The following is a 121,896-nucleotide window of genomic DNA, read 5'->3' as shown; positions in this document are numbered from 1 at the left end:
AAAAAAAAAAAAAATCAAGCTTATTTTCTAAAGGTTGAATCAAACCAGTCATTTTTTTTTTCTCTTTGAGTCATAAGGGAAAACTAAGATGCAGCTTCTTATTTATCTCCAACATCCATTCCAATAGGAGACAACTTTTAATTTTTTGTTAAATGAATTGTTTGCATCCTCATGGATACTCGTTGGTTCTTAACCCACTGAGCCACGACAGGAACACCAGTAACTGAATTCACCAGTAAATGAATCAGATTACATTTTCTTCTCTTTCCCGTGTGTAGACCGAGATCACTGAGTAGATGGGAAATTCCGCCGCGTGCAGGGACTATGCTTTTCTTGCTTCCCAGGCAGGAAAAATGCAAAAGCAAACCGGCCTCTTGGATAATGCTAAGGGAGCCCAGGAGAGAGAAGTTTTGCAGAGTACACTGTACTCAGAGAAAGGGACATCAATCAAAGCTCTCATCGGGTGGACGTTTGTTTAGTAGACAATGGGCTGGGACGGTGCCTCAGGCAGAGGGCATGGCAGGTGCAAAGACCAGGAGGATGCACCTGACCTGGTTGGGAAACACCTGGCAACACTCCCATAGGCGGGAATGCAGACAGAGGGCCAGGATGGCTGGGGAGGTGGGTACGCAGGGAAAGCCCCACGTAGGGGCAAAGCAATAACTCTTTCCCAGGCAGCACCACGTTGGGGGGGCAATGCTGTGCCAAGGGCCGGGGCTGCAAACACTCAAAATCACAGAGGCTTGGCTGAAAGGTAAGCGAGGGTGGCTGACGAGAAGTAAGGGATCTGGGGTGAACTGGGAGCGCCCAGCCCTCCTCCAAACTCAGGGTGGCACATTCTTATGGAAGCCAGAAATCTAGATTTTTTTGTCTTTTTAGGACCACACCTGAGGCATATGGAAAGTCCCAGGCTAGGGGTCAAATCAGAGCTACAGCTGCCAGCCACAGCAACACGGGATCTGAGCTGCATCTGCGACCTACACCACATCTTACGGCAATGCCAGATCCTTAACCCACTGAGCGAGGCCAGGGATCCAACCTGTGTTCTCATGGATGCTAGTCAGTTTCCTTTTCTGTTGAGCCTCAACAGGAACTCCAGATCTAGATTTTTTTTTTTTTTTGGTCTTTTGTCTTTGTTGTTGTTGTTGTTGTTGTTGTTGCTATTTCTTGGGCCGCTCCCGAGGGCATATGGAGGTTCCCAGGCTAGGGGTTGAATCGGAGCTGTAGCCACCGGCCTACGCCAGAGCCACAGCAACGCGGGATCCAAGCCGCGTCTGCAACCTACACCACAGCTCACGGCAACGCCGGATCGTTAACCCACTGAGCAAGGGCAGGGACCGAACCCGCAACCTCATGGTTCCTAGTCGGATTCGTTAACCACTGCGCCACGACGGGAACTCCCAGATCTAGATTTTTTAAATTATTTTTAATTGAAGTAGAGTTGACTTACAATACTGTGTTAATTTCAGTTGTACAGCAAAATGATTCAGTTATACATATATATACACATATGTATTACACATATATATATGTTCTTTTTCAATTCTCTTCCATTATAATTTTATTACAAATTATTGAATATTGTCCCCTATGCTATACAGTAAATCCTATTGTTCATCCATTTTATATATGGTAGGTGCATCTGTTAATCCCACACTTCAGTTTATCACTCCTCCTTCCTCCCCTTTGGTAAACATTAAGTTTTTTCTATACGGAAACCCAGATTTTTATGTGAAATTTCCTGATCTGTAAAGCACTGGGTGGGCCAATTAAAACGCTGGGAACTCGAGCTGAGTCCATAAGGCGTTGGTTGACAACGCCTTTAACACAGGTAACTCCTTCCACCACCCACCTTGACGTTGGGCTCGGGCTGGGTGATGCCGCAGCTGCTCTAGTGGCCCTCGGGTACCTTCCTGCGTGATCACAAAGGGTTATAGCCTGTCTCTGGTGAGGAGAACAGGCAGGTCTCTCTGGGACAGTGAAGCAGTGCAAATGTTTGCATTGCACCGGGATGCAATCGTTACAAACCGGATCAAGGAAACCTGAGAAAGTCAAGGGCTGGGGAGGGAAGATATGTCCCTGTGGCTTTAAGCAATTAGCCTTGATGTCCCTGGCAGCTGCCAAATTCCAAAGGCAATTCTAGGAGCTATGATTTGGAATCAGTCTCTCTCTCTTTTTATTTTTTTGTGGTAAAGGTGTTTTATTTTAAATTTTTTAAAATTCCTTACAGTTGATTTACAATGTTCTGTCAATTTCTGCTGTACAGCGAAGTAACCCAGTTATGCATATATGTACATTCTTTGGAATCTGTCTCTTAAGACACACTGAGATGCGTTGGGGCTGGATGCTTGGCCCAGAGAAGAGAAAACCTAAGGTGGGTGGGGGTGCTGATGGGGGGCAGGAGGGGAGAGGGAGTGGTTATCTGTGTCCTCGAATCTGCAGGGCTGGTTCAGAAGGAGAAAAGGAGCTTCTTTTGGGTGGATCCAAGGGCTAAACCCAGGGCCAGCCAGTGGAGGCTACAGGGAGACAGCTCCCTAACAACTGGAGAGGTCTAAAAGGTGGAGTCGCTTACCTTTGAAAGAAGTGAGCACTCCGTCATGGGAAGCATCCAAGCACATGTTCAATGGCCACTGTTTGGGGATGATGTAATGGAGAGAAGCACTGCTTTGGACAAACTCTGGAGTCCCATCTGTTCTAGGAATTCTGTGATTTATCTTATTAGTCACAGTTTGTGATGTTCAATTGACCTGCTTTATTTGGAGTCTTGGTTTTCTGTTTGAGGTTTTGTTTTAGAAAATACACAGGAGTTCCCATTGTGGCTCAGTGTTTAACAAACCCGACTAGTATCCATGAGGATGCAGGTTCGATCCCTGGCCTTGTTCAGTGGGTTAAGGATCCTGCGTTGCTGTGGCTGTGGCACAGGCTGGCAGCTACAGCACCAATTCAACCCCTAGCCTGGGGGCCTACATATACCACGGGTGCAGCCCTAAAAAGATAAAAGGCAAAAAGGAAAAAAAGAAAATATGGAGAAACTTCAGAATTCTATTTCCACTCTGAAAGTGGGACTTAGAATTCTCAGCACAGGAATCATGACGAGTGGAAGCTGACCCGGAACCATGGTACTTTCAAGGCAAGAGTGGCAGGGAGTCCCTGACAGTGGCTTCCAGGAAGAGTTAAAGTACAAGCCCAGCTTCTGAGAAACAGGAAAGAAAATAGGCAGATAGGAGAGGATCCTGGAATTAATAAGAAGTCAAATGGCTGAGTCACTGGGATAATTTCAAAGTCTGAAGGTAACAGGAAAAAATAAGAAAAGGAAAAAAGAAAATCAAACAACTGGAAAGTAATGCAGGCTTTGCAGAGACCCCAAGTGACCAAAACAACAGGAGAAGTCGGAAAAATTTACTTACACACTGGTCAGTGAGTCCTGTGGGGTCGCCAGAACATCCTGCCCCAGCCCTACTCTTGTTGGATTCCTTCCTGGTCAATAACAGCCTCCCACCCCCATCCCGGGACACAACTAGACAGACAGGGGGCTCGCCATTTACTCAAAGCCATCTCCTTCACCCCCAGTCCATTCATTCCCTCTCAGAAAGGACACAGCACATCAGCACAGAAGTGAGCATTGAGGGTCCTTGTACCCATTGTACAGAATGGAGAGCTGAGGTCCAAAGCCTGGATCCTATGCCAAGTAGCACAGGCAGGATGGAAATGTGCAAGAGCCGACTCATTTTTTCTCCTAAATTAAAAGTTCATATTGCTCAAGCTAGAGCTCATGCTTCTGTTTGAAAACATAGCATCTCAGGAGATTAATATGGGAGTCTGTCCAACTCAGGAACTGGCATTTGTAGAATAGAGATTTCTCCTGTCCCACATACTAAAAGTCACCTTCTTGTTGACAGGGTGAGGTTTGGGGATGTACTTAAGAACAATCAGACTCTGTGTTCTGCCCTGTTCGCAGACCTATCCAGAGGGCAGGGCCCCTCCCTGGGTGGCTCAGGGGCAGGCAGCCTGTTTGTCCTACTTTGAAAGATGGAGGGGTGTCCCAAGAGCGTCCCCAGCAGGACTGGGCAGGTTAGGCGGTTTTCTGAGCCGGGCAGTCGAATCTGCAAGAAACCAGGGAGAACATGTCCATTAACTGTTTTGATATTCCTTTACTATTTTTTTTTTTTTGGACCAGAAAATGTCCACAGACTGTTCCTTCGGGGTGTGATTTACACTAGTCATTACAATCACTCTTTGCTCCTCCAGCCCCCCAAAAATCTAGAATCAACGGAAGAGTTGGTGGACTGCAAATATTTAGGTCAGAGTGGGAAATATAATTTCCTTCCTTCAGCCCACGAGGTCTTTGGAGATGGGCCTGGGTCTTCTGAAATTATGCAAATGCCGTCTATCTGCTGAAGACGTCTATCCAGGCTGAAGGCCTGGAGTGGATGCTGCGTACATAACTGAGCAATGATGAGGGATGGCTCCGGAGGAGGTGGGACCTTGTTCCAGGGAGGTGGCATTGCACCGGACCTTTGGTATTCCAGAGGGCAGGACTCAGGGGGATAGGGACATATGCTCCACTAAAGCAGTTGGCTGGTCCCCAGCAGAGGAATCTCTTCTAACCAAGAGTGCAGCCCCTGGGCAGCCTGCCTGGGGGCGCTGGAGGGGGTATGAGGTCGCCACCCTGGGAGCCGAGGAGCAGAGACATGCTCGGGTATTAGGTAGGACACAATAAAGACAGTGGCCCTGGGCGGAGGGTGGGGGGCAGAGTCTGTGATGCACAGACTAGGTCCGTTTCCCGCTGATGCGCGAGTGGACTCTTGAAGCCATCTAAAGGGTGCTCAGCTCACCAGGGGGAAGTCTATTCCCTACGGCTTTTACTTATAACTTTGTTTGCAGATAGGGAGCCTTTTCTGTCCGGCTCCTCGACCCGATCCTTTCTGCCTGTAACAATCACATTATTTAATTTAGACGAGTGAAGTTACCTTAGATCAATTATACTTATTTTTCCTGTGTAATTTCCAAAGCTTAATATCTCCATTCAGGCCCAGCCTGGGGGACAGGTTGTCTAGCAGAGACCTAAACGATTTCAGCCCTTAATTCAATTGTACTTTTACCACAGCCCAAGCAGCGAGCATAATTCTTTTATCCCTAAGATGTCTCATTAGCAATAATCTAATAGCACCTATTAAAATATAGGTCACTGAGGTGGGCTGCCAAGTGGAAGGCTTGTCATAACTTTGAAGGCTGGACAGCTGTCTCGGTCCCCCTCTCCCCCCAACCCCCCCACCAAACACCACACGGCCCCCATCCCAGGCTTAATTCTAAAACAATCAACTCACAAAAACAGTTTATGTTCTGCAGTTCCGAGGTTAAGAATTAACACTGGCTCGGAAACAGCGTTGGTATCTGTTGCCATGGGGTAGAGTGGAGGGAGACGTGTCTTGCCAGCATGACGTGGTAGAAATGATCTCCGGCCTTAAACCTTTGGGGTCAGAGCCCTGCCCCAGGTGTGCCCTGAACTGGCAAGGTGACCTGGGGGTACGGGTCTTACGCTCTGGGACCTGTTTTCACATCTGGCCGTGGAATAAGAGCCAGTGTTTCTCTGGCAGTCCGTGTTCCACTTGTCCCAGTGTTCGCCTTATGTTTTCCTTTCAATCAACTGGCTCTTCTAAATTAAATACATTTGTTTTAAAAAGGAAGCTCAAGTATCAACATGGAAAAATCTCAAGAACATTTGCAAAAAGATTCATGCAATGTGATACTGTTTGTATAAACTTTAAATGGAGGAAAGGATACTTCCTATTGTTTGGACAGGCAAAAACTAATCCCTGGCCTAGAGGACAGGATAGTGGTTACCTTGGGGGAGGAGGGAGGAGATGTTGACTCTGAGGGGGGAAAAGGGGAATCTGGGGGTGCTGGTCATTTTCTTAATGGCCTGGGTGGTGATTATGGGTGTATTTACTATGGTTAAAGTCCACTTACAATTATTTACACATTTCTGTATGTTTCCACGTGTGTTAAGCCTCATAGACATACACATATAGATAAGAGGATTTTAGGAATATGCACCTATAATTTTAATTATATATTCCTATATTTATCTCTGTCTTCATCCTTCTCTCCATCTAGCTACCTATCCATCCATCCATCATCCGTAGTGAGAGCATATATGCTTGGCAATATATCAACATTATCATATAAGAAGGGTGGCTGGGCAGAGGAGGTGGGAGAGAGAGAAGTACAACTGAGGAGAGATACACAGGGACTTCGGCCATCCTTCTAACTTTTTTTTAGTTAAACTAGAGAGTTGTTTGTTATAGGATTGTCTATCTTTTTATGTAAGTCTGAAATACGTCACAAGTTTAAAATCATTAAGTAATAAATAATGGAGGAGTTCCCATTGTGCGCAGCAGAAATGAAACTGACTAGGAACCATGAGGTTGTGGGTTCGATCCCTGGCCTCACTCAGTGGGTTAAGGATCCAGCTTTGCCGCGAGCTGTGGTGTAGGTCGCAGACACAGCTCAGATCTGGCGTTGCGTAGGCTGGCGGCTACAGCTCCGATTCGACCCCTAGCCTGGGAACCTCCATATGCTGCAGGTGCAGCCCTAAAAGGACAAAGGACAAATAAATAAATAAATAAATAAATAAATACATAAGTAAATAAATAGTCAGACATTGAAAACCACTACCACACACTATCAATAGGTGGTAAGCATAAAAATAAATGCCATGAGAAGAAAATGCTGTTATTCAGTTGTACTGGGACATTGTTTGGGCCAGAAGGGTCTGACCCCAAGCATGGCTTCGCCCTGTTGAAATGGGGATCGGTGAAGCGAGAGATGTACTCCTTCACTTGTCAGAGTCAAAGGACATGATGTTCTGAATGCAAGGTCATGTGCCCAATGAACAGTGAGGCCAAAAAACACCGGGACGTCAGAGTTTGGAGCAGAGAAAGGTTTACTGCAGAGCCTTGCAAGGAGAAGAGGTGGCTCATGCCCCCAAGAGACCCTGAAATCCTCCAGGAGTTTCTGCAAAGCATTTTGAAAGGCCAGATGAGGGGAGGGCAGGGTTGGTTGTTGCAAAGGATCCTTTGTTCTTGCAGCTGTCCATGTAGGTCAGGTCGCAAAATTCCTGTAATGTTCCTCTGAGGCAAATGTTATTCTCTGTTCTGCAACTTTTTATCTCTATATGAATGGAAAAGTGTTATGTCCTTAGAGGTCAGAACCTTGAGAATGGGCTATGGTGTATATTTCAGGCTGCAGGCAATATTCTTAACGAGAAGCAAAAGCAATGAAATATGAAGATTCAAGTAAAAGAAACGTCTATTATGGAATCAGATTTGTTCTTCTCTATCACAATGGGAAGGGGAGTCCAACTTTGTTCCTATATGATGCAAAATTATTTAAAGCAGGGCCTTGCAATGGCCCTAAAGCATCAGCTTCTCACGACCCACGGGGCTGTTCTACTTCAGGGAAGGATATCGTGTTCCCACTAAGCTCTGGACATCCTTGCTTCTCAATGGTTTGGGGAGTGAGGTGAGGTCTTGTTAGGAGTGGGCTGGGGGACAGGGAGATAAAAGAGGAGGAATGATTAGTAGTAAAATGATTAGCGGGGACTAGCAGAATTGGGGAAGCCTTGAGGAAGAACCCCCTTCCTCCCTCGGCCCCCTTCCCCAGCCTCACCAGCGCCTGGGAAACTGGCAAGCAGTGATTTGTCTGCATGCTGGGGCTCAGCCTGGATGCCTTTGGGAGCCGAGCCAGGCCCTCAACGCCTGCTCTTCCACGTCTGAGACACCCTTGAAGCCCCTCCTGCGCTCCCGGGAGCTGGAGTCTGACTCCCTGCAGTGTGTGTTTCTGGGCTTTGGTCCTGCTCTTGAGTTGCACAGAATATAACAGCTGCTCTCCCTCTGACTGTACGTCCCTCTGTACGGCTAGCAGGTGTGCCCCTTGCTATTATCAGGTCACAAGTCCCTTCACCATGGCCTCTCCTCATGCCTCCCCCAGCATATACACAAGCAGAAATATGTATTATATTTTCGGGGGTGTGGGTCTGAGGATCTGAGGTCAACTCAACAGCCCCCATCAATCCCCAGACAGTGTGAACCAGCCACCGGGTCTCCTCATGAGGAAAGCAGCGTATTGGAGGGCTAGTGCCTGCTTTTCTGTGTACCCTGGAATAAGCAGGGGTGGGGGTGGGGTGGGGAGAGGGGCTAGTGATGACCTCTCACCCACTCTGTCATCACCCAGAATCCCACCCCGCCCAGACCCTCCCCCACCAGGACCTCAAAGTCTCATCTCAGCTTCCCAGTCCCATGTCTCTGTCCTTCGGGCTGTGCCCAGACTACCTAGTCTGATAAATGCATCACAGAGAGGATGTAGGGTGTGGGAAGAGCCCTGGACCACGTCTGAGTTCTTGTTCCGCCACTAAACTGTGTGACTGTGGGAGCTGGGGGTGAGGCACGGAGGCCATGAGTTGGGGGTTCTTCTTTGAGTTACGTGGGCAGAATGAGCACAATCCAGCACTTCTTCTGATGGGGAAGACCCGGGTGGACAGAGGGAAGGAGAGGAGAGAAGAAAAGCAAAAGAGAAACATGATGGTGTTGGCACAGGTCCCAGAGGTGGCAGGAGGGTTGGATGCGAGGGATTGGGCTGGGGAGGGGTTGAGTCCCGGAGAGGGAAGGACTCCAGCTCTGAGGAGAAAAGGCCGGAGATGATGGTGGCTACAAACAGCGCTGGGGTTCAGAACTGCATCAGCCACGGCCTCAAGGTACCAGACTTTCAAAAAGGGAGAGGGGCCCTGCTGAGAATGAGGGGCTTGTGGGGAGATGGAGGGGGAGGTGAGGAGGAGGATGAACGTGGGGACCAAAGGGAACAGTGCTTAAGAGCGTGTGCCCTGGAGGAGTTTCCCTGTGGCAGAGTGAGGTAAGGATCCAGTCCTGTCACTGCAGTGGCTTGGGTCACTGCTGTGGCATGGGTTTGATCCCTGGTGCAGCAACTTCCACTTGCCACAGGCATAGCTAAAAAAAAAAAAAAAAAGAAAGAAAGAAAGAAAGGAAAGAAGTGTGTGTGCCCTGGAGGCAGCCTAGTTCTGCATTCAAATCCCAGCCTCTGTCCCATCCTACCTATGTGACCCTGAGCAAGGCATTTAACCACTTTCACCATTAATTCTTTAAGCTATAACATGGGGGTAATACTGAGTATTTTATGAATAATACTTAGCATGGTACCTAGAACAATAAATGCTCCATGAATGGAAAGACTGCCAAGGGAGTTCCCTTCGTGGCTCAGCGGTTAACAAACCTGACTAGTATCCATGAGGATGCAGGTTTGATCCCTGGCCTTGCTCAGTGGGTTAAGGATCCAACATTGCTGTGAGCTGTGGTGTAGGCTGCAGTCTCAGCTCAGATCTGGCATTCCTGTAGCTGTGGTGTAGACTGGCAGCTGCAGCTCTGATTCGACCCCTAGCCTGAGAACTTCTATATGCCGTGAGTGTGGCCCTGAAAAGAAAAAAAGAAAAAGAAAAAAGGCTGCCGAATGTATAGCACACATCTATCATGAATTTAGTACGTGTCCAATACGAAGCATTTTGCAGTCATGATTCATTTAAGCCTTACAACTACAGTGCTAGGATGAGCCCCCTATAAAACACTGAGGCAAATATCAGCTCAGGCTGACACAGCCAGTGAGCAGCAGAGCCAGGATTTGGAGCCTTAAGCGGTTAGTATGAAAGTCGAGTGTCACTATGCCTGCCAAGGGGGTCAGGGGTCTCCTGAGAAACTAGGTCTATGGCTGCTTCTGGTACATCTGCCACAGTCCCTCAATGAGCAGGAAGATGCTTTTCTCCTTCCAGGCCCTAGAGGGCACCCGATCACCCCTCCCAGGGAGAAGGCAGCTTAGCCAGGAAGTGGCCCGTGTGTATTTTGCTAAGTGTGGCCACAGCAAAAGGAAGAAGGGCAGGTCCATGGCGGGACATAGGTATAATGCCCCTGTTTGAAAGACTAAAAACAAAAACAAACAAGAAACAAGAAAAAGAAGCAGAAAGAAGAAAGAAGCAAAGAAGAGTTCTCTTGGGGCTCAGTGGGTTGAGGATCCAGCGTTATCACTGCAGCGGCTCACTGTTGTGGTGCAGGTTCAATCCCTAGCCTGGGTACTTCCGAAGGCTGTGGTGCAGCCAAAAAGGGTAAAGGAAGGGAGGGAGGGGGAAAGAAAGAAGGAATAGAGGGAGGGAGGGTAGAGGGAAGGAAGGAAATAGAAAGAGGGAGGAAGGAAGGGAGGAAATACACAGGTGAACCTCTCCTCTCTGGCCTTAGCTTCCAGTGCAATGGCGGTACCCATCCAGAACCAAGCCATTTGGATTCCAAATCTTCTCCAGCCCATCCTTTGTGTGTCAGGGTCTTGTCTGCAGAGATATGGCCAGGGCTGGGCTGATTGCACCAGCCATCACCATGCGCCCATGGACTGTGTCACCAAGTGCCATGGTAAGTGGAAGCGACGCTTCCCCAGCGATCACGTTTGTGCTGATAATGCTCCAGCCTCCTGCCCACCCCCTTGCCCTCAGGCCACTTGGAGGGGCAGGATGCAGGGCACAGAAAGAAGCCACATGGCCCCATGGCTCTTGGAACTGAGGGCAGGGACACTGGGCGGGAGATGGAGAGAGATGCCTTCCCCTTCAGCCCAGCACCGGGCTGGTGTCCTCACTGCTGTCCTCCAGAAGTCTCTGAGGTGGAACTCTCAGGAGTTGCTGACTGGCCCTCCAGTGATATGCATATGGTGGGGTGTGTGTGTGTGTGTGTGTGTGCGCGCGCGCGCAATAGGAGGGGGCGGAAGTCCTTCCATCTCTGTCTCCGTAGTGAATCCTTCCAACCCCACCCACACTCTTCCTCATCCACTATTTCTTTCTAATGCAGATTCAATCCACCAGCTTCCTCCTGCCCACACCTAGGACTTTGTTTGTTTGTTGTTTGTTTTCGTTTTTGTCTTTTTAACAGCTGTACCTTCGCATATAGAAATTCTCAGAGCAGGGACAGAATCCAAGCCACAGCTGCCACCTACACTGCAGCTGCAGCAACAGATCATTTAACCCACTATCCTGGGCTGGGGATCGAACCCGCACCTCTACAGTGACCTGTGCTGCTGCAGCCAGGTTCTTAGCCCACTGTGCCACAGTGGGAACTCACCATGCCTGGAACTCTTGCTGGGAGCCTTTTTCTGGCAACAGAAGCTCACTGAGCCCTCACTTTCCAGGCAGGCTGGAAATGCAGGGAATTTAGCACACTAGGAGCAGTCTTCATGGATAAATACTCCAGCTTCCTTGCCAGGGGAGAGGCGGGGGACAACCCTAATGCCCGCTCAATACCATCTGCCAGTGGTTCCCAGCAGGACTGAAAGGCAGCTGCCCACTGCCATAAATTCTTCTCACTGTCTTCCCATTGATCACCTTCCCTTTCTTACCTCCCTCCTCCTCTATCAGCACTTGAATTCAATTCTTTGTTTCACGTGCTGCATCTGGGAGAATCTAACATATAAAAGCCCAACCAAAGACATCAAGTCCAACCAACAGTTGAGATCTGTCCTAGTTCTGTTCTGTACACATTTCTGGAGTGCAAGCTATGGAGCAGGATATATCAGACATTGTCTCTGTCCCTTGGTAGGGAACTTGCACAGATAAAGTACTGAACAAATATACCAACAGTATAAAAGGGGAGTTTACTCTGTTGGGGGAGGTGGTTATCAGGGAAGGCTTTACAATGGAGGTGACATCTGAGGTTTTAAAGCATAAATAGGAGTTCTCAGGCAGGCAAGAGGAAGATGGAAAGCTCATTTAGGAGTTCTATTGTGGCTCAGTGGTAACAAACCCAAACAGCATCCACAAGGATGTGGGTTTGATCCCTGGCCCCCCTCAGTGGGTTAAGGATCCAGCATTGTCGTGAGCTGTGGTGTAGAAAGCCTATTTAAAAATCCAGAGATATAAAAAGGCACAAGATATCCAAGGAACCACTAGTAGTTGAGTATCTCTCATGCTGCTGTAGAATAAGGCACCTTTTGGAGATGATAAAGGAATTTTAGGGAGAAGGAGGAGAGAATTAGAATTGCAAGAGATGTGGTTAAATAGGCAGGCAGAATCTTGCCTGTACTGCTGAAGGTGTTTAGATATTATCTTGGAAAGATTGAAAGATTTTAAGAAATTATGGGTTATCTTTTTCTGATTGCATAAGTATCCAATGCTCATTGTAGAAAAGTTGGCAGATAAAGAGAAGTATAAAGAAGAAAATAAAATTATCTCAAATCCAGGGTTAATTAAATCACATTGATGTGTTGTCTCTCAGAGGAGTTTTCGGCTGAGGAGTGAGGTGATCAGATAAGGTTTAGAAAAAGCTCTGGTAGCTGAAGAATATCATGTAGCTGGAAAGATACTGGACATGGGGTGACCCGCCAGGATGCGGCTGCAGTGAAAGGTGATGGGTGGGGACCCTCTGGTGGGGATGCTGCAGCGGTAGGAATGGGGCTTCACAGAGTGTTTAAATGTGGGATTCTCAGGACCAGGTGGATCAGACACGGGGTAGAAGAGAGGAGGAGAACACGGCTCCTAGGGACATTCTGAATGTCTCCATCTGGAAGCTGGAGGAGGAGACAGGGGCTGGGAGCCAGGAGACCTGAGTTCTCTTTTCAACTCTAGCACTTCCAGCCTGTGACCTCAGAGCCACACAATGCACAGACGGCTTCCTCAGAGGCTAGTCAAAATGGTCCTCAGGTCAGAGGAAAGGAACATCCTTGATAGCTGTGGTTTGAGGCTTTCCTCAATTCTTTCCTGACCTTCTGCCTCCAACCATCAGCTTCCGGGAGGCCAGGGCCAACCTACGACCAGGTTATTTTTCCTTTTTGTGTCATTCTGTATCTTTCACAGAGGACATCTGTCCCTGGGAAGAGCGATCATTGCTCTTATGAAAATGTTCTAAACACTCCCCTGCATCACCATTAGTGCATTCATGTTACATAATTGATGCCCTAGTATGTTCTAGATATTAGGAACGTGGTAGCAGATAGGGCAGCCAAGGTCCCTGCCCTTATGAAATTCATAAGCCGCCCAAGAGGAGACATATAATAGATAAATAAATTTGTACAGTTATGCAATGAAAGGAATAAAATAGTGTGACAGGGTGACATGGTAGAGCGTGGGGGGTACACCTTCAAATTGAGAGGTCAGAAAGGGACCACTGGACTGAGGCCTGAACAACTCAGGCAAAGGACAGAGCAAGGGTAAAGATCCTGGGGTGGGTTTGAGCTTGGAATGTTTGTTTTGGTCATGCCTGCAGCATGCAGAAGATCCCGGGCCACAGCTGTAACCAGAGCCAGATCCTTAAACCACTCAGCCCTGAGGGAAATCCCTGAGCCTGGAATGTTTAAGGAGCAGAAAAGTCACACTGTGCCTGGGCTTATCCAAACTCCTACTTATCCTGCTTAGGTTGGCACCTCTATGAAGACTTCTTGGCAGTTCCTGTTTTGGCTCAGTGGAAACGAAGCTGACTAGTATCCATGAGGACATAGGTTCAATCCGTGGCCTCGCTCAGTGGGTTGGGAATCTAGCATTGCCACGAGCTGTGGCGTAGGTCACAGAGGCATCTCGGATCAGGTATTGCTGTGGCTGTGGCTGTGGCTGTGTTGTGGGCCAGCGGCTGTGGCTCCGATTCAATCCCTAGCCTGGGAGCTTCCATATGCTGCAGGTAATGGCCCTAAAAAGCAAAAGCAAACAAAAAACAAAAAACAAAAAAAACCCACCTTAGATCTCCACCCCACACTGTACTCAGCTGCCCCCAGTTTCCTGACCACAACTAATCCTGACCACACTGGGTTGTGATCAACTCTTTACACAATGGACTGAGATCTTGCAGGCTGGGATTATCCCCATAGCCCCACTAGCCAAGACTGTTCAGGCATATAGCGGGTGACTAGCAGCTATTTGATGAATGAATAAATGAAGCAAAAGATAAATGGATGAATGACGGAATGACTGAATACCGGGTCCAAATGGGCTCAACATTTACTTGTTTAAACATCATTGTCTCTCAGGAGTTGCCATCGTGGCGCAGTGGAAACAAATCCGACTAGGAACCATGAGGTTTTGGGTTGGATCCCTGGCCTTACTCAGTGGGTTAAGGGTCTGGCGTGCCCATGAGCTGCAGTGTAGATCGCAGACATGGCTCAGATCCTCTGTTGCTGTGGCTGTGGTGTAGGCCAACAGCTGTAGCTCTGATTGGACCCCTAGCCTGGGAACCTCCATGGGCCGTGGGTGTGGTCCTAAAAAGCAAAAATAAATAAATAAATATCATTTGTCTCAAATTCCCTGGTCAAACTGCTGCTGCACCCCCCCTCCCCCACAGGACTCCCTATCCTCTCACTTTGTTCTACTTTATCCCACAGTGCAGATCACCTTCTGATAGCTATACAATAATGTATTTATTTGTTATTTTTGTTTTCCCCTGACCCCCCCCCCCCCGCAACAGATTGTAAACTCTATCATGTCAGGGGTTTTTGAGTCAGTTGCCCACAAATGTAGCTCAAGAGCCTAGAACAGTGCCTGGCACATAATAGGTATATAAAGGAATACTGAGCAAAGGGGTGCATAAATAAGTGAGTAAATAAATGAATAGCAATTCTAAGACTCATGCAACAGGGTTCACAACCTCAAATGATCTGCTAGCTTGCCCACAGCAAAGAGAGATGTAGGAGTAAGTGTCCAGTTGTGACCTTTCAATCCCAGCCAGTAAAACAAAACCCACCCAACGGCCCGCCAGCCATCAGTCTGCCGTCCTAGGCACTGAACAGGACAGGCCCATTTTGCTGATGGAGAAAGTCGGGCCAGGTAGTTAAAAGCGGATGGTCATAGATGACAGAGCTGGTACTGAAGCTTCCTGCCCAGTCCTTTCCCACTCCCTTCTCAAAGGCGACTCAGATCCTAGTTCTGGGGGTCTCGCCCTCTTCCTGTGCTCGGAGGTCAGAGCCTGGTGCCCTGGGGAGCCGAGTCTGCTATCCCAAGGCGTGCTGGAAAGGGAATGGACGACCAGGTCCCACAAGTCGCTAGGAGCGGGACTCCAGCCGTCCCCTGAGCCCGCGTCGCGCCCCCGCCCCTGCCCATCCCCGGCCGCGCTGTCAGTCTCCATTAGCGCTAACGGGCTCCAGACAGAGCGGGACCGGCGCTGGGTTAATGCAATCGGCGCGTTACCTGGGGCGCAGGCTACATTACCAGCCCGGCCCCCGCCCGTCGCGGTCAGAACCAACCAGCCCGCGCCCACCGGCCGCCCCACGCTTGCTTTCCGCGCTCCTCGGGCCGCGCCCGAGCGCCACGCGTCAGAGCCCAGCCCCAGCCCGAGCCCCACAGCCTGGGGAGGCTAAGAGGGTCCGAGGCAGACAGACAGGGCGCACGGCACCCGGGATCCCGTAGCTGCCAGACACGTGAGTGCACCCTGAGCGCGGGACCGAGCTAGGTGTGCCAGGAAGGCTGAGGTAGAGCTGCGCAGAGCTAGGGTGCAAGCGAGTTTGAAGTGCGGAGATATAAGTGTACGGAAAGGCTCCTGAGGCTGTGGAAGGTGACCCAGACCCGAGCTGGGTTTAGGGACAGCCAGCTCCACCGGGCTGAGTCACCGCCCTGGGAAACCTCAGCCTCGGTGTGTCCAGACCCCGCCATTGGTGAGGGGATGGTGGCGAGAGGAAGCAGGCATAATGGGAAGCGCTGCAGGGTCCCAAGCGGGATCCCCAGGGCAGCTGGGGCGGTCTCCACCTCTAAGTTCCGTCCCAGCTGGATGCGCTACTACCTCTGTTTCCAAATTTTTCCAACAGACGCACGCCCTTTTCTGGCATTCCCGCGTCCGCTCAGCGCGCGCGGACCACAGTGTCCCGGCGCTCCCGGGAGGTCTTGGGAAGCACAGGCAGGGTGGAATGGCACAGTGACCATATCTTTTCCTTTGATTCCAGCAGAGCCTCGGCGTGTCCCCAGTACCGCTAACGCCCCTCTTGCCAGCCGCACCCATGCTTCTGGCGCGAATGAACCCGCAGGTGCAGCCCGAGAACAGCGGATCGGGCCCAGGGTCCGAGCAGCCCCCGCGGAAACGCAAAGCTGCGGAGCTCTTGGTGGTGAAAGAGCGCAACGGCGTCCAGTGCCTCCTGGCGTCCCGCGACCGGGAAGAGCAGCCTCGGGAGACCTGGGGCAAGAAGATCGACTTCCTACTGTCGGTGGTCGGCTACGCCGTAGACCTGGCCAACGTGTGGCGCTTCCCCTATCTCTGCTACAAGAATGGTGGCGGTGAGCACCCTGGAGGGCTGGGGTTTGGACTTGGGAGGCTACCTGTCCGCATCAGTGGCCAGGAGAGGAGCTGGGATACACACAGGAGGAGAAGAGGAGGCAGAAGGGCAAGTCTGGGGCACAGAAAGGCACTAGACAGGGCTCATGGGAAAAGGATTGGAGTCCCACGTGGAAGAGGGAACTCCAGGCATGACCTTGGCCAGTGATAGGGGCATGCGTGGAAGGGCAACAGGTTAAGTGAGGAACACTGACTTTTTGATGGTCCTTGGGAGGAAAGGGGATATTTGAAGAGCTCTTGACGGGGCACAGGAAGTGCACAGGATGTGACAGCGAGGCACGCGGTGACCCTAACTCCAGCACTCTGAGTTTGATAGAGGGCTTGAGTTCCCTGAAGGCACTTGAAAGGCCCTGCACTCCTGGGGACACAAACTTTGGTACAGAGATGCACAAAGAATAGCTAGCGGCAGAGAACGCCACTGTCGGATTGGTGGTTGTTTGCCTGGAGGGACCAGAGAGCACAGCCTAGGTGGCATGGGGTCAGTGGGTACCAAGAACTGGCCTGATCCTTGAGACAGGAGGCCGGGATGATTGGGATGAAGCCTCTGCCTCCTGGGGTCCTGGCCACTGTGCAGTGTGGAGTGGGAGAAGGGACTGGAGGAGACTCCAATCCAGCAGCCAGGCTCTCTCCCCCTCCCTCTGCTGGGTGACATTACTGCCTCTCCTGGGATGAGAGCCTCAGGATCCACAACAGCCCGTCAGGGGGCAGAGTCCTGGGGGAAGCAGCCCAGGGAGGGCAGGACACTGGGGCCTAAAAGCCCCGGCTCTTTCCTGAGACCTTTTGCCCAAATCACCCCAGACGTGCCCCCCCCCCCCCTCCTTGGCTGGGACGAGCTCAGGAGTACCCTGCAGAGAGCCTGGAAAAATGACCTAGAGGAAGAAGTCCCCCACCCGCTCCAGAAACCTTTCTCTATTCACTGGGTCATTTGCCTGGTAGGGGCTCTGGCTTTGGACTCCAGGGGGTCAGAGGGAGGCAGGGTGAGGGTTTGAAGCTGGAAGGAAAGCTCATGACCTTGTCCCATAGGGTCTAGGACCCTGCTGTTTGCTTCATTGTGTGCTCTGGACACTGGCTTTGGGTGAGGGATGGGAAACAGATGATCCAGAGGTGAACATTTTCCTTGTTTGGTGGTTGTAGCTTCTCCAGGGTTTCTGGTCAGGTTTAATGGTTCTGCCCCTTTGGACCTAAGGCAGGAGGACATGCAGATTCTCTGTATTTTTGAAGACAAGGAGATGAGGAATGAAAGACAGACTAGGAGAACTTAGGACACGTCCTCCATGACTGTCTGAGGCTGTGTGTCCCTAGACAGCGGAAGCCTTTGTCATTAATCAGTAATATTTATTGGGTTCCTTCTGGCATGAGGCACCGTGCTGGGCTCCGTGGGGCTCTCCGAGATGTATTAACCACCACTTCTGCCTGTCAGGACCTCTAGTCACCTAAGGACTTCGTTGTCAGGCTGCTACACATCATTTCCATTGTTATGATTGTTGAAACTAAAAGCACCCCAGATGGCCAACTGGACACATCAGCTAGATGGATGTTTCTGGGGTTTTCACTGACACTGTGTACTCACTTGGCCATGGCCACCAACTGAGAGTGCCTGCTGTATGAAGGCGATGGGTACCAGGCACCCAGGGCACAGAACGCAGCAGATTTGTCACACGTTCCAATTTTTAGGTGAAATTGCCCAGAAGCCCCCTTGCCTAGGCTTACTAGCCCTACACATCACCCATCCCGAGGTGTCTAGTCATTTGTCTCTGTGGGTCACATTGAGAGCAGAGACAGTGGCTTTTTCATGCCTGCATTTCGAATGCCCAAGATAAGGGCTAGATCCTAGGAACAGATAGAAGGTGACGGACACACTTCTGTTGAATAAATAAATTAATGAAATGTTCCAAGCCCTCTGAGACCTAATGCCCGCCCAGGAACAGCAGAACCCACCCCTCCCCAGCAGGAACTAACAAAGTGAGGCAGCGTGGTAGCTGGTGGGGTCGGCACCTAGAGACGAGGAACCTTGGCCTTGGGGTCCTGGGTTCCAGTGTCTAACTGTGTCACATTGCAACTTTCCAAGCCTCGGTTCCTTCATCTGTCCAGTGGAAATAATGGTGTTCAACTCAGAGGGTTGTTGGGAGGACTAACTGCGGTAATACCCGGGGAGGGTCTGGCATGATGTATGGCCTTAGTGAAAGGTAGCTGGCGCTTCTTATTCATATCGTTAGGAAGGTGTAGGAGATGGATGGGAGAGGTGTCACGTGCTCTAAGGGCCTGAGGAGGGGCTGCTTAGAAGACTCGAAGGAGGTGGGCTATGGTTGGAGCTCAGATCCTTGGGATGCGTGGGGCCTGGATAAGCCCCTGGAGGGGAGGGGGTGTTCTCGCTGTGTGAGAATGCTGGTGGGATCATCTCAGAGCTTAGGAGTGCAGCTGGGCTGAAGGGCAAGCCGGGAGAGATAAGGGTGGATGGGCAAGTTGGGGCCAGGCTATGGAGACCTTGATTGGCAGGCTACGGGATGGGGAAGTTAGTTATGCCAGTGAATTTCTATTTCTGGCCAGGAGGTCCAATGGTTGACACAGTGGAGCAGGGCATCCCCGCATCTCAAAGTCTGAGGCAGCTCCCATTCTAACTTACTCCTCACCCCTCCAGAGGATGCTCAGCTGGCCCCTTCTGGAATTTGTCTCTACTGAGACCTCTTGGCTGCTCCTTGTGGATCAGTTCTCATCCAGCAATTATAAAGTCAGCCCTAGAGATGGGTGAGCGGGTTAGCAGGGGGATATCTTGTAATGGTAGAAGCAGCCAAAAGACCCAAGTTCATATCCCATCTCTCTCACCATCCCTGAGCTCGAGTTCCCTGCTCTAGCTGGAGGTGAGCTTGGATGACCCCCAAGATCCATCCTCTTCCAGTGCCCTGGCTCAGCACTGCACCTAAGCCAGGACTCATACACCCTGTTATTTAACAGCCTGCATGTCCTTCTGATGCCAGTACTTTTTTTTTTTTTTTTTTTTTTTTGGTCTTTCAGGGCTGAACCTACAGCATATGGAAGTTCCCAGACTAGGTGTTGAGTTGGAGTTGCAGCTGCCAGCCTACACCACAGCCACAGCAATGCAGGATCTGAGCTGTGTCTGTGACCTACCCGACAGCTCACAGCAACATAGGATCCTTCATCCACTGAGCAACGGCAGGGATCAAACCCATGTCCTTGTGGATACTAGTCAGGTTTGTTACCGCTGAGCCACAACAGGAACTCCCCGGTGCCAGTATTAATACGATAACTTCCAAGTCCAGCTGTTCACACTGGAGGATGTTTTGAAACGATAGAAATGCCAATAGTTTAGGCCCCTGGCTAATATTTTCGAGTGAATTACTGGGAAAGATCAATCCATCTGAATATCTTCCCGTAAGTCAGCTTTTAGGAGGCATGGGTGCAGGTGGCTTCTGTCAGGAAAAGTCATTTAGAAATTCTAAGGCTTTGTTCAGTACCTTCTCAAACAGGAGGCAGTGGCAGGCAGTGGGGTTCTTTCCAGGGTCCTATATTCTTCCTCTGCTCCTGTGGCCTTGGGCCTGGCCTGTGCCGGTCCCTGGGGAAGAGTGGACAGATCGATCTTGTCCTCGTGTCTGCCTCCCTGCCAGGGAAGAGACCACTGTGAATTATCCTTTATAAATGATGGCTCCTAGAGTTCCCATCGTGGCTCAGTGGTTAACAAACCCGACTAGCATCCATGAGGACATGGGTTCGATCCCTGGCCTCGCTCAGTGGGTTAAGGATCCAGCGTTGCCGTGAGCTGTGGTGTAGGTCCAAGATGCAGCTCAGATCCCAAGTTGCTGTGGCTGCAGTGTAGGCCGGCAGCTGCAGCTCCAAGTCGACCCCTAGCCTGGGAACCTCTAAATGTCATGGGTGGGGCCCTCAAAAGACAAAAAACAAATAAACAGGAATGACGGCTTCTATTAAAGATGTGTCTGGCTGACAGCTCTGATCTGTCAGGAGGATGTCCTTTAGGTTCAGACAGACCTGAGTTTGAATCTGAGACTGACATTTCCTGGAAAGGTGGCCTTGGACGAATCACTTCTGGACCTCAGTTCCCATGTGAAGAAAAGGAAAAGAACTGCATCTCCCCACAGGGTGATAGAACATTAGAGATACTGTAGGCAAAGTATCACAACAGTGTCTGGCACTTAGTAGGGGCCCGATAAATGAAGTTGTCATTATTATTTTTTTCTTTCCTTTTTTTCGGCTGTGCCTGTGGCATATGGGATTCCCAGGCCAGGGATCAAAAACTGCAGTGACAATGAAAATTCCAGATCCTTAACCCACTGCACCACAAGAGAATTCCATTATTGTTATTTTTATTGTTCAATGACTTTTAACTGCTAGACTCAAGCTAGATCTAGGAGTAGGGCAGGATCCTGATTTTGAAAGGAGCAGAAAATTCTAAGAAGAAGTTGATAAAGGGATATAAGGCTGGAGAATAGTCATACTTGAGCCCAGGGTCTCTCACAGCCTAAAGTTACCCTACTGCAGTTTCCTGACCTGGAAAATGGGGCTTGATCGTCCTATATACGGTCCCCCGAAATATGTAGTTCTGGGTCCCAAGTGATGTTCCCTTCCTTCCCCAAGTGGGCTGAGGTTCTCTGGTACCCACAGGCCTCTGAGAATTACCTAGGCCAAAATATCTGGGTTCTTGAAGCCAATGAGAGGCGGTGGCTGGTAGAAAGGGCAGGAGTTTGCAAACTCCATGCTCTCACATTAGGCCAGGCTGCAGGGGGCTGTCGACACCCTGAGCTTGCCAAGCCGGCACTGATTGTTCAGCTCAAGTGCACATGGGCCAGCCAGCTGGTGTGGCCCTCTGGCTAAATTTGCAGGAATGAGGCATCCATCAGGGGCTGGAGTGGAGACCGTGATCTGGCATCACCAGCATGATTTGACCCACAGCTCTGAGCTGACTAGAAAGATCTAGAGGGGCTGTTTCCAACAAGATGGGATTTCATAGGGGTAAATGTTACATCCTGCCCTGAGGTCCCAAACCCAACTAAGTAAGGATTAGGCCACAGCACACACGAGAAAGGCCCTGGGGCTTTCATTAGCTGCATCTCTGCATGAGTCACTGCCAGGATCCATTTATTTAACCAACAACAACAACAAAAAAAACCCAAAACGTTTACTAAATGCCCATCATATGCCAGGAATATAGAGATAGCAAAAGTCAATTCTTGCCTTTAGGGAGCTCACAGTCTATTGTAGATGTTCTATGCGTTAATGTCAGCTTAGATTCTGTTGTTGGAGGTGCTATATCCCAAATCAGGGAGGCGAGGTTCCACTCTGTTCTTCCACTCTGGGTTAGATTCCCTTATCAATATAGCTCTGATCATCTCAAACACCTGTAATTTGTAACACTTCTTAATTTATCAGGATGTGGCCAGAGTTCACAGTTTGAGAAATCCTGCCCTCCACAGTTTGGAAAGCCGGTCCCCTGGGTCTCCAGGGACCACCCCGTCCCCCACACTTCCTTCCCGCAGCCCCTTTCTTTTTTTTTTTTTTTTCTCCTATTTCTTGGGCTGCTCCCACAGCATGTGGAGGTTCCCAGGCTAGGGGTCGAATCGGAGCTGTAGCCACCAGCCTATGCCAGAGCCACAGCAACGCGGGATCCGAGCTGCGTCTGCAACCTACATCACAGCTCACGGCAACGCCGGATCGTTAACCCACTGAGCAAGGGCAGGGACCGAACCCGCAACCTCATGGTTCCCAGTCGGATTCGTTAACCACTGCGCCACGACGGGAACTCCCCCACAGCCCCTTTCTGATCACAAGCCCCGGTTCCCCACCAGGCCTGGGTGGGCCACGCCACCTCATGTTGAGCCCCTTCCCACAGGTGTTCCCTCCCCTCTCCTGGGGTCCTTGTCACCTGCCTGGGGTCCGCTGCAGCACTTCCCATTCTGAACTGAGTGACCACTGGCCTTCCTTTTTTTCCTTTCTTTGTATTTATTTATTTATTTATTTGTCTTTTTAGAGCTGCACCTGCAGCATACGGAGGTTCCCAGGCTAGGGGTCTAATCGGAGCTGCACCTGTGACCTACACCACAGCTCACGGCAACGCCGGATCCTTAACCCACTGAGCAAGGCCAGGGATCGAACCTTCATCCTCGTGGATGCTAGTCAGATTCTCTATTGCTGAGCCATTATGGGAACACTCAGGCTTCCCTTTCTGAGGACCTGGCATTTGCATAGAGGGTTCCAGAACCCCCTCTGTGACAGTAGGCTTCCTCTCTACTGGTGACGCGGCAGGCATCGTGTGCTGGATGGATGCTGTTCTAACTCAGTGCCCTGGTCAGAGTCGCATTCTCAGTAGATGATCTTTTCCTCCTGCGTTCGTGCAAATGTTTTGACATGACATGCCGGAGTCTGAGTGCACCCTGCACAAGGATGTACAGGTGTGCCCTTGTGTACGTGTGTGGAGGTTGGAGAGTCCCAGGAGCTGAGCCCCTCAGGGGATGTGCCCTGCCTGCATTTCTTCAGGTCTGGCTCTGTCAGCCCAGCACCTGCACAGTCGGAGCATTCCAGGGCTGGGATTCTGGGCTTAAAGCCCCAGAGGCGCCCAGCTCTCCAGTCCTGCATGAGGCTGGTTGCAGCTGGTCCCGCCACCCAAGGAGATGAGGCAGGGCTCTGGGAATGCGACAGTTATGGGCTTTGCAGAGCAGGACCTTCTAGGAAGTTTGCAGCCAGCCTTGGTTTCTCAGGAGCTGCTGCTGGGCTGTTTCCAGGAGAAGCAGCCTCAGCTGACCTCAGGCCCCCTGAAACCTTTTCTGACTCTTCGGCTCTGCCCTGGTTTTCTCCAGATCTTTCTTCAAGGGGACTTGGGTCAATGTCCTCTTTTAGAATAAGGTGCTAGCCACTGGGCAGCTTTCTGGTTTTCATTTTCTACCCAGCATTGCATCATTCTTTTTTTTGTGTGTGTATATCTTTTTTTTTGCCATTTCTTGGGCCGCTCCCGAGGCATATGGAGGTTCCCAGGCTAGGGGTCGAATTGGAGCTGTAGCCACCGGCCTACGCCAGAGCCACAGCAACGTGGGATCTGAGCCGCATCTGCAACCTACACCACAGCTCAGGGCAATGCCGGATCCCCAACCCACTGAGCAAGGTCAGGGATTGAACCCGCAACCTCATGGTTCCTAGTCAGATTCGCTAAGCACTGAGCCAGGACGGGAACTCCTGTTGCATCATTCTTGAGCGTTGGATCTGTTTCCACCTGAAGCTTTGGCTGGCCCACATCAAAAACACTTGGTAAAGTCTTAGGCTTGTGCAGACCCACCTTTCTTCCTCTTCCTTTCCTGGGACTCCCAGCCAGCACAAGAGGAGATGAATCTCAAACTGGGCAATTTACCTACCTGTTGGCGGTGCCACCCAGACGTCTTAGAGTTGAGAAAATTGGCCAGCACGAGATGCCTGGGTGAATTGGCTGACATTGCTCTTTCTTCAGGTAGTGGAAGACAATATGTAGTCGCCAGCAGGAAACCATGGCGCCAGGACCCGAGCTGGAACTCCTGGCTTTTTCCTTCTGTTATCCTTTGGGCCATCGACTTCAGCCTTCAGGCCTGTTTAACAGTCTAATATGTCCCTTTCTCTTCCTCTTCGGGCTCCAGGCCCCCAAGGGCAGTGGCAGATTGACCACAAGGCAGAGTCCAGGCTCAGACAGATCCAGGTTTAAAGCCAAGCGGCATACGTACTAATTTGGACAACTTGACCTTTTAAAGCCTCAGTTTCCTCATCTTTTAAATGGGATTGGTTGGTGGCAGTTATCTCTCAGGGATGATTTTAAAGAAGCAATTATGCCGAAACTTACTGTGAGGCTTGGCTTTATTATGAGTTGAGAAAACTGGCCAACATGAGATGCCATTTATTAACGGTACTGTTACTTTTACCAACTCCACCGTCACCACCATCACCCCTGACTTCCATCAGCATCACCAGCATTGCTCTCAGTGATGAGGACAGACATGGGTTCTGGTGCCAGACCAGCCCTCTCTGGGTCGGGAGAGAGAAGGGTGGAGGCTGAAAGCAAGAAATGAGGACGGAGGGGAATAGGGAGATTAACATGTGACTGTTTCAAAGTCCAGCCTGGGGCTGGAGTGTGGAACCAGCCCATGACCAGCAGACCAGGCGGCTCAGCTGGGCTCAGATTCCCAGTTTCAGAACATGCTTCCCTGAGACTTTATTCCGACTCATGTCCATCCCCTTGGCTGGGATGTTCTGGAACTGGCAGCTTATGTTGAGAATGGCTCTGGAGCTCTGGAGCCAGGCAGACCTGGGTTTCAGTTCCAGATATATCACTGTGCAGTTGGGTAAACTTAGATGAGTCACTTTATTTCTCTAAGCCTCAGTTTCCTCCTCTGAAAAATGGGTGCAGTGGTTGCTACCTCAGATGGTTTCTGGGTAGGGTAAATGGGATCAGAGCTGTCCAGTACTCATTTTCTAGTTGTTTCTTCCCTGCTGCCCACTCTGCTGGTCCATCTCCTGCTGCAGGACTGCATCTCAGAGCACTGGGGCCAAAACTTCCTGCTTTGCCTCTAAGACCTCTGGGCTTCCTGCTTTGCCCCTAAGACCTCTGGGCTTCCTGAGAAGAAGCCTGGGGAGGAAAATGGAGACTGAGTGAGTAGCTGGGTGAGTTTGACATTGGATGCATGTGACGTTGCCCCAATTCTGTGCTAGCCTAAAACCTCAGTTTCCACATCTGTAAAATGGAGGTAGTAATAATTGTGTCTTAAGGTTGTTGTTGAGGATGGCATGAGAAGGTGCATGGAAAGTGCCTAGAACAAAGCAGGGACTATTAGATTCCTAATATCATCGTTCAATATTCCCAGGTTTCTGCTCTTTCTTCTCTTGCGCGGGTCAGGAAGTGTTTGGTTTCCAAGGTTACGGCCTCTCAGCCAAAGGCCAGTGACAGGAGGAGTGTGGATCCAGCCTGGCCACCTCCAGCTGCATCAGGCTAAGGAGCTGGCATTTTTCTTTGGTCACGCTTGCAGCCTGGGCTGACATAGCATGGATCCCCGTGAGTCATGGCCCGGTATCATAGTGTGCTAAGCTCACCCCAGGCTACTGGGCATACCCAGAACTGTCTCTGCAACTCAGAGGTGCCGAATGCTACCAGGAATTCTCCCAGGGATTTGTTGCTGCCCATGGCCATGGGCACCCTCTAGTTTCAGCAGTGCTCTGGGTGGGCGTCTTCTCCAGCTAGAGACTTGAGCCTCTGGCCTCTCTGCTCTGGTGTTTATTTACCTTCGGCCGCCAGTAACAGAGTGAGCCTGAGCGTTCAGAAGACAAGAATCTGAATCCTGCTCCTGTCACTTAGCGGAATGCCAACAACACCAATTCAACTTGTCTTCAGTGTCTCCCAGGGGGAAATAATGACCCTGTCTGATGATGGCTGTGAGTCGATGTGAAACCAAGGACAATCCATGTTTGGGGATGCCCAGGTGACCTTAAACTGATAGAGACAATGAGCGCAATTAAAACTCAGTCCTGCACTAACTTTGGGCACTGTCACTTCTCCTCTGGTCTCATTTCCTGACCTATAAGAGGAAGAATTTGGGGTGATTGGCATTGCCTAGAGTGGTGACTCAGGAAAGAACAGGTTCTGTGTTGAAATCAATTTGACAAGACTGTACCTGGAATCCTGCTCATGGCGCTTCACGGTGTGTGCATGTACATCAAAGGCTAGGAGGGTCCTGCAAGAAACAAGCTTATTTAAAAAAAATATTTTATTATAGTCGATTTACAATAGTCTATCAATTTCTGCTGTGCAGCAAAGTGACCCAGTCATATATATATACACACACACAGTCTTTTTATCGTCCATTGTGTTCTATCACAAGTGATTAGATATAGCTCCCTGTGCTATCCAGTAGGACCTCGTTGCTTATCCGTTCTAAATGAATAGTTCGCATCAACTAACCCCAAACTCCCTGTCCATCCCACTCTCTCTCCTTCCCCCTTGGCAACCAAAAGTCTGTTCTCCATGTCTGTGAGTCTGTTTCTATTCTGTAGACAGGTTCATCTGTGCCATATTTTAGATTCCACATATAAGTGATAGCATATGGTATTTGTCTTTCTTTTTCAGAAGCAAGCCTATTTAGGTTTTGGCGTTTTTTTTTTTTTTTTTTTTTTTTTTTTTTTTGCTTTTTAGGGCTATACCCGCTGCACGTGGAGGTCCCCAGGCTAGGGGTCAAATCAGAGCCATAGCTGCCGGCCTATGCCACAGCCATAGCCACGCAGGATCCAAGCTGTATCTGCGACCTACACCACAGCTTATGGCAACACTGGATCCTTAACCCACTGAGTAAGGCCAGGGATCGAACCCGCAACCTCATGGTTCCTAGTCAGATTCATTTCCATTGTGCCACAATGGGAACTCCAAGCCTATTGAGCTTTGATGAACCCAGATTTTACTAATTTGAGCCCAGAACCTCATTCTGATGATTATGATAATAACTACTGCTGTAACTTGTTAGTATGTTATGATTATTTGTATTCATTACCCTGATTTACCTACCATAAGACATCCCCTGGGAAATGGCCAGGTGACAGACGAATGAGGATGCTCACAGCTCTGGCTGGCATTGATCTGCACACTCTGAGGGGGCAGGCTCCAGGCTGGGCGGGGGTCTAGGGGCTCACGCTCTGCCTCTGTGTCCTCCAGGTGCCTTCTTGATCCCATACACCCTGTTCCTCATCATCGCTGGGATGCCCCTGTTCTACATGGAGCTGGCTCTGGGCCAGTACAACAGGGAGGGGGCAGCCACCGTGTGGAAGATCTGTCCACTCTTCAAAGGTAAAGAAAGAGTCTGGGGGGAGGGTCAAAGGTTGTTTGCAGACTTTCATGTGTCCCTGGAGAATCTGCCCCAAAGATGGGATCTGCAGTAGACCAACTGTCTCGTGGGATTTACAGGTGCTGACAAAGTCAGGTGCATCCACCATTCAAAGTTACATGGAGTGCATTTGGTGTGTCAGGGACGGCTTTAGCCTGCAAAGTCTGGAAATCTGGGCTCCAGTCTAGGCCCTACAGCTAAGTGATCAGAGGGAGGCTGCTTTCCTGTATGTATGGAAAATATTCATAACCATGTCAGATGTATCCAGCACATGTACCACTACTCACCCCTCTTGCTCCCATGGTAGACATTATCAGTTGATCACACGTCTTTCTCTAAGTCAGGAAACTGCCTCATGATCCTTAATACAACAGCCATAACTAATTGATTACATCTGGATATAAGACAGAGCCTGCTTGGATTTGGACTTAAAGTACACACGGAGAAAGTGGCTATGGCAACTGCTATTTCTTAGCCCCTGTACAACTGTGAGAAGAGTGTGGAGTAAGAATTTGCATTTCCCAAGCACTGGTTAGAGAACCAGGCCCATATAGCAATGAGGGCCAGTGTGACTCCTATGAGCCTCTTGGCTAGCACATGTCTTCGAAGTACTTCCTGTGTCTCCTAAGTACTTCCAGCCTGTAGTAGGTACAGGCTGGTATGTAAGAGGCTTATATGACACATGTATTTTTTAGGATTTCTTTGTTTAACTTCCAGAAAATACCACTCATACTGCCTTTAATACAAAAGAGAATTTGTTGGCCTATATTACAGGAATTTCTTTGGCTTCAGGTACAGCTTGATCCAGGTGCTGGAATAATGTTTTTCAGAACCTCCATTTCAAGGCTCTTTTATTCTGTGTTAGCAACAGTGTCAGCCACATTCTCCTCAGGTGCTAGCAAAGATGGCTATCATCAACAAGATTAAAAAATTCCAAGTTTAATAATGACAGAACAAAAACACCTTATATCTTTATAGCTTCATTAAACATCCCAGAGAAGACTTTCATTGGTTTGACTGGAGTCATATGCCCAACTCTCAGCCAATCTCTGCGGTTATGGGTAAGGAGAATTCTGATGGGCCAGGCCTCAGTCATGTGTCTACATCTAGATCAAGGAAGTGAGAGATTAACCTCATCCAGACCTCACATGCTAAGAATTTCTTTAAGGCCTTTAGCAATGCTATGCATGCCAGACACACACACACACACACACGTCTACTATGGCCAAAAAACCATAGAACTAGCCCCCAAGGGGCTTCTGACACATTCAGGAAAATGAGTTTGGCCTACGAGGCAGGACCCGGAGAAGACCCCTCTGATAAGGGAGTGTTTATTTGGGCTTCTCCAGAAGCAGGTCCTGAGACAAGGATTTCAGAGTAAGGAGTTATTTTGGGAGGGGACCCCAGGAAGCATCAGTAGCAAATAGGGAAGGGAAGACAGCCAGTAAAGCAATTCTCCCATGGGCGAGGGGCTTCATCTCACTGGGAGAGAATGTTATCCTGCCTCAGTGTCCTCCTGCCCAAGGGGCTGGGGAGCTGGGATATTTACGCTCCAGCACCTGCCCCCGCTGCTCCCTGGCATGATGGTGCTGGCACTTCCTCCCTGCCTGATGTGTGGGCAGAAGGGGCTCAAGTGGCATCAGGCAAAGGGATAGCGGGTGCCTAGGGATTTAAGTAGGGCTCTGACAGTCTGCTACAGAAAAAGAGAGGTGTGGGGGTTGGGCGGTGAGGTGACTGGAGCAGCTCCCTGTGAGTGGTGCCTGTGGGGTGGGCAGCCCCTGCCTGACCCCCTTTGCCCCCTGCCCAGGAGTTGGCTACGCTGTGATCCTCATCGCCCTCTACGTTGGCTTCTACTACAATGTCATCATTGCCTGGTCGCTCTACTACCTCTTCTCCTCCTTCACCCTTCACCTGCCCTGGACTGACTGCGGCCACGCCTGGAACAGCCCCAACTGCACCGACCCCAAGCTGCTCAACAGCTCTGTGCTGGGCAACCACACGAAGTACTCCAAGTACAAGTTCACGCCGGCTGCAGAGTTTTATGAGTAAGTCATCACCCCTCGTCCTGTTCACATGGGCACACCGGGACCCGGGCTGGGCAGGACCTGAGCCAAACGCTAAGGAAAACCACAAGAGTTTGTAACTCCCGTCATTGTAACATGTACTGAGCAGCCACCACAGGCCTGACCTTGTCCAGGAGCTGAGGATACGGCCATGGACCAGCTGGAGGAGCTTGTGTTCTGGGGTGGAGTGGTGGGGGGAGACTCACCAGCGAAACAGGAAGGAAGCAGGAACACTTGACGGAATGGTCATGACCTTCAGGAAATAAAACACATTTGAGGGAGTGTAGGTGCTTTTAAGGAGCTAAAACCAGGCATGTGCTACATAGTGACTATGGAGGGAAAAGGGACTTTAGCTCCGGTGGTCAGGGAGGGCTTCTTTGAGGAGGCGTCTTAAGAATTGATGCAGTCACAGGAGTTCCCATCATGGCTCGGTGGAAATGAATCTGACTGGTATCCATGAGGATGTGGGTTCGATTCCTGGCCTTGCTCAGTGGGTCAAGGATCCGGTGTTGCTGTGAGTTGCGGTGTAGGTCGCAGACGGCTCAGATCTGGTGTGGCTGTGGCTGTGGTATAAGCCAGTAGCTACAGCTCTGATTCGACCTCTAGCCTGGGAACCTCCAGGGGTTGTGGACCTAAAAAGACAGAACAAAAAAAAAAAGAAGAAGAAGAAGAAGAAGAAGAATTGATGTGGTCAGCCAGGGGGACTTCTAGGGGTTCAGTTGGTAGGTGATGGAGCTGCAGCTTGAACCCACAGGAATCTGATCCTGAAGCTGTCGTCTGGTCCACCCTGTGCTGCTGTGTCTCTGGGGCTTCCGTGGGTATAAGTAGCCAGAGTTTGTGAGTGACATTTAGGAAGCAGGAGGTAGGCCAGCTCTGCATAGCTCAGAGCAATTGTTTGGACTATGTGTGTGTTAGAGGCACTGACTGGTGGTAGACAACAGAACTGTCTTTTTTTTTTTTTTCTTCAGATTTTTAGGGCCGTACCCGAGGCATATGGAGGTTCCCAGGCTAGGGGTCCAATTGGAGCTACAGCTGTCGGTCTACACCACAGCCACAGCAATGCCAGATCTGAGCCACGTCTGCAAGCTACATCACAGCTCATGGCAACACCGGATCCTTAACCCACTGAGCGAGGCCAAGGATCGAACCCGCAACCTCATGGTTCCTACTCAGATTTGTTTCCGCTGTGCCACGATGGCAACTCCAGAACTGTCTTTTTTTGAAAAGTAAACTTTTTATGTTGAAATTATATTAAGCATGGAAAAAAGTTGCAAACATAGTACATAGAGCCCCTGCAGACCCTTCATGCAGCTTCCCCTAACGCTGGCACCTTTCACAGCACAGTGATGGAAATCGGAATGTGAGCATGGACTTGCTGTTAACTAACCTGCTAAAGACTGTTTTTGGAGTTGCCAGTTTTCCCACTAATATCCTTTTCTGGTCCTGGATCCAGCCGAGAGTCCCATGTGACCTTTCATTGTCACATCCCCTTGGTCTCCCCCAATCTGTGAGAATCCTTTGGTCTTTCCTTGAGTGTCATGCCCTTGACACTTCTGAAGAGCACTGGATCAGTTATTCTCTAACATTAGCCCTCAGTGTGAGTTGGCCATTGTTTTCTCCTGATTAGACTGAACTTGACATTTTTGTCAAGAATCACTTGGAAATAGCTTGGTGTCCTTCTAGATACATCCTATCAGGGAGCACAGGATGCCAACTTTTGTTACTGGGCAGGTTGAACTTGACCATTTGGTTAAAGTGCTATCTGCCAGCTTCCTCCTAGGCAGAGGTAACATTACTCTCTTTATAATTAGTACATGTCTTCTGGGGAGCTACTTTGAGGTTGTGCAAGTCTCTCATTTCTCATCATACTTTTGCCCAGAATTCTTAGTATCCTTCAATGATCCTGCAAATGAGGATTATTATGCTTTTGCTGGTCTAAGAATGATTTCTAGTTCCATTACTCCCTCTAGATTAATTGAAAAGTTCTTCCTTTCCCCTTATTTATTCATTCATTCATTGACTCTTTTTTTTTTTTTTCATTTGTATCAGTGTGGGCTGCTTGGTATTTATTCTGTTCTGTGTTTTTCACCCATCACCATCATTATTTGTTTTGTTTCTCCCTTGAATCTTCTCAGCTTCTCCTCCACCTTTTTATGTCCTTGAGATGGTCAGTTGTTTTCAACTACCTAATTTAAATTGTTTGCACGGGGTTCTTTTCAGAATGTAGCATCTGCTGACTTTATCCCTTTGACAGGGTGAGTCCCGTTTCAGCCATCCCTCTGCAAGGGTTAGCAGATAAGCAGAAAGTTCCTGTCACCAGCTGTGAAGCAGGACAGGTAAATCCCACCCAAAACTCACTCTCAAGGTACACATGGTCTAGAGGCGGCGTGGGAAAACTTTTTGGGAAAAGATTAGACAGGAAATATTTTGGGTCTTGTGGGCCATGTAGGTCTCTTGCATATTCTTTATTTAATTTTACTCTTTTAAAAGGTAAAAACCATCTGCAGCTCACAAACTATCATTAAATGAGCACAGCCTGACTTGGGGTGGGGGTCATGGTTTGCTGGCTGCCGGTCTAGAGCGGGGCTGCCCAGGACACTTCCCACGGTGGTGGAAATGTTCTGTGTCTGCACAGTCCAGTGCGGCAGCCACATGCCCCATGTGGTTACTGAGCAGTTGAAATGTGGCTAGTATGCCTGCAAAGTTTGAATTCTTAATTTCATGTAATTTTCATTCATTTACATTTAACCACATGCGGCCAGTGGCGAACATATTGGACCATGCAGGTCTAGAGAATGAAAAGACACAAATTCACCACCAACAAAACTTTAGGGCCAGTCTTCTTTGGTCCTATGTATTCCCTAAGCCAAAGACCTGGGAATGAGTCCCGATTATCCAGAGAATGGGGTTCCTTAAGCCAATTTGTACCCCTGCTGTTTTGGTGCAGCCGAACTAAGGAGACTTGGGGTGGTTAAAAGTGGCCTCTGGAGGGAGTTCCCTTCGTGGTGCAGCGGAAACGAATCTGACTAGTATCCATGAGGACGCAGATTTGATCTCTGACCTCGCTCAGCGGGTTAAGCATCTGGCTTTGTCGTGAGCTGCAGTGTAGGTTGTAGACAGGCTCAGATCCTGCATTGCTGCAGCTGTAATGTAGGCCAGTGGCTACAGCTCCGATTCAACCCCTAGCCTGGGAACCTCCAGGGTGTGGCCTTAAAAAGACAAAAAAAAAAAAAAAAAAAGGTGGCCTTTGGAAAGTCTGTACTCTTCTGGGGCTCAGGGAACCAGGGTTCTCAGGCCCTGGGAACTAGCCTTAATTAGCCACGGCAGAGAATTTGCTAAGGTCCTGGACCTGCATGTCCACTGCCCCATCTGCATTTCCTGTGGACTTCCAGCAGGCATGTGCACAGTTATGCAGCTTTGGAAATTTAGTGGGGAGAACAGTTGCCATAGAATTTAGAATCTCTCTACAGCCCCCAAAGGAGCTGATGGACTGCTGTTACTTAAAGCGGCAAGCATCTGTTTAAGTAATGCCATCACCCTCGTCTTCCTCCCCAAAAGGCTAATGATCAACAGCTAATCACTTACTTTGTGTGTCAGGCTTCCTGCTAACGTCTCTGTATGTATTATTTCAGTGTTAAGTCTCACACCAACCCTATAAGCTTTCTGTGACTCTTACCTTCGTTGCATATATGACGAGGCCGCAGATATTAGCTTCATCTTTCAGATGAGACAGTAAATCACCCGCCCTTGGCTCACAGCTAGTCCCGTGCAGAGCCAAGATTTGGCCCCAGGCAGTTTGCACTTGCAGGACTTGGAGAGTGAGCGCCTCCTTACACTTGGCCCCCAGGAACCTCACTGTCCTCACCCTAGCCCTGCTTTGCGAGGAAGTAACTCCGAAGCCTTGAAGTCTTCACCTCTGTGTTATGTTGCATTCCTGCCATTACAAATGGCTTGATATATCTTTACGAAATATTGTCATAGTCACAGTTAACATTGATCCAGCTTAGATTATGCCCCAGCTGTGCATTTGAAGTGGGTTTGAACCCAGGGAGTCTGGCTCTAAAGTCCAGGCTCTTAGCCAAGTGATTCTAAACATTGGCAGCTCATCAGATCCACTTGGAGAGCTTTAAAGCACACTGATGTCTGAACCCTACACCCAGAGATTCTGATGTCATTGGTCTGGGTGCTGCCAGAGCATGGAGATTTTTTAACATTTCCTCCAGTGATTCTAATATCCAGCCAAGGTTGAAATCCCCTGTCTTAGCCACTGCCCTCTTCTCTCTCAGAAGAAGATTCTCACTGGGATCAGGATGACATGCCTACAGTATCATGTCATGGAAAATATGGGGTCTCCTTTATTCTTCTCCTGAGGGGTGTGGCCTCAGACAATCCCAGAGCCACCAGGGAACTTGCAGGTGGAGGTTTCAGGCCTCCCTGGTTTATGGCTGTGGTTTGCACTGGGAGACGGTAGAGGATGGTGGAGACGAGGGTGCTGCTGATACACGTAATTGCTTCTGTGCTTTCTCCTTTATCATCTCACGGGAAAGGAAAAAAACATGATTTTTCTTTTAGCTCTTAGCAACCCTCGTCCTTATACATTAAAATGGAAAGTGATAGCCTCGTCTCTAGTCTAGTTATCTGATTCCTCCTCTAACATCTTCGGGGCCAGCAGGTCTGCCCCAGCAGGAGGGAGAAGTGAGCTGGGTTTTGAGACCCAGCTTGCTTTCATTTCAGCCTCAATCTTCCTCCAGGCTTGAGCAGAATATGGTGGCAAAGGGTGACATTCTCATGCCAGGGGCGCTGAAGGGGCTTGGGGGATGTAGCGGGGAGCAGAATCCAGGGCTTCTTTCAGCAGCTTTCTGCTTCTCCCCCTCCCCTCTCTTCCTTCCCCTCCTCTCCCCTCCTCCATCCTTTTAAATACCAAGCATCCATGAACCAGGCACCAAGCATCTCCTCATCTCCAAGTCCCTTTGGTCTTCACAGTTCGTGGAGCCGGTAATGTCTTGTATTTTGCAGATAAGAACGTAGTGGTTCACGTTTTAGGGAAGTGGCCGAGCTGGGATCTGAACCCAGGCTGAGTTGAGCCTCTCACTCCATCTTTGGGCCTCTCCCATCTTTGGGCCTCTCCCATCTCATCAGAGTCTCGGTGGGGTGTATTCGGGCAGGACAGGAGTGCAGGCATCTCAGAGCGCTTCTCCTACATCTTTCTCACCTCGAGGCTGCTTCTGTGTGCTTCGCAGTCTCAAAGTCATGAGCTGCCACTGGGTTTGTTTCTAATGGCCTTTTTAATCTAAAACTTTCTGCTTTAAAACAGTGACTCCCCTCAGATGGGGGACCCAGCAAATAGGACTCCCAGTGCCAACCCTGAGGAGGTTAGGCCGTTTGTTCACTGTCCTCAGAGTCTGCTGGCCGCTTCTCTTGCCATCTTGTTCTCATTTAAGCTTGAACACATCATTCAAGGGAACAACACTACAATAATTCTCCCCAGGCTACGGGCCTGAAGCCAAACGGCCCGCGGCTAAAAGAAACCCGGACGCTCTGTAACTTTATCTGTAAAAGGGCACCCTTGGTGCGCGTGGACCAAATACCCCCTGCCTGTTCCTGGTGGGGAAGAGGACTCTCCCTTCACCCCAGCACTAACCCGCTGCACTTGAAGGTCAAGTGTGATCTGAGCCTGTCTGGCCCGTAGGCTTTGGAAGGCTTGGACCGTGTACTTTACGATGATTCATTTTCATTAAACTGCTGGAAAGCTAAAACAAACCCAAGTTGCTTGTACTAACCCCCAAGGCTTGGGCCTGCTGGAGGGGAGGGGTCTGGATTCACATTCCTTTTCTTGGAACTCAGCTCTGGAGTCTGGCTTTTCCACTGATGAAATATTTAGACAATCACGGCAACCCTGAAAGCAGATTTCACACCCACGTGGGTCACTAGGGCCGTTGGGGCCCGTCTCGGCCATCTGATTGGATGCTAGAGTCATTTTAGCAAGTTTTGGGGCAAGCACTGTTGGTTCAGTGCCGTTTTTTTTGTTTTGTTTTGTTTTTTTTCATGATTCTAACTGTCAAATTGGCCAAATGGGTATCAACCCATTTATACTCGGCCTGTAAAGCAGTGGGAAGAAGCAAGATTAAGAGTCAGATGAATTCAGGAGTTCCCCTTGTGGCTCAGTGGTAACGAACTCAACTGCTATCCATAAGCACGTGGATTCGATCCCTGGCCTCGGCTCAGTGGGTTAAGGATCTGGCCTTGCTGTGAGCTGTGGTGTAGGGTAGAGACACGGCCCAGGTCCTGAGTTGCTGTAGCTGTGGCGTAGGCCAGTGGCTACAGCTCTGATTGGATCCCTGTCCTGGGAACCTCCATATGCCACAGGGGAATAAAAAAAAAAAGAGTCTGATGAGCTCAGTACCTGATTCTGGTTGTTAGTCTTTTTCCGTGTGCTCCGCCTCTCTTCTCCTCCCTTCTTTCCCCATCTTCCTCTTCCTTCTCTTCTTCTTGTTCTTATTTTCTCTCTCTGTCTGTCATCTGTCTCTGTCTCTCCCCCTTTATCTTTCTCCTTCTCAGCATAGACAAGGGGCCTAAGCCAGGGCATTTTTTTTTTTTTTTTTTTGGCCACACCATGGGCATGCGATCCTAGCCAGGGATCGAACCAGAGTCACAGCAGTGACAATGCCAGATCCTTAACCCACTGAGACACCAGGGAACTCCATCATTTTGAGTTGAGACTAGCAGGGATTGAAGTGTGCCAGGCAGACAAGTTGGGCCAGGAAGTGTGTTCTAGAAGGAAATGAACAGACAGTTTCAAGGCCCAGAGACATGAGAGTTTCATAGAATTGGAGAATGACAAGGGGCTGGTGCTCCTCAGGAGCCAAAGGCAGGGTGTGGAGAGCCGGGGGAAGCAGTTGTTCCAGGGCAATTGTGAGAGGCCTCAGATTCTGTAAGGCTTAGGATTTTCTCCTCTGGACCAGTATTTCACAACCTGGATGCTTTTGACATCTTGGGCTGGATAATTCTAGGTCACAGAGGGAGGGCTGACCTGTGCATTTTGGATGTTTAGTCTCATCCCTGGCCTCTGCCCACTGGATACTAGTAATGCCCTCCCTGCCTTCCAGCTGTGACAGCTGAAAATGTCTCCAGATGTTGCAAAATGTTCCCAGGAAGGCAAAGAGCAAAACTGCCCTCAGGGAGAACTGCTGTTTTAGGTGATAAGGAGCCCCTGAGGATTTGGGGGCAGGAGAGTAACAAAGTTAAGACACAACTTCAGCTGGATCGGATGGCAGCAAAGACTGTGGATTTAAGGGCGCTGACTGGGGCAGAGAGACTGGGATAGTGGGGGGATAGGGAGGTTTTTAATCATAGTCCTGGAGGGAGAGAATGTAGGCCTGGCTTAGGACAGGGCCATGAGGATGGGGGTGTCGGTAGCAGATCAAGAGATAGGACTTGGGTGGGGGGTCAGACATGGAGACTGATTGCGTGGGGAAGCTGATGCAGGTGATGCAGGGCCAGTAGCTTAAAGCCACACCATCCTGCCTGGGGGCAGGGGAGGTGATGGCCGTTCTGGGGATGGGAACGTGGGTCTTTGTGGGCCTTCATCAGCCACACAGCTCTGCTCATTCATTCCTGCATGCTCACTGCAGAGTTCTCTGTATGCCTGTCCACACCTCCCTCTCCCCATCTTGCCCTCACTCTTGATTCACCTGCTCTCCCACCAGTCACCCCCTTGGTGGAGCTCACCCCGCTGAGTCCCTTGGCTGAGTTTTCTAGGCCCTTCTTAGCTGCTTTGCTGATGCTTGCTGATCCTGGAAGGCTGGGTCTCAATCAGAATGACTGTTAAAATGACCATTGGTGTGAGCCCTTCCTGGGTTCTAAGCATTGCTTTGAATTCTGCAATGTAAACCTCGTGAGAGCTGTTTTGCTGAAGAGGAAAAAGGCTCAAGAGAGGGAATGAGGTGCTCCTGCTGTGGCTGGTTTAATCTGCTGCTTTAGACTGTGAGGACAGAGACCTTTCCTCTGTTTATTCACCATCATCGCCTGAGGGCCTGGCCCGCAGGTGGCACTCAGTGTAATTCTGTTACATTAAGGAGTTCCCTGGTGACCTAGCAGTTGGGGATCTGGCATTGTTACTGCTATGGTGTGGGTTCTGTCCCTTGCCTGGGAACTTCCAAATGCCATGAGCGTAGGGAAAAAAAAAAAAAACACATTTTTTTTTGAGTTCCCGTTGTGATCAGTGGGTTAAGAACCCGACCAGTATTCATGAGGATGTGGGTTCGAGCCCTGGCCTCGCTTCTTGGGTTAAGGATCTGGTGTTGCTGTGAGCTGTAGCGTGTAGGTCATGGATGTGTCTCAGATCTGGCATGGCTGTGGCTGTGGTTTAGGCTGGCAGCTGCAGCTCTGATTGGACCCCTGGCCTGGGAACTTCCATATGCCACCAGTGCAGCCCTAACAAAGAAAAAAAAAGATTGTTGTTACATTGAAGACTTCCGTTATATTTAAAAAGTAGCCCTGGGTGGGGGCGTCTCCTCAGGTGAGTTGCTGGCCCAGGGCAGGGCAGTGCTGGGCACAGGCTGTGACAGTGCGGAGCAGGTCCAAATGGTACAGGTCGGGGGTCGGGGCAGCCTGGACCCATCTCTGTCAATGTACTGGCTTACCCTGGGGGCTGGCTTACGGTCAAGGCCTTGGTCATCTTCCCTGATGACACCATCTTCCCTGGTCCTCTCCTTCTCCTCCGGGCAGGCGTGGCGTCCTGCACCTTCATGAGAGCAGTGGGATCCAGGACATCGGCCTGCCCCAGTGGCAGCTTTTACTCTGTCTGATTGTCGTTGTCGTCATCCTGTTTTTTAGCCTCTGGAAAGGAGTGAAGACATCAGGAAAGGTAATATCTTGTTTCTCATTCAGTTGGGAGGTTGGCCTCAAAAAAAAAAGTGTTTTTTTTTCAAGCTACAAGCAGGTAATTGGTGAAAAGCAAAGGTGGGGCTAGAGAATCAGCCTGGGTTTGCAGCCCAGCTTGTCACCAGCTTTCTGGAGGCCTTGGAAAGATCCCTTCCCTCTCCTAAACCCTGAGCTCCCTGACAGTAAGGTGAGGGGGTGCCAGTGGATAGGGACTCTTCACACTTAACCACCGAAGCTTCTCCAGCAGCAGAGATCGGGGAATGGGCTTTTTCTCGGGGGAAAAAAGACCACAGCAGCCCATTGACCTGTGTTTGATAAACCTTAAATTCTGGCCTAAAATTTTATGCAAATGTTGCATCCTTCTCTGAAATATAACCATTTTCTTCACTATTAATCAATCATTCCCATTTCTGATATTAAGTAAAAGAGAATGCTCCAGAGGATACTAGATGAGTCCTAGGACAACCTCAACACAGTGCTGAGTGCCTGCAAGGGTTTAGGGCTCCTGGAGAGAGGGCCACAGGGTTAGATAGCCCAGGAGAGCCTGCCAAAGTTGGCATTCTGACTTAGGTGTCACTGCCTCATGGGAGAGTTCACTCAGGTCATGACCCACGTTGGTTCTGAGCCTGAGGAACATCATGAGAACAACTCCATTTGGACCCTAAGGGTCCATGTGGAGGGTGACTGTTAAAGAGGCTGTAGCTGGGAGATATGCTGTCTGGTGTTTTGGTTAGCTATTGCTGTGTAACAAAATACCTCAAGATGTAGTGATGTAAAGTAACAGCTATTTTATTCTCTCTCATGATTCTGTGGGTTAACTGGTATTAGCAAGGTGGTTCTTCTGCTCTATGTGATATTTCTTGGGCTACATGTCTGGGGGGTTTGACTGGGCTGGAACCTCCAAGATGGCATGCAGTCATGGATGACAGTTGGTACTAGCTGGGAGCTCAACTGGAGCTGTCAACCAGAGCATCTTGGGTTGTTTCCACATAGATGTGGCTTGGGCTTCTCCCAGTTGGTGGCTGTGTTCCAAGAGCATGTTCTAAGCAGACAAGCCCCAAAGTGCGAGGAGCTCCTCCAGTCTCTGATTGCTTCATGCTTGCTCTTGTCCCAGGGGCCGAAATAAGTCTTGCGGTAAAGCCTAGAGTCAGCATGGAACACACAGTGTGTGTGTGTTTGTTGGGGTTACAAGGCAACGATTTACCATGATCAGATAGGCATGGATTTGTGAGAAGCTTCATTAGGCAATTGATCTGGGAAAGTGGGGGTGCATCAGAGTTCTCTCTGCTTCTCCTCGAGTCTTGGTTATAGCCAGGATAATGTCAGGGGACCAGCAGCCAGTGGGAATGAACTCTGTCCAGAAGAGCTTGAAGTAGAACTTCTTCTCAGCATTTTAGAGACACAGTGTCTGCCACAAGGAAGAACCCCAATAAAATGCAGAACAGGGTTTGGAGGAATTCTAAGATAGAGCAATATCAGGTTAGGACTACAACCTCCCAACACCTGACACATAGTAGGTCTTTAGTAAATATTTATTGAAGGTCTAATGAGGAAAGAAAGGAAGGTAGGAAGAAAGGCTGAAGGGTAGGTAGGTAAATAATTTGGGGAACTTTACTATGTGTCCTTTTGAAGTCACTTCAACTTATTAAAACATTTATGGACACTTACTATGTGCCAGGCTAGATGCTAGTCCTAGTGATGCAAGAATAAATAAGCCAGATTCAACTGCTTAGAGTCGAACTGTGTTACAGCCAGGCATAGGTCAATGTCATTAGTTTCTTGAGTCTCCATCCAGAGACACATGTGGGTGCCCCTTAAATAACCAACTAATGACCACAAACCATATGCACTATTACAGACTTTCTTTCTTTCTTTCTTTCTTTCTTTCTTTCTTTTTCTTTCTTTCTTTCTTTCTTTCTTTCTTTCTTTCTTTCTTTCTTTCTTTCTTTCTTTCTTTCTTTCTTTTCTTTCTGTTCTCTTCCTTCCTTCCTTCCTGTCCTTCTTGCCTTCCATTCCTTCCTTCCTCCTTCCTCCTTCCTTCCTTCCTTCCTTCCTTCCTTCCTTTCTCTCTCTTGCTTTTTAGGGCCACACCTATAGCATATGGAAGTTCCCTGGGCTAGGGGCTGAATCGGAGCTGTAGCTTCCAGCCTACACCACAACCACAGAAATGCAGGACCCGAGCCTTGTCTGAGACCTACACCACAGCTCACGGCAACAGATCCTTAACCTACTGAGCGAGGAACCTTAACCTACTGAGCGAGGCCGGGGATCAAACCCGCGTTCTCATGAATACTAGTCGGGTTCGTTATCACTGAGCCCCAATGGGAACTCCCTTGCTTTTTTTTAAACTTAACTTTACCTTGAAGATAATTTTGCATCAGGTAGTCAGGTCTTACTTTCATTGAGATACAAACTATGGGTTTTTCAAATGTCATTAAACCAATTTAGTGGGTTGCCATAATTTTTCTAAATGAAATAGAATAGATAATAACAGAGTGCATTGCCCACAGTAAAGTAAGAGCTGTCTTATGGAATTTATGTTTCAGTTATAACAATCCATGTGTCTCGATATATAAGGTTTTTCTTACCATGAGTTATCATGGTCCAAAAAAGCATAAGATGCTGCATTAGCAGAAGAAGGGAGCTCTTCACATGGAGAGAGTCTGCAAAGACCATGGTGAAGGTGGCATTTGGGCCAGGTCGCTAAGGACGGGGATGGGTAGAGATGGGGCAGAGGGAATGGATTTCCAGTGGAAGGAGCTGCAAGCAAAGCCACAGAGGAGTAGACGCCTTAGGCTAGCCCTGCCTGGCCTCTCTGCATTTCTTCTGGGTATCAGGAGTAGAGATCTCCTGGCCTCTGCAGGCAGCAGAGCTGCAGAAGGCATAGGAGATTTACTCCCCCTGCTGGCCTGGAGAAGGGGCCACAGGGCTTCTAATATTGCACCCCAGGATTAAGTTTCCGATAGATAGCAGTTGCCAAAGGGGAACAGCCTGCCCCACCTCACTTAGCACTTGGCTGGAGCAGCGTGTGAGTCATCTGTGAGGGGACTGAGGTTAAAGAGAAGCGCAAAGCTGAGCATGCTCTGTTCCTTTGAGCAAAGGTATCTTTGGAGAAGAACACACCCCTCCCCTGAGGAGTGTGATGGGGGCGGGCAGAGTGTTAACCCTGGGAAGCCCTGCAGATGGAAAGAAGTCAATCCAGGTGCCAGCCCACATTTTGCCCAAGTCCTCCAGGGTTTTGGCTGCTGAGCAGGCAAGGACCCTGCAGTCCATGGAGCGGGTCTTTCTAGAATAGGGAGCTTCACTCAGGACATTGCTGTGCCCTGCCTCTAATTGTCTTTATATACTGGCTCATAAAAAAACCAAGAACATTGCTTATGTCTTCCCAGACTACATCTGGAACAGGGCCCCAAGCTTTTCTTAACAGGCTTCCACAGCCACAGAGCCTCCCTGAAATGAGTTGCAAATGTTCATACTTCCTGTCTGGGCCAGTGAAGGCTCTGTGCCTGGGAAGACTCCTGACTCCTCAGCTGGCAGCCAGGATGGTGGGGGGTGGGGTACAGTCCAAATCAAGGAAAGGGGTTACCAAAGACCACGTGCTCTGCAACCTTGGCCTGATGACCATGTCAGGGTAGAAGGCAGAGCTCTGCGTCAGATGGCAGTCAGCCCCCTGGGGAGCTGGGTGAGTGTGCTTGCGGCCCTGGAGTCCCGCCTGCCTCCCCCATCACAGGAGCTCTTGGCTGAACTGGCACTCAGCCACTATAGCCCACAACGCAGTGCCTAGATGTTTTACTGGAAGGTACTCCAGGCCATCTAGTCCAGCTGCCTGTACAAATGAGGAAGCTGAGGCCAAGAGAGGGACAGGGTTTCACAGCAGTTTGGCATGGCAAGGACTTGAACCTGGGTCTCAAATACACAGTAGCATGAGTGACTAAGAACGTGGGGCTTTGGAGAGTTCCCTGTCATGGCTCAGTGGTAACGAACCAGACTAGTGTCCATGAGGACTTGGTTTGATCCCTGGCCCCTCTCAGTGGGTTAAGGATCTGGCATTGCTGTGAGCTGTGGTGCAGGTTGCAGATGTGGCTGGGATCTGGCGTTTCTATGCCTGTAGCGTGGGCAGGCGGCTGTAGCTCCAATTTGACCTGTAGCCTGGGAACTTCATATGCAGAGGGTGCCGCCCTAAAAAGACAAAAAAAAAAAACCAAAACCCAAAAACAAAAACAAAGAAAACCCATGTTGCTTTGTGGTCAGAAGACAGAATGAGGTCTAGGGAACTCATTCCCCGCTGGGTGACCTCAGGATGAATGACGGTTCCCTAAGCTTCAGTGTCCTCACCTGAAAGTGAGGTCAGTTAATGACCCCACCAGCCTCCAGGGCAGTTGGGGGGATGGGGCAGTGCAGGGCTAATTCTGTCTGAAATGAAAATTGCTCAATCAGGGATCATAGTCTGTCACCTCCCCTTGCATCAGCACCCCTTCTGGGCTTTGCACCCACCCTGGTGATTTTCAAACTCCCCTGACTTCTGGTGGGGCTGGGAGGAGGGTTAGGCCCAGGCTCCCATCTGCTCTGTCTACATAGTGGGCTAAACTCTCAGAAACCTCGGGACTCCCCTGTGCCTAGAGAGAAATCAAGACGACAGCACTAGCCAGCGTCAGCACCACTCTGTCCAGTTCCCTGCCAGGCTGTGGGCTGTTTGGAAGATGAAACAAGATAAGAACACTTCTTAAAATATGGCAAAGGTGGTGGGGATGGGGAGAGAGAAAATCAGGGCAATTTAAAGAAAACTTGAGTTCAAGAATCTTTATTCTAGAAAGGTCAGAGTGTTACTTTTGAGTTATAATTCCAGCCAAGTATTCCCCACTCATCCAGGCTGGTCCTGGCTTGTGTTAGTGAGTCGACTGAGCCCAGGTATAAAGAACAGTATCATTTGCACACGAACAATGAATGCAATGAAATATTTAGAGCTCTGTCTTTTCTTTTCTTTTTTTTTTTTTTTGTCTTTTTGCTATTTCTTGGGCCGCTCCCGGGACATATGGAGGTTCCCAGGCTAGGGGTCGAAATGGAGCTGTAGCCACCGGCCTACGCCAGAGCCACAGCAACTTGGGATCCGAGCTGCCTCTGCTGACCCACACCACAGCTCACAGCAATGCCTGGATCGTTAACCTACTGAGCAAGGGCAGGGATGGAACCCGCAACCTCATGGTTCCTAGTCGGATTCGTTAACCACTGCGCCACGACTGGGAACGCCTGTCTTTTCTTAAGTAACATTAGTGCATATCTCTCACCCCCATAAATCTTAGTGTGTCTTCATTATCAGGGCAAATGTTCCTAAAACTCAGTTCAGAAGATCGCAAATTCTAAATCATTAGAAGGTAAATTACAACAGATTTATAGTGAGAAACTTTGAGTATTCATTATCTCTGTGTTAGATCGACTTTAGAGCAGTGATTCTCAACCTTTAATGCACATAAGAATCACATAGAGGGATTGCTAAAACTCAGATTCCTGTGTCCTTCTTCAGGACCCTGATTCCATGGAGGTGGAGTGAGCATTGGCAGTGCTTTTTGGTTGTTGTTGTTTGTTTGTTTGTTTTGCTTTTTAGGGCTGCACCTGCAGCATATGGAAGTTCCTAGGCTAGAAGTCGAATTGGAACAAGAGCTGCCCCCCTATGCCACAGCCACAGCAATGCCAGATCCTCAACCTACTGAGTGAGGCCAGGGATTGAACCCACATCCTCATGGTTACTAGTTGAGTTTGTTACCGCTGAGCCACAGTAGGAACTCAAGATTTTGTGTTTCTAACACCAGCTCTTAGGTGATGCTTATGCTGCTGGTTCATGGCCAGTCCTTTGCCTACTGCCTGGATTCCTAGGAAGATTTGCATACCTTCAGTGACTGGGCCCTCACCGCCTCCATGGGAAGCTCATTCAGTCTTTAGAGAGCTCTATTCACGAGAAAGATCTTCCTTTCAGGGAGCCACAATCTTCCTCATTGTGATTATCAGCCATTGGTTTGAATTTGACACCCTCGAACCCCACACACTCTGATCCTTATCCATAGAAACACAATGTGGATGAGAAGCTACATTTGAGGTGCTAGAAAAAAGTAGCCTACCTTGGGGACTGGGGACACACATGCTAAAACAATGGGCTGCTCATTGCTCTTTTCATTTGATGCTCAAAGATGGACGAAGTCTGGTTTCTCATGGCCAGGGATGCACTGCAAGTTGAAATTTTGATGGCAGAGAAGCCTGGGGAAGAGCTGACAGAGCCCAAGTGTTCCTTCTCTGTGCCCTGTGTGGACACTGGGCCCACGTTAGCCTAAGCCAGCTGTTGGCCAAGGACCCAGGAGCCTCCCTTTTTACGCAAGACTTTAGGCAGCTGAGTTCATTTCTGCCATCAGTTCTGAGAAACTTCGATGAGACTCAGATGCTGCAGGTTTGAACACATGTGCATGGACAAAACAAGCTCCCCTTTCTTGATGCTTGACTGTAGGTCAAGGCCAGCTCAGTCATGCCCTAATGTGTTCCTTGGGGAAATAGAATTCATGTTGGAGCCCCAGACTCAGCTAATGAAGGCTGCCTGCAGATTCCTTGGTGTCAGACCTGAAGATACTGTTTGTGACAGGTGGAGTGTGGTTGCATCTGTTGACATGTGTTGTAGGGCAACACAGCAGTCAGGACCCAACTCAGGGCTATGTGAGAGCTCCCCTTGTGCCTGTCACAAAGGAGTTAGATCTGTTTGTCACAATTTAGGAGAATAAGGTCAGGATTATGAGGCCACCCAGATACAATGGCTTCACTTTCTAAGGCATGTTTTCTTCCTTATTTGTTTTTGACAATTTGTCTTCCTTGTTCCTGTGCCCCTGAAAGAAAACAGAAGCCTAGAGCCTATATCCACAGAGGCTCCCCATAGTACAGGGGACAATGTAAAAAATAAGAGCCTGATTCATCTTCTGACTCCTTCAGAAGACATGATCAACTATGAATGCATTTAATTACTCCTGGACTCATTTGCTCATTCATTCACTTGCTCATTCTTTCATTCATTCTTTGACTTAGAGAATCCACAAACCCTCTGATTTATCACTCATCCATCTATCCGTCCATCCACTCAACCAACCATCCATGTATCCATCTAACCATCTACCCAACTATACATCCAACCACCCAGTCGTTGGATCCTTCTATCCATCCATCCATCCACTCATCCAATCATTCATCTATGCAACTGTCCCATCATTCATCCAGCCAGCCAACAAAAATATTTTAAGCCCCCGTGTGTGCCATGTACTTGGGATGTAAGTTTGAAAAGTATGGGGATTTTTCTTCTAAAGAGCTCCTGGTCTAGTGACAAAGAGGATAAGCCACAGTTCTTCAGTGTGGGTATGGAAAACATGACTTTATTTTGTACATGGCAATATTTGTGTTGAACCTATGTCTTTCTCGACTACCAAAGTCCTGTTTTGGGGCTTCCATCTTCTCCTTAGGGATGTGGAAATGTTCTAGGGGCTACACAGTGCCAGGGTTTTGGGAGGAGGGATCCTCTAGTCTTTGTCATGTGTCCTCTTGTGTCTCAGCTGAATCCTGCTTGGGTCTGGCTACCCTGGCCCTGAGCTGATTTTTTTTTTTTTTTTTTGCTGGGAGCACAGTCTTCTTTCTACAAGGCTGCCCCTGGCTGCATCTGCCTAGAGCATTTTTTTTTCTTTTTTTTTGTCTTTTTAGGGCCACACCTGTGGCATATGGATGTTTCCTGGCTAGGGGTCAAATTGGAGCTACAACTACCAGTCTATGCCACAGCCACAGCAACACCAGATCCAAGACACTTCTGCAATCTACACCACAGCCACAGCAATGCTGGATCCTTAACCCACTGAGTGAGGCCAGGGATCGAACCCGCATCCTCATGGATACTAGTTGGGTTTTTCCGCTGAACCATGACGGGAACTCCATAGAGCAGTGATTGTTAACCTGACTGCACATTTATAGCACCTGGGGAGCTTTTAAAACATGGCGTGCAGGCCCCACCCCCAGATCAATTAAATTAGAAACTCCAAGAATGGGATCTGAACTTTGCCATTTTTATCTGTAACTTCCTCCAGAGTATTCTCCTGTGTAGTCTGGGGTAAGAAGGAACAGCAAGAAAGCCCCCACTTCCTTCCCCTCCCCCCTCTTCTTCTCTGTTTCTTCATTTTGGGCAAAGTGGCCTGGTGTTTCTTTTCAGTCTGGGGACAGTATCTTCCCTTCTGGGCTTCTGGACAAGGCAGTATAGTCTTTGTCCTAAATTTATCCCCAAATAAAGAGCGGCCAGAGGCTCTGCTTTCTGTTCACCCTCCTTGGGCCGTGAGCTTAGGAGGACATGCTTGAATGGAGGGAAAGAGGGGAGCATAAAGATGGGTGTGCTTAGGAGTTCCTGCTGTGGCACAATGGGATTGGCAGCATCTCTGGTGCGCTGGGACGCAGCTTCTATCCTGACTGAGCACAGTGGGGATCTGGCATTGCCGAACCTGTGGCGTAGATCACAACTGTGGCTTGGATCTGATTCTGGATCTGATCCCTATGCCATGCGGTGGTCAAAAAAGAGAAAAAAAGATGCGGTGCTTAGTTCTACTTGGGGTGCAAGAGGGGATCAGTACAGGAAGTTTGGGGGTGGGTGGGATTGGGCCCTGTGAGAACATAGCCTTCATCCTGGCTGCCTTTGGCTTCCATGGCAGCGGCGCCCGCATTGTGCTGACTTTCTCCCCGGGTGCAGCCTTTGCCCATTCACCCTGTCCTGGGGCGCCCCAGGCCTGGGCTAGAGGTGGGGCTTCTAGCATGTGTGCTGTGTGAAGGAAGGTGTGGGGAGGGTGTGTCTGGCTCCCCCAACCCCCAGACCCCACCCTGTGGGCAGCAGAGCCAGGCTCTCACGGTGAGCTCATCCCCTGCCAGGTGGTGTGGATCACAGCCACGCTGCCTTACCTCGTGCTGTTCGTGCTCCTGGTCCATGGCATCACGCTGCCCGGCGCCTCCAACGGCATCAACGCCTACCTGCACATCGACTTCTACCGCCTCAAAGAGACCACGGTCAGTGCCCAGTGAACACACCTCTGGGCTAGGGTTCGGGAGGGTTCTCGGGGCAGGTGGTGATAGAAAATCTGGTCCCAGGTCCATGTATCCTTCCCTCTCTGGGTTACACTGTCTCCATCTGACCAATAACGACTTGATTTGCACTTGACAGTCTCCGTGAGCCTGTCCAGCTCTGATGGTCTGGGATCTGTGGTTCCACTGAGTGGCCTTTGCAGACCCTTCTTTTCAAGGAGAGCAACACCCTGTCCTAGGTTCTTACCCCTGCCCTGTGCCACGACTCCCTAACCCACTCCCAGCCTTATTTCCATTCTGGTCACCGACCCTGGCCTCTGCTGCCATCTTTGATGTTGGCATAAGTGACAGCGTTAGCCACAGGGAGAACCAGACCCTACTGACTCCCCCCAACTTCCACCCCCCACCCCAGCTCCTCCAGCCCACTGTCCCGCCCAGAGACACCGGACAGCAATGAAGGGGGGTGAATCTGGAGTGGAGTCAGAGCAGTGCGGGGAGGCTGGGCGCAGGGACCTTGGAGGTTCCCACTGCCTTGAGCATCTTCAAATCACAGCCGAGATTATTTCCAGCCTCCTCCCTCGTGTCCACCTCAGTGACCACACCTCCACATTTCCCCTCACAATCCCTAAAGGCTTCCTCACACTCTCTCTGAATCTACAATAATCCCGGCAGGCAGGGTCAATACAGGATTGAGGTGGGGCACCTCCCAGGATGCCCTTGCCTTTGTCCCAACACACCACAGTGTCATAGCCCAATAACCAAGAGAAAAGCCTACCCTTCTAGTAACTCTCAGAAAGATAACAGAGCCAAAGACACAATTCAGCCTTGTAAACTGTGAAACGACTCAGAGTTCTCATCTGTTACGCACCGTCTCAATATCGTGAGTCTTTCTGGACAGTAGAAACTGAGCCTCAGTCAGTCTCAAGTTGCTGATCAGTCTTTCTCCACCAGATTGCTTCTCTCGTGACGTCCTCTGCTTACACAGTCAGGCGGTCTAGAATAACATGAGTGGGGAGATGATACATCTCGCCAATCTGAATTGTAGCTAAGTCCAGGTGAGCTAGGTGAAATTCTTCCCACTGTGCACATGAGGAAACTGAGAGATGGTGAAATTGACCAGGGAGGGACTGTGAAGCTGAGAGGCTGGGGAGGATCTCAGACCTCCGAGCTTCCAGCCATGCAATTTCATCATCGAGAAGATGAAATAACTAAATTCCACTGGCCACCAAGGAGCCACCACTGTCTATGGGTTGGTAGAAGCTACTAGGAATCATTACCCTTTTCTGAAAATGTTGTCTCCATAACCCCTGAGATAGTCAGAACCCTTTGTCCTTGATTCATTCACATATTAGCCTAGAACATTTAGCTTATTAACATTCTTTGAAAATTAGGACATCAAGGGAGTTCCTGTGGTGGCTCAGTAGTAATAAACCTGACTGGTATCCATGAGGACACAAGTTTGATCCCTGCCCTCGCTCAGTGGGTTAAGGATCCAGTGTTGCTGTGAGCTGTGGGGTAGGTCGGCAGCTGTAGCTCCAATTCAACCCCCAGTCTTGGAACTTCCATATGAACTTTTGGGTGAGGCCCAAAAAGACAAAAAGAAAAAAAAGAAAAGGAGAGAAAATTAGAGCATCAAATTGAGGCAGTGAGTTCCTCGAGGAGAGCTCAGTCATGAGCCCCCAAGGCTGGGAGATGCTGGAGGGACCCCAGCCTTTCTCCATGGTGATTTTGTGCAGGCTGCTGGGGAGCAGGAGTTGCATGGCTGCCCATCTCTGGTTCAGACCTCATGTCCTCAGAGCGTCCCTAGGGCTTCCCCACCCTTCTGGAGCAGTGAGGTTGTCCAGTTCTGTGGAAGCAGAGGGTGACAGCCTTTGTCTGTTCATTTCAGGTATGGATTGATGCTGCAACTCAGATATTTTTTTCCTTGGGGGCTGGATTTGGAGTCTTGATTGCATTCGCTAGTTATAACAAATTTGACAACAACTGCTACAGGTGAGAGCCTTCCTGGGGCCCGGGAAAGCTCTAAATCCTGGGGATCAACCAGGATTGGTTGGGAAAAGAGGGCTCTGGTCTGGGACAAGTCTAATTTTCTTCTGGGGTTTCTTCCCCTGTGAAATGAGGCAGTGTGGACCATCTTGGATGTTCTTTGAACTCTGACATGGCCTCTGGGGGTCCTAATGAATGTAGTTCAGGGCACCTCTTAAACAGGTGCAAGGTGAGGAGCTGGGAAAGTTGAGGCCACTAACACTGGGAAATCATGGGGATGGGGAATTGGGGCAGAGGGGCACTGGGTGGCTTTCAGAGCCAAAAGCATTGCCTGTGTGTCCTTCTGATGTCTGTGCAGACAAGGGTGGAATACCCAGGCTGGTTGCATGAGGGGTGAGGGCCTGGAAGGATCAGAGCTTAAGACCACAGGGCAGAATGAGAAGTTGGCTCAAGGCAGTAGAGTCAAAGGACCATGCTCTAAATCAGTTGGTTCTAGAAGCACTGAATGCTGTCTCCTGAAGGCCCAGCACTGCGAGGGCTGCAGATATGGGCATAGCTTGGGTTTGCTTTATTCACTGTGTATCAAAGCCTTCAGACAGAGTCATGACCTCCCTGGTACAAGACAGAGGAGGCTGAATGCACACCAATGGGACAGGCTGTAGGAAGGTTAAGGAAGTGGGGTGATCAGCTCTCTGATAGGGGATCAGCAAGAGCATGGGGGGTGCATTTGAGCTGTGCCTTGGAGGATATTTAGGGTTGGGATAGGCAGACATCAAGTAAATGGACCAATAGCTTGAGTGAAGCCAGGGCAGGTGGTACATTTGTGAACCAGCAAGTTGATTGGTTTGTTCAGAGAGTGCATGTTGGGAAGTCATGGGAAATAAGCCTGGAAAGAAGGTTGGGTCATTTTAGCAAAGCTTTTGAGTGCTCTTGAGCTCTTGAAGCACTGGGGAAGCCATGGAAAGCTGGTGGAAGATGGAGGCTGGTAACTTGATTTTCCAATAAGAGTTTGATACCAAACTCTGTTATCCGAGTGTCCCATCCAGAAGCTGTTGACTATTTCCTGCGCCGACAGGTTCTGACCCAGTGACAATGCCCACTGCGGGTCCCTGTGGCAGCAGAGAAACAGAAGCGAGTGGGGGCGGGGGGCGGGTGGCATTTGAGGCTGTGGATTCCATGATGGTCCCGCAGTCAATGAGCAGCCTTGAGGAGAGTCAGGCAACTTGAACTGACAGTGCTTCTCTTCCCCAGGGACGCCCTGCTCACCAGCACCATCAACTGTGTTACCAGCTTCATCTCTGGGTTCGCCATCTTCTCCATCCTTGGTTACATGGCCCATGAACACAAGGTCAACATTGAGGATGTTGCCACTGAAGGTGGGTGGGCAGACCCGCACAGTGAGTAGGAGGGGGCTGGGGAACCAGCTCCTTCTTGGCTGTGCGGTTCTTCTGTGACTGTGGGACTGAGAAGACTTGACATAGAGCTTCCAAACTGCCCATCTGATGGACTTTCTTTGAAGCCGTCAGTAGGAATTCTGGGCAGAACCTTCTTCTGAGTCAGGCCAGACCAGGCAGATTTTGGAGTGCCTACTCTGTACTGTTACGGGAAAGATGTTACTGGAATCCAGGTTCTTGTTCATGGAGATGAAAAATGAGCTTCGAAAACACACAGGCATCGAGCAAGCAAAAGTCTTCATTACAGGAAAGCAAATAGCTCCCAGCACAGACACTGGGAGGGAGAGGAAGAGCCCCCCCTCTGTTGCTCTATTGAAGTTTTTATCTCTGTACCAACATGGGGTCCAGATATCCATTCTTTTTCCCATTGGCCTTGCCCTGTTTGCCTGTATTGGGCCTTGTCCAATAGAGTTTAGAGTTAGGGATGCTCCATATGGTCCTTTTATGGTCCTTTTATTCTCCTTTCCCTCAGACTCGGAGACACCACTCTTTACATTCTTTTGCAATGGTCAAATGTATTGGTCAGGGGTTAATGTCCACCTTGACATAAAACAAATGTACTTTCAATAGTTAATCTTCCAACAAGCAAGGCCTATTTGTCTTGATTAGTTTTTACAAATCTTAAACCACGGACATTAATCAGGGAACGTATGGAAGCCCATGTTCCTGCACTAACTACCTGAGTTACTTACTGTTCTGCCTCAGTACCAGCCTCTGTGCTGAGCCCTTGACGTACCTTCCATTTAGTTCTTGCAGTGCCACTAGGCCAGCGTTAGCAAACCCCCTTTAAAGATGAGAAAGCTGATGGAGTGCCTGTCGTGGCTCAGTGGTTAACGAATCCGACTAGGAACCATGAGGTTGCGGGTTCAATCCCTGGCCTCGCTCAGTGGGTGAAGGATCCAGCATTGCTGTGAGCTGTGGTGCAGGTTGCAGTTATGGCTCGGATCCTGCATTGCTGTGGCTCTGGCATAGGCCAGCGGCTACTGCTCCGATTGGACCCCTAGCCTGGGAATCTCCATATGCCGCGGGAGTGGCCCAAGAAATGGCAAAAAGACAAATAAATGAATAAATAAAATAAAATGAAAAAAAAGAAAAAAAAAAGATGAGAAAGCTGAGACTCAGATGACAGATTCAAGGTCACCCAGCTAATGAGCAATGGTGCCAGCATTCAAGCCCTGACCAGTCTGACTCTAGAGCCTGTGTCCTTGCCCACTGCTTCTCATATTCTTAGGGCCACAAAGAGGCTGAGACTTGGGGGAGAGACTGCCTGTAATGAACTTTGAAGATCATGAACTTTTGAGAGTAAGAGGACCCTCATGGTGCGCAGGAGATGGGGTTTGGGGCCCGCTGCCTGTAGCCGTCCAGGGGAGGCATGGCTTTCTGGCTTGGCTGTTTGAGGTCAGCCTCCTTGGCGCAAAGGTGAGCTTGAGCTGGAGCTGACTTCTTTGGTCATCTTTAGACCTTGGTTTGCTCCTCCACACACGACTGGCCAAATTTCATAGGGCTGGGCTGGGGCTTATTGGGCCTCAAAATGCTCCCGTTACCTGCAGCTCAGATCAACAGTTCCAGCCATTGATGAGGTCCTTGATGTTTCTTCCAGGAGCTGGCCTAATCTTCATCCTGTACCCGGAAGCCATTTCCACCCTGTCAGGATCCACGTTCTGGGCTGTTGTGTTCTTCATCATGCTCCTGGCTCTGGGAATTGACAGCTCAGTGAGTGACCTTGCTCGGGGAGCCACCCCGCCCCAGACACCACTGGACCTGACTCTCCCTCCCCCCCCCCCCCCACTCACTAGCTGTATACAGAGTCCGAAGTTTTCCCTACTGAAACCCCCAATTAGTAGTTCTTTCTCAAAGGCCCTATTTAAATGCAAACAAGGAAATCAGTGCTCATTTAGAAAGGCAAGATTTAGGCAAAGCCAAGAACCAAGAGAAACTCCCTTGGGGAATTCTCATTGTGGCTCAGCGGGTTAAGAACCTGACATAATGTCCATGAAGATGTGGGTTCGATCCCTGGCCTTGCTCAGTAGGGTAAGGATATGGTGTTGCCCCAAGCTGCAGCATAGGTCACAGATGTGGCTTGGATCTGGTGTTGCCATGGCTGTGGCATAGGCCTAAAGCAGCAGCTCTGATTCCACCCCTAGCCTAGGAACTTCCATATGCCTCAGGCGTGGCCGTAAATAGAAAGAAAAATAGAAAGAAACACCCTTGGTGTCATGGAATCTGACCTCAGATAAGCCAGCCTGGTATTCTCTTGCAGATGGGAAACTGAATTCAGAGGGGGCACGGAGAGAACACTTGTTCTCTAAGCAGCCACCCTTCCCATGATATTTCATCAACAACAACCAACAAAAACACTTTGAGCCTCATAGTTTTTGAAGTTCTTTATTTTACCCAGTGTAAGATTAGGTTTACTAGCATCTTTTTATATCCAGATGTCTACCTTTAGGACATGACATCTGTAAGTTTGCAAGAAGTCTTAGGGTAGGGATGGCAAATAGGTTTCCTCTTATAGGCTTTTCCTAGCAGTTAGTGGAGATGCTAGGAGCAATGTGTTAAGAAGGATTCTGAGGCTGTTTCCAGGCTTCTTGGAGGAAATACTGATTTTGATGAACAATTTCCACCAAGCTTCAAAGAGACAGGTGTGAGGTAGAGAGTGATGGCGTGTGTGCTTCCTGTCATCCAGGCTTGGGGTCTCCCTTAAGTAAGCTCATGATTATAGCTCATATGGGGCTGTAGTAATGACCTTGTAGAGAATAAATTTGCCCATAGCTGTGGGATGTGAGACCTTTCAGACTCAGAGTCTGGAGTTTGAGGTGACCACTTTGCTGGATAATCAGAAAGGCAGCCGAACAAAAAAACCATTAGAAATTGCCACCTGGGAGTTCCTGCTATGGTGCAATGGGATTGGTGGCATCTCTGCAGCACCAGGGTGCAGGATCTATCCCCAGCCCTGCACAGTGGCTTAAAGGATCTGAAATTGCCACGGCTGCATAGATCGAAGCTGTGGCTCAGATCTGATCCCTGGTCTGGGAACTCTATGTGCAGGGCGGCCAAAAAAGAAAAACAAAAAAAAGAAAGAAAAGAAAAAGAAATTGTTGCCTGAAGTTCCTCCCACTAGAAGCTCTTTTGGTAGTTGTTTGGAAAAGGCCATTATCTGCATGCAAATATATGACAGCATGTTTTGGCATTTTACCCCTTTCACCCTCCTGTCTGCTCCTCAGCATCCACTCAGGCCGAGTAAGCGGACAGGAGTCAGGGACCTGTTGATTAGGGGGCGTTGACTGACACCGACATCGTAGGCAACATCTCTCCTTCACCGGGAGACAGGAGTTCACTCTTCACCTGCTCCCACATGCTTTCTGAGTTCTGAGCTTGGTTGAGAATAGGGCAGAAGTGGGGTGAGAGGATGGAGAGGAGGCAGGACCTGCTGATTTCTCTAGAGAACAAAGCAGCCACCAGGGTGTGGGATGTCGCGGGGAGCCCTGAGGCCTGAGACTGGGGTGCCTGGAGTCCCTTACTCCTGTATAGAATGAAAAAGAATGCACGACCTAGACGTTTTATCCGATGGACTTTCCAAGGAGGTCAAGCCCTGGGAGGCAGCCTCTCAGATGCCTCTAAGGGACCACTTCCAAGAGGTGAGGGAAGAGCCAGGATATATGGGAGTTTTGCAACAAAAACCAAGTAGTCAGAACATCAAAAGATTGCTGTGGCTTAAAGAAAACCAGACATCTCAGGTTAATGAATTTAGCGCTGTTCTTTGTATGGAAAGACATGAGAGTCAGGCCTCATTGAAATCATTCCTTTGCTATGCACCTCAGCTCTCTAGGGCCTAGTATCCTTTTCTTTCCAGTCCCAAGTCCCCTCAGGTGCACCTTCTGGGTGGCCGTGTAGCTGATGGCTTGAGGCCGCAGTGTCCTTTGTTTGCTGCTATGGCAGGAACATTTCTCATTCACACCTGCATCCCACCTGCCTGGTTCCCTCCAGATGGGAGGCATGGAGGCCGTCATCACGGGCCTGGCCGATGACTTCCCGGTCCTGAAGCGACACCGGAAACTCTTCACCTTTGGAGTCTCCTTTGGAACCTTCCTTCTGGCGCTGTTTTGCATAACCAAGGTGAGAAGGGCCTGGGCTCAGTGTCCCCTGGGCTGGTGGGGCTGCATTTCAATCCAGCCAGATATCCCCAGACCTGAAGGTGGGGTGTAGGGCCAGGGCGAGCTCAGGGGAACCATGGTGGCACCTGTGTGGCCTGGTCCCCTAGGGTTTCACCCCATTGTCATCTCTCCCTTCCGAGCCTGAGGCTATCTGGGCAAACCGTTTTTGTTTTGCCTTGTTTTTTCTTTTTTTCTTTTTCTTTTTTTTTTTTAAGGGCTGCACCCGTGGCATATGGAGGTTCCGAGGCCAGGGGTCTAATCGGAGCTGTAGCTCCTGTCCTACGCCACAGCAACGCAGGATCCGAGCCGCATCTGCGATCTGCATCACAGCTCATGGCAACACTGGCTCCTTAACCCTAAGCAAGGCCATGAATCGAACCTGCGTCCCCATAGATGCTAGTCAGGTTCATTAACTGCTGAGCCACTATGGGAATTCCCAGGCAAACCTTTCAATTGCTTCTTGGTTGTGGGGGCAGCACAAGTCCATTTGAAACCGTCGACTGGAAGTTCCTGTTGTGGCTCAGCAGGTTATGAACCCAACTAGTATCCATGAGGATGCGGGCTTGATCCCTGGCCTCACTTGGTGGGTTAAGGATCTGGTGTTGCTATGGCTGGGCTGTAGGCTGGTAGCTGTAGCCTGGAAACTTCCATATGTTGCAGATGTGGCAAAAAAAAAAAAAGAAAGAAACTGTCAACTGTAAAGAATGCACAACCTACACGTTGAGAATTATGTTTTGTTCGGCAGACAAAACTGAGGACTTAAGCCCAGACACAGTAGCCCAGATGGCTCTGAGGGGCTACTCCAAAGAAGTGAGAGACGAGCCAGCATACATGGGAGTTTTTGCAACAAAGACCGGGTAGTCGGAACATCAAAGGATTACTGTTAAAGAGAACCAGATATCTTAAGTAAAGGAATTTAGTGCTTTTCTATGTACGAGAAGATGAAAAGTCAGGCTCACCGAAATCACTCCTGTGAAATGTACCTTTGTTCTCTGGACCAGTAGCCAGTGCTTCCCTGTCCTGAGTCTCCTCCCGTCTGGGTGCCCCTGCAGCAGCTGAGCACTAGATGGCTGGTATCCTGTTTCTATACTGAGTTCCCTCAGGGCTCACCGTCACCATCCAGCGACTGTCATGTTATGGCCTGTTGGCCGCAAGATCCTTTATTTACAGATAGGGCCAGCAACATTTTTTTTCCCATTGATAACAACATCTTGCTATTTACTGGCTGCACTACGCACCCTGGGACCCAGGGACCCCAGAAGGCCTTTGTTAAAATACGTAGCGTCATAACCCCATCACCTGAGTTCTCGAACGGAGTTCTGGGTGAGTAGGACAGGGGAGAGCTAAATTTTGATGGATGTAACAGCTGATAGCCATTTCTAGCCATGATGGCTTCAGGCTCTCTGTCCATGCCCCAGGGTGGAATATACGTGCTGACCCTGCTGGACACGTTTGCGGCGGGGACGTCCATCCTATTTGCTGTGCTCATGGAAGCCATCGGAGTCTCCTGGTTTTATGGTACGTGCTGGGCCCTGAGTGTTGAGTGGAAAAGCCTCAGCTCCTCTTGGTTCTTCCGGAACCTTTTCCTCCGGAGATGCAAAGGGGCTTCCCATTTCCAGGGCCAGCCTCTGGCTGATCCCAGAGTGGAGCTAGTGGCTTCTCAGACACAGCTCTTCCACCCTGGCTCATCTTTGCGTGAGCTCCCTTCAACAGGAGGCTGCAAAGGCCCCAGAGGCATCAGTGTCAGCCTTAGAGAGGAACTCAGAGGAAACTGCTGCTCCCAAAGCCAGATTTAGCAAACAGGGTACAAGACTCCAGTTAAACTTGAATTTCAGATAAACGATGAACTTCAGAAAATGATGACCATCTAAGTCAGTCCCACATATTGCATGGAAGTTACTGAAGCTAAACTTTCTTTAATTATCAATCTGAAATTTGAATGTAGTGTCCTGTATTTTCTCTCCACCCTTATTCTGGAGCTGAATGAGAAAATGACAAAAAGTGAAATGTGCTTTAATTGTTCCTTTTGTCTCCCACTGTCAAGTTAAAGTGCTAGTCCTGTTCTCTCTGTTTTCTACTCGCCAGAAAGAGTCTGGTCTTTTCTGCCAGCTTAAAGTAGGGGAAGCTCCGTATGCATAGCCGTCACTGATTTATAAGAGAAGGAGAAGAGGAAAGAGCTGGGCTTTAGAGTCAGTCACCCTGGTTGTGTAACTTGGGCCAAGTCCCCTCCCCTCCCCCAGCCCTGGTTTTTCCTCTGAAAGATGAACTGAGGTAGCACATGAAAATGAAAAGGCGGGCGTTCTCATTGTGGCTCAGTGGAAACGAACCCAGCTAGTATCCATGAGGATGCGGATTCGATCCCTGGCCTCCGTCAGCAGGTTAAGGATGCTGTGACCTGTGGTGCAGGTCACAGAGGCAGCTCAGATCCTGCATTGCTGTGGCTGTGGTGTAGGCTGACAGCTGCAGCTCCAATTTGACCCCTAGCCTGGGAACCTCCATATGCCACAGGTGTGGGCCTAAAAAGCAAAAAAGAAAAGAAGAGAAAAGGGGATGTTACCCCTGATTGAGTCCTCCCCACTGTTCTGAACCAGGTGCCTGTCCCCAGGTATCCTAAGTGCCAGAGCGTCCCTGCCTTTCCCCACTGCCCTGCTCTCCCCCAGGGACAGACCCTTGTGGGAAGGCAGCAGGGGTGGCCTGGGCTCCCCGGGGGACCCACCGTGACGGGCCACCCTGTGCGTGTGTAGGTGTGGACAGGTTCAGCAACGACATCCAGCAGATGATGGGGTTCAAGCCGGGCCTGTACTGGAGACTCTGCTGGAAGTTTGTCAGCCCTGCCTTCCTCCTGGTGTGTAGTGTGTGGCCGGGGCGTCCTCGGGTGAGGGGGGAGGCGTCTGGGGTGGGGTGGAGAGTATTTGGTTCTAAGGGGAGGAGTTGGGATGCAGGCCCTGGTCTAGCAGACAGGCACTAGGGATGCTCTGCCTTCTGGATTCCAAGGAGGCTGCCACGTGATCGGGGTCCCCAGCCTGTGGCAGGGTCCCCGCGGCTGTGTGGGCCACCTCTCGGCCCGACCCCAAGGTCACCTTGCCATTCTTCTCCCCTTTTTATTGCTCCTGTTTCTTTATCTCCCATTCGTTATCCCTCCTTTCTTGAATTCTTCCTCCTTGTTCTCGCCGTCTCTCCTTCCTTGTCTTTTCCGCCGCCTGCATCCATCTCACGCACGCGCTGGTCCTCCCTTCCCCGGTCCCTCTCTGCTTGTCTCTCTCCCTCCTCTTTCCCTCTCCTCTCCTCGGTCCCTCCCCCAGTTTGTGGTGGTCGTGAGCATCATCAACTTCAAGCCGCTCACCTACGACGACTACATCTTCCCGCTCTGGGCCAACTGGGTCGGGTGGGGCATCGCGGGCTCGTCCATGGTCCTGGTTCCCTCCTACGTCGTCTACAAGTTCCTCAGCACGCGGGGCTCCCTTCGCGAGGTGAGCTCTGGGCAGGCCTGGGGGCGGGTGGGGGACAGCACGGGAGGGGACATCCGGAGTCATTCCTGCTGGGGTGACAGGGGGAGACGGAAGGACACAGGCTTTAGGGTCCGACGGACCCAGCACGCTGGCCACGTTATGACCCCCAGCCTCAGCTTCCGCGTTGGTAACCTGGGACTAACCATGCACACCTTGAAAGGCAGACGAGTGCTCAGCATGGGGCCTGGCCCATGAGTGATTGATCTTCACACAGGGCATCTGCTGCTCTGTGTGTCCTGAGCAGCACGTGCACTGTCTCTAGTCCTGCTGCTGTTTATGGGAGGAGTTCGGTTCTCCATCCTCTAGGGGTGACTGTGCCCACTCCTGTGTCCCATCTCCTAAGGTCTGTCATGTCCTCAGATGTTCCCACTCTCCCCATCCAAACTCACCACGACCTTGTATCTTGGCTTTCACCTGTCTCTTTCTACTGGAAGAGCGTGAACCAGAGATTTCCAAAATGCATGTTCCCCTTTTGTGCTTGCAGCTCCATATATGCAGGATGAGGATTTGGGAAACGGGGCCTTTTAACTGAAAGTATGTCTTTCCTATTCTTTGGTCGATCAGTGCCCTTTCTTTTTATGCATAACCGTGATGGTCTTTTCCTCATGTCCTTACTCTGAAATCTAAAGATTTTATTCCTTCATTCCTTTCTCCACTTATTGCCAAAACTCAGCCTCTGTCCACAGGTGCCGAATAGAAATGCTCAGAGACAGAGTTTTGGGTGAAGGAGAAAAAAATAGCTTTATAGCTTTGCCAGGCAAAGGAGGCCACAGCAGGCTAATGCCCTAAAGACTGCTCTTCTTTGGGAGAGAATAGGAAGTGGTTTTATAGTTCGGGAAGTGGAAAACAGGGCCACAGATAAGGATCAGGGAAGATACAAGCTTTCATTCTTCAAAGCTGGTGTTTAGTGGCCCTGGTTCTGGTGGTGGTCCTCCTATTTTCTGGAATGAAGAATACTTCATCAAAGTAAACATCTTCCCTTATGGGGGGGGGGGTGAGTTCTGCAGAAGAGCTGAAAGATAGTATGTGTATCGTTGAGAAGAAACCAGGACCCTGCCCCCAGGCTGCAAATTGTGCCTTGACAGTTCCTCCCTGGTCTCTGCATCTCCCTCCCCCTTCCCTGATGAGCAACTCTTTGAACCTGCCCTTTGGAACTTTGGTCATGGAGGCTGAAGCTTATTCCCTAAAAACAAAGAAACGGGGTGGGGGGAGTTCTCGTCATGGCGCAGAGCAAACAAATCCGACTAGGAACCATGAGGCTGAGGGTTTGATTTCTGGCCTCTCTCAGTGGGTTAAGGATCCAGCATTGCTGTGAGCTGTAGTGTAGGTCACAGATGCGGCTTGGATCCAATGGTGCTGTGGCTCTGGCGTAGGCTGGCAGCTGTAGCTCTGATTCAGCCCCTAGCCTGGGAACTTCCATATGCCACGAGTGCAGCCTTAAAAAGACAAAAAAAAAAAAAAAAGTGGGACATAGAGGGGCTTGTGCCCTGGAGCCCCACAGGGCCCTGCTTGGTTTTGCACTCACTTCACAGATATTTACCAAGAATTTGTACGGGGCAGGCAGTATTCTCAGCACCAGACAACCCCTACCTTCCCAGAGCTCACATTCTCATGAGGGGACAGATGGACACCAGAGGATGTAAAGGAGTGAGCCACACAGGAACTCAGGGCACAGGGTCCCAGGCAAGGCTGTGTCTGTCCCCTCCCATGGGTCCTGGTCGTTTCCTGTCCATGAAACCCCAAAGCCCGGGAGCCTCTGGGCCACTGGGAGATGAGCATTCTGTGAGCTCATCCCAGACATGGAACCAGGACCTGCTTTGAGCGTTTGATTCTTCACACTTTGGGTTCATCCTTCCAGGGATCAGGAGTTGATTCCAGACGCAATCCCTGGGTCCACCCTGTGTGGCTGCCCCTGTCCCCAGGCAGGGCCAGCCCATCATTGTGTCCTGAGCTTGTGCCCCAGCTGCACTGACTCTAGTTGTGATTGTCAAGTTACCTGTGTGTGTGTCTGTTCAGTGCCAGCCCCATCCGTGAGCTGAAAGCTCCCCCAAAGCAGAGTGCCCTTCAGCTCTGGACCCCCAGGGTCTAGGTCGCTGTGTGACTGCAGGGTCTGGCTCAGTAAACCCTCCCTGGGTGAATGTTTCAAAGGGAACCGACCAGCTCCACAAACCCAGGGGGCGAGTGTCTTGAACAGACCTCTCCTGCTGTCCATGTGGGACTTTAGGGACAAAGAATAGGTGGCCCTGATGAAGGGGTATCCTCTGGGCTCCTGGGAGGGTGTCCCTGAGCCATGCTGAGGCCGCCTCCCCCTCTCCATCCTCTCACAGAGACTGGCCTATGGCATCACCCCGGAGAACGAGCATCACCTGGTGGCCCAGAGGGACGTCAGGCAGTTCCAAGTAGGTGCAGCCTGGACCATTCCGGTGGGGGTTGGGGGGTGGGGAGCGGGGGCTGGGGTACACCAGCTGTAGCGCTTGCGGTGTGATGTTGGGAACAGAGGGGGCGGGGCCTGTTCTCGCCTTCTACCAGCTTCAGCTGCCCCCTGCTCCTTGGTCTTGGGACCTCCCTAAACCTTGTTCTTCCTCCTTGAGTTGTGACCATGGAGCATCCCCAAGTTAGGCTGCCTGTTCTTTTCTGGAAGGAAGCACTGTACATCAGTAGTAACATGTTGAACTGAGTCCTACCCCTTAGAAATGTGGGGGCGGGAGGGAGATTGGGGAGCGTCCCGGGAAGCACACCCACCCATCTCCCACTTCAGACCTTCTTTGTGGCTTTGGGAAGCCTCCTTTGCTTTGCGGGTCCCAGTGACAATTCAGGAACCGGCCTGCACGTTCTTCGGGTCTTTGAAGGAAGCAGCTGTGTTCTGCCCCCTCTGTGTATCTTCCTGCCTTTCTCAGCTGGCCCTTGTCCCTTGGTCCCTGGTCCCTGCCTGCCCTGAACCTGGCTTAAGGGCCTTGCCGTCTTTCTCTGCAGTTGCAGCACTGGTTGGCCATCTGAACCTGGCCCCGAGGAGGAGCCCTGCTGCGCCGACGTTCAGGTCAAAGGCTTCCTACCACCCAGCCGCTGTCTTGGGTTTCCTCTCCCATTCCCCTTGTCCTCTTTTCCAAGTTACACCTGATTTAGTGACCTGGTTTGCATTCACCTTCTGTTCACCTGGCCTGAGGGCTGTGAGCTTGGATGGGTAAGCCTTGTGGGAGGAGAGGAGGGGACAGGAAAAAGGACTTCTGTTGAACCTCTTTAGTTGTGAGGACTCCCCTCCAGTGGGGGAGCCGGCCCGAGCTGAGGTCCACGGCCCTGGGCAGAGCGTCCCACCATGTTTGCTGGCACTTTGGTCCACAGAAGAAATCCTTAGTCCCCCAAAGCAGACAGAGGATGTTGCTTTTTGTCAGACACCAGAAAACCAAAACACAGTATGAAAAGCCTGGCTGAATTTGGGGGGTATGTAGATCTTGCCTCTCTCGAGGTCCTGGGGTATATTTGTCACTATTGTGAAGTCCTTGGGAGAGAAGCTTTGGGGGATCATGAATAGAAACCTCTGTAGTTTTCACTCTGGTTGAGCTGGGTTTGATTTGTGTATGTTCTGGAATATTCTTCTGGCTTCTGGTGATCCAAGGGTCCAGAGCTTTGGGTGGCACAAGGAAGAACATAGGTGAGCCACATTAGCCACTTCTGCAGAAGAACCAGACAAGCCTCTAGAGACCACATCTCAGCCTCACTCTGTCAGGTACCTGGAGCCCAGAAGCCTGTCTGTGGCTCCTGAGACCTTCCGGGGTCTGGGGCCTTCACTGTGGGATTCTCTGCTGTCCTCGTGAGGCCAGGTGGGTGTCCAAGGGCAGCGCCATAGGCTGTCTGTTTATGTATTGTTCACTGACACCTGCAAAGCCTGTCCCTGGGAATCCCACCTGCACAGATCGGGGGTCTGGAGTGATGGGGCATGGACCCCTTTGTCTCTCTTCGTGGACCAGACTTTGCACCATGGAGGGCAGTGTGGAACCAAGTGCATAGCACTCAGGTTGAGGGGCGAGTATTCTGAGTTGATGGAGCAGGTTGGCGGTTGGAGAGCATTTCTAGACTGACTTCTGATGGAAACTCATGAGTGGCACCCTCTGGTGGTGATGCTGGTTAGCTTCAGCTCATGGAGAGAAATGATCTGTAGTTTGGTAAGTCAGTCAGTGGCATCCATTTGGATTTTCTATTTATGGTTTGAGTTTCTTGCACCCTCACTGGAAATCTAAACTTGTGGGTACTTTTTCTTACTGTGGGAGCTTCTGTTGCAGAATCTTGGGCAAAAAAAGAGAGGGAGACACAGATCCAAAAGGTGCTTTGGGGAAAGTGGGGTGTCACTGAGCCCCAGCAGTTGATCATGCCACATCTGTGACAGGTGGTTATGTGTGGGCTAGCTGGGGGCAGGGAGATGGTTTTTTCCCCAGAGTTAGAGTTCTGCTGCATTGGGGTTTTTATGTCGTTCTTTAAAGAAAAGTGGGAAAATCAGGAGATGTTGGATTTTTCCATGCAAAAAGTCCAGTTCAAAATCTGAGACAGGCTTCGTGGCAGATGTCTTGGACCCTGAAAAAGGTGAGGCCTCAGAGCATCTACCAGAGTGGAAAAATCGGGGGGGGGGGCCTGGGAATGAGAGCAGGGTAACCAGTCTCTCAAGGAATCTAGCCCCAGAAGTGACTTTGAATCCTCCTGTGAAAGGTAATTCCTCCCTAGGTGTGACTACTTTTTTTTTTTTTTTTTTAAACAAAGCACTTTCATCCACATTGACTCCCATCTGCCCAGCAAGTACTGCAGGGCTGGCTTCTGTGTCCCCATTTCCCAGGTGAGAAAACCGAGGTCCAGCATTTCAGTCACTCTTACTCAAGCTACTAAGGTAAGGGCTCTGATTGGACCTTAGGTCAGAACATCCGACTCTCAACTGAGAGCACTTTGAAATCCCCAGCACTACACCAGGTAGTTCACCCCACCCGGGGTTGTCATTAAACATAAACAAAATTCCTTATGGTCAAGTGGCCGGGGAGTATTGATTAGAAAAAAGCCACAATGTGTCGGAAGAAGGGACCAGGCAGGGAGTGCTGTGTCGTCTCTTGTAGCCGGTGGCCAGAGAGGATGTGATTGAGCTGCTTTCCTCTGATGAAAATCATCACTCTAGGGAAGAGGGGGAGGTGAAAAGCTGAGGCTGCTTGGCAGACAGGAGAGCAGAGAGTGGGCAAAGCCTGTGTCTTGAGGGCACATTTCAGAGAGCGCCCGCCATGGCCTGCAGCCTTTCTGCCCCAGGCGAATCGGAGATGCGGTGCTATCCCAGCTGACACCAGCCACCCCACTGGTGCTGCCTTGCAGGGGGAGCTGGCTGCTGAGTGGGGGTTGGCCCTGGGAGTGGAGGGTGACCCTGCACACCCGTGGATATTCTCGAGGAGGTGCTGGCAGAGCTTCTGGGTTCACCTTCCACCCACGCTTAAGGGAGAGGGAGCATGTGCTTTTTCCTAAGTGATGCTTGACTTCTTATGTGCGTAGCAGAGGTTCTCTGGGACCAGGGTGCTCCTGTGTCCTGTGTAGGACATGTTTGATATTTTACCAGGTTTTTAAAGCATTATTGTTTTCCATGAAGTGAAAAACTATCTAAGACCATCATGTTAACATCGACTCAATGTGTCACTAATGATTTAGCGTCCACCTATGAGTTGGTCTTCATTCCAGATGTGAATGAGACAGAGGGGAAGGGGACCTGCCAACTCGTGCCAATATCCTGCTGAACAAAGGTCCCCCAAGCTGCCTTAAATCTCAGAGGGGTTCCAGCCCAGGGGTAGGGGGGTGGGGAGCCAGACTCTTGCTGAACAATCCGTTTTGCAGCCCTGGTAATGTGAGACCGAACATTCTCACCAAAGATGCCATTTCTTAGTAAGAAGCCCACTGAGTTCATTTTGTTCATTTCCTTTGAAATCCATGGAAGGGAGAAGAACAGAGGGGGATTTTGGTGTAGAGGAAACAGCACAGCATTTAGAGTTGCCCAGACCTGTCTTGCTGGGTGGCCTGGGGAAAGGGGCGCCACCTCTCTGGGCTTCGGAGCGCTCTGTAAAAGCAAGGATTGCCTCAGAGAATCAAAGGTCTCATCCAGTAAAACCAATTTCCGGTCTCCATAACGGCGTTGTTGTGATCCAAATTTACAACGAAGGAAGCACATCATCGTTTACTGTAGGACTTTCTAGAATGATCTTGTGGCCAAAAACCTACCGTTGAACAGAGACATGTCGGAACTATGATTTTTTTCCTGGACATTCAGTAGTTCCTCTTTCTCCAGTATTTCTTCAGCTGATGCCAGAAACACTGAGTATTGAAAAAAAAAAATAAGTTCAACCCTTCGGTTTTGAGGAATTTGAGGGTTAACAGGCTGCCATGCCTTTGTGCATCCCAGAACCCACAGCTCTGCAGATGTGCAGCATGACTATGGCTGCGGTTGTACAGGTCACCCAAATCCTGGTGAATGGGAAGTCGCTTTGGGGGTGCCCACCCTCATCCCTCTCTCTCTCCACTTCTGTGTAAATAAGGACTCGTTCAATGGTGCCCTGTGTCATGGACTGTTCCAAAGTCATGCAGATTTCTATATCTGGTGTGCATTTATTTTAAAAGCTGTTCTCTCCATGGAAAATTAAGTGTACAGAATAATAAAGGATCTTTCCTGTGCCATGTATCTGGTAGTGGAATTCTTTCTGCCATGAAAGTAAAATGCAAAAATTAAATAAGTCCCATGAGTCTTCTGTGATCAGCCTCTAGCTAGTAAAGAAGAGCTTCTAGTCATAGTGGTCCACGGTTCACCCAAAGGACTCTTTTTATAACCTATGGACCAGAAGACTGGGGGGCGTTAACTCCGAAATCTTAGCTCTGAGATTGAGATTTTTATTTAAATTGCGAGTGGATGCCAAGTTAGTTAACTAGTTTTGCCTTTTCATTTCTAGGGCTGAATTTCAAGGGGATCAGAACTTCCGGTTGGATTGAATTGAATGTGCAGTTTAGCACATGTGTGCATTTTTCTGGGAAGATGGTATGCTGACACTTGGGCTCTTAGTGCTGAGTACTGTATTGTTCGGGGAGGGTGTGGCCTTACATTATTTATTTATTTTTTGCCCTCGCGGGATTGAACCCGTGCCATAGCTGAGACAACACCAGATACTCAACCTGCTAGGCCACTAGAGAACTCCGTCACATTATTATTATTATTATTATTATTATGTATTTTTAGGGCTGTACCCAAGGCATATGGAAGTTCCTAGATTAGGGGTCGAATTGGAGCTGCAGCTGCAGGCCTATTTCACTGCCACAGCAATGCCAGATCTGAGCCGTGTCTACAGCCTGCCCACAGCTCATGGCAATGCTGGATCCTTAACCCAGTGAGCAAGGCCAGGGATCAACCCCGCATCCTCATGGATACTAGTCAGGTTTGTTACTGCTGAGCCACAGTGGGAACTCCGCATCACACTATTCTTTTCAATGTAAGAAAGCAAGTAGACAGTGACGCCAATATAAGAGAGGTAGTGACAACCAGCAATTTAGGCTCTGTCTTCAAATATGTAAAGGCTGTCAGGGAGTGGGAGGTGGGCCACAGGGCTCAAGTGGAGGCGATGAGAGGCAGTCTGAGAAGATAGTTTGTAAGATCAGACCAGAACAGAGAGTGGGCTGGTGCCAGAAGTAGTGACACCCCCAGAGACCTCCCTTGGGGAGGTTGCAGAGAGGACCCAGTGTCAGGCAGGGTTGGGGGAGGGAGGTTGCGTAACCTCTAAGTTCCCTTCCAGATTTTGGGGAGTGGATAGCCATGAGCCCAGCCTTGCACAGCAGCATTGGGATCAAATATGTTTATGCCAAAGATCCCAGGATGGGGAGTGGCTTGGGCTGTCAAATTGGAGTTGGGTGGACATGCCAGAGAGGGTGTTATCATTGGACCATTTAGGTTTTTTAAATTATAGTTGATTTACAATGTTCTGTCAATTACTGCTGTACAGCAGAGTGACCCAGTTATACATATATGTATATATAGTCTTTTTCTCACATTATCCTCCATCATGTTACATCGCAAGTGATTAGATATAGTTCCCTGTGCTTTACAGCAGGACCATTTAGGTTTAACTCCACAACTGGAGTTAGGGTTTATGACAATGAATGAAACAAAAGGGCAGCCACGTTGCTGTTGGCCCTCCCCTCACACCTACTGACATTTAAAGAGTAAGTGGCCCTGAGGGAGTAAAGGAGGGAGTCAGGGGTAGCTCTTCTAGGGGGCCGGCTGCCACTCTGTCCCCTAGGCTGACAAATGAGCTTGGAGAAGCCTCAAAGGTGCACCTCACATTAAGAACTGGTGGGCTTTTGCATTGTTCCAATTTTAATGACATCCTGTCCTACCTTTGGAGGGACAGAGCTTCATTTTTATCTCCTTCCAAAAGACCCTGATATGTAGAGTCTCCCTCCAGGCCTCAATTTGCTATTCATCCAGACAATGGATCAGGGGTTATTAAAACTAAGTGTTCATGGATGGGCTTCAGAAAGTCCAGAACCTTCTGAAAGGCGATGCAAATTTTTGTGTGCCTGTGTTTGTGTCTACTTTTCTGGGAGAGAGAATGGATACATTCATCAGATTCTCAAATGTTGAAGATGCACAGGTATAAATTACTTTGTGGAGCTTCTCTCTTCTGATGGTACGTGGAATCTGTCTCTGTCCCCACCCCACACTAAATTAGTGTGTCAACAGAGTTCATTCCCAGATCTCCATTGCCTCACATTTTGTTGACTTTTCATTGGAACTCACCCCACCTCCAGTACCCTTTTTTTTTTTTCTTTTTAGCACCCGCAGCATATGGAGGTTCCCAGGCTAGGGGTCGAATCGGAAGCTATAGCTGCCGGCCTACACCACAGCCACAGCAACACCAGATCCAAGCTGCATCTGTGACCTACACCACAGCTCATGGCAATGCCAGATCCTTAACCCACTGAGCAAGGTCAGGGGTCGAACCCGCAACCTCATGGTTCCTAGTTGGATTTGTTTCCACTGTGCCATGATGGGAACTACCCACTCATTTGTTTTCCTGGCATGATCCTGCAATGTGGCCAGCACCAAGTGCAATGTGCCCACCAGCAGATGAGGAAATTGAGAAGTGACCCACCCAAAGTCACACAGCCACTGAAGGACAAAGTCCATGCTTCGGTCATCGTGTCATTAAGTGGGGTGGGGGACACTTCCTGACAGGTACCCCAGAGCCGTGGGAAAGGACAGCAGGGCTCCAAGGTCTTGAGCATGAAGGGAGAGCTTTTTGTGGGGGACTAGGATGGTCATTTTGTTACCTGGCCTTGAACAGGACAGTCAGGGTGGGTCTGGATCAGTTAAATCTGTAAGAAGTCAAAGCCATGGAAAAATTTTGGACTCCCAGAGCCCACTTGAGACCAGCTACTCTGATGTTATGACAAAGTCAAATTGGAAAAGTTTAAAATTTAGTTTCCCAGGAGTTCCTCAGTGGCTCAGCGGGTTAAGGATCTGGCATTGTCACTGCTATGGTTTGGGTCACTGCTGTGGCAAGGGTTAGATCCCTGGCCTGAGAACTTCTGCGTTGCCTCGGGAGTGGCCAGCAAACAAACAAAACCCTTAGTTTTCAAGTTGTTAAAATGAAAGCATCAGATACATGATTCTATAAAGTCTCTTCTGTTTTTGATGCTACGGTATACTCTCAGGAAGCTATCACTGATGTGATGGACTAATTTACACTAAAATATGAATGGCTACCTTTCCAGGCAGCCGCTAAGAGACAGAATTGGGAGTTGCTGCCTTTCATCTGTCCTACATTTTCAGTGTAAGTTTTAGCAAACATCTTCTGTAAAGGTCTCTGTCCCAATTACTCAGCTGTCCTGTTGTAGGATGAAAGCTGCTTTACTTACAAGACAGTGGTGGGTGGATTTGGCCTTGGGTCTGTGGTTTGCCCCAAATTAGTGAAAAGAATAAAGGGTTTTGAGTCAGAGTAGACCTGAATTTGAATGCCAACTCTGCTATTTACTCCTATGGGATCTTAGACAAGGTACATAAAATCTCTGAGTATAGCTTCTGAAGGATAGAAAGTATCCTTTCTTTCTGGAGTAAGACTGCCCAGAGGGATAATCAACACTTAAGTGCAACCTCTCTGGGGCCACAGTGCCTGGAACCAGGCCGTGGTTCCATTACTTAATAGTGTGCAGACCTGGGCAAGTTACTTAACTTCCCCTTGCCTCAGGTTATCATCTGTACATGGGAAGCACAACTGTGACCACCTCTTGGGGTCCTGGGGAGGGTCATTTTTGTTTGTTTGTTTGTTTTTCTTTTTAGCACCCGCAGCATATGGAGGTTCCCAGGCTAGGGGTCGAATCGGAAGCTATAGCTGCCGGCCTACACCACAGCCACAGCAACACCAGATCCAAGCCGCATCTGTGACCTACACCACAGCTCATGGCAATGCCAGATCCTTAACCCACTGAGGAGGACCAGTGATCAAACCCACATCCTCATGGATACTAGTCGGATTCATTTCTGCTGTGCTGCAATAGAAACTCTTGGGGAGGGTTAAATATTGATCCTGACTCAGAATAGCACTAGCTTACACAGCTTATTACATGTTGAGTATATCTCAGCTACATAATGAATATCTGTTTCTTCTCCTCACCCACCTTTGCCCATTTCAAAGGCAGCCCAGCCATTACTGTGTTTTCATGTAGCCAAAACATGGCCTCTGTTCCCTTGTCCCCTCCCTAGGGTAGTGTCCCAGAGGTTTGCATTTGGGCCAGATCCGAGTCTCCCCTGAGCCTGAGGGCACGTGACCACTTGGCAGGAAGTTCCAGCTTCTGGAGATACCAGCCTCCACAGGACTTGCCAGGCATTAGCCAACCTTCCGCAGGACCTGGCTGCCCCTCAAGCTCTTCGCTGTCAGTTCACATTAGGCTGCTGGCCAAGGAACTGCTCCCCAAACTGGGCCATGGTTCAGGGAGGCCCTGACCTCAGCTCTGACCCAGAGGAGGAGGAGACAGAAGTGCGGTGACCAGAGACTCCTGGGAGAGCTGGCAGTTGACTGGCTTCTGATGCGCTGCCTGTCGGCTACTGGCTCTGTAGGCATCAGGCCTGGGAGGGGATGAGCTGGGCCAGACACACATGAGGTAAGGGATTGGACTGCAGGAAATCAAAGAAGACTCTCCTAGTCCCCAGCAGAGGCCGTGGCCTGGATACACCCCAAGGCCAAAGCTTATTCTTCCTTCCTTTTCTTTCTTTCCTTCCTTCCTTCCTTCCTTTTTCTTTTTACACCGCACCTGAGGTCAATGGAAGTTCTCAGGTTAGGGGTTGAATTGGAGCTGTATCTGCCAGCTTATACCACAGCCACAGCATTGCCAGATCCAAGCCACATCTGTGACCTACACCACAGATACAAGATCCTTAACCCACGGAGTGAGGTCAGAGATCGAACCCACATCCTCACAGACACTATGCTGGGTTCCTCAATGGGTTACATTGAGCCAAAGTGGGAACTCCCAGTTTATTGTTTCTAAAGCAAAGAATGGCCTTATACAGGAAGCAGCCACCCCTCCTACTGCAGCTTCAGGTTCTAGTCCAGAGTCCTAGCCTAGGAGGGGACAACTTGGAGACAGAAGTAGAGAGGCCTGGAGCAGGTCCAGCCCCTGGCCACAGTGAGCCCGGGGCAGACTTGAAGGCCATGGTCAGCATCTGCCTGCTGCCCACCCTGAGCCCATTCTCAAGTTCCTGCTACATTTCTGCTCTTGCACCACAGCCCTCCAGACTTCCCTGGTAGTTTCCAACTTGGGAACTCCCCTTGACCCCAACTTGATAGTAATAGTACCCTATTGTTGGAGACGAATGAGAGGGCTGGAAATGCCTTCACAGATAAATAAGAACACTGCAAGTCTGCCATTTCAAGTGAGCTGCAGAGTAGGATCAGGAAGTGTCAGAGCCAAGACTAGAATTATTAGGTAAGCAATTAAGTTTATAGCACTCCCCACAGGGCTTGGAATTGCCAGGGAGCATGACTCAGGGAGTACCTGGCTTTGTTAAAAGAGGATGGGACCATCCCAGTCTCACAAGCCATGGACTCCCAGGAGGACTGAGGCCTCAGAAGCATCAGCACCTTGGACAAGGCCAATGCCCTGCACTGACATTATATGAACAAGCACATCTGCTTAGCCTGTGGCAGTTACTGTTCCAGTACTTTACAAATTGCAACTCAATGAATCCTCTTAATGAGCTGATGAGGTAGTAATATTCTCCCCTGTTTATAAGTGGGGGAAACTGAGATACAAAGAGATGAAATAATTTACTTGCTGTTGGAGTTCCCATTGTGGTGCAGCAGAAAGGAATCTGACTAGTATCCATGAGGATGCGAGCTCAATCCCTGGCCTTGCTCAGTGGGTTAAGGATCCAGTGTTGCTCTGAGCTGTGGTATAGGTCTCAGATGCCAGATACTGCTCAGATCTGGTGTAGGCCAGCAGCTACAGCTCCATTCAACCCCTAGCCTGGGAATCTCCATGTGCCTCAGGTGAGGCTCTAAAAAGCAAAAACAAAACAAAACTTACTTGCTGTTGAGATTGGGATTTGAAGCCAGGAAGTCTGTCTCCACTCTGTGCTTTTAACTACTTTCCCCAGCCATCCAGGCACAACGTGGTCCAGCTGGTAGGGGCGTGGGTCCCCAACTAGTTCCAACACCCTCTCCAACTACAAAAAAAAAAAAAAGATAAAAAAATGTTATTTAGGAGTTCTCATAGTGGCTCAGTGGTTAATGAGCCTGACTAGCATCCATGAGGACGAGGATTCGATCCCTGTCCTCACTCAGTGGATTAAGGATCCGGCATTGCTGTGAGCTGTGGTGTAGGTCGCAGACACGGCTTGGATCCAGCATTGCTGCGGCTCTGGCGTAGGCCGGTGGCTACAGCTCTGATTCAACCTCTAGTCTGGGAACCTCCACATGCCGCAGGTGCGGCCCTAAAAAGACAAAAAAACCATGTTATTTATGTGTGTACACATTTGTAATTTGTACACATATGCATAGTTTATATATACATCATATATATATACACACACATGCACATGCACTTATATATACATTTATATATAGATACAATTTACCTACAGAGTGCTAGGAAGCAACTGACTTGCCCTAGAACACCAAGTTAGAGATTTCATCTTGAATAGAGGTCTTCTTTATCTCAAGGAAAATACCTTTGCTGGCTTTCTTCAAAATGCCATGTTCTCTGGTCTTTAGGTACATTTGGGCTCACTATCAAAAAGCAAAAATATCACATATATATGTGTTAGGGTGACAAGGGGCTGCATGTAACTAAATTCTAACTGCTCTCTTAACCATGAGGTTTTCTCATCCTCTTGTAACAAAGAGGCAATGAGTCAGAGAGGCATGTTCTTCAGCAGGAAGAAAAGGGAGACGTGTCCTTGGTTCTGGGGAAACACTTTAGAGAGGGCCTTCACTTGGACATGCCCAGAAGCCTAGGATGACTCTGGAGATGCGTAAGAAAGTCATCAAGGGGCGTTCCCATTGTGGCTCAGTGGTAATGAATCCGTCTGATGTCCATGAGGATGTGGATTCAATCCCTGGTCTCTGGGGATCGAATCCTTAACTCGGTGGGTTAAAGATCTGGCATTGCTGTGGGCTGCAGTATAGCTTGCAGATGAGGCTCAGATCTGCCATTGCTGTGGCTGTGGCATGGGCTGGCAGCTGCAGCTCCAGTTTGACTCCTAGTCTGGAACTTACACATGGCAAGGGTGCGAACCCACCCCACCCTCGGCCAAAAAAAGAATGTCATCAAGGATTTGGATTCCTTCTAGCTTTCTGTTCCACCATTCATGGCATGGGGAAAAACTGTCCACCTTTGAGAAAGAGGAAGGGAAATAAAGAGAAAGGGCAAAAGGTAGAGGTCAGTTGAGTCTGTGTTTCTTGACTCTGGAGAAGAACAGATTTCCTAGAACCCCACCTGCATGTCCATCTACATCTCATTGGCCAGATTCATGTGGCCTTGCATCTTGTAGCTATAGGAGAGTCTGGGGTAGGAGTAAGAATTTGTAACTGGGTACATCGCTGCCTTGCACAGAATCAGGAAGAGGATGCCCCTTCCCAGGGATGCCCAGTCTGGACTCCATCATCTGTTGGCAGTGGCAGGAGCCCTTGTGGAAAGCACCAGGGTCTGAGCGGCCACAGAGAAAGGACTTCTCTGTAATGGAGGGTGAGCTGCATTATTCTCTTGGGCGCAGGTTATACATAGGGAGCCCGGACGCAGGTCTTGCAGGTGAGGACAGACTGACCTGCGGTTGGCATTTATGGAGGCACCTCTAGCTGGCTGAGCAGGCGGGTATGTTTTTACCCAGCAGACACATACAGACACTCTAGGCTCCTGCTCCCCTTGTCTGGCCTGGCAGGGCACCTTGGCAATGCAGGAAGCTGATCAAACGGGAACGTGTGCACCGTGGCCACCAGGTGGCGCCGGCGTGCACTCCTGCTGCCAAGCAGAGGCTGAGGGAAGACAGGAGGACCAGGGGTCTTTTCTCTGGACCTGACTCAGAGCCTCTTTGAACCCTCGACCCCTCCCTGAGCGGGGCAGCGAAAAGTCGGTCTTGTGTGGAGGAAAAGGCCCATCTGGTTTTGTGTTGCATTATCTGGGATGGATGTATTCACTCAGGCATGCCTTCATTCATTCACCAGCCCCATTGTTCTTCTAGCAAGGAGCAATAGCCCTGGCCTCAGGAACTCCCAGTCTGATGGAGGAGACAGATGGTGTGGGTTGATAAGGAAGTGTACTGAGCACCTACTGCATGCCTTTTTTTTTTTTTTTTTTTTTTTTGCTTTCAATGGCCACAGCTGTGGCATATAGAAGTTCCCGGGCTAGGGGACAAATCGGAGCTGCAGCTGCTGGCCCACGCCACAGCTCATGGCAACGCCAGATCTTAACCCCCTAAGTGAGGCCAGGGATTGAACCTGCATAGGTTCATTACCGCTGAGCCAGGACAGGAACTCCTTGAACTTCTTAATAATTTTTAAAATAAGGGGTTATTATTATTTAGCATATTAAATTATTTAGTAATCCTGCTTACCACTTATTAGCTGAGTTTTCAATGGCCTTGTGTTAACCTTTATGGGGCTGATACCAAGTGCAGCTGGACCTCCATATCCACTGGCTCTGCCTCTGGTGATTCAACAAACCATGAATCAAAAATGTTGAAAAAAATTCCAGAAAGTTTAAAAAAACAAAGCTTGAATTTGCAGAACTTGAAATAGTTACCAGCAGTTCTTTACATAGCATTACCTTGTATTAGGTGTGGTAAGTAATCTAGGGATGATTTAAAGTAAACAGGAGGGAAGCGTTCCCGTTGTAGCTCAGCAGAACTGAATCCAACTAGTATTCATGAGGATGCGGGTTCGATCCCTGGTCTCACTCAGTGGGTTAGGGATCTGGCATTGCTGTGAGCTGTGGTATAGGTTGCAGATGAGGCTCAGATCCCTCTGCTGCTGTAGCTACGGTGTAGGTTGGCAGCTGTAGCTCCCATTGGACCCCTAGCCTGTGAACTTCCATATTCCATGGGTGTGGCCCTAAAAAGCAAAAATTAAAAAATTTTTTAAAAATTAAAAAAAAAATAGGAAGGGAATTCCCTGATGGCTCAGGGGAACCCAGTGTTGTCACTGCTGTGATTGGGTTTTTGTTGTGGTGTAGTTGGTGGGTGTGATCCTTGGTCTGGGAACTTTTGCATGCTGTGGATGCAGCTCAAAAAAATAAAATGAAGTAAACAGGAGGATGTGTGTTTGTTATATGCAAATCCTATGCCATTTTATATAAGGGACATAGAGGATTCACGAGTTGTGGTATCTGCAGGGGCCCTGGGATCAACCCTCACAGATACCCAGAGGTGACTATTATCCCACTTCCCATGAAGTGTGAGGCCCTTACATCAGGTACTTTAATCATTTCTCTTCTAATCTTTTTCGTCATGTATTTTGCTTTTCGTTATGCTCTAAATCCACCGTTTACCAATATTCTTTGCTTTAGAATGTGACTAAAAAGAAGAAAAACAAATTTTATATTTCCTTTTATTGACAAGATTTCTGTAGCTCTTCGCTTCTTTGTTATTCACTCATTTTTCCTACAAGTGTTTCTCTTATATCATATTCCTTCTGTGTGAAGAACTTTCCTACCATTTCTTATAACACAGGTATGCTACTAATAAATTCAGTTGATTGTCTGAAAAGTCTTTTCTCTTTACTTTTTTTAACCCCTCAAAATACTTCAAATAAGGTATTGAAAAGGGAAACAAGAGAGCACCCAATATACTACGAGTTAATGACAGGAATCTGGCAAAAGCCTGGGGTTGTGAAACATTTGCTTCCAAACCTGCCATGTACAATGGAATGTGAGAGCTAAATAGAACCAACAACACAGAAGTGATTATGAAAACATTGCTGCCATGTGGCAGGGTTACTGGTCTCCACTGGCATCTGGCTGAAGGTGTGCATTCCTTTCTCCAAACTGGGCACTTATTTACAACGTGAAAACACCGATTTTCCAAACCCTTTTTATTTTATTTATTTATTTATTTATTTATTTATTTATTTTTCAGTTTTTTGGTATTTATTTATTTATTTATTTTCCCACTGTACAGCAGGGGGGTCAGGTTATCCTTACATGTATACATTACAATTATATTTTTCCCCCACCCTTTCTTCTGTTGCAACATGAGTATCTAGACAAAGTTCTCAATGCTATTCAGCAGGATCTCCTTGTAAATCTATTCTAAGTTGTGTCTGATAAACCCAAGCTCCCGATCCCTCCCACTCCCTCCCCCTCCCATCAGGCAGCCACAAGTCTCTTCTCCAAGTCCATGATTTTCTTTTCTGTGGAAAGGTTCATTTGTGCTGGATATTAGATTCCAGTTATAAGTGATATCATATGGTATTTGTCTTTGTCTTTCTGGCTCCTTTCACTCAGTATGAGATTCTCTAGCTCCATCCATGTTGCTGCAAATGGCATGATGTCATTCTTTTTTATGGCTGAGTAGTATTCCATCGTGTATATATACCACATCTTCTGAATCCAATCATCTGTCGATGGACATTTGGGTTGTTTCCATGTCCTGGCTATTGTGAATAGTGCTGCAATGAACATGCGGGTGCACGTGTCTCTTTTAAGTAGAGTTTTGTCCGGATAGATGCCCAAGAGTGGGATTGCGGGGTCATATGGAAGTTCTATGTATAGATTTCTAAGGTATCTCCAAACTGTTCTCCATGGTGGCTGTACCAGTTGACATTCCCACCAACAGTGCAGGAGGGTTCCCTTTTCTCCACAGCCCCTCCAGCACTTGTTATTTGTGGATTTATTAATGATGGCCATTCTGACTGGTGTGAGGTGATATCTCATGGTAGTTTTGATTTGCATTTCTCTTATAACCAGCGATGTTGAGCATTTTTTCATGTGTTTGCTGGCCATCTGTATATCTTCTTTGGAGAAATGTCTATTCAGGTCTTTTGCCCATTTTTCCATTGATTGATTGGCTTTTTTGCTGTTGGGTTATATAAGTTGTTTATATATTCTAGAGATTAAGCCCTCGTCAGTTGCATCATTTGAACCTGTTTTCTCCCATTCTGTAAGTTGTCTTTTTGTTTTCTTTTGGGTTTCCTTTGCTGTGCAAAAGCTTTTCAGTTTGATGAGGTCCCATGGGTTTATTTTTGCTCTAATTTCTATTGCTTTGGGAGACTGACCTGAGAAAATATTCATGATGTTGATGTCAGAGAGTGTTTTGCCCATGTTTTCTTCTAGGAGTTGGATGGTGTCCTGTCATATATTTAAGTCTTTCAGCCATTTGGAGTTTATTTTTGTGCATGGTGTGAGGGTGTGTTCTAGTTTCATTGCTTTGCATGCAGCTGTCCAGGTTTCCCAGCAATGCTTGCTGAATAGACTTTCTTTTTCCCATTTTATGTTCTTGCCTCCCTTGTCAAAGATGAATTGACCATAGGTGTCAGGGTTTATTTCCGGATTCTCTCTTCTGTTCCATTGGTCTGTCTGTCTGTTTTGATACCAGTACCACACTGTTTTGATGACTGTGGCTTTGTAGTATTTCTTGAAGTCTGGGAGAGTGATGCCTCCTGCTTGGTTTTTGTTTCTCAGGATTGCTTTGGCGATTCTGGGTCTTTTGTGGTTCCATATAAATGTTTGGATTGTTTGTTCTCGTTCTGTGAAAAATGTCATGGGTAATTTGATAGGGATTGCATTGAATCTGTAGATTGCTTTGGGTAGTATGGCCATTTTTACAATATTGATTTTCCCAATCCAGGAACATGGAATATCTTTCCATTTCTTTACATCTTCTTTGATTAAAGTTTTATACTTCTCGGCATATAGGTCCTTTACCTCCTTGGTCAGGTGTATTCCGAGGTATTTGATTTTGTGAGGTGCAATTTTAAAAGGTATCGTATTTTTGTATTCCTTTTCTAATATTTCATTGCTGGTATACAGAAAGGCAACTGACTTCTGGATGTTAATCTTATATCCTGCTACTTTGCTGAATTTGTTAATCAATTCAAGTAGTTTTGGGGTGGAGTCCTTAGTGTTTTCTATGTATAGTATCATGTCATCTGCATACAGTGACAGTTTTATCCCTTCTCTTCCTATATGGATGCCTTTTATTTCTTTTGTTTGTCTAATTGCTGTGGCTAGGACTTCCAAAACTATGTTGAAGAGCAGTGGTGAGAGTGGGCATCCCTGTCTTGTTCCAGATTTGAGTGAGAAGGCTTTCAGTTTTTCCCCATTGAGGATTATATTTGCTGTGGGTTTCTCATAAATGGCTTTGATTATATTCAGGAATGTTCCCTCTATACCCACTTTGGCGAGGGTCTTGATCATGAATGGATGTTGGACTTTGTCAAATGCTTTTTCTGCGTCTATTGAGATGATCATATGATTTTTGACTTTTGTTTTGTTAATGTGGTGTATGATGCTGATTGATTTGCGTATGTTGAACCATCCTTGTGAACCTGGGATGAACCCAACCTGGTCATGGTGTATAATTTTTTTGGTATGTTGTTGGATTCGGTTGGCTAAGATTTTGTTGAGAATTTTTGCGTCTATATTCATCAATGATATTGGGCGATAGTTTTCTTTTTTGGTGGTGTCTCTGTCTGGTTTTGGAATGAGGGTGATGGTGGCATCATAGAATGTCTTTGGGAGTATTCCTTCTTCTTCAACCTTTTGAAAGAGTTTAAGGAGGATGGGCACCAATTCCTCTTTATATGTTTGATAAAATTCACCTGTGAAGCCATCTGGTCCTGGACTTTGATTTGTAGGGAGTGATTTTATGACCTCTTCAATTTCATTTCTAGTGATTGGTCTGTTCAGTTGGTCTGTTTCTACTTGATTTAATTTTGGCAGGCTGTAAGATTCTAGAAAATTGTCCATTTGTTCCAGATTGTCAAACTTGTTGCCGTATAGTTGTTCATAGTATTCTCTTATGGTTTTTTGTATTTCTGCTGTATCCGTTGTGATTTCTCCTTTTTCATTTATAATTTTGGTTACTTGGGTTCTTTCTCTCCTCTTTTTAGTGCGTCTGGCCAGGGGTTTGTCAATTTTGTTTACCTTTTCAAAGAACCAGCTCTTGGTTTTATTAATTTTCTCTATTGTTTTTTGAGTCTCTATTTTATTGATTTCTTCTTTGATCTTTATAATTTCTTTCCTTCTGCTGACTTTAGGCCTTTTTTGTTCTTCTTTTTCTAATTCATTTAGGTGGAGGGTTAAGTTGTCCATTTGGGATCTTTCTTCTTTTTTGAGAAAGGCCTGTATTGCTATAAATTTCCCTCTGAGCACTGCTTTTGCAGCAGATTTTGAGAGGTTGTGTCTTCATTATCATTTGTTTCAAGGTAGTTTTTAATTTCCTTCTTGATTTCCTCATTGACCCATTGGTTTTTTAGTAGCATGTTGTTTAGTCTCCATGTAGTAGGTTTTTTCTCTTTCCTTTTCCCATGGTTGGTTTCTAATTTCATGGCATTGTGGTCAGAGAAGATACTTGAGATAAGTTCTATGCTCCTAAATTTATTGAGATTAGCTTTGTGTCCCAATATGTGGTCGATTCTTGAGAATGTTCCATGAGCATTTGAGAAGAATGTGTATTCTGCTTTTTTTGGATGTAGTGTCCTGAAGATATCAATTAAGTCTGTTGCTTTATTGGTTTTCTGTCTAGAGGATCTGTCCATTGATGTGAGGGGGGTATTAAGGTCTCCTACTATGATTGTATTCTCATCAATATCTCCCTTTATGTCTGTTAATATTTGTTGTATGTATCTGGGTGCTCCTGTATTTGGGGCATATATGTTGACGATAGTAACATCCTCTCCTTGGATGGATCCCTTAATCATTAAGTAGTGTCCTTCTTTTTCTTTCTTTATGTCTTTGGTTTTAAAGTCTATTTTGTCTGATATGAGCGTTGCGACTCCTGCTTTTCTGTCGTGTCTATTGGCGTGAAATATTTTCCCACACCCTTTCACTTTCAATCTATATGTATCTTTTGTCCTAAGGTGAGTTTCTTGTAGGCAGCATATTGAAGGTTTTTGCCTTTTTATCCACTCAGCCACTCTGTGTCTTTTGATTGGGGCATTCAGTCCATTGACATTTAAGGTGATAATTGATAGATGATTATTTATTGCCATTTGAACCTCGTGTTCCAGTTGATTCTATGGTTCTCCATTCTTTCTTTCTTTCTTTCTTTTCTTTTTTTTTTTTGGTTGGATGGTCTCCTGTTATTATCTGCTTGAGTGTATTTTTTTTTTCATTTTTTGCAAATGCAGTATTTGCTTTTGGCTTGTGGTTGCCCTGTTTTTTAAGTATGCTAACCCCTTCCCATAATTGTGTGTTTTAGCCTGATGGTCCTGTAAGTTCAAACACTTCATTACTATATTAAAATTAAGAAGAGAAACATACAAACAAACAAACAAAAAGGGTTATTTCCTTCCTAACATCCCTTGCCCACATTTTATGCTTTTGATGACTTTTTTATTTTTTTCTTTTTAATTTTATTTTGTTTGAAGCATGTTCATGATTAAATCTGTATGCTGGCTTATTTGAGTGACTGCTCTCTGATTGCGGTTTCCTCAGTCCTAGTTCTTCCTCTTCTTCTTTTTTTTTCTTTTCTTTTTTCTTCCCTTTCCTTCCTTTCTTTTTGGTTTAGAGAAGCCCTTTCAATATTTCCTTTAACCTGGGTTTTGTGTTGCTGTATTCTTTAAGTTTTTGTTTGTTGGAAAAAATTTTTATTTCCCCTTTTCTATTTTAAATGATATTCTTGCTGGATAGAGTATTCTAGGTTGCATATTTTTTCCTTTTAGCACTTTAAATATCTCTTGCCATTCCCTCCTGGCCTGTAGTGTTTCTGTAGAGAAATCAGCTGATATTCTTATGGGGGTTCCCTTGTAGGTAACATTCTGTTTTTCTCTTGCTGCCTTTAGGATCCTCTCTTTATCACTAACTTTTGCCATTTTTATTATGATGTGTCTTGGTGTGGGTCTATTTGGGTTCAGTTTGTTTGGCGCCCTCTGTGCTTCTTGTATCTTGAACCCAATATCCTTTAGATTTGGGAAGTTTCCATCGATAATTTCTTCAAATATATTTTCCATCCTCTTATCTTTTTCTACTCCTTCTGGAATTCCTATTATGCGTAGATTGGCCCGCTTTATATTATCCCATAGGTCTCTTATATTGCTTTCCAGTTTTTTGATTCAGTTTTCTGTCTGTTGACCAGATTGAGTGATTTCCATTATTCTATCTTCCATATCACTGATTCATTCTTCTGCATTATTCATTCTGATTTTTACTGCCCTTAGTTCAGTTTGCATCTCTGCAAATGAATGTTCTAGTTTTTCTTGGCTCCTCCTTATATTTTCTAGTTCCTTTCTGAGGGTATCTGCATTACTGTTCATATCTTCTCTTAATTCCTTCAGTATTTTCACTATTTCTCTTTTGAAGTCCAGGTCTGTCAGACTGCAGAGATCTGTTTCATTGTTGACTGTTTTAGGTGAGTTCTCCTGTTGGTTTGACTGGGGGTGGTTTCTCAGCTTCTTCATCTTGCTTGTTGTTTTCTTTCTCCTGAGGGAGTTGTACTCTCCGTTATCGGGCAGTGTTTGCCTTGTCACTGCCGTGGAATATTTCCTGAGGGCTGGCGTTGTTGGTCAATCTTTTTTGAGGCAGTGTGGCTTTTCTGGAGTGTTGATGGGGCTAACAGTGTTTCTTTGAAGCAAAGGAGGACTTCCTGAGGGCAGACAGGACTGGGAGGTCCATACCACGATGGTAGCAGATTTCACTTGGTCATGCAGAGCTTGCTCTGGTGTTTTTAGGGTGTGGGGTTCTTGCAGGGGGCTGGCGGTGTTGGGCAGCTGTTCCTCAGGAGTGCAGCACCCCCTGGGGGCAGGAGCAGCTATCTGGGTCACTGAGAACCTAAGAGGCTCTTCCCTAGGGCAGCCCAACTCAGAAGGACGGCCTGCAAATGTAGGCGGAACTTTTCACAGTCTGGCCAAGCTTGTTGCAGCTTTTCTGGGCTGCAGGGGGTCCTCCAGGGGGCTGGTGGTGCTGAGCAGCTATTCCTCGGTGGTGGGGCACCCCCTGGGGGCTTGGGTGGGTAGCAGGGCCGTTGGAAACCCAAGAGGCTCCTCCCTAGGGCAGCCTGACTCAGAAAAACCGTCAGAGAATTAGGCAGATCTATTCATGGCCTGGCTAGGCTTGTTCTAGCTTTTCTGGGCTGCAGGCCTTTTCTCGGGGGCTGGTGGTGTTTGGTGCTACTCTGCGGAAGTGTAGCCCCTCCAAAGGGCAAGCAGGCCTGTGCAGGGACAGCCCCTGCGGTGGTAGGCTTCAGGCAATTGTTGAGGCCAGCCCTCCGGATGGCAGGCAGCCCCAGGTTTGGGAGAGCATAGGGGGTGGTGGGGGTGGGGGGAGGGGATGCCCTGGGAAGCACAGCTTTCAGCTAGCTAGCGGGCCTGTAAGCTTGCTGTGGCATGGGGGGTATTCTATGGGGACCCACCCCTTCTTCTCTCCCCTCCCCAGCACGGGCACAGACCAGGCTCTTCTCCCAGGTTCCCTCTGATGCGGCTTTCCACTTCCCCGCCCCTAGAGTATTGCTCCCTTCCTCTGCGACAGCTTTGTTTTCTAGTGTCCCAGGCAGTCTCTGCCCCGTCAAATGGTTTCTAGACCTCCCAAGCAGTTTCTGCTCCGCCCCGCCCCCCCAGCCCGTTCTGGCGGACTAACCTCTGGAGCCGAGGTCTTGGTGCCCAGCCCCCACCCAGGCGTCCCCCGGCCCTTTCCCGGGGACTAACCTCTGGAGCCGAGGATTCGGTGCCCAGCCCCCACCCAGGAGTCTCAATTTTTGGTGAATGTGCCCGTAGTTCAGATGGTCCGTTCGGTTCTTGATCGGCTTTTCCATACTCCAACTTACTGCTACACTCTTCTCTGCATCTGGAGATTCCTCCGGTTCATTTGATCTTTCCCCCGTGTAGGTGACTTTCCAGGGTGCGGGATCCCTTTCTCCTCCGCAGTTCCCTTTCGGGAGCGCCCGTCCCGCTCGGATTCACCTTCTCTCACTCTCCTCTTTTCTCCCGTTCTGCCCAGTAATGTCACGAACTTCTTGCCGTTATTGGAGTTTAGGTTCCTCTGCCAGCAATTGGTTCTGTTCTGTGCGAGTCATTTATTCTGTAGATGTGCTTTTTTTGTTGTGTTTGTGGGAGAGGGCGAGCGTGTCCCCCTACTCCTTCGCCATCTTGTGCTCTCCCCAAACCCTTTTTAAAAAGTGCATATTCTTAAAAAGAATATGACCCAGAAATGTAATTTTTTGGAACTTATCCAAAAATATTCATGAGTGTGCATAAGGATTTAGCTACAGGATGTTCAACAAGTGCTACTTATATTATTAAAAACATCAAGAACAGGAGTTCCCGTCATGGTGCAGTGGAAATGAATCCAACTAGGAACTATGAGGTTGCAGGTTCAATCTCTGGCCTTGCTCAGTGGGTTAAGGATCCAGCATTTCCATGAGCTGTGGTGTAGGTCACAGACGCAGTTTGGATCTGTCATTGATGTGATGTGGAATAGGCTGGCAGCTGTAGCTCCGATTAGACCCCTAGCCTGGGAACCTCCACATGCTGCAGGTGCAGCCCTAAAAAGACAAAAAAAAAAAAATCAAGAACAATTTAATCCCCCAAAAGAGATGAGTAAATAACCTATGATACAAGGCACAATGTAATGCAAGAATTACAAGTCAGGCTGTGATATTTTATCACATAGAATGATATTCATGAGACACATGTACATTTGCGAAGCTGGCATCCAAAGTATCTGTACAGGCTGATGTGATATTGAGATTTATACTATGCGGTATATATCTGCACCGGGAAGAGGAACGGGGAGTGGAAGGTCATCCTGGAAAGAGACAGGGTCAGGTCCGGGAGGGTCTGCAAGCCAAGGAGTCAGGCTTGACTGAGGCTGGAAGTGAGCACGGCGAACTGTTCTGGAGCAAGAGAGAGACACAACCCGCCCGAGGAGGCTCCTGCTGGAGGCTCTGAGCAGGGTCCCCCAGAGGGAGAGAGGCTGCGGGCAGAGGCTGCGGGATCCCCTCCCGTGGAGCACACAGGTCTTTCTCCCTGAGCGCAAGCGCGTCCCCCTGCAGCTTCCACCCCAGGCCTGTCCCGCCTGCTCTGGGACCCCGTCCCGCACCCCCAGGGGGCAGGCGGCCTGAGGACCGTGTTCATGCCCAGCCCTCGACGCTTCTCTTGGCCGTCCTCAGTAGCCTCGGTTGGGTTAAGCAGCCTAACGGGAGACCAGCTCTAGCCTCTCAGCCTCCCAGCTGCTCCCCTGTGCGTACAGACAGAAGGTCAACGTCTCCCTCAAAAGATCTGGTCTCACAGAAGAATATGCGATGACGAGCTGCAAGAGAGATGAAGTGGACAGAAGCCCAGCTGGCCAGGGTGAAGAAGTGGGGTGCTGGGCTGAGAGGCAAAGGCCAGATGGTGACAGCAGCAGTTGCCACTTATGCTCTGTGTAATGTTCATATATTGAGCGTTTATGATGTGCCACGTGCTTGTTCCAGTTCCTTGGACGAATCTCTACAAAAGCCTTGCTAGGTAGGTGTCAGTATGCCCATTTGATAGATGAGGAAGCTGAGCAAATGGAGGCAGCCAGTATAAAAACCTTCTGAAGGTGGAAATGATATGGCCCTGCCAGGATGTAACCGGGTAAGGGAGAAGCCACTCCTCCTTGGGAGGAGTTCTCAGCCTGCTCTTACCCTCCGTTCTTGGCCTCAGCACCAGGAAGAAGATAAAACCCAGATGGAGCCTGGGCTGTCAGGGCTTGGCCGTCAGAGCAATGGCTCTGGTTTCAGGAGCTGGAGATAGAATCCGGAGTGGGATTTACCAGTTGACCTTGGACGAGAACATTCCCACTAAGACTCAGATTCTCCATCCAGAAAATGGCACAGATGCATTCTGAGTTTCCTGCTGCACACTTGTGTTCATTGTGTCTTTTGTTTTTTATGTATTTATTTTTTAGGGGCACCCATGGCATGTGAAAGTTCCCAGGCCAGGGATGGAATTCATGCCAAAGCAGTGACAAGGCTGGATCCTTAACTCCTTAGCCACCAGGGAACTCCTAGCCTGTCTTTCTATCCTGTGTTCTGGTGCTCTGACACCCGGGGTCTTGCTGACTCTGGAGGGACTGCCCCTCCCAGCGTGAGACAATCCTGGAGATGCCTTCCCAGCGGGCCAGAGCCTGTACCCCATCCAGGTTCTTTATGGGGCTCTCACATACCTGCCCACTGTCATCCTGCCCTTATCACTCCAGGGCCAAGTACCTGAAAACCGTGGGTGGTTTCTAAGCCCCAGAGCTTGTTAAAATTGGCTAGTTGGTGCAGCCCCCAATCAACCAAGATAAAGTTTCTTGTCCCCAGTTCCTCCCTCCTCCCTCTGCCTCCCGACCCGCCTGGTGCTTCACCTTGTGGCCCACCTTCTGGTGCTGGGCCCCCTCCTCTGGTGAAATGTGAGCAACAAACTATCTCCTGAGTAGGAGTTTCCTCCTGACTTATGGGCCTTAGCACACCTCAATTTGTCTAGATTTTAAAACAACCTCTTTATTTATGCATTCCTTCTTTGCACCCTCTCTCACCCCGGACACTCTTCAGAAACAACAATGCATTTCAGCCTCACAAGAGCCCCATGAGGTAGAGAGAGCTGTCACCCGCACTAGAGAAGCACAACAGAGGCACAGAAAAGGAAAGGTTCTTGCCTAAGGACACGCAGCCAGTGAGTGCTGAGCTGGGATGGGAACCCACGTCCTCTGGCCCCAGAGGACTTATTCACAGTCTGGGAGGTCACGCTCCACAGCTTGGCCTCCTCCATGCTAATAATCAAGAGGAAGATACTAGGTGCAGTGAGGCAGGAGGTTGGCTGATTTCCTGCCTGCACAGGTGTGTCTCTGGGCATTTACCCTCCCCTGTGTCTCCTGCCACCAGATTGGCTGGGCTCAGGGCCACCAGATTGGCTGGGCTCAAAGCTCCAAGTCCAGAGGGCATGAGCTGCTGGGAAACTTTTGCCCTGTATGCTTCTCTGGCACCTCCTCCCCACAAGGATTTCCAAATGTCCCCTGGTGATTTGCATTTCAGGAGGACTCACCCCAAGCTATGGGAGAGGGGAGAGAGGTCATGACCTGAGCAAAGAGCCACAATCACAGGAGAGCAGCCCTGGTGCCTGCTTGTCTCTAAGGGTTTCAGGGGTTGTGTGGGTCCTGTTCCATCCCCCAACTCCTTCTCCGTTTAGCTCCAGTCCCTTCTGCCCAGTGGCCTAATCAGGAGGCAGCAGCCAAAAAGCTCTCCAGAGCTTCCAAACTTCTCTGGGCTTCAGCTGGGAACTCTCAGTCACACACCCCCCCCTCAGAGTTTGCCACTTTATATTAACAGCCCAGAGATAATGCTCCAATTACAGATAGCCATAGACTCCTCAACAACTTGTTTCATAAGGGTTTTTCTCTTCTTGGACTGTATCCATAGGGTTTTGTGAGCTTCCCAAAGGCAGTCACAAGCAGATAGATGCCTTTAGACATGGGAGGCTCTGGTCTGGGGTCCTCAGAACAACCTGAAATTATTCAGAACCATTCCCAGCCCTATAGCTGCTCAGCTGGGGAATTTAGGGGAAATCATTTGTCTTTTTTTAAAAAAATCATTTATTTATATATATATATTTTGTACTGTACAGCATGGTGACCCAGTTACACATACATGTATACATTCTTTTTTCTCACATTATGTGTTCCATCATAAGGGACTAGTCAGAGTTCCCAGTGCGACACAGCAGGATCCCATTGCTGATCCATCCTGAAGGCAACATTCTGCATCTATTTACCCCAAGCTCCCAGTCCCTCCCCCTCCCTCCCCTTCCCCCTTAGCAACCACAAGTCTATTCTCCAAGTCCATGATTTCTTTTCTGTGGAAAGGTTCCTTTGTGCTGTATATTAGATTCCAGATATAGGTGACATCCTATGGTATTTGTCTTTCACGTTCTGACTTACTTCACTCAGGATGAGAGTCTCTAATTCCATCCATGTTGCTGCAAACGGCATTATTTTATTCTTTTTTTATGACCAAGTAGTATTCCATGGTGTATGTAAACCACATCTTCCTGATCCAGTCATCTATCAGTGGACATTTGGGTTGATTCCATGTCTTGGCTATTGTGAATAGTGCTGCAATGAATATGCGGGTGCATGTATCTTTTTTAAGTAGAGTTCTGTAAATCAATCAATGTCATACACCACATTAACAGAAGAAAAGTAAAAAACCACATGATCCTCTCAATGGATGCAGAAAATGTCCAACATCCCTTCATGATAAAACCTCTTACCAAAGTGGGTATGGGGGAACATCCCTTAACAGAATCAAAGCCATTTATGACAAACCCACAGCAAATGTAACACTCAATGGAGAAAAGCTGAAAGCCTTCCCACTAAAATCTGGAACAAGACGAGGATGCCCACTCTCACCACTGCTATTCCACATAGTACTGGAAGTCCTAGCCACAGCAGTCAGACAAACAAAAGAAATAAAAGGCATCCAAAGAGGAAGAGAAGCGGTAAAACTGTCACTGTATGCAGATGACATGATACTCTACATAGAAAACCCTAAGGACGCAACCCAAAAACCTGCTTGAACCGATCAACACATTCAGCAAAGTAGCAGGATATAAGATTAACATTCAGAAATCAGTCGCATTTCTGTATACGAACAATGAGCTATTAGAAAAGGAATACGGAAATACAATACCTTTTAAAATGGCACCCCCACAAATCAAATACCTGGGAATACACCTGACCAAGGAGGGAAAGGGCTTACATGCCGAGAACTATGAAACATTAATCGAGGAAATTAAAGAAGATGTAAAGAAATGGGAAGACATTCCATGCTCCTGGGTTGCAAAAATTAGTATTGTAAAAATGGCCACCCCACCCAAGGCAATCTGCAGATTCAATGCAATCCCTACCAAATTACCCATGACATTTTCCACGGAACTAGAACAAACAATCCAAAACTTTACATGGAATCACAAAAGACCCAGAAGTGCCAAAGAAATTCTGAAGAACGAAAACCAAGGAGGAGGCATCTCTCTCCCAGACTTCAGGCGACATTACAAAGCCACAGTAATCAAGCCAGTGTGGAACTGAACAGACAGACCAATGGAACAGAATAGAGAACCCAGAAATAAACCCAGACACCTACGGCCAATTAATCTTTGGCAAAAGAGGCAAGAATATAGAATGGGAAAAAGACAGTCTTTTCAGCAAGTATCGCTGGGAAACTTGGACAGCTGGACGAACGCAAATCAGCGAAACCAGAACACACCCTCACACCATGCACCAAAACAAACTCAAAATGGCTGCAAGACTGAAGCAGAAGCCAAGACACCATCACACTCCTGGAAGAGAACATAGGCAGAACATTCTCTGACATCAGCCCCACAAATGTTTTCTCAGGTCAGTCTCCCAAAGCAACAGAAATAAAAGCCAAAATAAACCCATGGGACCTAATCGAACTGACAAGCTTTTGCACAGCAAAGGAAACCAAAGAGAAAACAAAAAGACAACTTACAGAATGGGAGAAAACCGTTTCAAGCGATGCAACGGACAAGGGCTTAATCCCTAGGATGTACAAGCAACTTATACAACTCAACAGCAAAAAAGCCAACAACCCAATTGAAAGAGGGGCAAAGGACCCGAAGAGACATTTCTCCAAGGAAGATATACGGATGGCCAACAAGCACTTGAGACAATGCTCAACATCACTGATTTTTAGAGCAATGCAAATCAAAACCACCATGAGATACCACCTCACACCCGTCGGAATGGCCATCGTTACTAAGTCCACAAATAACAAATGCTGGAGGGGGTGTGGAGGAAGGGGAACCCTCCTGCACTGTTGGTGGGAATGTAAGCTGTACAACCACCATGGAGAACAGTATGGAGGTATCTTAGGAAACTATACACAGAACCACCATATGACCCCGCAATCCCACTCTTGGGCATATATCCGGACAGAACTCTACTTAAAATGGGGCAAATCGTTTCATTCCCCTGGTTTTCTGTTTCATAGAGTTACATGCTCTTATTTTGGAAGCATCTTAAATTTCAGCCAGTTTCCCTTCTGATTCTTTTTTCTTTTTTTTTCTTTTTAGGGCTGCATCTATGGCATACGGATGGTCCCAGGGTGGTGGCTGAAGTGGAGCTACAGCTGCTGGCCTACACCACAGCCACAGCCTTGCAGGATCCGATCCTCATCTGCGACCTATACCTCAGCTCAAGGCAACGCTGGATCCTTAACTCACTGAGCTGGTTCAGGTATCAAACCTGCACCCTCATGGCTACTAGTTGGGTTCATTACAGAGGAGCCACAACGGGAACTCTCTCCCTTCTGATTCTTAAATTAACTTGACGATATTCTTACCAAGTGACTCAACCTCCTGTTGCACACCTCCAGGGTCAGTGGACTTAGTACTACTCCATGGAGATATCCTTGGGCATACTGTCCTTGTAGTACAGGAACTCCATCTCTCTACAGTCCTTGGCTCCAAGCATCCGCCTATCCTTCAATTTATTCATTATTTCATTTATGTTCTATTCTCCAAATGCCTGGCACAATGCTAGGTGTTGTGGACACAAAGATGAGTTCAAGACATGTTCCCTCTCCTGGAGGAGCTCACATGTAATAGATGAGACAGATGCAGGGAGAGGTGATAGGGCGATTGCAGCGCCATGTGGAAGCACCAATGGGGAGGGACACAGGGGGCTCTGGGTACACCTGGGAGGGTGTCCTTTACCTGCTGGGGCCACAAGGAAGATAGATGCTCAAAGCCTGTTTCAGAGAATCTTTAAGTGTCCAACACGAGGATAGTCTCTAAGTTCACTCTCGTACTGCTGGCTGAGGAAATACTATGCTTTCATTCAAACTAGTAACACCTCTATTTATTGACAAGGGAAGCTAGTCCTGATCTGTTGTGAAGAGGAAAAACAGATTATAATAAAGTTATGGCTGCTTTGGGACAAAACGTGGCAGTTCCTCACAAATTAAACATGTAATTACCATATTTCCCAGCAATTTCACTCCTAGGTATGGACTCCAGATAACTAAAACCAAGTTAATATGAAAACTTGTAGAAAATATTCTACTAGGGAAGGACATTTCTGATTCCACATTAGGTCTGTGCCTTTTCCTTTAACCTTTGTCCTCTGTCACTTGTGCTTAGTCATCCAGTAGCCTGAAATATACAGGTTAACCTATTCTCAAAGATAGCACCTTTAAAATATTACATTTTTAGAGAAATAGTTGCAGAAGAGAGAATACCATTTGCTTTGTTGGAGGATTAGAGAAACATGGTGACCTGACCGTGACCTGACCTCCACAGACAGCGACAGCAACAAAGGATTTCTGTACCAAGAAGTTTGTAACAACTAACCATACTACTGCTCCCTGTCCCCTTTCTTGTACAAAAAGAGCCTGAATTCTGACTTAGGAGACATGTTTCTTTGAGACAGTAGTCTGGGACTGGGAGAATAATTCACCCTTATTTTTGCAGACGCAGCATCTTAAGAGTCATTATTGTCTAAGAGACAGGTCTGTGTCCCAAGTTGCAAAGGCCACTGGCCAGGGCAAAAGGCAGGATGGCTATGCCTGAGCAGCTGTGGCCATGTGTGCTGGGTGCTTGTATGTATGAGTGCTGATTAGAAACAGCCTTGTTGTCTGCTTAAGGAGACAGCCTGGATTGTTCCATGTGGATGGAGATGGGGTGTTCTTTATTAGGGTGCTCTTTTATTTATTTATTTATTTATTTAGGCTGCCCTCATAGCATGCAGAAGTTCCTGTGTTGGGGTTGACTCCATGCCACAGCAGCGACCGGAGCCACAGCAGTGACAAGGCCAGATTCTTAACCCACTGGGTGACTGTCCTCCCATATACATACATGGAGCTGTGCATCACTAGTTTGAGTGAGTGCATAGTCTTGCCTTTGCCAGCTAAGAATCAGTACCAGAGTGAGTTTGAAGAATTCTCTATAGTTGGACATTTAATGATCCTCTGAAATAGGCTTTGAGCATCTCCCTTGTGGCCCCAGCAGGTAAAGGACACTCTCCCAGGTGTACCCAGAGCCCCCTGTGTCCCTCCCCATTGGTGCTTCCACATGGCGCTGCAATCGCCCTATCACCTCTCCCTGCATCTGTCTCATCTATTACACGTGAGCTCCTCCAGGAGAGGGAACATGTCTTGAACTCATCTTTGTGTCCACAACACCTAGCATTGTGCCAGGCATTTGGTCAATGTTTGGAGGATGAACATATAAATGGTATAAGGGAAAAATCTAAGGAAGGATGGAGGGATGGGTGAATGAATGAATAATTAGAGCGGGGGACTCTGGAGAGATGAAGTTCCTTTACTGTAAGGATGTTCTATCCAAAGATCTCAGCCTAGATAGGTAGTGAGTTCCCTGACCTGGAGGGTGTGCAACAGGAGGCTGAGTCACCTGGCAGGAATGTGTAAAGTTAATTTAAGAATCAGAAGAGAGGCTGGTTGAAATTTAACATGCTTCCAAGATAAGAGCATGGAGCTCTATGAAACAGAAGCCTAGAGAAATGAAGAGATTTGCCCTAAATTCCTCAGCTGAGCAGCTGTGAGGCTGAGTGCCTCTGAAAGTTTTCAGGTTGTTCTGAGGACCCCAGACTAAAGCCTCCTCTTGCCCAAAGGCATCTGTCTGCTTGAAGCTGCCTTTGGGAAGCTCACATTGCCCTGAGGTTAGCGTCCAGGAAGGGAGAAATCCTTAAGAGAGAAGTTGTTTGAAGACTCTGTGGCCATCTGTATTGGAGAGTTAATTCAGGTTCTTCATTTAAGAGAGTAAACTCTGGAAGGCCGTGGCTTATAGGCCCCAGTGATCACTGGCAGGGAAGGGAAGAGAGCTTTTCTTTTTCTCCCAGGGAGGCTATTGAGTGGCAGGGGCGGGAGCAGTAAGGGGGCGGGCCTGAATCAGCGCCCTCTGAGCAGCCAAAGACCTGCAGGCACAGGAGCTGCCATCCTTCCAAGATGTGGCTTCTCTTGCTGGTCCTGACCTCCCTCGCCTCTTCGACAGTTTGGGGTGAGTCCTCCTGAAATGCAAGTAGTTGGGGACCTTTGGAAATCCTTGTCAGGGACGAGGTGGCAGAGATCTGTACAGGGCAAAGGTGTGACAGGTCTGCAGCTGTGCAGGCTCTGGGGACTGGGACAGTCTAGCCCAGCCAATCCACTGCAGCAGGGGACACAGTGGACAGTAAACACCCTAGATTCAGCTGCCCGCCCCACACCAGAGGAGGACACCTGGCCAACCTCCTTCACCCCAGTTGAGACTCTGGAAACCTCCGTGGATTTTCCTCCTGATTATTAACATGGCTGTGGCCAAAGCAAGGAGCGAGGCTTACCAGAATATACAGACACTGAAGATATGCCTGTGTGTGGGTTTACATCCCAGCTGGGCATTTACCAGCACTGTGTCCTTAGGCAAGGGACTTTGTTTTCTTGTGCCTCGGTTTCCCCCTTCTAAACAACTGTATCTACCTCACTGGGCCGTTGTGAGGTTGAAATGGGCTGTTTCTAAGCAGTGCTTGGAATGGAGAGAGTGCAAAAAACAGGATAAAGGAGTTATTTTATTATTTCTTTTTATGGCTTCACCTGCAGCATGAAATTTCCTAGGCTAGAGCTGTAGTTGCCAGCCACATCTGAGCCACATCTGGGACCTACCTACGCTGCAGCTCACGGCAATGCCAGATCTTCAAGCCACTCAATGAGGCCAGGGATTGACCAACATTCTCATAGACACTATGTCAGGTTCTTAATCTGCTAAGCCACAACGGGAACTCCAGGAGTTGTTTAAAAGTGTATTAATAGACAATTTAGGGGTATTCTAAGGGGCATAGATCAGGAGTCAACTGCTATTAAAACGATGATTTGATGACTCATAGTTCCCCAGAGAAGGGGCTGCAGACTTACCGTGGTGGGCCAGGAGGGGAAGTAATGGGTGGGTCATGAGGCAGGGGCAGGAGGGAGGAATTGAAGAGCTTTTATCTTAGTTGGTGGCAGAAGAGGGAGAGGAAGGGCAAAATAGGCAATTTGAACAGTTTCTGGAGCACAGGGACTGGCCACAATGTCAGATACTTGGCCCTGGAGTGATAAGGGCAGGATGACAGTGGGCAGGTGTGTGAGAGCCCCATAAAGAAGCCGGATGGGGTACAGGCTCTGGCCCGCTGGGAAGGTATCTCCAGGATTGTCTCACGCTGGGAGGGGCAGTCCCTCCAGAGTCAGCAAGGCCCCAGGTGTCAGAGCATCAGAACATAGGACAGAAAAGACGTGGTCAATACAGGATGCAGCAGGAAACTCAGAATGCATCTGTGCCACTTTCTCGATGGGGAAAGTGAGACTAGAGGGAAATGTTTTTGCCCAAGGTCATCTGGTAAATCCCACTCCGGATATTATCTCCAGCCCCTGAATCCAGAGACACTGCTCTGATGGCCAAGCCCTGACAGCCCAGGCTCCATCTGGGTTTTATCTTCTTCCTGGTGCTGAGGCCAAGAACGGAGGGTAAGAGCAGGCTGAGAACTCCTCCCAAGGAGGAGTGGCTTCTCCCTTACCCGGTTACATCCTGGCAGGGCCATATCATTTCCACCTTCAGAAGGTTTTTATACTGGCTGCCTCCATTTGCTCAGCTTCCTCATCTATCAAATGGGCATACTGACACCTACCTAGCAAGGCTTTTGTAGAGATTCGTCCAAGGAACTGGAACAAGCACGTGGCACATCATAAACGCTCAATATATGAACATTACACAGAGCATAAGTGGCAACTGCTGCTGTCACCATCTGGCCTTTGCCTCTCAGCCCAGCACCCCACTTCTTCACCCTGGCCAGCTGGGCTTCTGTCCACTTCATCTCTCTTGCAGCTCGTCATCGCATATTCTTCTGTGAGACCAGATCTTTTGAGGGAGACGTTGACCTTCTGTCTGTACGCACAGGGGAGCAGCTGGGAGGCTGAGAGGCTAGAGCTGGTCTCCCGTTAGGCTGCTTAACCCAACCGAGGCTACTGAGGACGGCCAAGAGAAGCGTCGAGGGCTGGGCATGAACACGGTCCTCAGGCCGCCTGCCCCCTGGGGGTGCGGGACGGGGTCCCAGAGCAGGCGGGACAGGCCTGGGGTGGAAGCTGCAGGGGGACGCGCTTGCGCTCAGGGAGAAAGACCTGTGTGCTCCACGGGAGGGGATCCCGCAGCCTCTGCCCGCAGCCTCTCTCCCTCTGGGGGACCCTGCTCAGAGCCTCCAGCAGGAGCCTCCTCGGGCGGGTTGTGTCTCTCTCTTGCTCCAGAACAGTTCGCCGTGCTCACTTCCAGCCTCAGTCAAGCCTGACTCCTTGGCTTGCAGACCCTCCCGGACCTGACCCTGTCTCTTTCCAGGATGACCTTCCACTCCCCGTTCCTCTTCCTGCTCCCGCTGGGCCCTCTCTTCTTCCCCAGGCAGGCCTTGCCCTTTGCTGGCCCCGAGCCTCGCCTCTGCCCGTTCTCATCGCTGTTTTTACCTTTCCAACCCCTTTCCCACCCCGCCACCCCCCGCCTTGCCACCCCTTGCCCTCCTGCAAGCCCAGCTCCAAGTCACTGCCTCCACGAGGCCACCAATCTGGGGACCTCCCTCCCTCTTCCCTCTCCTCTGGGAACTTACTTGGTTCCTGTGCCAGGACACCGACCGCTGTCTTCCCAGCTGTAGGGTCGGGCGTGTATGGGGCTCGTTCTCCCCATGAGGTCCGACTTCTGAGGAGAGCGGCCGCCTCTTGTTCCTCCTCTCACCCAGCGCCCAGCTCAGCGCCGGGGTCCGATGGATGATTGTTGCCGGAGGCTCCTGGGTGTGGAAACTGAGCGCCTTCTTCCTCCCCAGCAGGAATCCTTCCTGCATTTCTTTTGCACCTGATGCTGGGATAGCTCCAGTTCCGCTCCCTCCTTCACCCAGCCCTGGGAGGAAGGAAGGACAGTTAGGGTCACTCTCTTTTCTGGACGAAGACACTGAGGCTTGGAGCGTTGAGCCGACTCGTCCGGGACACACTGACAGCGGCAAGACCCACCTAGCATCCAGCTCAAACCTTCACCACTGACAGGTCCTCATTTCCTCCCAATGTCCAGCAGGGCAGCCAGCCTCGCCGCCTGTTGTGGACACTGCCCGGGGCCGAGTCCTGGGGAAGTACGTCAGCTTAGAAGGCCTGGCACAGCCTGTGGCCGTCTTCCTGGGAGTCCCTTTTGCCAAGCCCCCTCTCGGATCCTTGAGGTTTGCTCCGCCGCAGCCTGCAGAACCATGGAGCTTCGTGAAGAACACCACCTCGTACCCTCCCATGTAAGCCAGGGGCATCTCTCAGCGGGGATGTTGGCCTCAAAGGGATGCAGGAAGGAGCCAAGGCAGTCCTCTGACTGACTCGTACCTTGGTCTGGAAACCTCATAAGATTGTAGATCTTTACAAACATTCCAGAACTCTCACAGCGTTCTGGAGCCCCTCATTCAACTAATACTTATTGAGCAACTCTGCCAGCCATGGTCTATTTTCCTGGGATCTACTCGTGAACAGAACAAACCTCCCAGCCTCTCTGAGCTGCACTGTAGCAGGGGCAGACAGTTACTAAACAACACGCAGACTAACGAATCGATTGTGTCATGTGTTAGAATACGGTAAGTCCTGTGGACGAAAACAGAAAGGAGAGCAGGCGAGGGGACTCAGATGTAATGCTCTAGCAATCTAGAACAATCACCCAGCCAGGTATGCTACAGGCAAACCCAGGGATGTATTGGGAGCAGCAAAGACTTTCAGTTTGGACGTGCAACTGGAGGGGGCACCACATGCAAGTTTGGTAAGACAAAGGAAAGTAAACCCTTCTATAGAAAAGGAGAATTTGGGCGGGACCATTATACGGAAAAATCCTGTGGAGGAAACTGGGAGTTTGTCATTTCGCGGATGTTAACTGGCTGTGTTATGACAGTCTCGCATTGGCTGAGCTGTTGCCAGGCAAGGAGGAATCTTTCCTGTAAAAGATAAACTGGGTCACTTCCAGCCAGAGGTGCAAAGTTCCTCTTCCTAGTCAGAGCCATGTTTAGGTGGAGTGGAATGTTCCTTGAGCGCCCCCTCCTGACCTCGGGATTCCATTTTTCAGTGATGGTTCCCCTGTATTCATTTTCACAATTCGCTGTATTCTCCTTGAACTTTGCCACAGTGGGGAGCGAGGTGGGCCAGGAGGTGGGCATGAGTGGGTAGGGCTTTGGGGTGTTGACTGGGCAAGTTCCCAAATCCCAGATGTGTCCACACCCCAGTCACAAGCAGAGTCGTGGTTGATGTGTTCCAGCTACCTGGTCAAGTTGGGCCAAGAGAACTCCCCGCTGTGCCCCAGGGCACCTGGGACAGCTTCCAAGCACTGACTCAGACCATATTTATCTCGGCACAAGTCTTCTGAAAATTTTCAGGGTCCTGCCTCTTGCTGCGTTTTTTCCCTTTCTCCTTACTCCCTTTCTTCCTTCCTCTCTGTCTGTTAAAATAACATTCACTGTTTATATTTCCTGGCTGCAAGGAATAAGTTTCATTCTTTAATGCAAGTATATGTTTTATTTCCTGACTGCAAAAGCAATAAAAATACATATTACCTACAAGTGCGGAGGTACCGGTAAGTAAAGCAGAGAAGGTGAAAATCATACACAATTCCACCACCTAGGGAGACCTGCCGTTCATTTTTTTCGATTCTATGGTTCCAGTCTTTTATCTGTGGCAGATTTTCCCCCTCAAAATGGAATCACATAACTTTCTGACTCCAGGTCTCACGTGTGTGCTCTCTTCCACACCAGACAGCAGTTCTCCCGCTATGTGGGCATGCGACATTTCAACTGATTGTGACCCTCTGTCCCCAGAGTCGGCGCCAGAGTCCACAGGTTCAGGGCACGGTCCCCCAGTACTTCCCTCTGCCTTCGATGCCAGCTCCACGTCCAGGTTGTTACCCAGGCCTCTGACGGAGTGGTTTTGAATCAGAGGTGCCCGGGCCCCCCTCCTTGGGTTCTATTAAGTTGCTAGAGCAGCTCCCAGCACTCAGAAAACTGGTTTACTCGCTAGAGGAGCCGCTTAGCAGGACGCATAGTAAAGGTACAGAGCACTAGCCAGCGGGAGACCCACAAGATGAGGCCCGTGACAAAGCAGCTGCCATCCTCCTGGCGTTTGAGGCCTGACAACCTACATCACAGCTCACGGCAATGCTGGGTCCTTAACCCACTGAGTGAGGCCAGCATCCCGGCATCCTCCTTCCTTGCCCCAGGGCAGCCCGAGGCTCTGGGAAGGGAAGAGGGTCAGGGGTCACCACACAGGGGCCTGGGAGACCCTGGGGAGCCTGAGAAGCCCCCACTGGAAACCCCAGGTGGTCTCCAACCTAATCCAAGGTCTGAAGTTTGGTAAGTACAACTCATACTACTGGCCGAATCCTGTCAGTCCAAGGACCAACCTGACTGCAGGAGACAACACCTTGCTGAGCTCTGATTGAACCTCAGCACTTCTTCCATCTCCTTGCCCCTCCCAGGTGCTGCCAGGACCCAGTAGTGGGGCAGATGACCTCAGATCTATTTACCAACAGAAAGGAGAGGCTCACTCCGGAGTTTTCTGAAGACTGTCTCTACCTAAATATTTACACCCCTGCTGACCTGACCAAGAGGAGCAGACTGCCGGTAAGCAGTGGGAACGGCGGGTCCAGGCTCGTGTAGACTGGCAGGGATGAGGGCAGTCCTGGGAGGGGGCATCTCGAGCCATGGCTGGTCCAGGGGCCTCGGGGATTCCTTTACCACCACAGCCTAACCGGACGTCAGGGGACACAAGGTCCTCACCCCAGTTCCTCCCAGTGACCGACATAGGGCCTCTGGGGAGTCTGCTGTCCATCTGTAATGCACATTGTAATTTTTCCAACTTCTCTCATGTTAATAGATGGACAAGGAGGATGACTCATAACTGCTAGATTAGGAACCAGATTCCCAGAGAGGCTAACACACAATTTCCAAGAATGCTGGAGCAGGAAGGAACCTTGGAGACGAGCCAACTGCCCAAGCTCTCCTTCACAGATGGGGAAACTGAGGCCCAGAGGGGCAAAGGCGAGGTCACAGAGGCGGCTTGGCAGGACTAGAGCACGGTCTCCTGATGGTCACACTCCTGCTCTTTGACCCACACTAGCAAGTGGGGCCTGTGTGTGGCTTTTCCTCAGCACACAAAGACCCTCTCTGACAACTTCCAGTGTCCCACTGTCACAGGTTGGGGGACAGGGCCTGAAGCAACAAAGAGGCACTTTCTTTTGCCTTTGACAACTGTCAAGAGTCTACTGTAGCTAATTTCCCTTCCTCATTATCTTTGGCCCAGGCTGATGACCCAGTGAGTCAGGATTTCCAGAATAGACAGAAGCCCAGAGATGAGGCAGGTGTCCCGGCTCAGGCTAGCTGGGGGGACAGCTCAGCTGGAAAAGGAGGGGTCGTGGGCTGGAGGCAGGAGGGTGAGAGCACCCATCCATCTCTAGGAACACGCTTCGCCTGGTGCCCAAGCGTGGGGGTCTGTGAACTTGTGACTAGACCCTGGCCCTGCACATGCTTGGCTCAAAGGGATGGGACCAGCAGTTAATGCATTCATTCATTCATTCATCCATTCATCCCCCTGTGAGCTCCTCAGTGCCCCCTACACGGAGCTAGAACTGGGGCTTAGGAGGAAGGAGGAACACGAGAGCTCGACCTCACAGCCTCTGCCTCCCAGGATCTTCCCATCTGGGCCGCCCAGAGCTGGACACGCTTCCTCAGCAAATCACTGCTGACCCGGTTTGGCTCAGGCTGGACTCAGAGGTGACCGCACACTCGGCCCCTCCCCCGGGGGCAGGCAGGGATTGAGGAGTAAGAGGTATGGGCTCCGGAAACCTGGAGGCAGGAGAACCTCCACTTACAGACACAGGCTCTGGGGCCCAGGGTCTGGCTTTAAATCCTGGTTCTGCCTTTACTAACAGGGAGCCCAGGCTCTGTTTCCCCCAAACCGCGATAACCCCACCCGGGGTTCAGGGATGAGTATCAAGATTTATGTCAGTGTCTGGCCCAGCACCCGAGGCAAGTCTTCCTGAGGCATTAGTTAGAGATGAAGGAAGGAAATTCCTCCTGTCCCAGCAGCCAGCCTACTGCCCGTGGCCATGGGCTGCTGTGTGCTGGGTGGCTCACATGTGGGCTCTGGAGCCAGACTGCCAGGGTTCAAGTCCTGGTCCCCCATCTATCAGCAGTGTGACCTCCGGGTGGTGCCTCAATTTTCTGTCTGTGACAGAGGACAATGTTGTCCTCATCTCATTTATTTCTTTATTCATTTGTTTCCTTGCTTATTTGCTTTTTAGTGCCATATCCGTGGCACATGGAAGCTCCCAGGCTAGGGCTGGAATAGGAGCTGTAGCTGCCGGCCTAAACCATAGCCATAGCAACATGGGATCCGAGCCAAGTCTGCCACCTACACCACAGCTCATGGCAATGATGGATCCCTGACCTGCTGATCGAGGCCAGGGATTTAAACCGCATCTTCATGGGTACTAGTTGGATTTGTTGCAGCTGCCCCCAAATGGAAACTCCCTAGGCGGTTTATTTTTAAATGCTTAGAATTAACACTTGGCACATAGTTTATTTTTCAAGTTACTTTTTAAAAAATTAACAAAATTGTTGCAATATTATTATTTTAGCAATTCTCACTTCCTTGTTATGCGAACTCTTTAAATTCAGGAGCCATGTATTATGAATTGTGCATCTGTTCTCATCCTCAATTCCTACCACAGTCCCTGGCACCTAGTCGTTTTCAGACCCTATTCATCAAAGGATTGAGGACTTTTTGGAGGAGGCGGCTCTTAGGCTTCCTAGTGAGGATGAGTGGGATTTAGGGAGCAGAAGAGGCAGCAGGAAGCTATGTTCAGAAGGGGTCCCACCCAGTGCATGTGCTTCTTAACACGGTATTTCACACATGAGAGAAGCTGAACTCACCCCACCAAGGAAACTAAGGTCAAGCTGAAATACAAGGGCCACTGCAGGCAGAACGTGCTGAGCTGCCTGAGGGTCCAGGAGTGAGGATGATGGGACTGCTGGGGAGAAGATGACACTCTTAGCCTTGGCTGCTCCCATGATGATGTTCTCAGCATGAAGAGCGCTGAGAGGAGGTGGCACGGGAGCTGGAGAGACAGGCAGGGGCAGTCCCTGAGAAGGAGGGTGGCCTGGGCCGCGGCTGAGAGAATGGCTCGGTAACTACCCAGGGAGCCAGCTCTGCTTCCTATCACCAGTATGGTTGCTTCCTCCCCGTCCAGGTGATGGTGTGGATCCACGGAGGAGGTCTGGTGGTGGGCGGGGCACCAATGTATGATGGGGTGGTGCTTGCTGCCCATGAAAACGTGGTGGTGGTGGCGATCCAGTACCGCCTGGGCATCTGGGGATTCTTCAGGTAAGACCAGGGACTCTCCTCACGGCACACTGCCCTCCCCAGTGTGAGGGTGCTAGGACTCAGCTCTGGTCATGCAAGCCCTCCAGGGGACCTCGGTTCCCTGGTCAGGCATCCAAGTCCCCCCACACTGGGCTCCACCTACCTTCTCATTCCTCAGCCACCCTGGTCCACTTACTTCTGAGCTTTTGCTTGTACAATGCCTAATCAACCTGACAAACTCCTATTATCCCTGCAAAGCCCAAGCCAAATGTCCCCTTATCTGAAGTCCTCGTCTTTTTCACTGCTGCTGCCCCAGCAGAGGCGTACTTCTAGGATGATGGTGAACCCTCACCACCCCTGCGAGGGGCTTACACATCTTCCCTCAGGGGGAAGGAGGGGGGGCGTGGACTCAAGGTGGGAGCCCCGTGAGTTCTTGTGGGTGAAGGAACAGATGGCTGGAACCGGGAGCTTGGGGAGCATCAGGCCCCAGGGGACACCACTCCTGGGGGGAATGTCGGGCTCACCCTCTCCATTTCCTTCTTGGAATTTGGCACATGCATCAGTGAAGCCTTGCGTCTCCTCCACGGAGTCTCCTGGTGACGGGAGCCTGGTTTCCTGCAGGCACAGTTCCTGAGCCTTTTCGGAGTGCACCGGCCCCGGGACCTCTTACCCTGAGATGGCCGATGGTGGCCTGGGGGAGGGGACCTCACCTCTCTGGAAAGTCCTCTGGGCTGGAGCAGGGGTGTCCAGGCGAGTTGGTCCCAGGATGTCCACCTTCCCTGAGACTCGCAGTCCCCCCAAGGCTGTGCACCTGCTCCCAGTTCCACTATAACTGCGCACACTCCCCCGGCCTCTCCCCCAGTCTCTCTGACACGTCAGTCAGGGTCTCACTCCGACCTGACACAGGGCTGCTCTGGTCCAGGTCACCAGGGACCCACAGCTCCTGCCCTCCCCCACACCCGGCAGCATCCACGCATGGACCCTCAGGTCTTTGTGAAAAGCTCCCTTCTCTGGGCTCCAGCCACCTCCTGCCTCATGGCTGCTCCTTCTCAGCCCCTCCCCGACCCCCCTCCTGCCCGTCTCAGGCTCTCTGTGTGTGTCTCCCAAGCCGGCCCCCTGGGTCCCTGAGTCACCACAGGGGGCACTTCCAAGATGCCTGGTTTTCGCTCCGTTTCTCCTCTGAAAGCCACGTGTCCATCACTAACTACCTCCTGCCGTCTCCACGGGACGTCCAACGGGACACTCACCTTCCAGGGACAGACGTCACCCTTGACTCCCACCACCCTGCCTGCTCCCCAAACACCCCCACTTGCCCCACAGGGGCTCCTGCTCAGCTGCTGGCAGCTCCACCCTTCCGGCGACTCAGCCTGAAAGCCCTGTATTTGCCCAGACTCTTCTCTTGTCCTCCCACCCCGCATCCCGTCCCCAGCACGTGCTTTTGGCTCCACCTTTACATCACATGCAGAATCCAGCCACTTCTCACCTCCTGCCTTGTACTCACCCTATTCACAGCCCCCTGGGTCTCTGCCCTGTACTGTTATTAAAACATCTCCTTTTATTTATTTTTTCCTTTTTTATTTTTTAAAAGTATTATTGATTTACAATGTTTTACCAATTTCTGCTGTTTGCAAATTGACCCAGTCATACATATACATACATTCTTTTTCTCATATCATTCCCCATCATGTTCTATCCCAAGAGTTTAGACATAGTTCCCTGTGGTGTAGAGTAGGACCTCATTGCCCATCCATTCTAAATGTAATAGTTTACGTTTTAACTCCAAACTCCCCGTCCATCCCACTTCCTCCCCCCTCCCTCTTTACAACCACAAATCTTTTCTCCATGTCTATGAGTCTGTTTCTGTTCTGTAGATAATTTCACGTGTGCCATATTTTATATTCCACATATCAGTGATATCATATATTATATGTCTTTCTCTTTCTGACTTACTTTACTTAATATAAAAGAATCTCCAGTTGCATCTAAGTTCCTGGAAAATGGCATTATTTCATTCTTTTTTATGGCTGAGTAATATTCCATTTTGTGTTTGTAACAAATCTTATTCCATTCTTCTGTCAATAGTTGTTTAGATTGTTTCCATGTCCTGGCAATGAACACAGGGGTGTTTGTATTTTTTTGAATTACAGCTTTGCCCACATATGTGCCCAGATGTGGGAACACAGTGGGAAATATAGAAGGTAGTTCTATATTTAGTTTTCTGAGGAACCTCCATACTGTTCTCCATAGTGGTTGTACCAATTTACATTCCCACCAACAGTGCAGGAACATTCCCTTTTCTCCACACCCACTCCAGCATTTGCTATTTGTAGACTTATTAATGTTGGCCTTTTGACCAGTGTGAGGTGATACCTTATTGCAGTTTTAATTTACATTTTTCTAATTATTCATGATGATGAGCATTTTTTCATGTGCCTGACTGGCCATCCATATGTCTTCTTTGGAGAAACGTCTAAATCTTTCCACCCATTTTTCTAATTGGGTTTTTTGTTGTTGTTGTCTGAATTGCTTGCAGACTTTGGAGATTAAGCCCTTGTCAGGTGCATAGTTTGCAACTATTTTCTCCTATCCTGTACATTGTCTTTTTTTAATGGTTTCCTTTGCTGTGAAAAACTTGTAAGTTTTTTTAGATCCCATTTGTTTCTTTTTGTTTTTATCTCTGCTGCCATGGGAGACTGACCTATGAAAACATTTCTATGATTTATGTCAGAGAATATTTTGCTTATGTTCTCTTCTAGGACTTTTATGGTGTCATGCTTTTATGTTTAAGTCTTTAAGCCATTTTGAATGCATTTTTGTGCATGATGTGAGTGTGTGTTCTAGTTTCGCTGAGGTACATGCAGCTGTCCAGTTTTCCCAGCACCTCTTGCTGAAGAGACTTTTTTCCCATTTTATATTCTTGTCTCCTTTGTTGAAGATAATTGACTGTAGGTGTCTGGGCTTATTTTTGGGCTCTCTATTCTGTTCCATTGTCCAATATGTCTGTTTTTGTGTCAGTACCACACTGTCTTGATTACTCTAGCTTTGCAAGAACACCCATTTTATACCACATCCGATCCACCCAGTAGCCACAGTGACCACTGAAGACATAAACAGAATCACATCATCCCCTCCAATGTCTTCCAACCTCACTTACAATGACATCGATGTCCTTACCAAGGCCTTCAGGGCCCTCTGTAGCCACGTGTCCTAAACTCACACTTTTGCTCACTTGGTCTGAGATTCTTTGCACTTGCTGTATCTTCTGCCTGGAATTCGCTTCTTTGGGTATTTGCTAGTTTCATGTGCTCATTCATTTAGGTCTCTACTCAAATATCACTGCCTAAAGTGGTGTTTCTTGATTGGGTGATCAGTAGAAGACACCTCCCCCCCACCATATCCCCTCAATTCTTTTTTTTCCTGGATACACCTGCACCCCTGACATTGTACTCTAATCTCCTCTGTGCATTTGTTTAGGATCTGAAGTGTGAGCTGGGTGTAGTCGGCGGTTTTGCCTGCTGTGCTCCACGCGTGCTTCTGCTCTTAGAACAGTGTTTGCCTCATAGCGGACGCTCAGTGACTGGAAGCAGGATGGATGTGCGCAGCCCTACAGCACACAGGCCACAGGATGGGGGGCAGGCCAAGACCCCAGGGTCAGGGCTGGGGAAGCCTGGTCTTTCCCAGAAGCCTCAGCCAGCCCCCCAGCCCCAACTGTGGTCCTGAGAGCCCTGGCTGACCTCTCTGCTGTCACCCCCACCCTGTTCTCTTACAGCACAGGGGACGAACACAGCCGGGGCAACTGGGGTCACTTGGACCAGGTGGCCGCACTGCACTGGGTCCAGGAGAACATCGCCAACTTTGGAGGCGACCCAGGCTCTGTGACCATCTTTGGAGAGTCAGCAGGAGGGGAAAGTGTCTCTGTTCTGGTAAGTGTTCCCGGCCCTGATATGGCTGCTGATGGGACCCCTTGCAGACCAGTCGGTGTAGTCAGGTAACCTTTGGTTACAAGACCTGGATTCATGGCTGACCCCACTCTGGGCTGCACCAGATGATGGGAAGTTAATGTCTCAACTCTCTGCGGCCCCCACGGACCTCAGAGCTCAGCGTAGTGTCCTGGGGCCATAAGGAACACCAGTCACAGCTGTAGCAGTGACGTTATTTCTGTCCCATGCTGGCTGAGGTCTACCTCACCTTCCTAATCATTTTACCATTAGGACTCACCTGCCTTCGCTTGGGACGGGGCGGTGGCTGTAAATTTTGAATATAAGGAAGAATTCATGAAAGTTGGGGAGAGTGTCGTTGTATTTCTTGAAGCCAAACCTACATGTCGGTGGGTTGGAAGCACTGAGACCAGGTCAGGGCCCTCCTCTGAGGTTGTCTGTTGACCTGTCCAGGCCTTAGAGGGCAGATCCTGATGATGGTTTGGGGCTGGGGGAATTGAGGGAGAAGAGGAGAGGAGGTGTGAAGAGGGAAATGAGACAGAGCATGTGGGACACAGACACAACCAGGAACGAGGAAGCCTGGTTTGGGAATGGCACTTGGAAGACCGAGGGAAGTAAAGATGGAAAAGTAGATTAGAAGGTGCTGAGAGCTATTAAAAAAATCCTCCAGCTGCCTCACAGTTGAGCAGAGGGTCAATGATGTTACTGCGGTTTTTTGTTTTGTTTTGTTTTTTGTTTTTTGTTTTTGTTTTTTTGGCTGCACCCAAGGCATATGGAAGTTCCCAAATCAGGGATCAAATCGAAGCTGCAGCTGTGACCTATACTACAGTCAGATCCTTAACTTACTGTCCCAGGCTGGGGACCAAACCTGTGCTGTCACAGAGACAAGTCTGGATTCTTAATTTGCTATGCCACAGTGCACAGTGGGAACTCCTGTTATTGCATTTCTTTTTGTTGCTTTTATTTATTTCTATTTTTTAAAAATCAATTTTATTGGAGTACAGTTGCTTAGAAAGCTGTGTCAGTTTTAGGTGTACAGCAAAGTAAATCAGATATATGTACGTATACACACACACACACACACACATATATATATATATATATATATATATATATATATGTTCCTTTTCAGAATCTTTTCCCATATAGGTTATTACACAGTGTTGAGTATATTGCTCTGCACTATACGGTAGGTCCTTGTTACCTATTTTATGTATAGTTGTGTGTATATCGCAATCTCAACCCCTCAATTTATCCCTCCTTCCCCATTTTTCCCCTTTGGTAACCATAAATTTGGTTTCAAAATCTTTGAGTATATTTCTCTTTTGTAAGTTTTTTGTCTCATGATTGTTAGATTCCACATTTTAGTGATCAAATATGATATTTGTGTTTCTCTGACTTACTTCATTTAGTATGATAATTTCTAGGTCCATCCATGCTGCTGTAAATGGCATTATTTCTTTTTTTTTTTTCTTTTTATGGCTGCACCCACAGCATATGGAAGTTCCCAGACTAGGGGTCGATTTGGAGCTGTAGTTGCCAGCCTATACCACACCCACAGCAACTAGGGATCCAAGCCATGTCTGTGACGTACACTGCAGCTCATGGCAATGCCAGATCCTTAGCCCACTAAACAAGGCCATGGATTGAACCTGAGTCCTCCTAGATACTAGTTGGATTCATTACCGATGTGCCACAACGGGAACTCCCTATTCATTCTTTTTTTATAGCTGAGTAATATTCCATTGTGAGTATTTTTTTTTTAATTAACCATATCTTATTTATCTAACTCTCTGTTGATGGAAATTTAGGTTGCTTCCAAATCTTGGCTATTGTAACTATTGCTAGGATGTACAATGGGATACATGTATCTTTTCAAATATGTTTTTCTCTGGATATATGCTCAGGGGCAGGACTGCTGGATCATATGGTAGTTCTATATTTAGTTTTTTGAAGAACTTCCATACCACTGTTCTCCACAGTGGTTGCACCAGCTTACATTTCCACCAACAATGTAGGAGTGTTCCCTTTTATCCACACCCTCTCCAGCATTTATTTTTTTGATTTTTTGAATGGCCATGCATACTGCTGTGAGGTGATACCTCATTGTTGTTTTGATTTGCATTTCTCTAATAATTAGTGATGCTGAGCATCTTTTCATGTCTTTTTTGGCCATCTGTATATATTCTTTGGAGAAATGTTTCCCTTTCTCTCTCTCTCTCTCTTTTTTTTTTTTTTTTTAGGTCATACCTGCAACACATGGAAGTTCTAAGGCTAGGAGTCCAATCCAAGCTGTAGCTGCCAGCCTACATCACAGCCACAGCAACGCAGGATCCAAGCTGCGTCTGTGACCTACACCACAGCTCACAGCAATGCCAGATCCTTAACCCAGTGAGTGGGGCCAGGGATCAAACTCAAGTGCTCATGGATGCCAGCTGGATTCATTACCGCTGGCCACAGTGGAAACTCCCGAGAAATGTCTATTTAGATCTTCTGCCCATTTTTTGATTGGGCTTGTCTTTTTGACATTGCATGTGCTATTAGTATATTTTGGAAATTAATACCTTGTCAATGGCTTCATTTGGAAATATTTTCTCCCATTCTGTGGGTTGTCTTTTCATTTTGTTTATGGCTTCCTTTGCTGTGCAAAAGCTTTTAAGATAAATTAGGTCCCATTAGTTGATTTTGTTTTTATTTTCATTACTTTAGGATGTGGATCAAGAAAGATGTTGCTGCGATTTATGTCAAACTGTGTTCTGATTTTATTTTCATTTTTTGACCACACCTGCAGCATGTAAAGTGCCCAGGCCATGGAGCAACCTGTTTATACTTCCAGTTATAAACTGTGTGGGCATTCTCAGAGATTGCTGTGTGTACCCAAGTTCATTTTCTTTTCTTTTTCTTTTTTCTTTTTTGTCTTTTTAGAGCCATGCCTGTACATATGGAAGTTCCCCGGCTAGGAGTCAAATCGGAGTTGCAACTGCCACCCTATGCCACCGCAGCAGCAACGTGGGATCCAAGATCATGGCGATGCCAGACCCTTAACCTACTGAGCAAGGCCAAGGACCAAACCCACAACCTCATGGTCACTAGTCAAGTTCATTACCCCTGAGCTACAGTATGAACTCCCCAAGTTCATTTTCCTTAGGAGAAATTCTGAGTGATGGAAATGGGGAATCAGAACTGTGTCTTTGGAGCCTACCGGTTAAGAATTTGGTCTTTGCATTGCTGTGGTCTATCTGCCATAGGCATGGGCAAAAAAGAACTGTGTCTTTAAAAGTGTTCCTAGAAATTGCTCAGCTGTCTTTCAGACACTGCTGATCATTATAAGCAGTGTACATGCCCACACACCTGCTGTTCTGCCCCTCACTCTGCCCCTGGATGCCTCCAGTTGAGGGTTTCTAGCAGAACCTGGGCCCCAGGACCTCCAGGGGAGCAGCCCAGGGCAGATCCGTGGATGGGGTGGCTCTTGAAGACCCCTGAGCACTGACTCCCTTTCTCCCGACTCGGCTCCCAGGTGTTGTCTCCCTTGGCCAAGAACCTCTTCCACCGGGCCATCTCTGAGAGTGGCGTGGCCCTCACTGTTGCCCTGGTCAGGAAGGACATGAAGGCTGCAGCTAAGGTAGGCCTCTCATGGCACTGTCCTCACACCCTTTGCCCTGCTCTCCTGTAGTTGTCAGGGGCCTCTCTTGTTCTAGGATCCAGCTGACCTCCTCGAAGGGCCACACAAGTGGGGAATGGCAAGGCCACAGCTGCCCCAGCCTCCCACTTGACTGCTGAACTTGCCAGAGCAGAAAGAGCAGATGGAACGGGGCCTGAGCTGAGGATGGGGCCACTGGCAGGGGCCGTGCCGCCTAGGCCCCTGGTGAGGACGTGGCCTCTATTTGGAGAGTGTTATGAAGCCAAGGAAGGGAGAGCTCTGCTGAGGAGGGCCCTGGAGTCAGGGATGAGGAGCATTTTGGTGGGGCTGAGAGAGCTGGTTTGGGGGAGGGGCGGGGGCAGCAGCCAGACTTAAAGGGACTGGCGCGTAGCAGGGGAGGAGACAAAGACGCCAAGAATTTTTTTAAAAATTGCTGAGAATGTTTTCTATTCTCAGTTGTAAAGCACAGAAGCCCATTTTACCAAGTTGAGTCAAGAACGTGGAATCTATTTAAAGGAAACAAAGGCGGCAGAAACGGGGCTGGATTTCCCTATCAAACAGGACCAGAAATTGGCAGAAGAAAGAAGCTAACATGCTTATTCTTGCTTTTGCTTCCCCCCTTCTCGTCCTCCCTCTGTGCTCTTGAATTTATTTGGTTAACCAAATATGTACTGAGCACTGATTGTAAGTCAGACACTGGATCCGGCTCTGGCAGCCCCCACACACTCTCCTGGTGCCGCCATCCTGCAGCCTGACTTCTCTCATCTGCACCTTCCCCTCTGGCTGCACTTTGCAAGTGTCTGGCCTGAGGCCAAATGGCTGCTAATCAGATGAGCGGAGACTTGAAATGAGACAGTGGGCTTCTGGACTCCATGCTCTTAAACCCCACTCATTGCGGCCTCTCTGCGGGTGTGGTGTTCAACTTTGAGACAATTGTGCCCACTTTACAAGAGATAAGGTGACAGAGGCTGAGGAGTATGATTGTCATGACTGGGACCCAGGACCCATGCCTAAGGTCTGGAGTATTTCTGCCACCGTGTGCCGCCTTTAGAAATTGAGGCTGGGATAGAACGTGTCACTATTGGTGGAGGAAAGGGACATGCCTCTTGAATCGTGCTGTCGCCTATGATCTCTGCAGCAAATTGCTGTCCTTGCTGGGTGTAAAACCACCACCTCGGCTGTCTTTGTTCACTGCCTGCGCCAGAAGTCAGAGGACGAGCTCTTGGACTTAACGCTGAAGATGGTAGGTACACCTGCTCTCGTGGCCACACAAGCACCCTACCCTGTGAACATGGCCTCAGACTTCAATTCAGCTGACCCCTTGCCCTGGAAAAACTACTTGGAACAGGTTCTCGCTTTCAGGAGCAATTTCTGCCTCTGGTTCTCAAAGGGGAATTTCCTTTTTTCTTATTTGGAATGTCTCAAACTTTGCCAAAGACAAAAAATAACATAATGGACAAATTCATTATAACCATTCATATCTATCAAAACTTACTTCTTCTAAACCAGTTTTCATTTCTATTTTAAAGAATTAAACATTACATATTCTCAGAGGTAATTCTCATCCTGAATTTTGGGAATGGCGTTATTTAGAAGAAAGATTATTCAGAAAGGCTGTCAGAATTTGTCTTAGGTAATTAATTTATTTATTTTTTCCATTGTAAAGCTATACCACAGCTTTTTTTTTTAATTTTCCCACTGTACAGCAAGGGGATCAAGTTATCCTTACATGTATACATTGCAATTACATTTTTTTCCCCACCCTTTGTTCTGTTGCAACATGAGTATCTAGACAAAGTTCTCAATGCTATTCAGCAGGATCTCCTTGTAAATCTAAGTTGGGTCTGATAAGCCCAAGCTCCCACTCCCTCCCCCTCCCATCAGGCAGCCACAAGTCTCTTCTCCAAGTCCATGATTTTCTTTTCTGTGGAAAGGTTCATTTGTGCTGGATATTAGATTCCAGTTATAAGTGATATCATATGGTATTTGTCTTTGTCTTTCTGGCTCCTTTCACTCAGTATGAGATTCTCTAGCTCCATCCATGTTGCTGCAAATGGCATGATGTCATTCTTTTTTATGGCTGAGTAGTATTCCATCGTGTATATATACCACATCTTCTGAATCCAATCATCTGTCGATGGACATTTGGGTTGTTTCCATGTCCTGGCTATTGTGAATAGTGCTGCAATGAACATGCGGGTGCACGTGTCTCTTTTAAGTAGAGTTTTGTCCGGATAGATGCCCAAGAGTGGGATTGCGGGGTCATATGGAAGTTCTATGTATAGATTTCTAAGGTATCTCCAAACTGTTCTCCATGGTGGCTGTACCAGTTGACATTCCCACCAACAGTGCAGGAGGGTTCCCTTTTCTCCACAGCCCCTCCAGCACTTGTTATTTGTGGATTTATTAATGATGGCCATTCTGACTGGTGTGAGGTGGTGTCTCATGGTAGTTTTGATTTGCATTTCTCTTATAACCAGCGATGTTGAGCATTTTTTCATGTGTTTGCTGGCCATCTGTATATCTTCTTTGGAGAAATGTCTATTCAGGTCTTTTGCCCATTTTTCCATTGATTGATTGGCTTTTTTGCTGTTGGGTTATATAAGTTGTTTATATATTCTAGAGATTAAGCCCTCGTCAGTTGCATCATTTGAAACTGTTTTCTCCCATTCTGTAAGTTGTCTTTTTGTTTTCTTTTGGGTTTCCTTTGCTGTGCAAAAGCTTTTCAGTTTGATGAGGTCCCATGGGTTTATTTTTGCTCTAATTTCTATTGCTTTGGGAGACTGACCTGAGAAAATATTCATGATGTTGATGTCAGAGAGTGTTTTGCCTATGTTTTCTTCTAGGAGTTGGATGGTGTCCTGTCGTATATTTAAGTCTTTCAGCCATTTGGAGTTTATTTTTGTGCATGGTGTGAGGGTGTGTTCTAGTTTCATTGCTTTGCATGCAGCTGTCCAGCTGTCTTTGCTGAATAGACTTTCTTTTTCCCATTTTATGTTCTTGCCTCCCTTGTCAAAGATGAATTGACCATAGGTGTCAGGGTTTATTTCCGGATTCTCTCTTCTGTTCCATTGGTCTGTCTGTCTGTTTTGATACCAGTACCACACTGTTTTGATGACTGTGGCTTTGTAGTATTTCTTGAAGTCTGGGAGAGTGATGCCTCCTGCTTGGTTTTTGTTTCTCAGGATTGCTTTGGCGATTCTGGGTCTTTTGTGGTTCCATATAAATGTTTGGATTGTTTGTTCTCGTTCTGTGAAAAATGTCATGGGTAATTTGATAGGGATTGCATTGAATCTGTAGATTGCTTTGGGTAGTATGGCCATTTTTACAATATTGATTTTCCCAATCCAGGAACATGGAATATCTTTCCATTTCTTTACATCTTCTTTGATTAAAGTTTTATACTTCTCGGCATATAGGTCCTTTACCTCCTTGGTCAGGTGTATTCCGAGGTATTTGATTTTGTGAGGTGCAATTTTAAAAGGTATCGTATTTTTGTATTCCTTTTCTAATATTTCATTGCTGGTATACAGAAAGGCAACTGACTTCTGGATGTTAATCTTATATCCTGCTACTTTGCTGAATTTGTTAATCAATTCAAGTAGTTTTGGGGTGGAGTCCTTAGTGTTTTCTATGTATAGTATCATGTCATCTGCATACAGTGACAGTTTTATCCCTTCTCTTCCTATATGGATGCCTTTTATTTCTTTTGTTTGTCTAATTGCTATGGCTAGGACTTCCAAAACTATGTTGAAGAGCAGTGGTGAGAGTGGGCATCCCTGTCTTGTTCCAGATTTGAGTGAGAAGGCTTTCAGTTTTTCCCCATTGAGGATTATATTTGCTGTGGGTTTCTCATAAATGGCTTTGATTATATTCAGGAATGTTCCCTCTATACCCACTTTGGCGAGGGTCTTGATCATGAATGGATGTTGGACTTTGTCAAATGCTTTTTCTGCGTCTATTGAGATGATCATATGATTTTTGACTTTTGTTTTGTTAATGTGGTGTATGATGCTGATTGATTTGCGTATGTTGAACCATCCTTGTGAACCTGGGATGAACCCAACCTGGTCATGGTGTATAATTTTTTTTTTGTCTTAGTTAATTTAGAAAGCACCTCAAATATAACCCAGTAATGGCCCAATTTCTAGATTTTGGAGCATCTGCCTCAATTGTGATTCTAACATAAACCTTTTGTTCACCCATTCATATATCTCTCCACCTATTCATCAATCCATCCACCCATTCATCATCTTATTATACATCTCTCCATTCAGCAGTGAATCCAATTCACCAATATCTTTTCATCTAATATCAATTCATCTATAATTTTCACTCATCTATTATCAGTTATCCATATAGCTGTTATATATATATATATATATATACATATACATATATATATATATATATTATATACACACATATACACATAATATGTTGCTCTAAAAATCAATGATCTGGAGTTCCCCTTCTTCCTCAATGGCCTGAGAACCTGACTGGTGTCCATGAGGATGTGGGTTCAATCCCTGGCCTCCCTAAGTGGGTTCCCAGTCAGATTCTTTAACTACTGAGCCACAACGGGAACTCCTGAGTAAGGATTTTCTAATGAGAAAATGCACCTCCAAATGCCTTGATTATATAAATGAGTATGTTGTAATAGAATCTTTAGGTAACTTACCAAAAGAAAAGTCTAGGAGTTGATGGTTTCAGGCTTGTCTGGATCCAGACGCACCAATGATATTATTGAGAAACTCCTAACCCTCAGCTTTTCACCTTTCATGTTGGCTTCACTCTTAGGGAGGTTTATCCCTGTAAAGGTTAAAGACAAGAATAGCTCTTTAGACTTACATCCCATCTGCTTAGAAACCTTTCTCAGTAATTCCAGCAAAATTTTAGGTAAACTCTATTGAACAGACATGTACACATGCCCATCCCTGAAATAATCCTTGTGGTCAGGGAGGTGGTTTACCCAGGCCACATATAAAATGCCTGGATTCATGGGGTGAAGGTGGTTAAAAGGGGGACCCCTAAAGGAAAATTAGAGTGTTGTTTTGTGGGGGAACAAGGAGGGGATCCGGTGGAGGACACTCAGGCACAAACAAGTGTCCTTCCTAGAGCTCCCCTCCCCCACCCCACATCTACACCCAGTGCTCATGCCCAGGGGAGCCAGTGTCCTGCTTTTCCCGGGAGATTTCTCACCCCTCCTTCTGCCTTTGTCTTCACAGAAATTTTTAACTCTTGATTTGCATGGAGACCCCAGAGAGGTAAGGACTTTTGGTTTCTTAATTACACGTTTTAAGCCTTGATACCTTAATCTTCAGCTAATAAAAAGGAAAGAAGGAAGGAATTCTTCGTAGAATCATGGTACCTCCCTGTATTTAATTGTTGGGGTCAGAGAGGGACAGTGGCTTGTCTGGGTCGCACAGCCAGGAGACCAGACACAGGACCAGAACCAGTCCTCTGACTCCCAGTCAAGCACTCTCGGTTAGGAATCCTGTGTCCCTGTGTCCCCCACCCCCTCATCTTGTTTACATCGCCAAACATGCCCCATTGGGAGAAGGCTGGACTAGAAACTCCCGCTGTGGGGGGAGGGGGAGGTGGGGATAACTGGATGAAGGGCTCTGTCCCAAGGAGCCCGGATCTTCTCCTGGGAGGGTGCAGGGTGACTGGGTGTGCAAGCTGCACTGTTTGCAGGGTCCCAAGGAAAGGAGCCACGAGTCTCAGGGCTGAGGACACCACCCTCTTCCCAGCCTTGTGGGAAGCTCCAGCAGCAGCCTCCCCAGGGCCGGGCAAACACTGCCCTTGTCAGCTGGTGTTTTATGGTAACTCCATATTACACAAAACTAACTGTCCATACAAAACACATATTACATAAAGTATCTTCAAAGAGAAAAATAACAACAGCAGGTGGGAAGATGAGTTCATATGCCCTCAGGAACCTGCCTCTGGGTCCCCGCTGGAGCTGTGGCTTTTGTATTCTCCAAATCCCAGAGTCACAGTAACGTTGCAGAAGTGACAAGTAAGTACCACAAATAATGAGAACTGACTGTAGATGGAGAGATACACATATACTTCTAATCTTACACTCGTCATACTGTCTATTTTTATACCAACCGGAGTGGAGATCTGCCCCCATCACCTGACCCCTGCTGGCCCCTGGTCAGAGCTCTGCCCTCTGGGGTCCACAGACTTGGCCCTTTGTTACAGGACCCCGACTGTGTGGCCACGGATCATGGGCACACAGGTCTGTGATGCTGGCTGTGAGCTCAGACAGGTGGAGAGGGGGCCGTGGGTGAGACCTCAAGAGGGGACACACAGACACCACACTGCCCTCTTCCCCAGAGCCATCCCTTCCTGCCCACTGTGGTGGATGGAGTGCTGCTGCCCAAGATGCCTGAAGAGATTCTGGCTGAAAAGGATTTCAACACTGTCCCCTACATCGTGGGAATCAACAAGCAAGAGTTTGGCTGGCTTCTGCCAACGGTGAGAAAGTGCAGGCTTCTTACACTCGACAGAGCCCCCACCTGTCGCATGACCTCTCCCGGCTCTGCTCACAGGACCCTCCTTCTACTGACCCCTCTCTGGGACCAGGGCAGCTGTGCCCTTCACGCAAGCTGACATTTCCATGGACACCTTCTCCACAGTGGCCCAGCTGTCACCTGGGTGGAGTGGCCCTGGCGACCCTTGTCCCCAAACACTGCCTGATTGTCTTCCCATCCAGGAACCCTGAAATGTCAGTGCCGGGAAGGCTGGTAGAGATAATCAGGGGGCAGATGAGTCCCCGAGGCCTGGAAAGGGGAAGGGGCTCGGGAGTTAAGGAGACCGAGGCCCGGGACTCTCAGCCCCTCCCCCTGGGCTTGGTGCTTTCCTAGTTTCTCCATAAAACCTTACACAGCCTCCCAGTCATCTCACTGAGGTGTGGATATCTCAAAGGAATGGGACGCTTAACAATGACACCGTCTTCTTTGCATGCTTTGATCTCTAGAAAGAAAGCCCATTTGATTTCTTGATTTTGCCAAACTCATCAAAGATCCATGCCAGTCAAGATAACAAAGGGACCTTCAGCCTGCATTGGTTTGGTCCCCTAGTCACTTTGGTTCTTCCTGCCAGTTCCTGATGATTCACCATTGCTCACCCTTTGTTTTAACAGATGACGGGCTTCCCCCTCTCTGAAGGCAAGCTGGACCAGAAGACGGCCACGTCACTCCTGTGGAAGTCCTACTCCATGGCTGTAAGAGTCTAGGAATCTGGGAACTGCTGAGCCCCAAAGAGGGGCAGGAGATTTCCCCACACTGCAGAGTAACATGGAAGAGTGTGGACTGGGATCAGAAGGCTGCGCCCGCTTCTTTTCTTTCCCCATCACTCCTCCTGTGTAGACAGAGGGGGGCAGTTTGCACAGGTCTCATGAGGTTCACCATTAACATGAGGAGGGTCACTCACCATGGGTGGTAAATCAAACTCCAGAAATGCCAAAACTAAAGCCACTAAATCAACAAATAGGTTTAGTAAGAGTTTATTGTACATATAAAAATAGTTCGTGGAGTTCCCATTGTGGCACAGTGGTTAATGAATCCAAGAACCATGAGGTTGTGGGTTTGATCCCTGCCATTGCTCAGTGGGTTAAGGATCCAGCGTTGCCGTGAGCTGTGGTGTAGGTTGCAGACACGGCTCGGATCCTGCGTTGCTGTGGCTCCGGCATAGGCTGGCGGCTACTGCTCTGATTCGACCCCTAGCCTGGGAACCTCCATATTCCCTGGTAGAGGCCCAAGAAATGGCAAAAAGACCTAAAAAAAAAAAATAGTTTGTGACCCAAGAGCTTCCAACTTCAAAGACTGATATGAAGCTCGAGGGCATGAAGTTACAGAAAGGCTTAAAAAGTTAAAAGGAGGACATTAAACTTTTCAGTAATTATTGATTATTGTAGATGTTTTCAGAATGCATGCGATTGGTTAAGAGCGATTCTCTCATACCATTTTAAGACATTGACTTTATTTTGTGATTCTTAAGTGCATTAACAAAAAAACAGCCTAAGTTATTTTGCTCATGTCTATGAAATAAGCTAGATTTAGTTTAGTTAGCATGGCTGATATGGTTTTGTCTACACAGATCATTCTTCAGTCTGGTCTCCGTGTTGTGTTTCATTTTAACAGTGCTCACTTTCCCTCTCGATTTATTTCAGAACATCCCTGAGGAACTGACTCCAGTGGCCACTGACAAGTATTTGGGGGGGACAGACGACCCCGTCAAAAAGAAAGACCTGTTCCTAGACTTGATGGGGGATGTGATGTTTGGTGTCCCATCTGTGACGGTGGCCCGTCAACACAGAGGTGAGTCCCAGACACTGGACAGGAGAGGGACACGGCCTTGCCAGCTTCCCTGACTGTCCTGCCCAGCCCTCAGCATAAACACCTAGGTGGAAACTGCTGAGGTCATGCATCTGAGGCTGGCCGAATATGCCCTGGGTAGGGGGGGGAAGGCACTCACCTATTTTGGTTTCCATCAGAAAAAGACTCCCAGAAGAGGATCCAAAGGCAAGGGGTTTATTTGAGAGGTGATCCTAGAAGACACCATTAGAAGAGTAGATTAGTGATGTAAAGGAGAGGAAGCCAACCCACACTGCACTGTCAAGCTGGCATCACTGCTGACACCTGGGGCTGGGGGGCTCTGGGAACCAGCAGAAGACAGGTCTCAGGGCTATCCCGAGGGAGAGGTGGGAGAGCTGGGCTAGTTCTCCTCCTCCTTGGACAAGTCACTGGTTGAAGGCAGTCCCCAAGGTGTTGCTAAGTGTCTGGTGCTTCGACTGCTGCACACGTGGGCAGAGCGGTCTCTGGTGGCCAAAGGCCTCAGACAAAGAGCTACAGATGCTGGAGGCAAGTCAGGCTGGCCTGCTCTGAAGAGGGGCTGTGGTCAGGCACCAACAGCATCTGCCCCAGGCTCCTCACCTGAATTACTGTGATCTGCGGGGCCACCGGGAAGATACTGGAAGTTTTGTCTTGGAAGGTGTCCGAGGTCAGGGCTAGCTGCAAACTAGTTTGCTAATCAACGGACCTGGGGTGGAGTGTGGCCAAGGATAGGATCCGAAGTACTGTCTGGGGCCAAGAAGGCTGAATTGAGTGAGCGGGGATTGTGTGGCGCACATGGTCTGGAGAACGCTGGTGTCTGCAGCCGGCCTCCTTCCATCCCAGTGTGAGCTGGGTCTCCCAGCACCTTCCAACCTCACCCAGGGCTGTGGGGGTGGGAGGTCAGGGGCGGATGAGTCACCTGGAGAGGAGGTGTCCCTTTGGGGGGCCTTGCTGAGGTCCTCACAGGACCCTTCCTTTTCTAGGAGCCCTCCTTCACCTGGTCTGCAAGCCAGGAAACGGATCTCTGCTCCAGAACTCTCTCTCTAAACATACCGAAAGAGTTTGTTTTTAAATGATTTTTATAGTTTCCATTATAATTGATTTACAGTGTTCTGTCACAGTCATATATATATATATATTTTCTTTTTCTCACATTACCCTCCATTGTGTTCCATTGCAAATGATTGGATATAGTTCCCTGTGCTCCTCAGCAGGCTCTCATTGCTTATCCACTCCAAATGCAACAGTTTGCATCTATTAACCCCAGACTCCCAGTCCCTCCCCCTTCCCCTTGGCAACGACAAGTCTGTTCTCCACGTCCATGAGTTTCTTTTCTGTGGAAAATTTCATTTGTGCTGTATATTAGATTCCAGATATAAGTGTTATCATATGGTATTTGTCTTTCTCTTTCTGACTTACTTCACTAAGCATGAGTCTCTAGCTCCATCCAACGAAAGAGTCTTAAAATTCAGATTCTTATAAGCATAATTGAAACCTATCTACAGCTGACCTAGTATGTGCCCAAGCGTTCAGCACAGTCACGTACAGGTGCTGGTTACCACGTCCTGCTCCCAAGCTCCTCAGGAAGCTCTTCTGCCAGGGGCTGCCTGGGGTCAAATCTGTTCTTTCATAAACTTGGTCTTGCTTCTTCCTACATGTCTGATTTGTGGTTTCCTCTTCTGGACTGTCTGCGGTTCTCACCATCCTGCGATTGTGTTTTATTTATCTGCTATCTTATGACTTTAAATTCAAAGTCCTTTAACCAGGACTAAGAGTTTTTTTTATCAACTTTATTGGTTGTATTTATCTCTCACTGGTTAGTTTTTTTCTGAATATAAAATTAATATTTACAGTCATAGAAAGTTTTGAAAATATGGACCACATGAAGATAAAACTAGATATTACTCATAATTCCTCCATTTAGGAGTGTATGCTCTAGGAGTTCCCGTCATGGCACAGCAGAGACAAATCTGACTAGGAACCATGAGGTTGCATGTTCAATCCCTGGCCTCCTTTAGTGGGTTAAGGATCTGGCGTTGCCTTGAGCTGTGGCGTAGGTGCAGATGCGGCTCAGATCTGGCATTGCTGTGGCTGTGGCACAGGCCAGCATCTACAGCTCCGATTTGACCCCAAGCCTGGGAATCTCCATATGCTGCGAGTGAGGCCCTAAAAAGACAAAAGACAAAATAAAGAAATAAATAAATGGAAGTATATGGTCTAAATTTGTGATATATTTTCTTGTAATAGACTTTCCAGGTCTTAAATGTAATTTAAATATTAATTTCATGTTATGTTTTTCTTCAGAGAACACTATACAATAGGCATTCCCTCAATATCAATAAAATCACTGATAACATCTATTATTTCATGGGAATGATAGATTAAAATTTACTCTGGGATTCCCGCCCTCTTGAATATTTAAGGTAGCTGCTCAAATTTTGATGCTACAGAGAACATTCTGCTCAGCCTTATGTGCATAAATCTTTAACCACATCTCTAATTTCCTTAGGATTGGTTTTCAGAAGTGAAATTACTAGGCTGGACTATAGCAGCATTTTAAAATACTTCAAACATATTGTGAAATATTGCTTTCCAATGTTATAAGAATGTGAATTTCTTTTTCTTTTTTTTTGTATTTTATCTTTTTAGGGCCACGCCTCCAGCATACAGAGGTTCCCAGGCTAGGGGTCTAATTAGAACTACAGCTGCCAGCCTACGCCAGAGCCACAGCAACACCCAATCCAAGCTGCATCTGCGACCTACACCACAGCTCACGGCAATGCCGGATCCTTAACCCACTGAGCGGAGCCAGGGTTCGAACCCAAAACCTCATGGTTCCTAGTTGGATTCGTTAACCACTGAGCCACGACATGAATTCCCAAGAATGTGAATTTCTTAATTCTCTCACATGGGATACAAATAAAAATAATGCTGTCAATTACGCAATCCTTTTTCACCAGAAAAGGAGAGTAACATACTGTTTTAATTTGCATATTTTTGATTACTAGCTTACCCCTTCCCTTTGCTTTTCTCTTGTTGTTCCTATTTATTATTGAAATCTCTGCCCTACATTCCTTTGAGGAATTGCGTTGTGATTGTAGGATTTATAAATCTCAGTGATTTAAGGTAAAAAAAATTAAAAAAGAGGAGGACCAAATAAGTTCCTTTAGTCATAAAAGGTCTTTCCTCTAAGTTTGGGTTCTGAGTTCCTTTCTAACTTCTGAGCGGCATAGGCAAAGTTCAAACCCTCCTACCCCCGCCTTTCAGAGAGTTCAACTTGATCTTGAAGTAGATGTTGAACAAGTGAATTACCTACAATCACAGGAGTGCTTCACCCCAACAACACCTCTTGCTAAACCCAGGTGCAATAATGGGGAGTGGGAAGGCAGTTAAATAAATTACTCTACCTCCTCCTGTCCGGGTGGTGTATATTGTTAAACTTTAGTGGTTGCATGTTTAATGATATGAAGGAATCATAGTCATATGAATTATTCTAATTTTAAATACATGAGGGATAGTCCTAAAATATTTACAGAGGTTTCTCTGGGTGGCAGGATTATAAGCGATCTTTTTTATTCATTTTCTGTTTTCCGGCATTTTCCAAACTTGATAGGATGCCCAAGGCGGGGGGGGGGGGGGGGGGGGCGGGGGGGACGGTGTAACAATTTCCCCCACCGGTCTGACTTGGGGCCTGCCCTGCCCCTGTCAGTCCACTCGCCGTGGGCATCGTGATCCATGCACAGTTGCGGAGCTCCCCAGGCGGGTTGGCCCACAAGGTAGGCCCGCAGGAGCAGGATGGGCACCTGTGCTGCAGCATCAGCAGTGACATCCTCTGGGGGCTTGGACATGGGGTGGTGAGAGCCAGGGCAGGGGAGAGGGGGAGAGAGGACCGTCCCCCTTCTCGGCCCCTCTCCCATGTGTCACGGCCTTAACACTCCCTGGGCCAAGCGGAAGGAAAGACAGGACAGATGACAGAGAAAAAGGCAATGCTGAATTACGGTTTCCTGAGACACAAGAGACAGAGTGGCCCTTTCTGCACAGGTTTGTCTTTAAGTGTTGCACTTTCAGACCAGCAGCTTGCATTTAATCGAATTTGTTCCCCTTGTTAGAATAGGAGTGAACAACCAAGGAAACGCTCCAACACGGGGCAGAACAGAAGGTATCTTTGGGTGGCAGATATTCTCCGAGGGACTAAACACTAGCCTGACATCAGTGCAATACAGTGAAGGGTGTGTGTATGTAGAAGTCCCTGTGTGTGAATCCATCGGAAGGAGCTTAAGTAAATTGACCCGGAGTCGCTATGATGACGGTTGTTTCGAACAGATCTACCCAAGGTTTCCACATGCATTCATCCATTCAATCCTCACTCACTTATTTTTTTCGCCAAATAAATACCTGGCTCAAATCCGGTGCAGCCTCCCAACCTACATGCCCTTAAGCAAGGCACAGAACTTTCCCAAAACTCTGCTTCTCTATTGGGCTGGTGGCCAGGGACTTGCTGCAGGGACACGCAGGGACACACAGGGTCCAGCTCACAGCTGCTATGCACAATGGGCAGCTGCTCTTAATACTGCTGTGGTTCACTCAGGACCAGGAACTCCCCCAATTTCCTGGCTGCTCACGGCCCCTGGGAGACCCTGACACCAGCCAGGTGTGTGTCTGCTGACACGCACTGTGCGTGAATCCATGTCTTTCAGATGCAGGAGCCCCCACCTACATGTATGAGTTTCAGTATCGCCCAAGCTTCTCATCGGACAAGAAACCCAAGACGGTGATCGGGGACCACGGGGATGAGCTCTTCTCCGTCTTTGGTTTTCCACTGTTAAAAGGTGATGGCCCTTTGGTGACCACAACCTTGGAGTTAGGAGATCTCGGTTCAAGTCTTGGTCTCGTGGCCTTGGGCACGTTCCTCCTTCTTTCCTCCTTCTTAGTTTCCTGAATCCATCTTAAAGGCGTTGAACAACAAAGGCCCCCAACCTTTCTCTTGGTCTCATGTGCGTGATGGAGAATGTGTATCCTTGTGCCCTCCCTCATTCATGGTCCCTCCAAGAATCCAGCCTCAATAAGATAGCTGGAGGGTCACCTGCAGGGGGCGCTCAAGGGCTAGAAAGGCAGGACTCACTGCCCACTCACAAGAGCAAATCGGAATGTGAGTGAGAATAAGGTTAGAACTGCAGTTAACCTGGAATCAGGGCTAATGCGGGCCTGTGTATCCAATCATCCATCTAAAAATCACATCTTTTAAAATTAATAAATATTTAGCACTGTAATATTTTAAAGAATTCCCTTAACAAATGTTTTCAATGCCTTGACTCAGTAGTTACAGACAACTTGTGTGTGACACACCACTGGGATGTTCATGACACCCAGTGGCTCTGGGCATGTCCTGGTTGGGTGACTCTTTGGAGACCTTGCAGCTTGATTATTATTATTTTTTTTTGTCTTTTTTGTCTTTTTGCCATTCCTAGGGCCGCTCTCACGGCATGTGGAGGTTCCCAGGCTAGGGGTCTAATCGGAGCTGTAGCTGCCGGCCTGCACCAGAGCCACAGCAACGTGGGATCAGAGCTTCGTCTGCAACCTACACCACAGCTCATGGCAACACCGGGTCCCCAACCCACTAAGCAAGAGCAGGGATCAAACCCGCAACCTCATGGTTCCTAGTTGGATTCGTTAACCACTGCACCACAACGGGAACTCCTTGATTATTTTCCAGATTCTGTGAAAATGTGTATGGATGAAGGAGCTTGAAAAAAGACTGAGGAGAGCATCTTGTTAGGTGGGGCTACGATAATGAAAATCCTGGGGTGTGGCCCTGTGACCTGAGGGGGAGGGGCCGCCCCAGTGGGCACAAAAGACCAAGGCAGCCAGCTGCTGGACTGAGCCCTGCCTTGGTCGGGTAACTTGTCGAGCTGAAAGTGCATGTGAAGATCTCTTATCAGGCAGGTTTTGACTCAGTAGGTCTTGGGTAAGGGCCTCAGTGTTCTGAACGTCTAACTCGCTCTCAAGTGCTGTGGACGGCCCGCGAACCACACTTTGAGTAGCGAGGGCTTCGTCTCCTCCCCACAGGCGATGCCCAGAAGAGGAGGTCAGTCTCAGCAAGACGGTGATTGAAATTCTGGGCCACTTTGCTCGCAGTGGGTGAGCCGGGGGCAAAAATGGGGCAGAGTTGGGAAGGGGCCGGGAAGAGCACGGATCGCGCGGAGGAACGTTCACCGTGTGATGGTCAAACTTCGGGCCCTGTGACCTCTGACACGAGAGCTCCCTCAAAGGACAGGCTGCCCAGGAGATTGGGAGCTTCTGTCTCTGCGGGCTTAGAGACTCTTGGCAGAGGTTGAAGCCACGGGGTCCCTGACCACCTCAGAGGGTTGCTTGATGACACAGTCGCTTTGGGCAATTTCTGTTGATTCTGGCTCTCAGGAACCCCAATGGGGAGGGGCTGCCCCACTGGCCGATGTACGACCAGGAAGAAGGGTAACTTCAGATCGGCGTCAACACCCAGGCAGCCAAAGAGGCTGAAAGGTGAAGAAGTGGCCTTCTGGAACGATCTCCTGTCCAAGGAGGCAGCAAAGAAGCCACCCAAGATAAAGCATGCTGAGCTGTGAAGGGAGGCTCGGCCGACCT

General features: G+C 48.6%; 2 protein-coding genes and 1 long non-coding RNA gene across 10 annotated transcripts in view; 2 read left to right on the top strand and 1 right to left on the bottom strand.

Moving 5' to 3' along the window:
- Positions 1-595: 595 nt before the first annotated feature.
- Positions 596-65,005, top strand: SLC6A2 (solute carrier family 6 member 2). Of its 5 annotated transcripts, none has more exons than XM_047792207.1 (17): positions 596-754; positions 10,299-10,466; positions 15,958-16,285; positions 27,025-27,156; positions 28,172-28,254; positions 29,001-29,238; positions 37,984-38,122; positions 47,065-47,199; positions 49,103-49,206; positions 50,452-50,576; positions 52,255-52,367; positions 54,642-54,770; positions 56,227-56,326; positions 57,553-57,653; positions 58,111-58,278; positions 60,645-60,716; positions 61,291-65,005. In XM_047792207.1, exons 1-17 carry the CDS (start codon positions 697-699, stop codon positions 61,312-61,314), a joined length of 2,217 nt encoding a protein of 738 aa, XP_047648163.1. In that variant the 5' UTR covers positions 596-696; the 3' UTR covers positions 61,315-65,005. The 5 variants fall into 5 exon arrangements, with proteins under 5 accessions (XP_047648163.1, XP_047648162.1, XP_047648165.1 ...); XM_047792206.1 differs by having other exon boundaries at positions 54,594-54,770; XM_047792209.1 differs by lacking the exon at positions 10,299-10,466 and having other exon boundaries at positions 15,961-16,285; positions 54,594-54,770.
- Positions 65,006-90,488: 25,483 nt separating this feature from the next.
- Positions 90,489-121,896, top strand: part of CES1 (carboxylesterase 1) — a 132,502-nt gene continuing 101,094 nt past the window's right edge. Inside the window, exons 1-12 of one of the 4 annotated variants that reach the window (XM_047789684.1) lie at positions 90,489-90,995; positions 94,053-94,257; positions 96,468-96,612; positions 99,240-99,373; positions 103,122-103,275; positions 106,808-106,912; positions 108,069-108,173; positions 112,159-112,197; positions 113,276-113,416; positions 114,084-114,164; positions 115,113-115,260; positions 119,973-120,104. In XM_047789684.1, the coding sequence (XP_047645640.1) occupies positions 90,944-90,995; positions 94,053-94,257; positions 96,468-96,612; positions 99,240-99,373; positions 103,122-103,275; positions 106,808-106,912; positions 108,069-108,173; positions 112,159-112,197; positions 113,276-113,416; positions 114,084-114,164; positions 115,113-115,260; positions 119,973-120,104 (1,441 nt within the window). In that variant the 5' untranslated portion in view covers positions 90,489-90,943. Of the gene's footprint in view, positions 90,996-94,049; positions 94,258-96,467; positions 96,613-99,239; positions 99,374-103,121; positions 103,276-106,807; positions 106,913-108,068; positions 108,174-112,158; positions 112,198-113,275; positions 113,417-114,083; positions 114,165-115,112; positions 115,261-116,258; positions 116,378-119,972; positions 120,105-121,896 lie in introns of those variants that run through there. The other 3 variants (XM_047789682.1, XM_047789686.1, XM_047789683.1) reach the window with 3 other exon arrangements.
- LOC125132446 (uncharacterized) overlaps positions 115,405-121,896 on the bottom strand; it is a 15,367-nt gene continuing 8,875 nt past the window's right edge. Inside the window, exon 4 of the long non-coding RNA XR_007136248.1 lies at positions 115,405-115,490. This is a non-coding gene — a long non-coding RNA (uncharacterized LOC125132446). The remainder of the gene's footprint in view (positions 115,491-121,896) is intronic.

This window comes from Phacochoerus africanus, chromosome 8 (assembly GCF_016906955.1).
Source record: "Phacochoerus africanus isolate WHEZ1 chromosome 8, ROS_Pafr_v1, whole genome shotgun sequence".
In the NCBI taxonomy this organism is placed as follows: domain Eukaryota; kingdom Metazoa; phylum Chordata; class Mammalia; order Artiodactyla; family Suidae; genus Phacochoerus; species Phacochoerus africanus.
The sequence above is the reverse complement of the archived record's forward strand: the minus strand, read 5'-3'. Positions and strand labels throughout refer to the sequence as shown.

Bases quoted from the DNA above. Each gene is read 5' to 3' on its own strand.
- SLC6A2 (XM_047792206.1), top strand. From the start codon at position 697: ATGCTGTGCCAAGGGCCGGGGCTGCAAACACTCAAAATCACAGAGGCT. The intron at 38,123-47,064 runs GTAATATCTTGT...ATCCCCTGCCAG, and splicing joins GAGTGAAGACATCAGGAAAG to GTGGTGTGGATCACAGCCAC. The intron at 54,771-56,226 runs GTGAGAAGGGCC...TCCATGCCCCAG, and splicing joins CGCTGTTTTGCATAACCAAG to GGTGGAATATACGTGCTGAC.